We start from the raw sequence: 144,179 nt of genomic DNA, 5'->3' as shown, positions 1-144,179 counted from the left end.
TCTTATTGTAGACATAGGAACCTCAAGATAGGTCCAACAAGAGGAAAAGTATGCTCATATAAATAAAAGAGTCACTGTTCTCAGATTTTATGCACAAAAACATACAAAATAAACATTTTCCTTCAGATTAGTTTTACACTTTTAGACAACCCAATGGTCTTCTGTAGAAGACAGTTTATTTATTTATTTTTATTTTTATTTATCTTTAGAGGGGAAGGGAAGGAGAGAGGGAGTGAAATATCAATGTATGGTTGCCTTTCATGTGCCCCCTGCTGGGAACTGGCCTGCAACCCAGGCATGTGCCCTGACTGGGAATCAAACCACGATACTTGGGTTCGCAGGCCTGTGCTCAATCCACTGAGCTACAGCAGCCAGGGCAAAGACAGTTTATTTTTAATTTAAAACTATATCTCTATTCAAAAAAATTATTACAATTAACATAGAAATGTTGAGTAAACTAGGCAGGAACAGAAACTATTCTAAGAAATGATATTATTGTAATTTTTATTGATTGATTTGAGAGAGAGACTCATCAATTTGTCGTTCCACTTATTTATGCATTCATTGGTTGGTTCTCGTATGTGCCCTGACTGGGGATCAAACCCACAACCTTGGCGTATGGGGATGACACCCTACCAACTGAGCTACTCAACCAGGGCTAGAAAAAATATTTTAAAATTACTAAATATATATTTTCTTGTCTCTTACTCTTGGTCTTTTCTGCATATTTGGATCATGGCTGGCAGAAATTTATGTTTCAGATATTGTTTGTTGTTTCCACAAATAGCCTTGAACATTTAAGGCAAAACTAGAACTTGCAATATGCACATTGCCATTCGGCACAATAAGAGCTTTAAAAATTATGTCATAACAACTAATACGAAACAGGCCAACAGTGAAGAACTACCAGGAGCAATTTTAAATCCATCTTGGAAAAAACATGTAACATTCAGATTCCTTATCTTTAAGGAAGAGTGAGAGAAACGTTCTTTGCCGTAAGAGTTTGCAATCTAGCTGGTAAAATGAACCTAGATATAAAAAGATGAATAAACATACAAAGAAACCTAAAGCCAAAGGAACAGTCTAGCAAATAAATGCAAAAAAAAATTAGTCTAGTTCTAAAGATTATGGAGAACACTAGAATTTAAGATGTACATTTAATTAAGAAACAGCCCTGGCTGGTGTAGCTCAGTGAATTGAGCACGGGCCTGCGAACCCGAGTATCGTGGTTTGATTCCCAGTCAGGGCACATGCCTGGGTTGCAGGCCAGTTCCCAGCAGGGGACTCACAAGAAGCAACCATACATTGATATTTCTCTCCTTCCCTTCCCCTCTAAAGATAAATAAATAAAATATTAAAAACAAAAACAAAAACAACAACCAAAAAACACCCTCATGATGTTTGTAAAAGAGAGAGGGAAGCAGGGGGGGGGGAGGGAGGAAAGAGAGAGGGAGACAGAGAGGCAGCCGCCTGGATATATCAGAGTGGGGTCAGATGACAGATGGCCTTGAAAGTCAGGGATGAACCCTGACATCTGCCCTGTAGTTTGAACAATGGAAAGCTCCATCCTTGACTTTTCTAACCTAGAAGGACATGTGAAAAGTCATCTTTCAAAAAGACCAATTTGGAAAAATCTTGTAGGATGGCTTAATGAGAATAGAAAATTAGATTCCAGAGAGAAGGCAGGTTTTTGGAATAATGAACAAATGTGACTTTTTTTTTCCTTCTGAGATCAGAAATAAGAGACTGAGGTGGGAAAGCAACAAAGGTTGAAGTAGAAGAGTAACAGAGATAATTTCTAAAGTTGAGAGGAGAGAAAATGAGAACATGGCCCTTTTCCTCCGTGAAGTAAGAGACAGAGTCAGCCTTTAAAAATGAAGGTTCTGAAAATAGTGAGGCTTGAGATATACAGCAAAGATTTGAAACTGCTGTAAGAAATCTGATAAGGAGGTTACAAACTACAGCAATGAGACTTGGTTTGACTCAGGATAAATGTGTGGTGAACCCGAGTCTGTAAATTCTTCTAATTACTTCTGGCCAGAAAAATAACAGTTGAGATGAACCAATGCAGTGGATCAAAGAAAGTTGGGGAATTATAGTAGAAGGCTCTACTGTTTTGTAAAAGTGTGTGTTAAAATGCTAGTCAGAGTTTAAAATGGGGCAATGTGATAAAAGCAGAAGGAGATTGATGGCCTGGAGGAACTGGTAGAAAATATTTTAAAAAGTAGAAAAAGTAAGAAAAAAGATCAGGAGGTGAATGACAGTGATGGAGAATTCAACATACATGGGGTCAGTAGGTCTTTCAATCTCTCATAAATGATCTAAAAGTTCACATTTTTAAACATAGGCACTAATAAAACACTTCAGAAAATATTTTCTTCAAAGTGTCCTACATACAAAACTCGGTCTGGTAACTCATCAAAGAATAACCCTTAAGAATGAGGAAAGGTGAAACTGGAGAAGAAGTATTTCTCTAGGAGAAGTGCTTTAAAGGAAGTCCCTGTATAAGAGGGATTTTCTGAAAAGCACTCTGAGACAGTTCCCCTGAGGACTCTGATGGACACAAACGGAAAAGAAGCATACGAAAAGATGCTCAACACCATGTGTCTTAAGGGCACTCAAATTAAAACAAAATGAGACACCACTACATATCTATTAGAATTGCTAAAATCAAAAACACCGACAACGCTAAGTGCTGACAAGGAGGCAGAGCAACAAGACTCATTCATTCAGTGGGAATGCAACATGGTACAGCCACGGGAAGACGAAACATACTCCTACCATATGATCCAATCGCCCTGCTCCCTGGTTATTCCCAAATGTGTTAAAAGCTCATTATGTCCACAGAAACCTGTACATTAATGTTTATAGCAGGTTTATTCATCATTGCCCAAACTTGGAAGCTTTAAAGAATGTTGTACACAAAACAAACGAACTGTACACATATTCTTTCTCACTCGCCTTCAGCAGGTGGAGAGATAAATCAACTATGGTACATCCATACCTACTGTATGATTTGAATTATATTACATTTCAGAAAAGGCAAAAAACTATGCAAATAGTAAAAATTAATACCTTGAGCTTCAGCTGTAATGTTAACAGAAGATGTCTTCCACCTAGCTTTTCACCAGTTCAAATTCTATGTGCTCTGTGCTTCAAAAGGCCAAAACTCAAAACATCAGAGTCAGGAGTAAGGAAATGTTCATTGATCGAGAAGGTGCCAACAGAGAAGATGGCAGCCCTAGGGGCACCTCTAATTCATTTTTAAAAAGTACAGGGTTCTGGCATCTTTTATGTCAAGGGGGAAAGGGAGATGCTGTCTTCTAAAACTCAAGCCCCAAGAATTCCTCCAACGATCAGCCCATCTGTGCGCAGGACAAAGCAGGAGCTATTAGCCGGAAGGCTGTGGGAACCACAGTCCTAACAAGACAGAGTCAGGGAAGCAGAGCATTCCACTGTTACAAGCCAGCAACTAGCTCTGAAGTGCCAACCCAGGCTGGCCCTGCAGTGAAACACACTGCTTCACTCTCAGAAAGTGAAGGCTGCTCCTTTGATTCGGATGTATACAATAAGTTACAAAATTGCTGTTCTCTGCAACATTCTCAGTTCACTGAGATTCTGCTCCCCAGTGATTGTTGTCTGTTTGGCTGGAGCAAACTCATCTAAATTCTCTATTGGTTGGACGTTTCTTCCCAAAGATAACTCAGCCAGGAACGCAGGGGCAAAGTATTTTTCAGCCTATCAACATGTCCTTCACCCGCCTCTGTTATTAAAACTCTGGCATTATTGGGGTGAAGTAGTTTTTGTTTCCTTCCTGGATCTATTTTATTGCAAAGGTCTCTCCTTAGTTGAGCATATCTGTTTACTCCCTGTAATATAATTTGTTGATTCCCAAATTTCCCTCCCAGTAAAGTGAGGGTTGGGAGGTGCTCTGCTTATCTTGCCACAGCGGTAAACAGAAACGTTACAACTTCCCATGTAGAATTAGTAAGATAATTGCAAGAGGAATGTTTGTGGATTCAGGGCTTTGATCTAAAAGTGTTCTTGAGAAACAAATGTCTTCAATTTCTTTTTTTTAAAAGACTTTATTTATTTATTTTTAAAGAGGGGAAGGGAGGGAGAGAGGGAGAGAAACATTGATGTGCAAGCGATACATTGTTCTGTTGCCTCTCACACACCCCCTGCTGGGGACCTGGCCCCCAACCCAGGCATGTGTCCTCATTGGGAATCAAACCAGTGACCCTTTGGTTCACAGGCTGGCCCTCAGTCCACTGAGCCGCGCCAGCCAGGGACAGAAGTCTTCAATTCCAAAGGAAATGGTGAGATTACTAAACGTGTCTGTTCGCCTAGGAGCTAGACTCCTCCCCTTCCATTTCCAGCTCACTGTCAGCAAGATGAAAGGAAGCAATCTAAGAATTGTAGGAGATTCTTGGAATTCGGTGTCACTGAATTGTCTACTAAGTATCTGCTGTGTGCAGTACTGGGTGGTAAAATGCAATTTTGTGTCATTCAGGAGGAAATTCCCATGGTTTCTTCTACAGCCTTACTTTGAGACATCATGTTAGAACCAAGGTCAACACAAAGAGTACTATTACTTTTGCCACGTCAACCTGATGGCAAAGGAAGAAACCACTTCCCAAAATGACAGACCCAAAATGACGGAGCCCCACCAGGGATTCTCACAGCTAGGCCGTTGGGGTCCAGAGCACACGAAGAGGCTTTCCAGATCCTTCTGTTCCTTCCTTCAGTGGTGACTTCTCATAACCTGGACACTGACAAAGTTACTTCTTTAAGAAAAAAAAAAAAACTCTTCAAAAGGAAAAAAAATGGAAAAATAATTCAATCTTAACCATTCTTTCAACTGGAAATATAAGTACATTAATGTTACCAGAAAAGGGTATTAGGGGATCAACCGGATTTTTAAAAATATGACTTTTTCTTAAATTCTTTCAAATGACAGAAATCATTCATGGAAATCCAGATGTGAGCAATTTTGAGAGAAAAACACTACTATTTTACTAACGGGTCTTCAGAAATACCCTAACTTTCCATCCATCCTTGTTCTAAGAAGTCATCTACTGCTATTGGAAAATTCCAGGCTAAGGCAAAAAAGTTTATTTAACTTGCATTATAATGCAAAACATCTTTTGCCAGAGAACTTTCATTATTCACAAGGGATTCTAAAATAAAATAAAAAAAATAGGAGGCATTACGAAGTGATTCTAAAGGCTCAGATCAGATGCATGTGCCTGTCTACTTTCATTCTAATAGCAGACTCTAATCAATATTTGTCTCATCACACATACAAACAGGTGCTTTAAAAGTAAGATGTTCTTAGCCCTGGCTGGTGGTGTAGCTCAGTGGATTAAGTGAGGGCCTGTGAAGCACACGATCGGGGTTCAATTCCCAGTCAGGGCACATGCCTGGGTTGCAGGCCAGTTCCCAGCAGGGGACGCATGAGAGGCAATCATACATTGATATTTCTCTCCCTTTCTCCTTCTCTTCCCCTCTAAAGATAAATAAATAAAATCTTAAAAAGTAAGATGTTCTTGATGATTTTCCCTTTTCAATTCACCAAAAATACAAAGATTTTAAAAAAGTTTTACACCTTATTGATCAAAACATAAATCTAGTTTACAGCCTTGATTTCTGCTTCCCTGTATCCAATGCACCCACCTGACCCAGGGCCACTATGTCATGATCCAGGCCTTCTGCTGCTCTCTGTCTCCATGACTACCACCGCAGTCCAGTCCATCAGCATCTCACACAGGGAGTGGTACCTGGTCCTCCACAATCTCGTCCGCCTCCCTCTTGCTCCCCTGAAGTTCACTCTTCACACAGCTGCCAGGTTGATATTCAGGAGCTTAAATCCGATCATGTTACTCTTCAACTCTTTGAAATCTTACAATGTTTTCATCACACTGAAATAAATGAAAACAGGCCAATAAACCCACATAATTTGGCCTACTTCTTTGACCTTATTACATACCTCTCATTCCTCACCCATGACTCCCAGAAATGGTGTTTCTCTAACCCAAATATCACACATTTTACTACCTCAGTGCCAACGTGATGGCTGTGTCCTCTTCCCAGAACTCTCCTCTCTAGCTTCTTTTCATTATCCTTTCTACCCCAAAAGTGCTCTCTGGACCAGCAGCATTAAGCGTTGCCTGGCACTGCATAAAATACACAGATGTCAGTCACAGCTCACCTACTGAATCATAATCTGCTTTTCAGCGGATCCCCAGGTGATTCAGAACGGCTTTGCCGATGCTCAGTCTAAACTAGCTCCCCAAAGCTCTCTCTATTACACCATGTATTTGTTTTTTCTTGTGACAATTAAATTTAGATGAAAACACCTTCATTGTTAACTAATATCGTTATTGTTTCTTTTTGCCACCACAGTGTAAATTCTATGAAAGCAAGGGCTCTATTTATATTGTCCACTCCTATTTTCGTACCTAGCATATCTCATCAATAGATAGTTAATAGATGAATGAATAATCACGTACATTTTTTAATCTTAATGGTCAAAGAGATGGCAGACTAGAGTAAGTTTTTTATTTCTATTTTTCTGGCTTTTTCTGACTTAATTACACCAGCCAGAAAAATTATCAGTCAAATCAGTTCTGGCACAAATCACTTACAATATCTTAATTGAATTGAAGGAAGGAAGAAAGGAAGGGAAGACGGAAGGATGGGAGGGAGGAAGGGAGGGAGGGAGGGAGGGAGACTTTGGGAGATGAGACGGTGGTGAATGAAACCGCACTGCAAAGGACTGCATAGGCTAGGACTATGGAGCCAAGGAAAAGAAGACCACAGCAGGCTGCCCAATATGGTGTGAATTATGCTAAATATCTCACTTTCTAGAACTTTCAAACATTGAACACTGAAGCTCTGTATTTACTATCCTGCTGCCTAAAACACACTGCTGATTAGCCACTGATACAGAAAAAGGATGTTAGAATCCGCGTAGTGAAAAGCTCAACCCTGTATTTCTCTTTTACCCCCACACCACTGCCACCCTCAGACCACTTTTGATACCAGAGGCGTGGTTGTTTTTCTACACCAAGCCGTTTCCCATGACACCAGTTGGGTCCTCCAATTTAAGTCAATTCCAGCACTCTCTACCTGGAGACAACCTCAGATCCCACAGGTTCAGGGCTCGGTCCCAAGAGTGCCCCCGCTGCACTTCAGAGGTCAGTCCCAGTAGGACGGCCACACGTTACCCATGACTTTCATCCATCCTGCCTGCAACTCTGTGGTCCCCATGACCTCCTCCCCTTTGGATTCAAATTATTTGCTAGAACAGCTCACAGACTGCAGGGAAACACATTTACCAGTTTACTAAAAGATGTGATTTTTTAAAAAAGACTAGTGTATCTTTTTTATTCAACAGGTCAGAGACATTTTTCATCATTATTTCTTCAAATAAGTTCTTAATCCCTTGCTCTCTCTCTCTTTTCCTTCTGATACCTCTATGATGCAAATATTGTTACATTTCACATTGTCCCAGAAGTCCCTTAATTCACTGTTTTCTTTTTGCTGCTCCGATTGGGTGTTTTCTGCTTCTTTTTCTTCCACATAACTGATTTGATCCTCTGCTTCATCCAACCTGATGTTGATTCCTTCAAGTATATTTTTCATTTCAAGTATTGTAGTCTTCACTTCTATGTCTTTTTTTATGTTTACTCTCTCTTTGTTTAAGTTCTCTCACAGAGTTCATTCATTCTTCCCCCTAAACTCCTTGAGCATCCTCCTAACCCTTGTTTTAAACTCTGTATGTGGTAGCTTGCCTCCATTTCATTTAGCTGCTGTTGTTGTTTTCTGGGGATTTCCCCTGTTCTTCCATTTGGGCCATGTTTCTTTGTCTCCCCACCCTGGCTGCCTCTCTGTGTTTCTTTCTGTGTGTTCTGTGGTCTCCTATGTCTCTCGGTCCTGGTAGGGCTGCCTCATGTGGTTGGTGCCCTGCGGAGCTCAGTGGCAGAGACTCCCAGATCAGCCAGATTGGGTGCCCCTGGAATGTCCCTTGTGTGGGTTATGTGAGTCCTCCTGTTGTAGTTGAGTCTGATTGTGTGGGTGGAGTTGACCTTCAGGCTAGGGGACTCCGAGAACTGACACTGACCAGAGCACACAAGCTGCTGTGCAGAGACAGGCCCTGTGAAGTAGAATTTCCCCAGCGGGGTCTGGCGCCTGCCGAGGTCTCCCTTTGGGTGTGCCACTCTTGGAGGTAATTAGTTTGTGCTCTGCTGTGGCCTGAAGCCTGCCGCTGAGTATACTGGGTCTGGGGCCTCTTGGGAAGAACTCTGATGCAGAGCAATGTGAGACGCTGCCTGTGACAGCCTTGGGCTGCATGTTAGAGACTACAGTGATCCACAGTTGTGGCTGCCTCTGCTGGACCTTGGTGCACTTGTGAGAGTCCTAGCTGCATGCCAATGTCAGCTTCCACCAGGACTGCACCTGGGGGCACTTCAGCAAAATGTCCAAGGCACCTCAAGATCCACCTCTGCTTGCCAGCTGCATGTTAAGCTCAGGCACTGAAAGAGCCTCTGGCAGTATGTGAGTTACAAGAGGTAGGTTCTCAGTGAGTCACTGGGTAGGGCACCTGGTGTTGATAGATTTGATCTTGGCGCCGTGCTGGGTGTGAGGCCACTCAGCAAAAGCCTCAGGGCACACCAAGGCCAGCCACCACCTGCCTGGGGCCTGTAGACCTTTGTGTTGTTGCCGGGTCTCAGGGAGTCCTCAGGGGGATGCCAGTAGAGTTCTTCAGAGTCCAAAACAGATTAAAACTTGGCTGTGTGGAGGGAGGTCTGTGCACAGTGGTGCTGGTGGGAGTAGGTGGGGGTGGGATGGAAATCGACCTCCTTGAGAGTCTCTCAAGAAAATCTGCACCTTAGGCACAGGCTACAGGGTGCAGGTTTGGCTGGTGGACCCACAGGGAATTGGGAGGGTGTGGACAGAGCTTCTTACCCAGGCTGATTCCACATGGATAGGAGTGCTCAATCCAGCAGTCTGTTTGTGGTGTGGGAGAGGGACTCAGCACAAAGATAATGGTGACTGTGCTTACAGCTCTCTCCTTAAAGGCACACAACCCAATCTCTCCCTGTATAACTTCAGTTTGATCTGAGCCACAGTCCCTCAGTGGAAGTCCAGGATGAGTGCCCATGAACAAGCTTTTGTGTTCTGGCTCTTTAAGAGGATGCCTAGGTTTCTTCTAGCAGACTTTCTGTCTCTCCCTGGTGGATGGATTCCCTGCTTATTTTCACAGCAAGATGTTATGAGGACTTCTCTTCCCAGCTCTGGTGCTCTGGGCTGAGGAGCCTGGCACGGGGTTGAGACTCCACATTCCCCAGGTGAGACCTTTGCGGCTGAAATATCCCTCCTGATTCTCAATCACAACACCTGGGTGTGGGCCCAGCCCTTTTCCCACACTTTCTACCAGTCTTGAAATGGCTTCTTCTGTAAATCCTTGGTTATAAGACTTTTCTATTCAGCTAGTCTTCAGTGGTTATTCAGGTCGATTGTACTATAATTTAGCTACAGTTCTGGTTTGGTCCTGGGAGGAGATGAGTGTAACTTCTATCTACTCCTTTGCCATCTTGGATCTCCACAAATATTCAGTTTGCAAGGGTTTTAGAAGACCCATGTGAGGGATGAGGAGCAGAGACCAGTATATATATTTTCTATTATCTCACAGTATCCAATTAAGAAAATTAATCACATGACAACTAATGCAAGTTGTGATCCTTGGTTGGATCCTGGGTCAGAGAAGTAAAAAATATTTCTGAGACATTTGGGAAAGTTTGAATATGAATTGTGTAGTAATTATTTTTGTATAGCAGATCATTCCAAAACATAGTGGCTTATAAGAATAATGCTCATTTAATTTCTCACAAGTTCTTTAGTCGGAGTAGCTAGGTTGGGCAGTTCTGACTCATCTTTTATGAAGTTGCACTAAGATGTTGCTGGGTATGTAGCCATCTAAAGAGTTAACATGGGCCCCGGATGGTGTGGCTGAGTGGATTGACCACCGGCCTGTGAACCAAAGGGTCGCTGGTTCGATTCCCAGTCAGGGTACATGCCTGGGTTGTAGGCCAGGTCCCCAGTAGAGGTGTGTGAGAAGCAACCACACACTGAAATTTCTCTCCCTTTCTTCCACTCTGTCTATAAATTAACAAATCTTTTAAAAAGAGAGTTAACATGGCTGCAGGATTCACTTCCAAGGGGATTCACTCAAATGGCTGTTAAGTTGGAGCCGGCAAGTTGGCTCCTTGCCGTGAGGCTGATTGGGCATCCTCACTACACGGCAGCTGGCTTCCCCTAGAATGAGCAATCCCAGAGACCAAGGTGGAAATTATAAGTCCCTTATGGCACAGTCTCAGAAACCACAAACCACCTCCTGCATCCTGTCGCTTGTGTGCATTACTTGAGCTGGCCCTGATTCGAAGAGGGAGGGCCCTGCGTAAGGGTATGAATTCTGTGAGGTGAGGACTGGGTGCCAGTTTGGAGGCCTGTTGGAACAGATTTTAGACTGGATAGCATATCATATTAAGTTTTTTAATGTGATTACCTATAATGCCCTTGTTACTTAAAAAAAATGTGTTAAGGTATTTAGGATGAAATGTCACAATATCCACAGTACACTGCCAAATGGTTGAGAAAAATAACCATAGACAAAATGAAAAATACCAAACACCATATATACATTTTATGTTGTTACACATGCATATATAATTTTATATACAGGGTTGGGCAAAAGTAGGTTTACAGTTTTCTGTATGGACAACAACCCAGTAATAAATAATAGTATAAAAATAAACTCTGTTTCATGTACTCACAACTGTAAACTTACTTTTACTTGCCCTCTGTGTGTGCACGTATACACATACATTGTGTATGTGTGTGTATATGATACACACACACACACAGGGGCCAGCAGAGTAACGCCTGCTTGGGTGTGGTCGGTAGGGTAATAACATGGGTGTAATAATTTATAGCTTTAATTTGAATGTTTCACCTAAAATGTCATATAGTGTGCTTGAGTGTGATATTGTTATGCTAGAAAATTACATGCTTATGATTTTGTAATAAAAAAGGGGTGTTATTTATGCCAGGCCCTGTATATATATATATATATATATATATACACACACAACAGCAAAAAACAAAATAAAACAAATTAGTATATAAATGTAGTTAACTAGAAAGAAATATTGCTGAAATATGATGATTGTTAAGGACAAAAATATTCATTAAAATTTATTAGTCGTGCTCAGGCCCTACCTTGGAGGGAGACAGGATGCATTTAAAAGACATGTATTTGCAAGAAAATTTGAATGTTCAGTGATGATACTAGGTTGCCCCTGTTTGTGAAATCTGAATCATAATTCCGAAGGTACTATTCAGAGTCAAATTGAAAAATTAAACTTCAGGCGTTTGTGTTTGGCACATAGTAGGCAATCCAAAGCAAAGTATTCAATACATTAAGAGCAGAATGATTCCTTTTTCTGATCTTTTTCGGGATAGGCAACTCCATAAACAAACATTAACACTCTCTTGGCCAAGGATGAAGACTGCGTAGTGAGAACAATCAAGAGCAGAAATGGGAGGGTGTGTGTCACAGCTCCTAAAGAAAACTGGCCTAGCCCTGGCTGGTGTGGCTCAGTGGATTGAGTGCCAGCCTGTGAACCAAAGGATCACTGGATCAATTCCCAGTCAGGGCACATGCCTGGGTTGCAGGCCAGTTCCCAGTACGGGATGCTCGAAAGGCAACCACACATTGGTGTTTCTCTCCCTTTCTCCCTCCTTCCTCTCTCTAAAAGTAAATAAATAAAACCTTTAAAAAGAAAAAGAAAACTGTCCCTCTCCTTGGAATATAGAGAGAAGCAAGGCCTGCTTTAGGAACAAGAGAGTATTATAATCACAGCGCACTAGTTTAATACTCTGTGGTCACCATCCTGAGATTTTTAATAATTTTATCTTTGCACTTGCATTTTACAACTCACGGTGATGCATCAGGGGCATGTGTGTGTCAGGAGAGGAGATAAGTGTGAGTGTCCATTTTTTGTTGATGTTCCATTTGCATAAAGAATTCTTTAAAAAATTTTTTTTAAAACAGAGGGAAAGGAGGGAGAAAGAGAGGGAGAGAAACATCAACATGTAGTTGCTTCCTACATGCCCCCTTCTGGGGACTTGGCCCACAACCCAGGCATGTGTTCTGACTGGGAATTGAACTGGTGACCCTTTGGTTCGCAGGCCGGCACTCAATCTACTGAGCCATGCCAGCCAGGGCTGCATAAAGAATTCTTGATATCTCATGAGCACTGAATTCCCAAGGAGACCCGATGATGCCTGGGAGTTCAGTAAGACTTGAGACAAGTACGAGGTGAGTTCCATCCATAAAGAAGGAAGGAGAGGAGAGAGGTCACTCACAGCCCTGAGAAACCATGGTTCCTGTTTAAACCAGAACTTAATTTAAATACATGCTGTAATGACACTCTAAATGTAAATGTTAGTTATTTAAAAATGAATAAAGAACTCTATCATATTCTTCCTTCATTCATGTTACTTCCCTGTGTTAGCCTACCACTAAGTCTAAAAGTGATGATGGAGAAAGAAAGGGAAAAATGGCAACCCAAGTTCGTCTTCCTTTCGAGTCCTTACTCATCAGTAAATGATAGGCAGAGTATTGGTAGAACGTGCATGCCTCAACAGGTGAAATAAAAGCAGTTGGGTTAGTTTTGTGCAGTATTTCCACTATTCTGGTAAAAACGAAATTACACACATGTTTGAGCTACAATATACAAATTGCCTAATTTCACTAATTCTGCATAGGAATTTAATGTTCATATTTTCATATAAAACAGACATTGCACAATAAAAGATGATAAAAAGTAAGCTGAAAATCTAAAATTTTACTTTTCCTTTACTTAGAATGACATTAAATAGCAAATTGAAAATGCCATGACAAGTCAAGAGAAGGAATAAAGCAGAAAGGATAAACTTTCTGTTTTAAAAGTGACTTCTGCAAGCTGTCTGTCAAGAAGCTTTTCTTGCCCGGGCTGGTGTGGCTCAGTGGATTGAGTGCCGGCCTGCAAACTAAAAGGCTACTTATTCAATCAATTCCCAATCAGGGCACCTGCCTGGATTGTGGGCTAGGTCCCCAGCTGGGGGCGTGTGAGAGGCAACTGATAGTTGTTTCTCTTCCTCTCTTTCTCCTTCCCTTCCCCTCTCTCTGCAAATAAAGAAAATCTTTTTAAAAAAAGACAGAGACACTTTTCTTAAAAGGGACCAGCCTTTCTCTCTACCCCTAAAAGCTCCGAACACGTTTCAATGTACAGAGTTGAGTACTTTCTCCTTCTGGCATCCTTTCCCTTTGATATTAGGTATTTGCTCCTTAACGACACCTCTGAGTGGAACAGCAGCTCCCAGCTTGAGAGGAGGCTGCTCTCTGCTCCCTACAGGCTCACACCAAGGCTCATCCAGACCGGGACAGTATGGCAAACACTGGTTAGACTCACTGCTTCAAAGTTCAACTACGCACAAAAGGTGCAGCGCAGCCTAGGGCAAGGTCCGTAAAGATAGATATCAACAGCCTTACCTTTCAGCGTCTTGATAGCCCTGAATCCTGGAGACATTTAGGTTTTGACCCCCATGGGGCAATTTTAGAGAGATAATGTTCCTTCTCTCGGCCACATGGCCTGTTGCCAGAGGGGCAACCAATCTATTTCCTCTCCAGAGCTTCCCAAGCAGCAAGCCCTGGGGAGGGAAAAAGCAGAGGATACATTTCACCTGGAAGGTCGCATGAGGGCAGATAGAAAGCCTCGGATGTGAAATCAGAGTCTCTTCTTATCAGTTGCGCAACCTTGGGCACGGCACTCTCCCCATCGAGGCCTCAGTTGCCTCACCTATAAAGCGATAACAACAATGCATATTTTGCCTGCCTCTTGAGGATGTTGTGAAAAGTAAACTGAGGTCATTTTATGGGAAAGTGTTTTTTAACAGTAAAAGCATGCCCAAAGTAATGCAGTTATTAAAGACGAAGGGCTTTGGAAAACACTTTCAAATTCATGTTTTCAGTCACTTAAATATTCATTAAGCACCTCCATAGGCCAGGCTCTAGACATCAGTGAACCAAACTGACAAATACCTTCTGTAGAGTTCGTAGCTTGTTAATCAAGGATAATAACAATGAAAAAGAAGTGGGAGTGAAGTTGCAGTTTTAACTGGATGGCGCGGCAGCCCGCGACAGTCGCGTCCCTGACAAACCGCACCGCCCTGCGTCTACACCCCTTGCAGTGGACTCAGCGGTTCCTGACTCGCTGTGGAGGAGCCTCGGCCCTCAGAGGCCGTGCAGCTGGCCTCTCACCCTTTAGGGAGATTCATGCTGCCTTGTGAAGAAGCCCAGACTAGACTGTACAAGAATGAGATACCCCATGAAGGCAGAGGCCCTGGCCCCGGGGTGTCGGGGGTAGTCTTACACCCTCTGGTCCCAGGTGAGCTGCTAAATGACTGCCCCTCGTAGATAACCCCGGGGAACCCAGCCAGCCCACGGAATTGTGAGAGATAATAATCAGTGTTTCAGAAAGGAGGCCAGAGAGAGAAAGCCTCTCTGTGAAGGTGGTATGTCAACAAGAACAGAAGAAGGAAGTTGTTACAGACTGGATGCTTGTGTCTTCCCCAAATTCCTATACTGAAGCCCTAACCCCCATGGGGCTGTATTTCAAGATGGGGCCTTTAAGGAAGTAATTGAGGTTAAACGAGGGCATGAGGATGCACCGAGAAAAGGCCATGTGAGGACATAACAAGAAGATGGTTATCTGCAAGCCAGGAAGAGAGTTCTCACCAGAAACCAAATAGACTAGAACCTTGATCTTGCTTGCCCTTCTATCCCCCAGACTGTGAGAGAATACGCACATGTCTACCCGACTATGGCATTTTGTTATGGCGGCCCCAGCTGGCCGAGACAGAAACCATGCAAATATCTGAGGGAGAAGGAACAGCAGAAGGAACAGCCCTGCAAAGACCCTGAAGTGCAGGCAAGCTGGGGTGTGTGATGCTGGACCCTGGGAAGTACACGCAGAAGTGGGGGCATGGGGTCAGAGTGGTAAGAGGGGTGCAAGTCAGTAGGTCCTCTAAGGACTTTGTTTTTCACTCTAAATCAAAAGCAAAAGTCTGTGTAGGGTTTTGAGGGGTGGAGTGACATGTTTTCAAAGGACACGATTTCAGTAATACTTGACTTTTATGTAATGATGAACACGTGTTACTTTTGTAATCAGAAAAAAACACATCAGAACACTTAGAAAACTATATAAGAATAAGCAAACAAAGAGATGCTGTATCCTTTAATGCCAATACGTGGGCACGGGGGGTGGGGGGAGGGAGAGAGGACTCAAAGGGTAGGGGGCAGGTAATGGAGCTGACTGGAAGGGCGGGCTTCAACATGCCGTAACCAGTGGATTCTTGAAGACCTGTAGTGCTTTCTGTCTGTGCTCACACTGGTAATTGCACCTCTGTGGGACCCTGCCTGGACAGAGATCAGGGTGGGGAGCAGAAGGTGCAGCAAAAACAGAATACAAAGCATGGATTGAATTCTTCTGAGTAGGATTCAAGTATATCGGATTTACCCCAGCACTTAGCACATTGCCCAGTTTCTATAAGGCCGGAGCAGGATTATTTCTTGAAGAAATGAATGAGTTGACTTGAGTAATCTCCCTGTTATTCTGCACCCAAATCTTCCCATGGTCATTTCCCCTTCTTTGTTGGCACAACTGAATTCTAAATGGAATCTTTCCAAGAATGCACAGAGTGGAAGGTTGGTCCCTGAAGTAACAAACCAGCAAAAGTCTGCTGTATTGAAGCCCTGCATATGTCATGGTCTGTTTCTGTTGTTAAAAGTGTAATAACTTGAGCTGAACTGCGAGTCCAGTGGAGATCTCACAGGTTCTCAGATAACCGTGTCCACCTCATCGTTGTTCATGCCTCGGTATGGGGCGCTGGGACTGGCTGAGTTAAAAGTTGTTTGTTATTGAAACCAGGAAAGTCGGCGTTCGTGCTCTCAGTCACCACCAGAACAACAAGCAGAGACAGGGACTGGATCTTTATGGGTGCTTTATTCAGGCGGCCGGCGATCTGAGAAGATGACAGGTGTGTACCCTAATGGACTGTCTTACATTTCATCTCAAGCCAGCTTTCTTTTATAGGGAGGGGAAAGTATAGGTAAGGGGTTTGGAATTCAGGGAAGAGTTTAATCAGATAAAAGCTGCAGTGCAACATTTGTGGTGGCGGTGATTCTTTATCTGTGTCCTGGGCGGCAGGATGTCTCTCCCTGGAGCACAATGGCTCAGGTACCATCTTGATTGCTTACAGTCCCCTGGGGGGCACAGAGGTCAAATTGCTTGTGGTCTCCTGGAATCAGGGTGAGCCATACTTCAGTTCCTGAAATAATAGCTTTTTACATGCATTCATTACTAAGCTTATTAACTATTATTTAAAACTGAAATTTCCAACTCATGAATTCCCCCATTATTATTTTGTAAAAGCTCTAGTCACTTTTATTTATTTTTAGGTTGGCAAAGGGGTAGATGAGTAAACAGAGATGCTCAATGCAAGCCTGGATGGAAGTCACTTTTTAAATAAGGATTTTGTTTAAGGTGCAAGTGCCTTTGCTCTGACCAACTGATGCATTTCCTAAGCACTGTGTATACCTACCGTTTTTCTGAGCCGAAGAACAGCTAACTGACCCTGATGAACAGAAGGAAAGGTTCTTTCTGTTTTGCAAGTGATCCTCCCCTTGGTCATAAATTAGGCATGTTTGCATCAGGTATTTTAATAATAAGGCACACACACAAATATATATTCATATTTGAGATGAATTCTTTAAAGGAAGCAATGACCACCCATTTGTGATCACAGAGATGATTTTTCATCTTCTTGGATAGATTAGAAAAGGTTGGATACTTTCAGCTCCAGTAACCAGTCTTAGAACAAGTTTCAAATTAAGCGAATAGAAATACAAAATCCTGATCAGCCCAGGCAAGGGTGGCAGAATACACCATTCCAAAATATGACACTTGAGTATAAGGATTATTTTAAGCTGAACGGAACTGAGAAAAAGCAGATACAAGAAAAGTTCTCTGCCCGCCTCCGTTTGCCCAGAAGCAGGATGTAAGTTTGCAAAGGTGTCCTGTGTCTCCTCTCTACCAAAAACAACAGGAGTTCATCACAGCAGACAACTGCGGACACTGCAGACAATTCTGCCCTCTTACCGGCTCAGAGGAAGCACCAGAGGAATCTATGAAAGAAACTTTGCTAAACTCACTCTTATCTACCATTAGTTTCCCCATATATTTACCTTTCCGTGATTTGCCACCCCAGAAAACCTCAAAGTCCTTTTGTCTAGTCACCCCTCTAAATATTTATTTATTTATTAATATGATATCACAGCCCAAGTTCTGACCACCCTTCTGAATCACTCATTTCTGGGTGTTTCCATGTGCATGTACAATACACTTGTTAAGAAACTTCTGTTTGTTTTTCTCTTGCTGATGTCTTTTGTCAGTCTGAATCACAAGGCCTTCTCAATGAACGTAATATGGGCGGAGGGAAAATAATTTTCTTTCCCTCTCCTATACCAGTAGCCGATTCCTATTCCCTTGCACAGCGAGAATAGTCAATGTTTTTATTGAGAATCTAATAAACTGACCCAAGACAGAGTTGTCTGCAGCTCTTGTTTGGAAATCTGTCTTCAGGTCTTCGGCCAGCTGGGTCATTGGGCCTGATCCAAGTTTTGAGAACTACTTAGAAACCTTCATAACCAACCAAAGAGGGTTCTTAATAATACAAAGTCTGGTTGCTTTGATTTACTAAGCAAAATAAACAAATTGATGAATGTATGGAATGCTGCCCGTGAGACACCAAGTCTGCAACGACGCGGCTTTGCAGGTGTTCGAAAGGAGAGGAAGGCACACTTGAGTCCCTACCTGGGTGGCGCTCCTTCCCCCTGGCTCCTGCACAACCTCACATTTAACCAGTTTCAGTTTCCCATCTGGTTTTTTGGCTATAGACACATCTCTGAGTTGCTTTAGAAACAGTAATGAAAACAAATGAAACGAATTAAACACTCAATACGGTAGACACTGTGGCGAGTGCTTCAGGTAGGTGGCCTCGCTGAGTGCCGGCTGCTGCGCTCCGCCCTTCACCCCACCCACGCAAGGGGGACTTTGCAGTGAGGCACTTTGGGTGGCTTGAACCTTCTTAGCTGCTTCTCACTCTGCAGCTTCTCAGTCCTGGTGACAAGAAGAGCAGGTGGTGGAATTGTTGGCAGGAGGCTCTGTTTATACGCAGGGAATCAAGTCTGAGGCCAAGAACATCAATTTAATTTCATATGATTAAGAGAATTTTAGCAAGAACGGTATGAGTAGTTAACTTACTACCTCTTGTAATTAATGTCCCCCAGAGTAACAGACACGGGCCCTGATTCGTTGCAACTGAGCACACATGTCATTTACCATGTCTTCAGCTCTGGCTGGTGGAAGGACTGAGGCCATACTTAGAATGTGTCACTGGGCTAATTTTATTCCGTAAATAATAGAGTAACTGTTTACATTTTAAAACATCCCTGCCTTTTTTGCCAGGCCTCCTCTGAGCTTCTGGTTGCTCCATCCGCAGAGTTTCTTGGTCCCTGCTGACCCCAAGTTTAGTCCTAGCGCATGAGACGGTTCTTCTGTTTATATCGACTGTAGGAGTTGTGTTATCTGCTAAAGAAGCTCCACTCACTGTTACAAGGGGTCAAAGATATAAAACAAACATGAGTGTTTTTTTAAAGGACAAGTTATATTTTGGTTAAAATTTACTCCACCAAATAGCTCTGACTTTAGGTAAAGTGAAAAAGGAAGGAAGGCCAAAAGAAAAAAAAGAAAAGAAAAGAAAAAAGAAATCAAAACATTCTGATTCTGGAGGTTCTGAAATGCAAATCAGGAGGTGCAGGAGTAGAAAGGTACTGGCAGGGGGTGGGAATGTTAGTTTGCTCAACTTTCTTCATTCTTTTCTTCTCATCAGTTTTTTCCATGCAAAACTGGTTTTTTCTTCTTCTCCCCACCGACCACAAATATCTGACTCTTGTCCTAGTTCAGATGGTGGAGTCAGTGACCGTCAACAGAAGAAAGAGATCCAGTAAAAATAAAGGTCAGGATGGTGCAGGCGCCAGAGCCGCCTGGGTTGCTAACAGCTCGGGAATCTGTTTGAAAGGCCATGCTGGAAAGAAAAGTCACATCTGCCTGGAGGGCCCGCAAATGTCACAGTGCTCTGCACTGCACCCACTGCTCTGGACCTGTTGAATGTCACTCTCCACCACATTTACTCTGCATCAGATGGTTGGGATAGAGCTTTCTCATTTCCGAGCAAATGACCGTGAGCAGAGGCGGTCACGCCTTGAACATTTAGCGAAGGGAAATAATTGCATTACCTTGGGCGGAGTGCCCTTTCATGACTGTCAGGCAGCCTAAGAGAGGAAACAAGTCGTAACACTAGGCACAGATGCCGAAACACATCAAAAACTTATTAATGCTAAAGAACAAAGGAAAATCCTAGCTTGGGGCAGATTTATGTAACTGGTTGTCAACACAGATTTCAAAACCTCTTTCTGAATTGCTGACAGTCTGATGGAAGAGCACAATTCTGGTGGGAGGCATGTCTGAGTCTGAGGTTGAATCTGCTGCTTACAACGTGGAACCAGAGACAAGTTGTCCTGACTCACAGTGTGTTCAACTCTTAAATGGGGGTATTACCTTTCCTTTAGCAGTCTTCTGAGGATGGATTAAATATACACACTAACCGACTCAGCAGTGCCCCCATTTCCTGCTGCCTAGGTGACCTTGGGCAGATTGCCTGACCTGTTTCATGTGTAATATGGGGGTAATTCACACCTTCTAGGTCTGCGGTGACAATGTTAACTCCGAGAAAGTCCAGTGCCTCTCTCACACAACCTGAACTCTTTCATCGTTCAATGCACTTCCTAAAGTCTTCTCCCACCTTCACAAATAGAAACCTGATACAGAATCCCCTAAAAAATAGCACTAACAGCTAATAAGTGGAAGGTGTAGCCTTGAATATGCATCAGCTACGTCTCAGGCAGAGATGAAAACCAAGGTCTTCAACTGAATTTCCTGCCTACTGTGGTGACGGATTAATAGCCAACTGTATTTAGGCACCGTCTCTCTCCAGGTACCTTAAGCACAATGCTGACATAACCTCACAAGGTCCGGGTTGGGGGGCGGGGGTGGGCAGAAGGTTTTGAGTGATTTAATCACCGCCTTCAAAAAGATGAAGGGTTAGAATCTGGGTGGCGACCAGCTGTCTCCACCACAACCAAAGCCAAGTGAAGAGCCAGTCTATGTTGCAGGCGAGATTTGGGCTAAACCCCTGGAGATACATCTTGAAAAGGTTTCTATCTGAGTGGTCCTTTACTTTAAAGCACTGAATTATGTACTGTTTACTTTGCCACTGGCATACTGAGATATATTTCCTTACAGTATTTATACAGTGTGGCTTGACACCTGGGTGACTCCTTCGGGTGCTTGCTCCCCAGAAACGACCCCGTCACGCAGGGCCATTTGGCAGTTTCCCAGGGACATTCTGAAAAGGCTCCAAATGAGCAGGTTATGCCATGGCTGAGTGAGCTTTCAGCAGCTAACGCAGACCCAAGCTGAAGGTTAAACAGCAAAGGGGGTTGTTTAGTTACCCAGGCTTGCGAAGGGTGTCTCCGGCCCAGCCGGAGAGTCACTAAAGCAGTTACAGGACCTTCGAAACCTCAGGCTCCCGGGAAAATGATGTACAGGGTCAGGCACAAATAACACCCTTCATTATAAAATTTATTATTTTTAATTGTTGTCAAGTACGGTTGTCTATTTACCCTACCTCAGCCCCCAGCCCCACCCAGCCCCACCTCCCACCCTCAATCCTACCCACTTTGGCTTTGTCCATGTGTCCTTTATACGTGTTCCTTGGTGGCCCTCCCTGTTTTCCTCCATTACCCCTCTTCCTCCCTCCCCTCTGGTTACTGTCAGTTTGTTCTTTAATTCCATGTTTCTGGTTACATTTTGCTTGCTTGTTTTGTTGATTAGGTTCCACTTGTAAGTGAGATCATTACGGTATTTGTCTTTCATCGTCTGACTTATTTCACTTAGCATAATATTCTCCATTTCACTGTTGTGAAATCTTTTATTACAAAACCATAAGCTTGTATGTAATTTTGTAACAGCATCACACTCAAGCACATCATATGACATTTTAGGTGAAATGTTCAATTTAAGATGATAAATTATTACACCCATATTATTACCCTACCAACCACACTCAAGCAGGTGTTACTTCTGCTGGACCCTGTGACTACCCCCTCCGAGCAGTGGACGCTGGCAGTCTATCACCCCTTCTTCCTTGTGCTTGCCATGGTGTTAGTCTGGTTGCCAGCAGGAGCAAACAGGGGTAGAGGCACATGGACATTGATAGAAGCCACAAGAACCAGCAAAACCCCAATTCCTCGCCGACTGGAACCACGCAAGAGGCTGGTGGCAGAAGCCAATGGAGGTAAAAAAACTGGCCATCAGCACCACCCTCCTCCCAGCTCCTGAAGACGACCAGATGATGACCAGCTGATTTGTTGGTAGATGTGTTCTACAGGACAATGCTTCTCAAAGTTTAACTTGCCTGTAAATTACCTGCATATCATCTTGTTAGAATATAGTTCTGGGGAGGGATATAAGATGCTCCATTTCTAAGAAACTTCCAGACACTGTCCCCACGGATCAGTTGGGGAAGTAAGATCTCTAGCATTTGCTGCATACATCAGGGCCCCCTCACCAATAGATGCTTAGGTAAGAATTTATGCCCATTTTATGTAACCTTGCTCCTCTAGGCTGTTGGGAGCCAGGCTTCCGTTCTGCTGCTGGGCCATGCCTGGCCCCGATGGTCTAGACTGGATTCATTTCTTCGTCTGCAGTTTAACAAGCAGGAGCAGAGCAGCAGGCGGCATGCTCTTACCTTTAAGGTCCAGATACAGAAATGGCACATTCCACTTCTATCGCCCCTCTTCTGGCTAGAATGTACTCGCATGACCACACCCAGCCCCGAGTAATGTTTTACTTTACACGTTTTTTACTCCGTGTTCCTAAGTGTCCACTGAGAGAGAACGCCTGTCAGGTGAGATGACACGAGTCTCTGACAGTTGAGGTTAAAAAATGTCATCGTGGAAAGTTGTGAGTACTTACTGCCAGGCACAGCCACTTCAACAAATCACCCCATCCAATCTTCCCAAAACGTGCCATTGGTAGAACACTATTTTTATTCCTGTTTACAGATGAAACAGGTGTAGAGAAGCAGCTTGTTTCGGTCAACAGCTGAGGCAGAAGCAGGATTCAAATCCAGGCACTCCTGTTCCACAGCCTGGACTCTTCGGAGTAAAGAAAGCACGGAGAGAGACACGCAGGCAGTCTGCACCAGCCACAGCCCCACAGGAGGAGGCGGGGAGTAGATTCACAGTGGACTGTGAATCTATGAGGCAACGCCTGCAGGACTAAGCAGAAAATCCCGTGCACTCGACAACAATGCCTTACCTGGGACAATTTATACATTGTATTTCCAGAGGCTGAAGGATGAAGACAGGAAAGCTACTCTTCAGAGTTTTAAGACTTGTGAGCCAAGAGGCTCCTTCCCCACGCTGGCAGCGTGGCTGTCAGCCCAGGCTGGGCCAGACCTGAGGCACAGCTCTGCGGCCGGAGGCTCTTCTGCCCCCTCCCCCAGCCAGACCCCGCTCCAAGCACCTCGTGCACTTGTCCTAGGAGAGCCACAGCTGGCCGGGACCAGAAGGGGCCACTTCTTTTGTGTCGCAGTCACAAGTTAGAGGACATTTGAAAACTGTCTTCCAGGGTTTCTTTACCCCCCTTCTTCTTTTCATGAAAGGGGCTTTTTGTTAGTACAGCCTTTGTTTGGGGATTCAGTTGATAAAGGGACCATTTTATTGGAATGAATTACTGACGCAACTGGTGCCAGAAATCTTAGGGAGAGGGCAGCACCCTGGCTTCTGTTCAGCAAGGTGAATGGAAACAGCTATCGGGCGTAGGTCTCAAGGGCACTTTGGCATCTGCTGCCATCAGCAACTTGGGAGTTTACTTGCTGGTTGAAATGGAGTCCAGGGCGGGTAGTCAGGGAAAGTACTAGCAATTTTAATACAACATGACTTTTTCCTTCATTTATGAAAAATGTCAAATGGTCAAGACTAGGCCAGGGCTTATACAGAACAAGCTCTTTCTACCTATTGCATCACCACTACTGAGAATGGGGTAATCATCTCATCCATCTGAACCCCCCAAAACCCCTCTGCTGAGCCAAGTGAATGCTAGTGAAAAAAAAGTTAAACAGGCAAAGTAAACTAGATTCTGACTGTGGTGCCCTCCCCCACACAGCACATTTAAAGGTACTTTAGAGTAATTCTTCTTCAGATGGTCCTCAAGGGACTTTGAAAAAAACTGAAGCCAAAACTCGGACATTCTAACTTGTGTTCCCATGTCTGGTGCGTGCGGGGCCAATGCAAACTTGTGAAAATGCATGGGTGTAGTGTATTGGGGCCCATAATCTAATCTGCTGTTTTGCTGAGACTCCTGGACCCAGGGCATTTAAAGTCTGTTAGATGAATCAGCATTTCTTAGGAAACTGCTTTTATAATATTGCTAGTTGCAAACAGTGGCATGGAATGCAGCATTTAAATCAATTGACCATGAACTCTTCAGAGTTCAAGGAAATCATTAGGGGGCTGATAAGGACAATAAGCGTCTGCGTAAGAGAAAAGGTAACCCTTGACATCGTTTGGAGGCATGTAACACCAATCAGTTCTAAGTGACTGAACCCCAAGTACTGATTTAAAAACAGATGTCCAGAGGCAGCCGACAGTGCTTAGGCTTTGGGAGTGCTCACCACTTGTACCCGTCAAAACAACATGCACTTGTTGTAAGAAAGGAAGACAAGTTTCCTATTTTGTAAAGCAAGGATCATAAAGTCTGGCCTCTTCTATCTCACAAGCAAGAGGACACAGCACCCTTCTAAAAACGCTGTACCAGTTTCTGGTGGCGGTGTTACTAAGCAGGGTGAACAGTGTCCTACACAGCTGGTGGGAGGGCAATGTCCAGGAGCGTTTAGTGTTTATAGGCTGAGTCTGTTACTGCAAAACTTCCCTGAAGGCCCTCTGCAAGCCTGACCCCATCCCAGCCATTATTCATTCACACAGATTCTGTACACCTTCGGTATTACAGTTGCAACCAATCATTTTTATTACGTATCTCCCCAGTTTGCTATAGAGCACCATGCAGCCAAGTGGAACTCGCAGTTCTTTGAACTGCCAAGGCGCATGGTAGGTGCACAACCGACGCTGTCATTATATTAATGAATGCTGATAGAAATGGAAGATACACACATGGGAGAATTTGCTTACCCCCCAAACTTGCCCTTCTGATTTCCTAAACGTGGGCTTTTCTAATCCTTTCCTCCACCTCAAATCTTTTAAGAGGCGAGGGGGTGGCCAGGATGCTGGAGCCGGGGTCAGCTCCTAATTGAGCCACAGTGCCACAGGCTTTCCGACTGGAGATAATCCTCTGAGTACTTACAAGCTGCAGAGCAGGCAAAAGTTCACTACCACTTGCAACAGGCCAGTACCTCCGGAGTTCAGTTCTCAGGAAGAAAAGCAAGGATGTGAGTTCATCTTTCCACATTCTCTGAAAAACCCTTCAAACCATAATAAGGTGTGGCAAGAGTGTGTCCAGTGTTTCATTCAGTGAACCGAGTCTTACATAGAGAGGACACAACTGTACTCTGTCATCCAGCGTGCCAAACACGTCGCTTCTCTTGGAAAAACAATCCCATAGAAAGGCCTATGAAAGCCTTGCCAAGCAGTATCTAAACAGGCGGCAGGGAATTTTTTTGATTTTCTGAGATGGATTTAGACACTCTGTAGGTTAGATAAAGAAGGAAAACCATCATCTAAAATGGACATTCTGCCAGCATTTCCCCGGACATGACCCCCGCCTAGTTGCAGACAAACAGAGGAAATACAGCCTGTCATGAAAATGAGTAGGGGAAGTTAGGAGTTTTCCAACGAACTGTAAGTCCTTCCCGCCCCCTCCCCAGCAGTGAAAACAGGGCAGGACATTAAATAATACTTGCTTTGATTTTGTGTTATCTTTCAAAAGGTGATAGTGGAAGGTTGTTAATCATTAAGCCATTAAAAATTTTATGTTGGTTGTAATCAGATACGTTTATTTTTTAAAAACATTTTCTATTTATTGGTAACCCTAGATTATTAGTAGAAAAATGCACCATATAATCATAACTCCAGACGATGGAAAAACAGCTGTTATTAAAAGGAATGCTACTTTCTATTATTTTTGTCATTATTTATTCTTTAAAAACAAACAGAAACCCCAACAAACTACACACCTTTACTGCATTTCAGATCTTTAAGAGTGTAAAATCTATAAACTGGGATTCTCAGAAGCAGCAGTACCAGTCAAATATTATAAGAAGTGCTTATTTGAGGTGCTTTAAATTAAAATAGGAAAGAAATCCATATTTCAGCAAATCTAAATTTACAAGTTTAGACCTGTTGATGTGTCTTTGTCTTTAGTGGTCTGGGTTAAAGTGATATTGCACCAATTAAGCAAAGTAAATCAAGACACCTCAAAAAAGGTGATATAGTAAGAAAATGTCAATTTAATCATTTACTTTAGCAGGCAAGCAATTTGTAAACATTCAGTAGCGGCAGCATCCAAGTTACAAACAATTTAAAAAGAAACCAAGATTAGTGATTATAATTTTTGCTTCCCTTTCCCCCAGAAGAAAAAAAAAGAAAAGATTTGGAAATGAATGACTTAAAACACTACAAACATTGAACATTCAGTTATGTCTTCTATCAGCCGTCTATGCATCCTTTCCGTGTTTTATTTTTAAAGATGTGTCTACTCCTAAAACGCATTATTTTGCAATAACTTGTACGTGAGCACTTGCAATCTAGGAAGCTGTTCTGGCACATGGATGTGCACGGATTCTCTCAGTTTAAATCCCATTTGCAAAGGGAACATTTATGTCTTGATTCAATGCTTCTTTGACTTCGAGCGGCAGGGTGTCAAAAAGGTGGTCTTCCACAACAAGCCCGCTTTTCTTGAGCAGGCGACACTGGCCCAGCTGGGCTGGCAGGCGGTCCAAGCAGTTGCCCTTCAGCTCCAGCTGGGTAAGCTGGGAGAGCTGACCAATTTTGTCTGGGAGGGAGGAGATGCAGTTTTGCCCCACATTCAAAGTCCTCAACTTAACGCATTTAAACAATTGTTTTGGCAGAATGTCTACTTTGTTCCCAGTGATATGCAAATGCTGCAGGTTCTGAAGCAATGCTATTTCTATTGGAATCATTGAAATGTTGTTGTAGCTTACATCTAAGCATCTGAGTTTCTGTAAACTAAACACTGCCACTGGTAAGGATTCGAGCTTGTTGTTGGAGAAATAAAGCGACTCCAAGTTTTTGACGTGGGTAATGGAAGGAGGAATGGTAACAATTTTATTATGCCATAATTTTAAACAAGTGAGCCGTTTTAAATGCTGGAAACTAATGATTTCTTCAATTGTGCGTATGTTGTTTGATTTTAAATCCAGTTCCTGTAAGTTGGAGAGGCTGAAAATTGCATGTGGAATTCTCTCCAGCTCACAGTTCTGGAGTTCGAGCTCGGCGACATTCATCATTTTCTTAAGGCTGTTCAGTACCAAGAGTTTGGTGCCGTCATTATGAATGACTAACTTTGTCAGATGCGGAGCCACATCTGTGATGTTGGAGGGGACTTTGGTCAAATTGCTCTTCACGTGGAGAATCTTAAGGTGCCGCAACTCTCGGAGAGACTCAAGTCCTATCATCTTATTGTTTTCAGAGTTCAAATTGCCTATCAAGTACAGCTCTCGAAGGTTTTTGAGCAAATAGACCCAGGCAGGAATTTCAGCCACGTCGGTGAACTTTACGTGAAGGCATCTCAAGTGATCTCGGAGAAAGCTAAAAGCAGTCTGTTCCACTTTTGCAGGGCAGTGGCAGAGGTGAAGCTCTTGGAGATTAGTCATCTGAGAAATCTTAGCAGGGATTTTAGCTTCTGGAATCAGTTCAAGTTTTAGCACATCCAGGTCTGTGAGGTCAAAGACAGCATCGGGCACACCCGAAAGCATGAACAGGTGCAGTTCCTGCTTGTCCTGGGCGTTGCGTGACACGTGCTGCCTGAGTTTTTCAAATGTCCACTCGTGGTTCAAACTAATTTCCCTAAGTTTATTTTCACTGACTTCTGACAAAAACACACCAAAACGCTTGGAGTACAGCTGGTCATACTGGTCTACCATGTGTAGAAGGAACGCAAAGTCGTTTTTGACGTCTGGAATGTCGCTGAAACTGCTCTCTTCTCTGACCTTTTCAAAAGAATATTCCTTCAAAGGTATCCTGAACAGCCAGAAGAGAGTGTAGAGGCAGATAAAACCGTACACGCAGATAATGGATATGTAACTGATGAGAAGCTTTTTCAGCATATAAGCCATGTTGTGGGTGCACTCAAACACCTCATAACCAGTCAGGTGCTCAACTTTCGGCTTGCAGACATGTTCAAAGCTGATTGCGTTGACGAAGTTTGCCGTATAGCAGAGAATAAAAATGAACTTGGCAGTTTTGACAACTGTTTGGACCACATAGAGTTTATAGATTAAGTCACTGTCTTCCACGTGGGCACGGAACTTCCTCACTTTCTCAAACAGGGCTTTGGCCTGTTCTCCGTCCTTTTTATCCAGGATGGTCATGCTGGGGACTTCGACCACGGGCTTCTCAGCTGAGAATCTGAAGCCACTTTTGCTGATCATTGGGGTACTGGCGCTGGGGCTCCCCTCATCGCTGCTGGTCGACACGTGCTTTGGTAGAGTCTGGGCACCTGTTATTCTCTGCTTGTTTTCCTCCGAGTCTTCACACGCTGTCTCGGACAACGCTTTCGTAGTCCAAGGAGATTCGAAGCACTTTCCTAATATTGAAACAAAATGTTCTACTTTTGAGCATGTTTTGGGATATTTGAACCAAAAGTTGCTACTGACCATAAGAATAATAGTATGTATAAGAGCAAGGTACGGAAAGTACTTAGAATACCACGGAAGGGCCAGATGGTAACACATCTGATTAATAAATACATATTGCTGAAAATCCAAGTTTGTTTTTCGGCCTGTTGGATCCTTCTTCTCTTTCTTTGCCTCCTGATTTGGAACTGTGGAATCTGGGTGAGGATATGTGGCTCTGAGAGGTATGTCAGGTGTCACAGCAGAGGTGTCAAAGGAAATGTCACTTGTCGCCTGCCCATGTTGATCTTGGTCGGTGGCTGCCTCCATCTTCGGGATGTTGGTGGTCACGTCGGCATTTCCTGGTGGTGTGTGTGCCTTTGAATTTACAGGGGATGGCAATACTGGCAAGCAGACCACCTGATCTTTGGTAAGTTGCATGGTTCCCGCGAAGATGGCTACCATCAGCATAATGACAGCCAGGTAATCCATAAACACGTCCCACCATGGCTTCAGGATTCGGTAAGTTGGCTGGATGTCATTAAGTGAAGCAACTTCCGCAAGGGTAAACATTCCTGGAAAACAAGTAAACAAATGACATGATTACAGAGATGTAAGTGAAAGCATCAAATGTTTAGAAAAAACATTTACTTGTTCCAAACTAAGTTTTCTCATCCTTTTATCCAAGACAGATATGGTAGGAAAAAAACTGACTACAAACTGACTACTAAAAGGTACATCACTGAGAAAAGTGGTGATTTCTTATAGTAGCTTTTTTTTCTCCTAGCCCAAGAGGAAGAAAAAAAAGGGTGGGAAATAGACTACCTTCAAGGTTAAGATATAATGATAGTCTTCACAAGGTCTATGGTGGTTAGAGTAGAAAGCAGGGAGTAGAAATTTGAGACCTACTTTTCTTAGGAGGCAGAGTTGAAAGACCTGTAACTCACTGGACCTCAAAGAGCGATATGAGAACAGGATGGTGTCCGTTGTGGACTGGACTGATTTAAGGTTGAGACAGCAGTTTTGAGGTAGAGGGGTGGGATGACTTTTATTTTGTACAAGCCAAAATTGAAGACTCTGTGTATACCATCAAACTCTGCACAGCCTGTGTCCCAGCCCTGGACCTGCCACTTACACACGGTGCGATTCTCCAAGCCCGATATTTTTCATCTGTAGCTTGGGGATGATGACTTCTAAATGGGTTGTTGGAAAGCTTAAATAAGACACGATTGTGAAGCTCTTGGCACAACACACAGCCACAGGTATTTGTTAGAGCTAACGCTCTCATGACTGTGGTGGAAATGCCTCACAGATGGTTGAAATTAAGGGTCTGGAGTGGAGAGGAGTCTCAGTCTACCTACTGCGCATTTACCAATACATGTAGCTCAAACTCTGGCCCTTGATGGAGCACTGATGGAAAACGTGGAATGAGAAGAGGGCCGAAGACACAGGTGGGCACAGAATGATCGATGATGGCAGTAAGTTAGGACCAATGAGACCTTTGATCCCTGCCAAAACTGATGACCCCAGCTTTGAAGAGGATCCCGGTGCCAGGACACTAAAAACTGTGGGCACCATTCACCAACAGCCAGCAGCTTTACTGGCCTAAAACTAGTTGTAACATAGCACAAGGACAGTCATTCTGAAAGTAACCAAAAAAACACAACATCTATAGTAGCAAGTAAAAGGAATGGGCTTCTGTCATCACGGGTGGGAAACAAACGTAATCTTCCTGAAGGAGGACATTTCAGCTTCCTGAAAAGTAAGAGTACCACCTTCTGCTCTCAGGAGGTTCTCAGGTTCCAACAGTCATATATAAAATGACTGATAAAACTAGCAAAAAACGAAAAGATGTGTGCCTAAGGTTCTGGAAAAGTATTTTTTTAAAAAGGCTGCAGGATGGGTTTCTATTTCTGCGTGCAACGGTCGCCCTGAGTGCCGTGTTGAAAATGATTCTGGGGCTAGCTCTGGCTTCAGCGGGAGGCAGAATTGTGACTGACTACTGGTGTCCCCCCCCCCCCGGCATGACAAAACGGAGACTGGTGGCCTGAGTGCTTTTCTGCTTGTCCTCTCTGTGTTAGGTGATGTCTCCCAAAGCAGGGACCATGTCTTACTTTCGGAAACTCTCCCACACAACTNGGGCTTCTGTCATCACGGGTGGGAAACAAACGTAATCTTCCTGAAGGAGGACATTTCAGCTTCCTGAAAAGTAAGAGTACCACCTTCTGCTCTCAGGAGGTTCTCGGGTTCCAACAGTCATATACAAAATGACTGATAGAACTAGCAAAAAACGAAAAGATGTGTGCCTAAGGTTCTGGAAAAGTATTTTTTTTAAAAAGGCTGCAGGATGGGTTTCTATTTCTGCGTGCAACGGTCGCCCTGAGTGCCGTGTTGAAAATGATTCTGGGGCTGGCTCTGGCTTCAGCGGGAGGCAGAATTGTGACTGACTACTGGTGTCCCCCCCGGGCATGACAAAACGGAGACTGGTGGCCTGAGTGCTTTTCTGCTTGTCCTCTCTGTGTTAGGTGATGTCTCCCAAAGCAGGGACCATGTCTTACTTTCGGAAACTCTCCCACACAACTAGTACTGAACAGAGCAGGTGCACGGTATTTCTTAATAAAAGACAACAATTATCTACTTCATTGTAAGAGCAATTCTCATGATAGTTTTTTTTAAAAAAATAGTGAAATATAATCTTTCATGTAACCAGGTAAACACAAGCCCAAGAAGTCCAATCACATTTAAAATACTGAGTCGTACTCGTATTTTGTGGAAATTGCTAGAAATCCCATCTCCAGACTTCAGAGCTTATATATGAGATGCCTGGCACCCAGACTCTGTGAAAGATTACTAAGGGAGTGAGAAAGGGAGAAAGTAGGTAACATCCCCACAGCAATCTTGTTTGTGTGTGTGGCCTGGGAATTCAAGCAGGAAGCAAGGCTGTTGGAGTGCACGGTGGGCCCAACTCAAGGAGGCACCGTTCAGCCACCCGCATGTGAGCTCTTTGGCCCCTTCTGGAAGCACAGACACAGCAGCGCCCCGCCAGAGGCCAGAGTGGCTCCTGCTTCATGTACGGAGACTGGAGAACATACCCCACACAGGTTTATTCCTGGCAAAAAATTTTGTATGGTTACAGCAGGGACCACAGTTTTAAAGGTCCATCAATATGGGTAATAGAAAAAAGTTTTGGTTTTTGTTTCCCACCCCCCCCCCCCCCCCCCCGCCACATAACACTTCTAATAGAATTTTTCTTTACTCTTCAAACAGCTGTATTGGGCTCTAAAGGAGCCAGGGTGTTTGGGGGTGAGGACTGAGGGAACAAGGAATTTTGAAAGTCACTGTACTGAGAATGTTGGTTAGCTGTCTTTTAAGCCTTGATTATTACAACTGCTTTCTCTGCCTCCAGTCTTAATCTCCTTCACTCCACCTTCCACCCTGCTACCTGGCCTTTGGTGAGAATCCCTCTCCTCTCCAGACATTCTGTGCTCTGGTGGATTATTTCTTCCACTTTCTCCAACCAGCTATTCTTCCTGTGTTTAGCTCCTCCTACACATGGTTTCCTCTACCTGGAACACTCCCTCCCCACACTCCTCCATGAGGCTATTGGGTGTCTGTCGCATTTCCCACCATGCCCCCCCGGCCCCCGTCTGGGCGAGGTGCTTTTCTGACGTGCTCTCATCGGACCCTGTACCTCCACCTTTCACAGCCCTTATCACACTGTGGTAGAGCCAACTGTGAACTGGTCTGGTCCCCCACTACATTATAAATTCAACGAGGACAGGGACCATCTTCCTTACTGCTAAGGAGCAATGCCTAACACAATCAATGAAGGAGTGTATGAATTACTGACAGTCATCAGCAGCAGCACCAAAATTTCTCAAGAACATTTATTAACTGTCTCCATATGGCATCGGGCAGAAGAGCACTTTTTCTTAAACTTAACTAGCACCACAAAGCAACCTGGGCCAATGCAAGAATGAAAGCCCCAAGCTAGGCCTCAGCACACAAATAAACAGCTCTAGGACCCCACAGCAAAGAAGCTGTGGGACCCTTCTCATCACTGATATTCTGCGGCTGTCCAAGCTTCAGCGGTGGTTTTCATGCACTTCACACTCAGGGCAGGCTTTGTTTCCAGGCAAGTGAGGAGGCAGACCGCTGTCTTGGAGGAGGAAGAGGTAAAAGGTGGGAGCAGAGAACACAGCATTCGAGTGCTGTAACTTCACACCAAAGCCCCCACAGCTGCCAGCTCAACCCCGTCCCCGCCCCCCCCGCCCCCCATCCTGCGAGGGATGGCAACAGCCAAACACCGGAGACCAGCCTGGGGAGGCTGCAGCCTCAGACGGACGCCTGTCCTCCCACACGCTGTCACCTCTGCCACTCCCCTCCTCGGGCGGGGTGCCCTGCCATTTCTGCCAGCTCAATGCCTTTTCTCTTTCTGTAGAACTCTGACTTACTCTCCAAGTTATGGCTCAAGCACCACTTCCTTCTCCAAGCTCCTATCATACGGTCTAATAGTAAACTTGTTTCCAATGTTGGTCTCTTCAATGAGATCTTGAACTACTCTTGGGCAAAGACTATGTCTTATTTTGTACATACCATGTCCTACGCTCTCCTGAAAAACAGAGAAGGCATACGGTGATGGTGATGGTGATGGTGACGGCAGTAGCAGTACCACCACCACCACCACCACTACTGCTGCTAATAGCAGCTATCGTTTGTCTTCCTTCCATATACTAACCACTGGAAAAGGACCTGCACATCTGACAGAATCCTCTGATTTTGTATAGAGTGCATTCCTTAAAAAGAGGAATATATCAACGTTTAGAGTTTCAGGTTTTGGGGCTGAGGGAATGGTTCTATTTCCAAAAGGCCACACAATATTATAATATCCACCAGAATTCCTAAGATTAAAAGGACAGATAACACCGAGTGCTGGTAAGGCTGTGGAGCAATCGGAACTCTGAAACACTGTTGCTGGGAGTAGGAACTGGTGTAACCACAATGGGAAATGTTTAAGTTAGTATCTACTAAAACTGAACACATGTATACGCTGGGACCTGGCAATTCCACTGCTGAGAATATCCATGAGAAATACATAGACTCGTCAAAAGACACGGGCAAGAACATTCACATCAGCACTATTTGCCACAGCCCGAAACTGGAAGCTGTGTAAACACCCATCCACAGAAGGATGGAAAAATGAAATGTGAAACATGCACTAAATGGAGTACCAGGCAGCAATGAGAATGGATGATCTGGTTACATGGGTGTGTTCGGTTTGTAAAATGTAATCTGTAAAAGGCCCTGTGCCTTTTTTGGCATGTATGCTCCAACAAAATGTTTCAAAAAGAAATAGCAAACGTAGCTGCAGCAGAAACAGCCACCCCAGGAACGTGCTGACACCAGACTGACGCTTGGCCTCGTCCCCATCCCAAGGCATACCCGGCTGGCTGGGGTCACAGGCCAGGGAAGCCCATGACTTTCCTCTGGCAGCCTCCACTTGCTATCTCGTTGGCCTGAGAGAAGAGGCCTGCTGTTCCTGGAGTACAAGGGACTGAAGCTGTCACAGAAAACGGGGTGTAGAGGTATGCACACACAATGCACAAAAGCTCTGCCTGGTTAACAGTTGAACACGTTCAGATAAAACCCAAGGGGAACACAGCCTGAATTCCATCTAACCTTCACATTACTTGAAGCTGCCAAAGTGTTATTGTTTTCCCTTGACAAGTGAAGAAATTGGCTTGCCGGAGTTTAAGTTATGACAGTCAAATAATTAGTGGTGGAGTCTGGACTTAAAAAATCTCATCTAAGGCCAAATGACATGTTCTTTCTACCAGATTACATTGCATTTCTTCTCTACTTCTCATGTTTGCAGTGCTTTAAGTTTTCAAATTTACTTCTTTATAAAATATCTCAACTGATCCTCATAATAACTGAGCAATTAGTAACTAGGCATTCCTATTACCCAATAGTAATATGGGGAAACCTGAAGCACAAACAGCTTAAATGACTTACTTCCCTGAGCTAATTCTGAGAGAGCTAACAGAATCTTTCATCTCCAAATCTATCACGCGGTCATCTGATGGCTGTGTTGTGGGCTAAGCGTTGGCTGGTGAAGTGGGACCTTCTCACCTTTGTCCTTAACTCTGAGGGTACAAAGGAATAAACTTATGTAACCATCACCTTCCCCAGGGCAACCTTTTATGACATTTGCTCAGAATTCAAGAAAACCATGAGCCGGGGGCCACAGTGGGAATGTAGAAATGATGTAACTTGTCCTCAAGAAGCCCCCAGTCTAATGAGGATGACAAGCAGTTAAGGGTGCTATTCAGCACAGTAAGGAAGGTTGCTCTGACCTGGTTCATACAAAGCACAGAGAGGCACAAGATGGGGCAAACCCACGTGTGCATTTGATAACTGGCAAGATTTCACAGAGAGATGATTTTTAAATTGAGACTGGAAGAAGGGGGACCACCAATGGGTGGTTGGGAGGGTTAAGGAATTTTGGCAGAAAAACAGCAAGTGCCAAGGTAGAGAGACAGGGAAAAAATTGTGTGTTACAGAAAATATGCATAAATCTAATATTACACCACTGTATTAGTGTAGTATGACACTAATATAGATATCAGATATCACATTTTATGGGTATGTCAAGAGATGGAAACTGAGGCATGTATGATTCATCTGCAGTCTTAAGGAAGTGCCTGCTTCTTCAGACGGGAGACCAGTACTTTTCTGCAATGTCAGCCACTGACACGCTCTTATGGGGAACATGTGACTTCAATGAATGTGTCTGTCATCTCATCTGACCAATCCAAAACTGGGTAAAAACTTCCTATTTCCCAGGGAAGGTTTACTAAGCACTTTGAAAATAAAAGCTGCTTTTGTCATAATGTGTGTATAAAGTATATTAAATATATATCCATATAGGATAGTGTATTAAGTACATTATGATCCTCAAGTGACTTTCTAACATGAAAGTCAAAGAGAAAGAGGATCAATATTTAGCTTTCCAAAACCTGTATTTAAGTTAAATAAATCTCTTTAGTGAATCAGGACTCAGAATGACTATAAATGGTTATCAGAGTCTCTTTTTATTTATTTTTTTAACTCTAAATTTATTTTAATTTTTTAAAAATGATAAAAATAAATATTTACTTATTTTTAAATGTGAGGAAGGCACATTTAGTAAGTATTGACTGCAGCCGCTCTTTGGGTTCTCCTTTATAACACGTCTGTTACAAAGAGCTTAGAGAAGTGCATTGTGAGGAAGTGGACTCCACATTGCACGGCTTCTCTGTGTACGGCACATAGGAAAACCAACTTAACAGGCCGGCAGGCAAACATTTCTCACTGAAGTAGAGGATACTTTTTGTACTAAAAGGGAAAAGGAAAAGATATTGGACTTTGGTTGGACAAGGATGAATAAGAATACCAGAGACGGAATTTAAGTCCTTTTATGATATATAATTATGTTTCCTTATCTAAAAGTATGGCCATTAAAATAATGGAATAAACCAATATCCAATAGCCAAGTTCAAAATTAGAAGCTATGATGTTGGACAACCCCATGAATATAGTAAAAAAAATGAATTGTATAGTTTTATGGTATATGAGTTATATCTCAATAAAGCTGTTAATATTTAAAAGCTAGACTTCAATCTTTATTTTACTGCTTAAACTGCCTTTTCAAGACAAATAGCACAGTGAAAGTAGATAGGGCTGGAACCTAATTGCAGATACTTACGCTAGACTATCTGCTAAGTTCAAATGGTTTGAAATTACTGCTATGTTGTGATGATTACACTGAACTGGTTCTGGAGAAAATTTTTTAACATTTTACTCACCCTCCCTGAGTGTGTTTGCCACATCTATAAAATCTTGACAATAATGCCCACTTTGCAGGGTTGTGTATGGAACACACCCAATTTGCGGGCTCTGACACAAAGTGAACCCGCCAGGATGTTTGCTGAATTCTGAATGCAGGAGAAGAACCTTTGAGACAAATAAACCATCTTAATTAGTCTTTAACTGATGATGATTAGGCCAATCTCTTGAATTTTGAACTAGCATGTAGCACTATCTTCATGAAAGTAATCAGAGAATAAATGTTTGATAATGAAACTTTTGTTCAATTCCATTAATTCTTTATTAATAATTATCAATAATTATTAATAGAATTATTAATGCTTCATTCATAATATTTCGATTAAAATTACTTTTATTAGAAAGTTGCCAATTTTTCTAGAGAGAGAACTTTGATGCCAAAGGGAGCTGGATTCAAATTTTCTCTTTGTTCACATTTATTAGCAGTGTAAAGTGTGTAACTTAGTGTCCGTTGGAAAACAGATTAATGTGTTTATTATTAAGTTGCAGCAAAATTCTATCACTGAAACACAAAAATATGATCACCTAATTTAAAACTTTAAGAAATAAGTCCCACCTGCACTAGGAGATTATCTTCAATACCCCTATTTAAAACAGAAAGTAAAAACTGGCTTTGAAACATTATTTAATGAAAAGAGTTTCATGTATAAAGCAAATACACTTGATTAGTCAATCTAATACATAAATTTTTCACATAGGTATGAGTTCCCTACTTGATCAAATGCTAATTTTTATTTTCTTTCAACCGTGTTCTGTCAAAAATCAATCAGCCTTTTTGGCCAAACTGAGCAAATGAGACAAGACCCAAGAGACTGGTAAGGATCAAATTTTCAAATCCTTCACTGAATAAATCAAAAAAGAAACCAATTCATCCAAAGGCAACTAACTACACCATCCCCATAAAAAACCCTTTCTCAACATGCACATAAGCATATGCACACCCACCATACTCAGTTCAGATACCAACAATTCACATGGTTAAAAAAACGAATGCTTCAGGTCCCAAACGAGAAAGAATGAATGATTCAGCTTTTCTCAAAAGAGCTCTGCATTACTGGTATTATATAAGCATTAACAGTTATGGATATTATAATTATGCAAGGTACTCTGTAGCTGATATTCTGTATGCAAATGCAATAATTCACTAGTGTTACTGCCTTATAAAAGGTTATGATAAAAAATTATACTTTAGTTTTCTTCTGATACTACTTTGGTTTACATACCTCAAAAATAACAGAAAATATGTGTTTAGGGAAAAACACCCCAGATTTTACAAACACATATTTAAAATCTACAAAATCAGATTTTGCACTGGGCAAAATGCACCCATTCTGCTCATCTTCAAAAGTTTTTTAATAAATCCATTCAACACCCGAAAATAAAGGACTACAGAAAATTCAGAACTTGCAAAATATAAAAACAGCTTTACACAAAGCATAGTTCAGTATTTGTATTTTAGCACCTATTTGGGGATTCTCCCTAGAGTACTGCTAATCATGGAGAAAATTTACTTAAGACTACGGGATATATTATAGTAGATCTAAGGTAAAATAGCTTAGGAATTAACAAAAATGTGTTAATACACTCTTGTGAATTTTCTTGCTTTTTCTTCTCAATTGTAAGAGTGAAGGCCGATATGTCAGAGCTAGGGAAGGAGGCCTTATTCAGGAACAATGCAAAGGAGCCTGCGTGTCAGTGGCTTCCACGTTTTATTCCGCACAACCTCAGAGTCGCTTCTGCGAGTTCCGCTAGCATTAGCATCCCTTACCCAGGAGTTCTGGACAACAGAATTTCACAAGTGCTTCGGCACCCACACACCTCAGTTACTGTGCCTTCTACTAGAAGCTTCATTTCATGCAACAAGTATTTACTGAGCATCTGTTATCTGCTAGATACAGGCTCTAAGGTTAAAAAAGGAAAGAATAATAAAAAAATTGTAGCTCTCCTTACTGAGAAAGCAGCCCAGAGGAAACATGGAGAAGGAAATAATGGCAACTATGTGACGAGCCTGTAAAAAAAAAACAGCCTGCAGCTACCAGGCCTCAATAAAGGCTCCAGAGAAAGTCATCTGTACTCAAAGGGAGGCATTTGGTCAGTCCTTTATAATCCTAACTTCACCCAGTTTTCAAGGCAGCAATGGGAATCCTAAGAGGAGTTCTGCATTTCTAAATTCCTGCGTCTTTCCATCGGTAAGGTAAACATCTTAGACCAAAACGGACTAAGATCCTTTTAAGTTTACTTATCTTTAATACCGTTTTCTCTGGAGTACAACCGCCATGCATCTGAAACTGGGCTAAGGGAAGTGAACCAGGATGGAGCTCCCTGACACCCTCAGCAACTTCCCATGGTCCCGGAAAGTTGGCCACCCTCTCTTCCGAACGTCCCTGGGACAGAAGCCCACGGATGTCTGCTCTGCACACGGACCACTGACAGCCTCCCGGTCCTTCTTCCTGGTTTGCAAAGATTGCTAGAAAGCTCCTGCACACCTTGTCCTGATGCCCATCTTACTAATCTTCAAGAAACTTCTCAAGGTTAATCAGAGATATTCAGATATTTATACAATATACCTTGGATAGGTAGCATATACAGTTAAAAGTCTACTTGGGTAGCTTATTAAGAGCTCTTGGCCATAGGACTAAAAATAAATACAGAGTTAGACAATGGTTGCTCCTGACACTTGCCGAACTGAGTTCTGTCCGTCTGTCTGTCTGTCTCCCTTTTTCCCTCCACCTGGGTCTAAATTCCTAACCTAAAGGGAAAAGAGTTTTTTCCCCTGCATGTCCTAGGACAAGCACTTAATGAAAGTCCCTCATAGAATACATCATGCAGACCCGTCAGAGCATTCTAGAAGAGGACTCGGAAGGAACTGAACTTGTGAACCAAATATCAATTTGCCACTATCAATTACAGTGATATATAAGGTCATTATTAATTATGTCAAAGTTAAAATGATCAGCTCTGACAGGCATTCTTCAACGTCCAGACGGACAATTCTACACAGTTTTTAAAAATAGGTTATTCTGAAGGTAACTCATCCTGATAGACCCTCTGCAGGCAGTTTGGCTCATAAACATTCTACTGAAAAACAAACAAAAAGACAAAGGTAAGCTTGGGCACACCCTCACCAGAGGTTAAGACCAAGATCTGATTGGCACTGTTTTGGCACGCAGCCAGGCGATGTACCAGGCCAGGGAAGAAGGCGCTCCAAGAGAGGCAGGCTCCCGGAGACGCTGAAGCTGACTGCCAGAGCTTCAGGCCTTCCTCCTCTCCTGGTCCTCACAGAGTTTCCTGTCCTTTTGCACAGGCAATGGATGCAGAAGTTCTGGAGTCGATAAACACTTAACTCAGAGTACCATATCAAGTGCTGGGCAAGTGTCCAGAACCTCGTAAGTGCTCAATAAAAGTTAGCTGCTGTTATTATCCATTGTGTTGAATAAGCTGTTTTTATACGTAAGAACCCAATAAAAACTCTTCTCGACCACTCGGTACTGAGACGAGTTTGTCTTTCGTGATGGACTGCTGTAGAGAGTCATGGCATTCAGATGTTCTCCATTTACTTTTGGCTTTCAAGCAATTCAGCTAAATATTTTAAAGGCATTATGCATGCTAACCCTTAACCCAAGTCTTCGTTTAGTTATTCACTTATCCCTCCCCATCCATGAAATATATACTGTATGCTCAGTGTTAACACAATGCAGATTCCTGGAGAAAACCTGATGAGCAAACTGAGACATAGTTCCTTTCTTACAGAGTGTACAGAGTAGGAGGCAAAAACTATTCATTAATTGAGTACATAAAATGGTCAACTGAGGAGAGCTACCAAGAAGAGGAACAGGCAGAGGCAGATTAGAGGTGTGGTGGTGGAAGATTCAGCTGCAGGACCCCTCCCTTTCAAAGGCCTCTTTCAAAGCTCTGCGCTGACTTTCCATGTCTAACTTTGTGTTCCTTCTCTTAAAGAGAGCTCTCCAATTTCAGACTCCAGAAAACTCAGACCTTCCCCTGCTTGCATGGTATTTTGAAGACGGGTAATAGGGATTTTTCTTTCAGTTGGCTAGATCAGGGAAGAAGCCACAATTTGACTTAAGTGAGGGGTGAAGAATGCAAGGGTAGGTAGGACCAAAACGTCCAAAGGCTCAGATGGAGAGATGGTGGGGGGGGGGGGGGGGAGGGGGGGGANGGCGCAGAGCGCAAAGAACATGTGAGGGGCTGAAAAGGCTCAGGGAGTGAGAGGAGTGTTTGGTGGGAGATGACGCAGGGTCCCCAAAGCCAAGTGAAAGTTTCTGATGACTTCAAGCTATGGGCAGTGGGAAGCCACTGGTGTGTTTTTAGCTGAGATGGGAGATGGGTGAAATTCAGTTGTTTCTCTTAAAAAAATCACTGTGGGCCCAGTGTAAGGTTAGTGAGGGAAGATGTAAGATTAGAAAAAAAGCTATTGCATTACTCTAGGCAAAGGATGGAGGTTAAGGTAAGGCTGTGAGTGGTGAAGAAGGGAATGAGTAAAACGGGAGCGATGTATTCGCGAACTAATAGGCCAAAGAAATAACTACAGGACTTAATGGACTGTGCGGGGAGAGTGAAGAAGAGAAAGATGTCAAAGATGACGGTGAGATTTCTTTTAATTCTCCACTTCATTGTTCCATACCTATTGTCTATTTACATGGTTTTATTGAAATGAAATCTTTTTTCTAAGCCCTTTGCATACCTTTTTTCCCTCATACATTTCCCTGAATCACTTCTTAACCTTTTTTAAAAATCCCTTTTAAAAGTAGTCAAATGGTATCTATAAGGCCTCATATGCTTGGGTAGTCAATCTGTAAGCTTAGATAGTTTGAGAAACATTACTTAGTGCTATCAACACACCAATGACCAACACTATCTCTTTAGAATATTTCTGGGGTGCAGCACCCTCCTGAAACCCAAACAGGTCTGTCTTCATGTACTGCTCTGTACAATGGTATTTACAAGACAATTAAAAGGAAATGAGGACACTGGGGGGAAGGGGGCAGGGCTGGGAATACAAGAAAGAAAACTGTACTTGAACAAAAGTTAAATAAAAAAAAAGTAAAAAAAAAAAAGGAAATGAGGAGAAAACACTGTAAGAATTCTACAGAGTCCATGATATTCATGCTAATAAAATCTGGTTTGCAGAATAAACTAAAGTAAAAACTAGTAGAACAAAAACAAAAAAAACCTTGACTGTACCTTTTAGAGGAGATAGGGAAGCACAGTACAATTTTATTCTTTTCTATGTTTTCTTGTGGTCAATATTAAAATGAACTTACATTTTCTAAGTAGATAATACCCAAGCAATGGGCAAAAATATAAGGGGTAATTGTATGAGAAAACACCCAAATACTTTAAAACCACACAAAGATAATCAGGAAATGGCAGGATTTATGCGCAAACAACCTAGAGTCTCTTTAACTGAGCTAATAATCTACAACAGAATTTTAATTCTCAACAAGTAGGTAACAATGGATGCAAACAAGACTTAAGGAGTTAGCCTGTGTTTTCATTCCTTCTCCACCTCTTACCAATTTATCTATAATATGAGAATACAAAAAATGTCTCGTATCTCCAGCTGTGGAAACATGGGCCTTCATCTTCCTCATCAACGAAATGGGCATAAATAAAACACTGTGGTCACCAGATGCCCACCTCACCCAGAATACTGCTGAGCACGTAGCAGACACGCTCATTCAATGTCCCCATCCCAGCTACTCCCCAAATCAAGGAAAACCCTTGATTTGAGATGTGGCAGCAACAGAAATTAAAAAGGACCACGAAGGCTTTGAGGGGGAAATAAAAAATAATGAAGAAAAGAGAAAACCAGCGTAAGAGGGGATTTGAGGAGAATAAAGGTATAAATCAGTCAATAATGGCAGAGATTAAGGGCAATCAAAAGTCTCAAAAATCATTAATGACTTTTGACAATATAATCTCTAATACAGCAGAATCCATTATGGGCATCAGAATTATGGGTCTTATAGGTAACTAAAAATTCCACCAAAGGGTTAGCCTTTTAAAGTAATACAAACAAAAGCCTTATTTTAGAATTACTGATAAATTTGTAAACTTTGCTAAGTATCATTTTTGTCCTACTTCAAAGCATTTGATAAAACAAAGGAATGTTTTATTCATGTTCAACTTAATTAATCTTATTTCTAAGGACTTAGCAGCTGTTTGTGCGGCTCCTGTGAAAGTTACAAATGGTCTTCAGAAAAAGCAGGTTTGATGGGACATTTAACTGAAAAGTCCTTCACTAGCGAAGGTGTGTATGGAATGGTCTTTTCCTTTTCTCCAAATTTTGATGAACTAGTAGAGTTTTCATAGACAGCCACAGTTATGTTACGATTTACAACATTCCCCTCAGTTAAGCATTAGTGGAGCTATAATACTGAATCACAATTGAGCAGCCTGTAGTTTGTATTGGGATAATACACCATACAAACAAGCATTATTTCTAATTCAATATGCCGTTACTTATTTCAGATGAGTTGCTTTTACAGAGGTTATATGACAATCTTTGACTTTGGAAAATTCTGGATATTTGTTTTTTAAAAAGCTATGACGATGTTTTAATTCCGAAAAAACAATGGCCCAAGATAACATCTGAAAAAAATACGTGTTACGTACTCGAGTGCCAATGATGCCAATGTATTTATTTAAGAGCCTGCTATTTTAACTGCAGAGATAATGAGGAATGCTTCCATGTCATGGCCCACAACATGTGTACGCAGGGTCCTGGGTGAACTGAAGAGAGTGAACACAAGCAGCCCCGGGCTTTACGCTCCACCCGCTGCAAACTCCAGACCAAAGTATCACAAACGGGATATACACTAAGGTCTAAATCTTCCAAAATCTAAGGGATAGACTTTATCCATCTGAGTGTGATTTATTTTCTGGAGTGGTTAAATGTTATCTTCCTCAAGAAAGCCAAAAACAGTAGAAACATTCTTTATGGCCAAGACAAAATCTGCTCATTTGTGTGGTTTTACATACGACACATCAGAACTATAATTATAACAACGTTTACTTTATTGATCAACCAAACTCATTAGGTAGAAGCTGCTGATGCTAAGAAATATTAAGCATGAGGTTGGCTGCTCATTCGTTGATTCATTTTCTTTCTTTTTTTAAATGTTAAGATATTATTTATTTTTAGACAGAAGGGACGGGAGGGAGAGGAGGAGAGAAACATCAATGTATGGTTGCCTTTCGTGCGTCCCCTGCTGGGAGCTAGCCTGCAAGGAACCAGCCTGCAACCCAGGCATGTGCCCTGGCTGGGAATCGAACCGCGATCGTCTGGTTCGCAGGCCTGCACTCAATCCACTGAGCTACGCCAGCCAGGGCAGGGTTAGCCTTTTGAAGTAATACAAACAAAAGCCTTATTTTAGAATTACTGATAAATTTGTAAACTTTGCTAAGTATCATTTTTGTCCTACTTCAAAGCATTTGATAAAGGAATGTTTTATTCATGTTCAACTTAATTAATCTTATTTCTAAGGACTTAGCAGCTGTTTGTGCGGCTCCTGTGAAAATTACAAATGGTCTTCAGAAAAAGCAGGTTTGATGGGACATTTAACTGAAAAGTCCTTCACTAGCGAAGGTGTGTATGGAATGGTCTTTTCCTTTTCTCCAAATTTTGATGAACTGGTAGAGTTTTCATAGACAGCCACAGTTATGTTACGATTTACAACATTCCCCTCAGTTAAGCATTAGTGGAGCTGTAATACTGAATCACAATTGAGCAGCCTGTAGTTTGTATTGGGATGATACACCATACAAACAAGCATTATTTCTAATTCAATATGCCGTTACTTATTTCAGATGAGTTGCTTTTACAGAGGTTATATGACAATCTTTGACTTTGGAAAATTCTGGATATTTGTTTTTTAAAAAGCTATGACAATGTTTTAATTCCGAAAAAACAATGGCCCAAGATAACATCTGAAAAAAATACGTGTTACGTACTCGAGTGCCAATGATGCCAATGTATTTATTTAAGAGCCTGCTATTTTAACTGCAGAGATAATGAGGAATGCTTCCATGTCATGGCCCACAACATGTGTACGCAGGGTCCTGGGTGAACTGAAGAGAGTGAACACAAGCAGCCCCGGGCTTTACGCTCCACCCGCTGCAAACTCCAGACCAAAGTATCACATACGGGATATACACTAAGGTCTAAATCTTCCAAAATCTAAGGGATAGACTTTATCCATCTGAGTGTGATTTATTTTCTGGAGTGGTTAAATGTTATCTTCCTCAAGAAAGCCAAAAACAGTAGAAACATTCTTTATGGCCAAGACAAAATCTGCTCATTTGTGTGGTTTTACATACGACACATCAGAACTATAATTATAACAACGTTTACTTTATTGATCAACCAAACTCATTAGGTAGAAGCTGCTGATGCTAAGAAATATTAAGCATGAGGTTGGCTGCTCATTCGTTGATTCATTTTCTTTCTTTTTTTAAATGTTAAGATATTATTTATTTTTAGACAGAAGGGACGGGAGGGAGAGGAGGAGAGAAACATCAATGTGTAGTTGCCTCTCACCACCCTCTACTGGGGACCTGGCCTGCAACCGAGCCATGTGCTGGGAATCGAACACAGGGGTGGTTTGCAGTCCGGCACTCAATACACTGAGTCACACCAGCCAGGGCCATTGATTCGTTTTCAAACACCATATACCATGTTAGTTACTGGGGACTGGTACTTGAAGACAATTCACCTTGCCCATCATAGTTTTCATGAAGCCTCTGTTGTCACAAGGCTGTCAAGCTCACATTATTTACATTTTCAACAAATATGTGGCTTAGGTAACGTGGTAAGTGCTAAAAATATATACATAGTGCAGCAAGACAGGTATGTCCTTGCCCTGCCAACACTTAATGATTTTTCCCTGCTTAGCTTAAGTATTATGGAAAGGATGGAGCATGAACCCCTATTCTACCCAGATTATTTAGGGTAAACTGTCCTAATATATCCTAATCGAAAATGACAAAGTAAGTGTATGAACACCAAGAACACTACAATAGCTGAGATAAGCAATATGCAATAAAGGTAAACATATAATTCAACCTCTGAACTGGAAAACTTTTGAGAGAAACAAAATACAGCTGACAATTAAGGAGATGATTTTATTCAGGCTGTTCCAATAGGGAGAAAAATTGTTCAGGAGGGCTGTCTCAAAAACAAGGAAGGGGCCTGAGTTTCAGAGGGGCTGGTCAACAAGGGAGTTATCTCAGAGCCTTGGGGCAGTCTGGAAGGATGGAGATAGGGCTTGTCTCAGAATATTTGAGAGCAAGGTGTACTTTCTGGGTTCCTAGAACACAAAGGGGAGGATTTTCCAGGGGTAGTGCTCAGGAAAAGTGTAACACTATCAGGTCCAGACAAGAAAGGGGTGATAAGGAGCCCGTGAATGGTCCAAACAGGTGGGGATGCGGGACAATGAGTTCAGTGTTCTAATTTAGAAAGAATTCTATTCAGAATATGGAAGAGGGACTGGAGGGAGGAAATAATGGAAGAAAGAAAATGAATGAGAAAGTGACATTAGTCAAGATGACTTCCAGGTAAACTCAACTTTCAGCTTGAATAGCTAGGATTCTAGGAAAAATGTCTAAGGTGGAACAACACATTTATGGCTAGACAGGATATGGAAGGTGAGAGTACCCAAGGAGAGACCTGCAGAGAAAAAGGTCAAAGGATCCTGAGGAATCTCTACTCAAGCAACAGACAGAAGGAAAGGATTCAGCAAAGGGGGGAAGAAGGATCAGAGGACAAAGAGCACTGTGTCCTGGAAACCACAGGAGGCAAACACTTAAAGAAGACAGTGAGTGGTAAGCAGAGCCACAGGCTGGTCCAGGAAGCTGAGAGGAGCTGCAGTGGAGTCACTGAGACTCCAGCCCAACCCCAAGTAAAGGAGTGTGGCTCACTGTGGGCAGAGATAAGCGGCAACGGCACTTTCACTTCTTGAAACTTGCCTGGGGAGAAAAACAAAGCAAGAGGGAGAAGGAGAGTCACGTTTGCAGGTATGGGAGGTAGAAGTCGGAAACAGCAGGGTGAGAAAGTAGAAGTTTTTCCTATGGCTGTTTCTTATTTTGAGCATCGGGTGAACTCACATACAGCAAACACATTTCTACTAGAAGCTCTAACTGAAGTACATGACATGCTGTTATAACTAAATAAAGGTACCAAGATTAAAGAATTCAATAATTGGATGGAAATTCTTAAACAGAGGTTGGATATACATTGTTTGCTTTTCCCTTCAGTTCAATTGGTAAATATTAACCTTGCTAACCACCGTAGAACTTATCCAGTTGCAAAACTTTAAAAGAGTCCTTTTGGGGAAAGTCTAAATTAAAAAAGAAAAAGGGGAGAGGCCTTGCAAAAATAACTCCACAACCCACATAACTTCGAAAAGAAAACACAGCACATGGACATAGGAGCGAGCACGGCAGTCTATGTTCGAGTAATCCAAACAGCGCCAGGCCTGCTCACCCCCAGAAACTCCCTGGAAGGTCAAGCATTAAAAGAACTCCAGTTAAAATACACTGAGAGGAAGAAGGTGGGAGAAGAAATATTTATTATTCCTAAGGAGAGTGTTAGTGATCTACAGCAGCTTAATTTAGTTCCCATTTCCCTGGCGTGGTGCGAAGGGGACAAGATGAGGCAGGGAGGAGAGATGACATGTGTTGCTGGTGTCCGTAAGTGGCCATCTCAGGGTGAATCCCATCATTCAACGCGGAGACTACTGCAAATATATGGGAGGAGACCGGAAAAAAACGGTCCCTTATTGAGTAACCAAGCACTCACATACTTGAGCTCATTAAGCGGTCACATCCTCCCTGAGCAGTGGCACCACTGTTCTCATGTTATTGAGAGAGAACTGAATTTAAAAAAATACAAATTTGACCAAGATCATGCAGTTAAAATATGGTAGACCTGGATTCAAACCCAGATCTGACTAACCTCCTAAGCTCATACCCATACCTGCCTAGTTCAGCTTGTTTTAAATTAAAGATTAGCTCAAATTAAATTTAATCATTCCCCCAAGTTTTACAAAATATTAGGAGAAACCCTTAGGTGAAGGAGACAAACCTTGGTGTTGAGAGGCTAATTCAGGACACAAGGAGCAAAGTCTAAAAAAGTAAATCACAATTTACAACCTGACTGCCACTTAATGACGGCATCACCTAATGCCTTTATCATCATCTCGTTTTTAAAAGCACTTGCAGATTCCAACTGCCCTGATCCTTACAAAGAGCTGAGGCTCCCCCCCTCCAAAAGGGAAAAAACAACTATACGCTTCATTTTCCTTTTTAGCCAAGAAGCTGTTGCAACAAGGAAATGGTACAGCTGAGATTGGAACGGGATAATTCTACACTATCAAGCTGCTAGAACAGGTGCCTGTGAGTGTTACAGCCTCACATTTTAACTACCTCCAGGAGCTGTTCACAACGTCAGACCAAATATTCCGTATAAGCTCTTCTCTGAATTTAAGTTATGAAGATTTCCTTTTTATTGAGTTTATTTATTACAAGCTGTACCTGTAATCCTTACAGAGTAAATAAATTGGGCCAGCCAGTTCATAAGTGCACAGTATGTGCTGATTACCCACTGTGAACAGAGTACTGTCATAGCTACAATTGCGGGGGCATTAAAGGAGGAGCTTCTCGCTTAGTAAGGGGATGGGCTACAGTTCCTATCACCTCACAATTCTACTTAACCAAATAAATTTTCTCAGTGATTCTGAAAAGCACCACTGACACACCCATACACATTCTCTGTCTCTTCAATGAGCAATGAAAATAAACTGGCATCAGAGAAGATATTTCTATTATTTTTGTAATTATGGAGCCACTGGTTACACAACTGAACCCATCACGTCACATCCCAGGCACCCACACCCTGTGGCTACCTTCCATAACCTAGGGCACATGAGGAGGCAGTGTGGCCCTGGCCCCACATGGGATGCTTTCACTAATTACAATTGCAAGCAGAAGTAAAACCAGACCTGAGCTGCACAAGAGGCACAACTGAGATAGTTATTCCGCGGACATAAATTACAGGCCTCTTCTCAGACAGCCGTCAGTCTCATTTAGAGCCCCATAAAATCTGCTTTAATTGGTTTTCTTTCCCTTGTTGTTGAAAAACACAGAGTGTGAGCTGGCCCAGTCACCATCATGGGAATTTCAGACACACAGACACACACACACACACCCCATTTAAAGCCTAAGTGAGTATACCCAGTTTTTAAGGAAATACTAACGAGGATCAGGTTGAGGGTATTTTCTACTGGTTTAAAAATAAGGCGTTCTACCCGTTAAATAAATAAATCTCTGAATTATAGAAACAGGAAGCAGCAGCTGGATTTATCATCTTTCATTTCCTCTGAGAGTAGCAGTAAGGAACTCCCCATTGAGACAAAAGCAGTGGAGGGGTTAGCCCCCTCCTGCCTGGACCCCATGCCCCACGTGCTGACTGTTACAATGCTGGCTGGCCACTTCAAAATGAAATTGCTCGCTTTATCTTATAAAGCTTTCTGTGCCCAGACCCTGCATTGTGATTAAACGAAAAAATCGGACAAAAATTTAAACACACACATATAATTGCCCTGCAGTTAGAAAAGCCAAGCTCTCCCCTTTCCTGCAGGCCTCTCTCCTGGCTCACTCCTGGCGGCTTCGGGAAGAGGATGCCACACCTCGAGGGACTTGGCAGCCTCATTCTGGTGGCTGTGTTGCAACAAGGGGAGAGACTGGGCTTCTTTCAGTCACTGTGGTTGTAACTGAAGTACTTCACCTTTTGCAGTTTCAGTTCTCTCATCTGTGAAATGGCAATGAGACCATCTACTTCACAGGGGTGTAATGAACAGTGAGATACTGAATGTGAAAATACCTTGTATATCACACATCAGTAACAACGGACTAGAGTAACAGCAGTAAATGTCCTTGTGGAAGGCATTCTACCAGTACCAAAACTTCCACAGATACTATCACTTCATTTGATCCTCATGTTGAACACTAGGATAAGGTTCGACAGTGGTACCACCAGCACCATCCTCATCTTCAACATGACTGTTAGTATAATTTTATAAATACGCTACTCTAGAGGAACATATATGAAAATGGTGTCCTAAATCCTTGGCAAGATTCCAAATCATTTGGAAACATCTCTGGCAGCACGTGAGTGATGAGTACCAGACTGGGAGTTGGAAAAGCTGTTCACAAGTCAACCTGCTAATCCGGGCAAGTCCCTTACCCTCTCCAGGCAGTGTGATTCATCCATTGGTCACCAGGTGGGTGGGGACAAAAATAAAGTGGACCTGGTTCCACCTCTAGGAGCTCACTTGGAGGCAAGGATGGGGGATGGAAAGAAGTGACATATAAACAGATTAATTGCAAAAAAAAAAGTATTTACTTAAAACATCGAGTATGAACAAAGTGCCGTGGGATCACAGAGCAGGAAATGACTAACTTCTCATTTGTAAACCGGGGGAAGAAAAGGAAATCAGAATACATATTAACCAACATTCCTTTAGAGGATGAAACTCAGAGAAAACTAGGCTTAGAGAGACTGTCAGCAAGGTCAACACATGTAACTCCCTTCGCACACCTGTTCATAGCCAGTAAATCATTTAAAACAATTTAGATATCTTAAGTGCTAGAAAATTGTACTTTAGAAACCGAAAAGTCAAAGATTTTTTAGATTATTACTCAAATACAAATCATATGTGTAAGTCTATGGATGTTTCTGGAAGCTGGGTCTATACTTAGCCCTATGTACAGTAATTACGAGAACAGATCCCACAGCCAGACTGTCTGGGTTCAACTCCTGACTCTTACCAGTCACTAGCTGTGTTACTATGGAAGTTTCTTGATCTGTCCATGAAATGGTGATGGTGACTGTGGTAGTAGTGGTAACAGCTGCAGTAACAGTAACAATAATAATGCCAACACCTACCTCATAGGGTTTTTATGAAGATTAAATGATATAAGCACTCAGAACCGTTCTTAAAGGCTGAATAAAATAAAGGCTGATTTTGTGATTTGTGAAAGTGTAATAATTGGATTTTTTTAAAGCATACTTTATTGATTATGCTATGACAGTTGTCCCCGTTTTCCACCCTTTGCTCCTCTCCATCCTGTACCTCTCTTCCCCCTGGTGATCCTCCCTTAGTTCATGTCCATGGGTTGTGCATATTAAGTTCTTTGGCTTCTCTATTTCCTATACTATTCTTAACCTCCCCCTGTCTATTTTGTACCTACCAATTATGCTTCTTACTCCCTGCACCTTTCCTCGCATTCTCTCTCTACCCCTCCCAGTTGATACCCCTCCAAATGACCTCCATATCTATATTATTCTTGTTTTAGTTATTGCTTAGGTTTTTCTTCTTAACATGCAGTTGTTGATAGCTGTGAATTTGTTGCCATTTTAATATTCATAGTTTTGATCTTCTTTTTCTTAAATAAGCCCCTTTAAGAATTCCTGCAATAATGGTTTGGTGGTGATGAACTCCTTCAGTGTTAGCTTATCTGGGAAGCACTTTTATCTGTTCTCCCATTCTAAAAGATAACTTTGCTGGATAGAGTAATCTAGGTTGTAGGTCCTTGCTTTTCATCACTTGGAATACTTCTTGCCGTCTGTTCTTGCCTGTAAACTTATCTTTTGAGAAATCAGCTGACACTGTCGTAGGTACTCCTTTGTAGTAACTGTCTGCTTTTCTCTTGCTGCTTTTAAGATTTTCTTTTTATTTTTAACCTTTGAGATTTTAATTATGTGTCTTGGTGTGGTCTCTTTCGCTCCAACTTGTTTGGGACTCTTTGTGCTTCTTGGACTTTCATGTCTGTTTCTCTTGCCAAATTAGAGAAGTTTTCTTTCATTATTGTTTCAAGTAAGTTTTCAATTCCTTGATCTTTCTCTTCTCCTTCTGCATCCCTATGATCTGGACGTTGGCATGTTTTGAGATGTCCCAGAATCTTCTTATACTGTCCTCATTTTTTGAATTCTTGTTTCTTCATTCTGTTCTGGTTGAATGCTTATTTCTTCCTTATGTTCCAAATCATTGACTTGAATCCTGGCTTCCTTCCTTTCACTGTTGGTTACCTACAGATTTTTCTTTATTTCACTTAGTGTAACTTTCATATCTTCCTTTATGTTGTTGCTGTACTCAATGAATTCCTTAAGCATCCTGATCAGCAGTGTTTTGAACTCTGCATCTGATAGGTTGGCTATCTCTTCGTCACTGAGCTCTTTTCCTCGGGTTTTGCTCTTTTCTTTCTTTTGGGCCCCATTTCCTTGTCTCCTCATTTGGCAGCCTCCCTGTGTTTGCTTCTGTGTATCAGGTAGAGTTGCTTTGACTACTATACTATAGTAGCGTGGCCTGTGTAGAAAAGTCATCCGTAAATTGTGAGGGGTGGAGCCTTACGTAATTGGCAGGGCAACTTGCTTCACTGCTTTGTGGCTCTGTGTGAGGTGAGGGCTTGGAGAGGGGACTGTGTCGCTGCCTGGCTTCTGGAGATTTGCCCAGCCCTTGCTCCATTTCTAGTTATTTCGCCCACTCCCTCTATGAGACTGGCCCCCTTCCAGCTGTTGTCCAGGCATTAAATCCCACAGTGGGTGGGTGTGCACACATTTTAAGACTGTGCAGGCCCCATAAGTGGAGTTTCCTGAAAATGTAGCAGTTTCTTCTTCCTCCCCATCCCCTACTGGGTCTTTCCAGCCTGAAGTTACGGGAATTTACCTCCCCAGCACTGGAACCCTGGCCTGTTCCTGGGATCATTCACTCCCAAGGTATCACTTCTAATTTTTATCAACCACACATGAATGTGGGACCCCCTGTGCCCGTGTTGCTGCCTCAGCGCTCTGTGTCACACCTGGTCTCCTCGCCTCTCCGCCTCTCCTACCCGTCTGGCTTCCTTGGTTGTTGGACTTTCATACAGTTCAGTTTGGGGACAGTTCTGGGAGCTACTTGTTTTGAGATTTAGCTGTAATTCTTTTTGTGGTTGCGCAAGGATGTGAAGTGTGTCTACCTGTGCCTGCATCTTGACCTGAAGTCCTGGACTGCTTTTCCAAAAATATTTCCTTAAGCCTGAAAGTTTCTGATTTGGTCTCCTTCCACAATTTCTACTTTTTAGAAATGTACATAAAGAAAGTGATGAAATGTAGGTTGTCTGCTTCAAAAATACATTTAGTATGATTTTAAAAGAGGTGTTTCCAGTGGCAGACAGGAACCTAACACAGGCAATATAGGTTTAAGGTGATGGAATAAAAAAATGTTTATATTTCAGAAAATTGTAGGCATTGATAATAGGAGTTCTAAACAGTATTTTAGAAATTACAGAAAAGCAGAAAAAGAGGGAGAGATGCCAAAATTCCCACAAAATTTCTATTGTTTTAGTTTTATATTTAAAATGTAATTTATAGTACTTATAATCAGTCGAGGTGCAAATTTAGCTAATCAGCAGAAAAATATAAGCACTTAAATAACAGAGTCATTTTTATTTTTCTCTTTGGATTCACACGGAATTTTAGCAAATTCTTTGGGCCATTACCAGTATTGTTATTACGTAGTTAACTGTCAGGTGAAATAGATTGTATCCATATAAAACTAAACTTCTCAAAGTCAAACTGGATGTTTTCATTGGCAGTGTTAGCAAAACTCACCAAACCAAAAGATTCTGCATTGAATATTTAATATATTAAACATCATTCATCCACTGGCTCTCTACCAACATCAATACTTACTCTTGGGGCCTGTGGTTTTTATCTTAGTCAATAACGCTTAGGTTCAGTCCTCAAAAGTAATCATTAAAACCTGCTGCTGTGAAAACTGTTCACCAGAACCCAAAGGGAATAAAAGGAGAGATAGGATATTTATCATATTCTTATTAGGTTCTGGAAAGAATGGGGTACTTTTTCCAAATAACAAACAAGTTTTCTTTCTGATTATTATTAATACTTTATAACATAACCACAGGAAATGCAGCGAAATAATTTAAGCTGTAATTTACTGTGATTCCGGTATGTGCCAGGCATGCTGGGAGAGAGTTTTTCCAAGGACTCTTTCATTTACTTGGTGCAAATCCTTGAGGCAAATTATTTCCCTAATTTTACAGGTGAAAAAAATCAGTCTCAGAAATGTTAATAACACCCTCATGGTCAAAGGACTAAATATGATGTACCAGAAAGCAAAACTAAACACACATGCACACACACACAGTTTTGCAGGTTGCTTATGTAATCATTTTAGAGAAGAGGAAGGGAGGCATTCAAACGTTTCTTGATCAGCATTATACCAGTCTATGTAATTCTACTGATCAGGAACCCAAGTAGTGTTATGAAATAAACTTGTGTTTTGTGGACATACTAAAAAATTTAGGAATAAATTTCATAGGAAAAGAAATTTTAGGTACCGTGAAAGATCAAAAGACAACCCTCTCACCTAACCAATCCTTATAACCAAAATAATTAAAAACAAAAAGTATAGAAGCTTGTTAGTCTTTTTATAGAAAAGGTTTATTTAAGATAGGGCTTAACATTCAAATAATCCAGTGCCATTTATGTTCCATTATGTACTAGGAGCTAAGATTAAGAAGATTCTTTTGCCCTAGCTGGTGTAGCTCAGTGGATTGAGCACGGGCCTGCGAACCACACGATCGCGGTTCGATTCCCAGTCAGGGCACATGCCTGGGTTGCAGGCCAGTTCCCAGTTCCCAGTTCCCAGCAGGAGACACATGAGAGGCAACCATATAGTGATATTTCTCTCCCTCTCTCCTTCCCTTCCCCTCTAAAGATAAATAAATAAAATTTTACAAAAAGAAGATTCTTTTATTCTTTCTTTTCTCTGTCTTATTATATTGTGTGACCTGGTATATTTGGTATAATGGTTTCTATCTCCTAGATTACCTGGGAGCCACAAACTATTCCCACTAACAAGTTTCCAGACCACCCTGCCTTTTAGTGTTTTTGTAATAAAATATCAAAATGATGTACTAGGAGAGCTGTTACTTTAGGCTGACGCAAAAGAGAATTTAACAGTTAATCAATCCTTCTAAGATAGCTTTCTGGTAAACACAGCTCTAAAAACATCTAAAACATCACGTTGCTCCAGGAGAAACTATATTCAGAGTCAACCCCATTTTCCCAAAACAATTACAATATTTCTTTGGGTACCCAAAGTTCTACTTTCACGAGAAATATTTAAGTTCTACTAGAACTAATGACTGGATCCCAGCAATGGCAATGAAAATCTTTAGGTCTCAGGCTCCTTATCCATAAAATGAGTCTGTATTAGAGTGTGTCTTTCTTCCTGATGTAAAGTTCTCTGAGTCTGTTCACACTTAAAATCTAAACTAAGGGGTGGGGCAAAAATAGGTTTCCAGTTGTGAGTACATGAAACAGAGTTTATTATTGTATATTAATTATTGTACTATTTTCCAAAAAACATTTGTGCCCTGCCCCCCAGTAAATCCTTCAAAGAAAGCCATTTGCCTCCTGTCCTCAAGCGAAGGCAGAGTAAGCTACTCAGAGTAGCTGAGTCTCTATGCTACTTTATTCACAGTTCATTAGGGTAATCCCTGGGGTGTAATTATTTGTTTACTCAACAGATGGTAAGCTATTCCACAGAAGAAATGGTGCCTTATTGATCTTTTTACACTGTCATCTAACTGTTAGATTCTAATAGCCCGGTATACAAAAAAAATATGCAATAAATGTTTATAAAATCAATTCTTTGAACTACCTTATCCAGTATTCACTGGGTACCCCTTTTGTTTGGGCCGTAAGGCCACATTCTGGAATTATACCACAGTTCCCTCCATAAAGTATTTGAAATTCAGAAAAAGAGCAATCATGTGTGATGATAGTTAATAACACGAGTTTAGTATACTTTGAATCATACGTTTAAGTGAGTTACAGTCTGTAAGGAAAAATGCGCTGCTGGAGTTGAAGGCCTTCAAGACCCTTCGGTGCTTTCACATTGTGTGACCTTCCTTGCAGAGCCGTACTGCCTCCCTCCTCCAGCCCCGGTCTCCATCCATCATGGTCACGAACCTGTGTCAGGCTTATTCTTAATTCAACTGTTTGGGAGAAAAAGTGATCTCAAAAGAGTCAAGAATGATTCAAAGCTGGAAAAGACCAGAATACTTGACTATAAGCAAAAGAAAGAAAGTCAGAGAAGGCTAACAAAAATTTTTAACGTGTGGTGTAAGTTAAGAGTGAGGTTACATCAGGCCAGGGCAAGGAAAAGATATGTTTTTTTGGCCTGAAAGTGTTTAGCTTTCATGTTCCAAAACAAAATTTCATGTAGAACTTGTCTGATCCTAGATATTTATTTTTCTTGTTCATGCACATCCCTGACAGTTAGGAACAAAAGGGAGTAAAGGCTGTTGGCAACTTGTGCACAAAGACATAGTAGAAGCCAGGAAGCCTGGCACCTGAAGGACGGCCAAGAAGCCCTTTGGGACTCTCTGTGTTCTTACTGTGACAGATCGTAACAGCCTCTCTGCATGAATAAATGTGGACAGGTTTGTAAGGAGGAGCTTGAGTTACCCACTCTTTTGTGTTTCTTCTAAAGTAACACCTTAATCAGGATGAGCTGGAGTACATGTTCCAAACCCAGATTTCTGATCTCCATCTAGACTTACCCCTTTCTTCATGAGCCCCCACAGACCTTCAAGAGCCTCTGACAGGCTGGAGTGCAATGAGCAGCGAACGAAATGCAGCAAGACTGAGCTGAGGTTAGACTCAGCAGGTTAGTGCCGTGACCCTTTACTTCTGGAGTCATTATCCTGGTTCTTATCCAGTGGCTACTTGCAAATGCACGTGCATGGGTTGGTTCTACTCCAGAGCCTACCTGGGAACAGTTTGGAGTGGCTACCACAACTTGGCTCAATACATGGGCAGGTTTTTCTGAAGAAAGCTGGCTGCAGGTTCTGGTCAACAACTTGCTCCAAAGTCTGGCTGAGAATACCAACAAAAAGGTCTACCTCAAATTCTGTAAAATTCTTTTTAGAAAATGCACAGAAGTTGGGGAAGTAAAAGAAAACAGATGAGTGGGAGGTGGAATTGTGGGGTTCTGTCAATTAAGTACTACAATTCAATTTCCAAAGCTATGGAATTAATCATCACTATAAATTCCCTTCAGTGACTTTACTATTTTCAATTCTTTAGCAGCTGCAATGAATCTGCTTTTGTTTGAGATGCATCGTCATGTAACATATTCTATATCCCACTTAAATTTAGGGTAAAATTCACCTTTGGGCTAAGTTATATCACCACCAGATATTTGGAAGGCAGAACCTGTTTGGCACTTTTGTATGAAAAGGAATTGTTCCTTTCATCCTTTTTTAAGCAAATAAGGATTAATTTTTTAAAGCCTAAAAGTGGTGCTTGAAAGAAGCTCCACATGTAGGAAGGAGCCAGAAAAGATGGCAGCCAGTTGAAACACGAGGGAAAAGTGTGGCAGGCACATGTAACACGCCCCACATTGAAAGCTTTAGCTATAAAAGGCTGTGAAGAAGGGCAATCGGAGTGCACAGGCGCCTGACCTCCCTTCCTCGTTGAATATCCCTGGTGAGCTGGGCCAGGTCTGATCCTCCTTTGAAGCCCCCACAGCAGGTGCTGCAAGAGGACCTCGTTTATTTCCTCTCCTCGTATTATGCCCGGAAGAGGATTCCCCACAATAATGACCTGGCCTCTCTGTCCGCCTCTCCTCCCTCCTTTTCCTCTAGGGGGTCTGCCAGCCTGGGGGAATTCTGAGCTCTTCTGCTAGGTAAAAGGAGGTGTTCCCAGCTCCCTGCCATCTTCTGCTGTCCTGCTATGCCAGGGGAAGCGTGGTTAAGACTATCTGATCCAAGGATGAAATTTCAGAATGCCCATTTGGCAAAAGGTCCAAAACCACATTCTCCAAAAAAGCGCTTTCGGTAATACAGATGATATACTGCTGTCCATCAGCCCGACTCCTTTATCCCTCTCAGCTGCTTTTTAACATGGGCATGAAGGACGGAGGTATGGGCCCCCTCACACCTCCAAAGTGGGTAGGTCTCCTTGTCTTGTACATCTTAGTTTTCAGTGACTATTTACTGAAGAATAGATGTGCAAAAATTTGGTGAGAAGGGAACTAAAATAATCTGGTTTTACTTGTTTGTGGATGGGTATGTGACCATATTCATCCCACCAAGTTCTTGAAAAGGTAGTCTAAAACATGGTATCTAATGCCTGTGTGAATTCTTAGAGGGCAACGATTCATCTAAAATATATTCAAAAGAGAAACAGCCTTATCAAAAATATTATTTGTGGCTTAGCACATGGAAATAAGTTCGTGACCTATGAGGATCATTAGCCACCTGGAAAGTTTCTTCCAAATATTTTATAAGCCAAATGACACAGGTGAAAAGTTAACCCTTAGGAGGATTTCTTTGTGTGTGTTAAAATAAACATGAAGGGTGCTGAGAAATTTCTTCACAAGTTTTTCCCCATTTGCATAGCCAAATATATTACACTATTAATCCTTTTCTTTTTAAATTCTCACCTGAGGATACGTTTATTGATTTTGAGAGAGAGAGAGAGAGAGAAGTGGTATGTGTGAGGGGAGAGAGGGAGAGAATGAATGAGAAACACCAACTTGAGATGGAAATACCGATAGGTTGCCTCCTGAACGTGCTCCAACTGGGGACTGGACCTGCAAACCTAGGTATGTGCCCTGACCAGGAACCAAACCCACACCCTTCTGGTGTACGGAGAACATTTCAACCAACTGGGCAACCTGGCCAGGGCTACGTTATCAATCCTTTATGGAAGGGTTATTAAAAACCTTTAAGACACGGCTGGTGTAGTTTAAATAGTTGGAGCATCATCCTGTAAACCAAAAAAGATCGCAGGTTTGATTCCTGTCGAAACACATGCCTGTGTTGTGGGTTCAGTCCCCAGTCGGGGTGTGTACAAGATGCAACTGACTGATGCTTCCCACATTGCTGTTTCTCTCCCTCTCTCTCTCCCTCCCTTCTTTCCCCTCTCTTTAAAATCAATGAACATGTACTAGGGCAAGGATGGGGGGGTGGGAAAATCCTAGAAAATAAAGTGTAAAAATTCAGGCAGCTAGCCATTTGTCACCGTAACAGCAAGGATACTGGACAGCTAACTAACAGAGTGCCTTAAATGTGTCATCATTTTCATTCGCCTTGCAACTACCCTGTGAATTAAGCGTTATCATCAACTTGAAATTAGGAGAAAGCCGTGTTCAAGAGTTTCAACTTCTGGCCCAAGATGACAGAGTTAATGAATAGTGGTAGCACTGTGACCCAAACCCAGGTCTGATAAGGGGATGTAAGTGCTTTACATGAAGTCGTGATTGTGGAGCTGGGAAGCAAAGGTACGCACATCCTCCCCTGCAGCTTTACGGTGACCTGAGACAGCAGGGGTGGTAAACAGGGCTCCAGGTAGGACAACCCCGCTCACTGAGTTCGGATGCCTCTGACCTACATCTGTATTCCTGCAGAGTCTTTCTAAGGAAGAAAAGTGAGCGAACTCATTTCACTTTATTTCCTTCTTCCTTCCTTTGCCAGGCCTGACCCACAAAGACAGCCTAGGGACCAGACTAGTGGGTAGCTGATTTCCCTAAAAGCAGTTTCACATCTGTTAAACTAGAGAACTTAAAGGTCCCTCCTTCTCGAGTCCCCATGTTCAGATAGTCGTTTACAGCCAAGACGGAAACTGCAGCTGAGCCTGGGGATTCCTGAGGCAAAGGGCCTCTGGCTTTGACAAAGTATGGGGGGAGGGGAAGGGAGATCCTTCCAGAGCGCTCAGGAAGATATCTCTACCACCAAGTTTTCATTCTGCCCTCTCGCTTTGTCTTCTTTTCTCTGGGTTGTCCTTGGAGTAAGAGCAACAGGCTTGAAGCCTGAGTAGGGGAAAGCTGGGTGGTCTCAGGCAAAACTGGGAATTTTATGACAATCATTATTCTTAGAGTCAAAAACAATGAGTAATTGGAGTCTTCCATGGCACTAGAATCATTAAATAAAATGACAAGTGGATGTTAGATACCAGAGTTATTAAGAGAATTTTAAAAGTTTACTTACGTTTTGAGAGAAATTAATTCAGAGCTAACTGTAAAATTTCTGGGTGCAACTCAAGGCATCAAATTAGTCTTAGGAACTACACCTGAGTGAAGCAGCGACTGAAATGTTCATAAAATTAGACTCCTTTTTGAAAACCATGGTTATCACCACACTGATGAATATCAGCAAACACCCCAGAACAGCACCACCCCCCAAAAAAGCAGCAGAGGAAATGCTGTTAACTTTCTTAAGGAAACCCTCCTTCTTAAAGCCAACCAACAAACCAACCAACCACACTGAAAAGACACACTTCAATGCATGCAACTGCTTGCTTACAGAGTGAAAGGAGGTAAGATACCCAGTACAGTCCTTTCTGGCTAACCCCGCCACTTCCATCCGTGCTGAGAACAGTGCCACCTGAGTGGAAATTACACCTGGCAATGCGATACTTTGTATGTCAATGAAAAGGTACCCACATTAGGCAACTTTTACTCTGATCAGACACAGGGCTTGAAGAATGATGATGAGAACTAAAATGACGGCCTTACAGAAAAATATCTTTAAGAGAAAGTACTTTCTGGAATTTCTTCTTGTGAACAATCCAAACAACTTTCTTCCCGATGGAGAGGAGCTCAGAACCAGTGCTTCCTCCCCTCAAACACAAAGTGACGCTACCTGCCCTCTGCTGGCCCAGACCACCACGCCACCCAGCTCCTCTTCCTTAGAATGCAGAGTGCGGTGGTGCCCTCAGGCAGAGCTCAGAACTCACCTGCTACAGTAAACATTCTGGCTCTGCCGTGTATCAGCTGGATAACCTGCAGGCGCATGCCTTAACGCCTCTGACTCTCCCTTTCCTCGTCAATAAGATGGGAAAAAAGCATTCATCTCAGAGGCTGTGGCGAGAATTTAGTAAATCCACACATGTACTGCCTTTGGCACAGTCCTGTCACATAATTAGAACTCAATACATTTCACTTTGACGATGATGACATGGGCTGACCTAGACGGTGGTGAAAACAAGGAACTGAGGACTGTGCAGAAGCCATATGCTCCCCATGGCAACGACACAGATAAAGTCCACTAGGAAAATGCCCTTTTATTCTGTGGGCCCAGGCGTCTCAACTTGTTGTTTCTTTTCAGTGGCTACAGCAGCTTATCAGAAGGGGCAGGCTCAAAGGACCAAAACCAGGGCAGGAGAGGTAGAGATGAAAAGAGAGCGCCTGAGTCTGGGAGAAACTAGTCTGGGGCAGCTCTGAGAACGGGTAGCAGCCAGCAGCCCAGAGTCATGGGATTTAGAGCTTAGAAATAAAGTTAACAGGCTACTCAGACGCGCACACTTTGTTAGTATGATAAAACTCCCACTATCTTCCTGTCAAGGTCCCTTTAGCAGGGAGTACCTTCCAGAAACTTATCTTCCTTTGAGTTCCTATAACACTCCTTCAAATATTTACGGCTACTTTGGCATTTAATTGTTCTGGAGAATAACTGTGTCTTTTTACTTGACTGTAAATTCTGGAGAGGGTGTGAGTATATCTTTCTTCCTGACCTACCTGTGCCCGAGGACCTAACCCCACCATGGGAATGTTCACCTGGAAAGTGCATGATCAAATGGAAGGCTTTGAGGGGTGCTCTAGAGATATATGCCACTACCATACTAAAATAAGCACCACACGGCTCGTACAGAGAAAAGGGCATGGAGCAAGGTAGCATGCATGTCTCTACCTCTTTGGTGCTTTGGTGAGAAGGTTGAGCCCAAGAAGTTGAGGTAGAAGATTAAATCTCCAGCAGTCTTAAGTACTGAAAAGATTATAGTGTTCCTCCCAAGTAGAAATTCAATTAAAAAAGCAAACCATAAAGTAAGAATAAAGAAGTCCAGCAAAAGTCTGCTCCCCCCCCCCCCACGATGGCTCAGATACATTTTTTTAAAGCAGTGAACATCAAATTATTTTTGAGACATTTCCTAGTGGTGCCTTTGCTCTGCAGATGTCCTAACCACACATTTAGTCTGCCTATCTGGTAATCTAGCTCTCCACGGGAACCAAAGGGTTCCCGCAACATACAAAGAGGCAGCATGAAAGAACAAAGTCAGGCAAGGGCAGGAAGGTGGGAAGGGAAGAGTGGAGGCAACAGTGGGAAGCAAAAGGAAGCGGCAGAGATGAGGAGAGTCAGCGATCAGGCAATGACGCAGTTAGAGTCCTACCAGCTTCAATTTGGAGAACCTCAGAGACGATCTCTGCCCCAGCTTCTCCTTTCCCAGGACAGAAATTATAACCCACTGAAGATGACCTACTCAAGGCCAAAGCCGCTAGTCTGAGACAGAGCTGGAACTGAAGTCAGGTCTCCTGGCTGCCTCCGTATTGCTCTTTCCACTCAGCACATCTCTTCTTGACATTTCCAGCATGAAGGATGAAGGCTCAGGACTCAGGCAGCCATAATAAGCCCCGCAGTCTCCTCTGCCTCGGCGCCACAGGTTGACAAGAGTCAGCAGAAGTGGCAAGGGGGATGAGGCCCCTGGTTATCACGTTGTTTTTGATGGAGCCATCCAGTAACCTGGATACCTGGCTTTGTCATTTCTCGATTACTTGAAATGCGTAACTGGGAAGCATACAGGATGAGGACAAGACAGAAATCAACTGAAGTAGCTGCTTTAAGAATAGCCTTGAAGGGATGCTGCTGAGGCTTAGCTGGCTGTGCAACCACGATGGACGTGCTGCTGCTCCGAGCTCTGCGTGGTTCATGAACCATCTCTTGGTTTCATTACAATCCAGACTTCCTGCACTAAAAAGGCCGTCTTTATAAAAACCAGCCTCCCTTCTCTGAGAGAGACCTTCTGTAAGCACTGCTACGCTTCACGGGTTGAACATGCATGGCACCTGACCCAGACAAAGCATTCTTTTTCATTGTGGGGTTTGTTTTTTAAAGAGATTTTATTTCTTTTTAGAGGGAGGGGAAGGGACTAAAAAAGAGAGGGAGAAAAACATCCATGTGTGAGACAAACATTGATTGGTAGCCTCTCACACACCCTCGACCGGGGACCTGGCCCGCACCCAAGTCATGTGCCTTGACTGGGAATCGAACCAGGGACCTTTTGGTTTGCAGAACAACATTCAATCCTCTAGAGCCACACCAGTCAGGGCTCTTTTAATCATGAGGTTCTGATGGTGCTTGTAAATCATTCCTGTTCCGTATCCCAAACACCTACACAAAATAAGACAATTGAAGAGGGAAACAGATGATGACTCTTAACCTGTATCCCTTGCCTTCTTTCCTCCTCTTCATGCATTCCACTCAATAAAAAGTCATTTCTCCCCAGGGAAAGCAAGTGAGAGTTGAATAAAACACCCATTAGCATCACAACATTACTCCTTCCAGGTTCTCGCCTACAAGTCTTTGCCCATTCTGTTCCCTTTGCCTGGAGTACCACGCTTGCTCCGGTCCACTTGGTTAGTGTCCCGTTGGTCTGTCATCAGCACCTGCAGAAAGCCTTCTCCGAAATCTCTAAGCCAATAACCCTGTCCTTCCTGGGTAGCTTCCATGATGCTCCCGGAGTATCCCATGCATTTCTGCCCTGCCACACTTTTTACAATGACCAGGTTTTAAGTCTGTCTCCTTCACTGAGCTGTAAGATTCTCCAGGGTAAGGATAACTTACTCATGCTGTTTCCCCAGGGAAACAAACAGAACACCTGACAGGGGTGGGTACACACATGTACAACTGTAAAGCATTATCACACGCAGTTTTAGCTGTATTCTTAAAGTGACCTGTCGGCAGAGAAATGGAGCTTCAGAGAGGTTTTATGGGCTCCCCAAGGGCACCAGCTCTGTCACTTCCAGACTAGATTTTTCCCGGGCCACATTATAATCAGTTAACTATACAAGTTCCACATAGAAGAGAAATGAGAAAGCACTGATCCTGATGTGGGTGTATCCATTGTGACCTGCACAACCAAAGAAAAGAGACACAAAACTTCCAAATACGGGGGGAAATCGCTGTTCTGAAAGCAGGAACACTGATAGATATGGAGATGAAGTATACACTAATTCTTTCCCCAAGGACATTTCCATCCTAAACTTCTGCGGAAATGTCTAGGGGGCATGAATGAGGTACAAACGAGTTCATCGGGTTAAACAGGTCATAAAGCCATCTCCGGCTAAACCGCCAACACTGCCTCAAGCATCAGAGCCGGACACTGAACCGCTGCCACGGCTGCCAAACCAGAAGTAACTCGGAGGTGGCAGGTTGATCTCTGGGCTCAGAGAAGCAGCGGCAGCAGGCAGGAACTGGGGCAGCTGGCAGGACGGGGTTGGTTTGGGTCTTTGATCCTTCTTGAACCTCTCAGAGCCCGAAGCCTTCCCTCAACTGAGGAAAGTCTTCAGCAGAGCTGCACCCTAGAATAACGTGGGGCAGCCCGTAAACAGCAGCCAAGGCAGAGCCGGCCCCAGACATGCTGACCCAGCCCCTCCAGGGTGGCCGTCACTTCTGCATGTAAACTGTTTAAAATCTCCTCTGCAATTCTAGTGTGCAGATCACAAGCGCAACCGGAATACTTTTGATCCTTTCCATTCCCACGTGTCCGTCAAAGTTGAGAACACTTAAGGGAACAGCCGCTTAGCACTCTGGGGCGGGGGATGGGGTTGCAACTGCTTCTGAGTCACTTGACATCAAGTCTTCTAGGGACGGAAGCAGAGCACTCTCCCACTATATATGCCCTCGACTGAGATTTTTCAGCCTCTTCTTTGAAACTGTATGCTTTAGAACAGGTGAATGTTACAGTCTATAAATTGTATCCTGGTAAGGCTGTTTTGTGTAGGGTTTTAAAAGGCACTATGTTTCATTTTGGGAACAGCTCTTATTACAAGAGCGCACTTCTGATTAACCTGTGAAATTACCCTCACTACACACTATACCTACCGGTCCAGCTTTGCTACTGGGGCACTCAGATTTAAGTCTAATCCCTCCTCCATTTGACTTTGCATTTAGGCATACCCAGCTTTGAATCCATTTGCTAGCTAGGTTAGCCACAGAAAATGATCCCGCTCTAAGCTTCATTTCTGTGATCCATAGGAAGTGAGTGTATCTCCTTTATAAGATTTCTGAAGATTAGAGAGCCCCTAATACCTGGAACACTGTATGATGCTCAATGAATAACGCTTCCCTTCCCTTCCCCATGAGGGGGGAATATGAGCCTTCCCCCAAAGCTCTCCTTTGTTAGGCTAAACACCCGTGTTTTTAGCAATCCACAGATATTTATGATTCCTCAACAGGGTGTGGTTTTTTCTGTAGTGCCTGTGGGCACTACACCATATACAGAGATCTATCTAGTCACAAGGCAGAAAGGATGACTCATTTTTATTCAGCTCCTCAGAAACAAGCACAGAAATTAGGTGGTAATTCCTTCTGTTATCTGCTGGGCCAGGAGAGGTGGCCTCCAATTTGCAACATCATGACACTGCTGTTCCTTCACTGTGAGTCTCCAGGACCAGGCCACACTGTGCTGCCCCTTCTGCCACCTCTGATTTCTATCACACTTGCCCAGTCTTTATCTGTGATTCTGGCTTGTCACATAACACTGGAGAAATACAGCAGATTTGGATAAGGCAGATTCAAAAACCTCAGGTTCAAAAATGAAGCAGTAGGTACAATAAAATGCACAGTGCAATGCCTCGTGTATAAACGGCATCCAAAAAGTAGAAGAGTAATTGCAATCACCACCACGGGGGCATAGCAATTTCCCTCTCTTGGACTGGCCTCTGTCCTGAATGCTAATCTATTTGGCTAGGTAGGATCCTGATGTCTCTGCTTAGTTCTTGCCGTCTCTCTCCTCCAGGGAGGTAAATCTGATCCGCATACAGGAGCTTCCCTGACTCTGGCCCTTCCTCACAGCCCCTCTCTCTAAGCTCCAGGGTGTGATTTCTCAGCGCCTGCCTGTATAAAGTGAGCTGGGAATCAGGAGACCAGCATTCCTTGTCCTGCTTGGCCACCACTAGCTGTTTCCCCTCTGTAAGATGATGGCATCAGACGACAAGATCTCTAAGGCCTCTTCCTGACCCAAAGAATTATGCCCCAAATCCCCAACACCCTCCCGGCCTCTCCCTAGCTATCCTTTACCGCTCTCATGCACTCCGTATGCACCCCACTGCCTTTCCACTCAGCAAGTAGGAGTCCTCCAGTACGACGGACCTCCTCTCCACACGCTGACCTCCGCCCAAGCTCTGTAAACATACCTCTTAGTGGCCAAGCATTTATCAGAAGCCACTTCTGACATTGATTTTTGGAGATTAGTTTGAAAACCTAAAACTCATGTGTATTATGTCTATTAGAGAATGTACTTGTAAATTATATTGAAATTACATTAAAGGCTATAATGTCTACTAATGATTCCAACAATTACCTGTAGGAGAAAATGTAGTATATACACTATGTGAAATGTCTAATAAACATCGTCTGGCAAAGTTTTCTGCTCCTGGGGATGACGCTCTGGAGCGTCAGACGTGGGGACATTTGCTCTGGGGCCTCACACATTATACACAGATGTGCTTTAAGAAAACAAGGTAAAGAGATCACTGAAATCGTAAAAAAAAATTAGGGTGATTATTCTTTTTTAAAGAGCTCTCTTAGGACATCTAAAAATAATTCTGCCTACAACTGTTTAAGGTCCCAACTTTTCAGAAGCTCAATTGCTGTGTAAAATGAAATATATCACATATGAAGAGAAACTTGTAGATATAAAGATATCTACATTTAAAATACATTTAAAAATTACTCAAGCCAAACCTGTTCATATAGAAAAATAAAAACTAAAGATGAACAGATACATCTTTATATACCTTATCAAATCAATATATATACTACTCAGAAGATACATGTACTACATGGAAAAAATAATTCTATACATATTCATATACAGTTTTATGAGCTTGCTCAGGGCTAACTCAAGTTGCCTTTGAAATTTAAGCAGATATTTGAAACAAAATTAACTCGATGTGAATTTTTCTAAGTGGTTTGCTTGTTTACGACAACAGCTTGAAGAAAACACCCCAAGTCTGTCAGGTTTGTAAACACAGAGATTGAAAACTCTCATCAATTTGGAAAAGCAAACAAGTTTTTAAACACCATCCAGGAGGCTTCATCATGTATTTTATGAATATCAGTAGGTGTATCTTTTGGGGGGTAGTAATATAGAGGTTCCACATATGCTCTCAGTGTAGTTGGTTAATTTTTAGAAATATGTCATGATTTTGCTTTGCAAAAATTTTCACCTTATCACACACGTCATCAATTACCGTGGCACACCTGTCTGTCCTCACACCAGCAGTGCCTGCGTGGTCAGTTAACGCTGTGACCATTGCCAGCGAACAGCAGCCTGTTTGCTCACTGAGTGGTGGGTGGGTTGGGGAGAGGACACATTCGGGTCCTGGGGCTGACAATGACAGAACATGAGCACACTGCAGGAAACACATCTTTTCCCTTTTTCAATTGCATGTTCTTTTTCTGAACTTGATAGAACTTTCTGTAACATAAAAGCCAAGAGCTTCCTTACCTACATATGGTACAGCTTATATCCTGACAACTATTTAAGTGGATACTCATATCGCCTTTAGGAGAATGCACCTATGTCACTTGCATCCAAATAATAAGTATAACTTATTTTTCTACAATTCAGCTCACTTAATATTGTGCTGATAATGTATACAAACTTTATTTTCTTGGCTAACTGTTCTCATTGCAGCCAATTCATGCCAGCATACTTGATTATACTGCCTACTTCTAAACCTAAAAGACTATGATTCTGTCTGATTTTTAATAGGATTTAACTCACTTCTTTCTAAATTTCTATCTAAAATAATGTTCAAGGGACCATCTGGATTTCCTGTTTTGAAATTTACCATAGAGATAAACAAGAATCAGATACTTCTACTGTACATTCCAGTCATCTTCTAAGCATTTCCTTTCAACTCTTGTGCTACGGATGCCAAGAATGCTACGCACTTGGCTCACTCTTGAGGCAAAGAGTAAAAAAGTGGGAGATGACAGTGATAGGAGCATTCCACTTTCAGCACATACTGCTCCGATGTGAGTTATGAAGGAAGGGCTTAGCACATTTTAATCTTAAGTCCATTTGGAAAGGATCAGTCAAAACTCCCAAAAAACCAATTACTTGCAAATACCAGAACACAACAATCCCAACGAATAATTAAATTACTCTAGATACAGCTATAACAAAGCTCGTATTTTCTACTATGCTTTACGGAAAAGACTAAGGAAACAACTCATGTCATTGGATTTACAGCAAGTCTGCAGTCATCAACGGCCTGCAGTCTAAAAACTGCGTGCATGTTTCACGGCAGTATATTACACTAAGATATTAATGCAGCCAAAACAATAACCCATTATAGTACAGATGGGTCTTCCACTTTGAAATATCATTGTACTCACTCTAGGGAAAATACGTACACTTGGAAAGACAGAAGCATTCTTCCCGACCCTGGAGCACACATAACTTCCAGTACTTTACTTTGTTTTGTTTTCAGATGGTACTTTGTTCTTGGAGCAACATGATAAATCTCTCCTGGCAATTCCATTCTTTTTTTTACAGCTATCTGAGCAAACTAGGCCAAATTTTAAGCAAAATTTAATGCTTTCTAGGGAAAAAATTAAGTATACTTGTCAAGTAACTGGCAGCTATAACCACAGTCTAGCTCTATGACTGCTCTTCTGTCCTTTGAGTGTGCCAGGCTCACACACGCCGCAGGACCTGGGCATCTGTTCTTCCCTCAGATCTCATGGCTCCTTTCTTCTTACCATTTAGGCTCTAGCTCAACCATCACCTCATCACTGAGGCTTTTCCGACTAGTCCCCACTCCACCCTTTATAACTTTTTGAAATGACCTTGCTCATGTGCTTGTTTGCTTGTTCATCCATAAGCCGGGACCTTGTCTGTTCTGTTCACACTGTAGTCTTATACCTAGAACAGTGTCTGTCACACAGCAGGTGTTCAATAATTACAGGTTCAATGAATAAATGAGTGAAAGAAAAAATTAACCAGATGGCAATAAAAGGTCCTAAAGAACATATTATTTCAAATGAACTTTGTCTCCTTGCATCTTACCTTTCTGTGGCGTAGTAAAGAATACCAGAGATGGTCTATCTTGATTTCAGAACAAAGATGAACACAGTAACTGCGAAGCTGATGGTAACATTAGTCCAGTAACAGTTGCGCACATTTCTACAGGTGAACCACTGCACCTAAAGAGAGCTAAAGAATGCCTGGGTTTCTTTGTGTACCTGGTCCTGTCCTACCCCACACTGTTATCAGTGGTTTGGAAGGAGACAGATGTTTACAGATTGTGCACAGCTGAAAAGAGAGCAGATGGGTTGGAGAACACGATTAGGTATCAGAAAGATCTCTATGGGTTGAGGGATTGGGCTAAAACAAACAACATAATATTTCATAGGGATCAGTCTAAAGCCTTAAGATACTTATATGAGTGAAAATTATGATTGTTTTATAAATAACAACACCCACAAAAAAAGATCAAGGGGAGAGAGAGAACTCAGGACACCTGGCACAACAGCAGCAGCACCTGTGAAGAAGGTCCAGTTTTTGTCACTGACCATGAGCTTCATCTGGGGCAAAACCATGGCTTGACTACCCAAAAGCCACTGCAAGAATGTGAAATCAGAGAGTGTAGGATGATCAGGAAGGACAAACCAGGGTTGTAAAGGCCATAGTAAATTATTTTATTCAGCTTTCTTAGCACTTATGGTGTGATAGGCATGACACGCAGAACTGGAGACTATCCGTCCAGTGTGAGAGAGAAAACCCAGAACTACCACGGGTGGCAGGATGGATAATGGCAGAGGGGGCAAGCTGTGGGATACAGGAACAAGGCCTAGCACAGCGCCAGGCACATGGCAAGTCATAACAGCAATACTGGGCACTACTACGTTAGTTATAAGGATCCCTATTATTATTGTTTTGTGGCTATTATTAAAAATGAGTAATAGAGCAATTAGAGCAATTCCTCAGAGAAGAATTTCAATCAATTGGTGTACACACAATGATGGAAACACAAAAATCACCGTAAGGCAAACACTGTATAATAGTTGTTACAGCCAAGAATCCCTGATGGATGCTAATAGGTAAAAGTATGATGAGAAACAGCGTATCTGCATAGTCCCAATGTTCTCTCTCCACAAGACGCTCATTACAAAGGGAAAACTAGCAACTCGACAGTGGAGAAACCTGGCAGACACCACCCTGACCAAGAGATCAAAATCACCATCACCAGTGATAAGACGACTTATCAACATCATGTATCTTGTGACTTAATGGAATCGGGAGAGCATGTCACTTCTGAGCTATCCTTGACCAAAACACACATCCCCAGTCTGACCACAAGAAAATACCAGGGAATCCAACTGCAAGACGGGATACCAAATCTGGCCGATATGCTTTAAAAATGCCAGGGTCATCAGAGACAAAAAACTGAGGAACTGCACAGAATGGAGGAGATGAAGTGCCACGTGTGATCCAGGACTGGACCCTGAACCAGAAAAAGAACATTAGCAAACAAAATAAAAAACCTGGCAAAATTCAATTAAGGTCTGTAGATGAGTTAATCATATAAATGTTAACTCCCTGGTTTCTATAACTGTTCTAAGTTATGTAAAACATTAACAATTAGGGGCACCTGGATGAAATGTATTTGAGAAACTCTATTATTTTTGTGACTCTTCCTTAAGTCTAAAAATTTGTGAAAATAAAATAAAAAAGTAGATGTACCTGAGCCAGAAGCCTTAGATTCTGCCAGGAGATAAAAAGAACGAGGAGAGGCTGCCTCATGTGGATTTTGTGTACTAAAGACTCCTAGGCCAAACTGTACCGAAAGAGTGAATGGGGGATAGAGTGCGTACAGAACCTGTGGCCAGAAATACCAGAGGTTGGTTCTGACCAGGAAAATGTAGGAAGGACCACACTGAGCTGAAGGGAGTGGCTGAGCCTGTTCTCCGTGACTCAGCTCCTACCACCAAGAGCATCAATGAAAACACTGTTCTGTAGCACGGACACCCCCAGGCTCCCGGGGTGTGTGATGTGCGGGGGCTCTTTCTTGTGATGCTTCTGGAGTCCTGCCTGGTGCCTTATATGCATATATATATATATATATATATGCCATATATATAACACACCTATATATGCCACATATATAAAGTATATACAACTTATTTTTAATAGTGTCAGACTTACAGAAAAGCTGTGAAGTTACCACCAAGAGTTACACTATATCTCACCCTCAGTTTCCCCTATTATTAACATCTTACATTGGTATTACATTTGTCACAATTAATGAAACAACATTACTATATTATTCATTTAAATCCACGTTTCATGAAGATTTCCTGATCTTGCCTAGTGTTTTTTTCTACGCCATGAAAACCAATGTCTCCTGTCTGGAATTATGGATTTTAGGAAGACCCCAGAGGTAAAGTGTCATTTTCCTCACATCACAAGAAGGAGAAAGCCACCATGACATATCACCGTTACCCTTGATTGCCCGGCAGAGGCGTATTTATCAGGGTCCTCCCTCCTGACACCACCCTCTCTGGGAGAAGTTGCTGTGCAAACCCTACACAGGCAGAGTGGCGAGCTACGATCTGTCTCGTAGGATGGGATAGCTCTGTAAATCATTTGCAACTTTTTTTTGCAGATTTCTTTGCTCTCCCTCAATGATTTATTTGTATCAGCTTAGATACACAACATTTATTTTATAATTTGGGTGACAGTTCATTACTATTTTATTTGGTTGCTCAAATTGTTTTGCTTTGGCTGTGCGCTAGCTATGTCAGTCAGTTCCTATGCACCTTGATAGACCTCCATCATTGTGGATTTTTGTGGGCACTCCCTCAACTACCAGAAGCACTACCAGAAGCTCCACGTTTATCTTTTATATCCCTGCCCCAGTTCTAGAACCAGCCGTTCTGCAAGGAATCCTGGTTTCCTGGATTCTGGTTTCTCTAATCCTGGATTCTCTAGTAAATTCCTTTTATTAGAGAAAGGTACTTATTGGAAACCAAGATCTGGGTGTTAAGTATGCTTGTTGCTTCTGGGGTGTTATTGCTTCCAGGTCCTCAGTTGACAAAGCAAAAAATATATGGGGGTAGCCCTGGAAGGGCGGCTCAGTTGGTTGGAGCATCAGCCCATACACCATAAGGTTGTGGGTTCAGTCCCCAGTCAAGGTGTACACAGGAGGCAACCAACTGATGTTTCTCTTTCAAGTCAACTAAAGTACACTCGGGGGAGGATTAAAACAATAATAAAATTTAAAAAATGTGTGTACACTAACCTATATATGTATACATACCTATAAATGTTTCCATGTGTGTCCATCTGTTTCTGTATTGAGCAAAACATGACTTCACACTGACCCACACCTGCAACTGCAACCCACCATCACAGGGACCGTTCCTTCTAGCATATCTGTAGCCTCCCATCCCACAGTAAGAAACCTGGCTCCTAACTTCCACTCTCCATTTACTTAATTATTCACTATAGTCTACATACATATGGTGGTTTCAGAATCACTAACCTGTACCCTCACCCTTATGGGAAATAACTTTTTCAACTAGAGTTAATGAAATCCTCATGTGCGGTTCTTTTGTCTTTAGTGTTCCAGTCTTCACTCACCCTCAGCTACGCTGGTCAGTACCTTTCCATCCACTCCCTTCGGTGAGTACACTTCACACAATTTGTAAAACTGACTTCTTTTGTCATAGTTTGAATTCCATCTTGGGATTCCTCCAACCCCTTAAATGTCTTGTACGCCCTGGGGGCATGAGACCATCACAGGCTACAGTTAGCCCAACCACCTCTGAGAATTCTCTCCTCTTCAGCTTGTGACTGCTAATCTGTCATTGGCTGAGAAACTAATCAGGTGAGTTTTGTCAGCATTATAAATAAAATAAAACGAGAAGCAGCAGGTAATGAATGAAGCCCTGAAATGTTTATACCACCTATGGGAAAGCCTTAAATGCCACCACACAGAGCTTTCTGCCCTGTTCCACGTTTTAAATCAATGATGTTACAAAAACAACTTCGACTGTACAAAGCTAATGAGTAAAGAAAATGGGATAGAATGAAAATGAGCAACAAAAATACCTCAATAGGATGACAAACCAAAACAAAAACAGGTTAGATTTAGCAGGGGTCAGGTTAAACAATTTAATTTGAAAAAAAAACTCATAAGCACAGATCAGGACCTCAACACAAGGCACAGATGAGACCGGCCACCAAACAAATGTCAGCAGGACAATGGCCGGGACAGGGGAGGAGGCCGTCCACTCATCCTGGCCACTCACACCATGTCTGCTATTCTGTGTTCAGTGCGGACTCCGGTCAGCAGAGTCCGAGCGTGACAAGACTACCAGGTGACCAGGGTTGTGAAGGGTCTAGAAAACCTAACCCAGCGAGCACGTAGAGAGCACTAGGGGTTGGACAAGGAGTGTATTAAAAAATGGAGTATCCAGAGGTGACAATGGTGAAAATGATAATAAAAATTATCAGCTTATCACATCCCAAGCATTGTTGAAAATACTTTTTATAACCTAATTAATTTCACCTGATAACATACCTTGCTTCTTGGTGAGTGGTTCAGATAGCTGAGGTTTCCAGATTTCTGCCCAAGCGAACAACCATTAAATTCAACAGGTTCTAAGTAATCACTTATTCTTCCACATTTTACACTGTATGTTTCCCCCCATTTTGCTTTTATCCAAAAAATAAAATGTGAATAAACACAAAACTGACGCACATCCATCATTACTTGGCATGACTTTTTAAAAAGTGACTTTACAGTGACTTTTTGATTATAAAATTAATAACACTCAACAAAGAAAAACTGAAGAATGTAGACACAGAGAGAAAAAGAAGTGAAACAAATCAGATAATTTGTTAACATCTGTGGGGTTCCCTGCCACTTTTTGTTATGGATGAATTTGTGCCTTTTATTTCATGCAGAAGTTATCATACTGCATATGTGTACTATCTGAATTTGACCTGGTTAATCTGATAAGCATGTCTCCATTAATTAAACTGGCTGTGTTACTGTCAATTTATGGACTGTGACTATACCATCTGTTTTAAAATTTAAAAAAAAAAAACAAGAAAAATGTTTCCTCCTTTAGCCCATTTAAAATCACTTTTTGCTAAGTGCTTTACGGCTTCTAAATAGATGTCCTTGTCCTGGTAAATGAACGCTAATAGAAAAAGAAAAGCAGCCTCTTAATTGCTACTATGATTTAAGGAGCACTTATCTGATTGGATAAGGAGAAATTCTACTGAGTGCCCTAGATTACAAGAGCTATCAGACCCTTCTCCCACTACTTAAACCTTTAAAAAGAAACTTGGGCAAAGAGGAAAATCCTACATGTGACTGCCATCTCACAGGCAGTTACAAATTACTACCCCACCTGGACTTCTTGGGAAGAAGAGAAACCCCCTGTCGAAGGTAGTCTCTCCATGTCTTCAGAGACTAAATCATTTGGCCAAAAGAGAGGCTGTAGGATATTTAAGTTCCTACTACCTGACACAGACGAGGCACTACACCAGGGGTGTCAAACTCATTTTCACTGGGGCCACAGCAGCCTCACAGTTGCCTTCGAAGGGCTGAACATAATTTCAAGACTGTATAAATGTAACTCCTCCTTAACTGTTAAGCGAGAGCTCAGCACTGCCACGGGGTAGATACCACATGGAGGGGCCCACGGGCCTTGTGTTTGCTACCTGTGCACTAGGGTCTAGGAAATGGAAGAAAGAATTTCAAAGATCAATGAAATCTGTCATGGTGAGACAAGCCATGGTGGCACAGATTCTCTCATTAACATCCCTCTCAATGTCTCCTTCTGGAGATGGAGGCACGGAAGGAGAAAGGCAAGGCAGCACGGTCAAGTATCTCAACAACCAGGACAGTTTTAAATTGTGAAGACCAAGCGAAACAGCATTTGTCTGCATGGCCAAGAAACAGCAGGTTATGCCCAAAGAATGCTGATGGTAAGGAACCCGAGGAATGAACTTAAATGCCTTTTTTTTGCCTGATCTGCCTCAGGTTGAAGCCATAGCGTGATGAGGTTCCTGGCAGACAGGCCGCAGGCCCCCACACATGGGGCCTCCACTAAGTCCATGTACCATATTTTTTTCGGACCATAAGACGCACTTATGTTTTAGAGGAGAAAAATAGGAAAAAAATTTTAGAGCAAAAAATGTGGTAAAATATTTAATAATACAAATAATATAGTATTTCACCGATGTAAATGTAAACAGAACAGCAGCATTAACAACCATTATTCCTCCCAAATTTGGGTGGGGGGGTGGGGGGAGAAGAAAAGTGCATCTTATAGTCAGAAAAATACAGTAAGTAAAGAAGGGCTAAGGAGAAACTACAAAAACCAGCAACAGCAAAACAAAGATTCTCGGGGTGGGGAGGTTTAGGAAAAAAAAGTCTTAATGTACATATACAGGAAACACTGCTTTCTTGCCCTTTTTAAATCTCCCAACTAAAAAACTTCCTCCACACTGTTTAAGACTCTGGTATCATTGTTACTAGGACGCAGTGATGCCATTATGACGGTAATGCACCCCCGACATAGTCAGAAAATCAATTATCCAGACAAAAATTAAATGGAAAGAAGAAGGCTTACATATGCGTCAAGAAACCAAGTTCCTCATCATTTTTTAGAAGAATGTGTTTCTGCACCCTGATGTTCCTTTCATGACTAATGATCCATGCACACATCACGTATGTTTGGAAATGTAAACAATGCTGTACGCAGCACTCCCGGCAGGAGGAAGAGCATGAGCGAAGGCACACGGATGGACTCAGGGCACGCTGCGCCTAAGGTTGAAACGCCTGGCGTGACTGTAGCATGGAATTCGTACTGAGTCTTCACACAAAATAGAGTTGAGGAAGGTAAATTTCAGTCTAAAGAGTTTGGTTTTCTTTAACAGGCAACAGACAGTGAAAATTCACAATCACATGAAGCAGAGCTTCAGAAAGCACAGTCTCACCATGCCATATGAGGCATATGGTGGGGATAACACAGGGTGGGGTATGGGAGAATGAATGAGAGGACGGAGGTCGGCTGGGCGGTCGCTGCTGTCATTTCGCCGGAGTTGAGGTCGGGCACGGTGTCAATGGGGCTGTGGCGGAAAGAGTAAATGCAATGTTTCAAAAGGAGAAATGGAAGTGGAAACTGTGGTAGTCTGGATATGAGAGACAAAGGTGAGGAAAGCTTGCCAACGCCGAGATCTGACAGCACACGAGCCAAGGAAGTGCTTCCTGTTACCAATTACTAGTCCCTGTGCACTCCTCTGGTTCAGGCTGTGTCTGCGCAGTTTTGTCAACCTAATTTCTGTCTACTGTCACAGAAACCCTGAGCGGAACTATCATTCTAGTTCACAATGAGGGAGCTGGGGCTTAGAGACCTTGGGCAGTTTGCTGAAGCCCACGCAGCTGAAAGAGCTGAACCCACATTTGTCTAGCTGTGTGGATCTTACCCACACGATCGCTTCCCCTGTGTCAAGGCTTGAAGAAACAGAAGCAGCCTGCTCTTCCCCACGGATCCTCACCTAAATTAACACAGTGCCCTATACACCGGATACTAGCCTTGCTTCTGTCAGTTTACAGTATAAAATGACATATATAATTTCTGATATTTGGATGCAAGTATATATGACAACCGGGAGCCTCTAAAGAGCTGAAGAGATGTTGGGTATTATTTTTATTATTATGTGGGTGTTCTCTTTCAGTGATTAATGCCAGGAAACAGAAACTCTCCATTACATAGTCTACCTTGTCCGCAGCCCACCCGAAAGATGAACTTAGTAAGGCTTCCATGAGACCATTCCCCTTTACACCAAGATATATAGGACACACAAAGAACGTGTGTTCACGCATTTGAGATTCTTGCAGAAAGGCCCGTCTGCAATTGTAGGCTCAGGCTGCAGCACATCAGATGCCGCTCCAACAACATGCCCTACTTTCCTCAGCAATGGCAAAGCAAAAAAAGGTTAACAGGAAACACATTCTAAACTAGCTTGTTTGTTTTCCCATAAACGTTATCTACAAAGTAAGTAGTCATGGGTAAGCAAGAAATGGATCAAAGTAGCCACACTCTGCCAGGCTGGGCTTTCAGACAGCAAGCGGCTTCTATAAAGTTCCTTGTGTCTCTGCTGACAGACTCGCAGACGACTACCGCTGAAGAGGATCTGAAGGGTTATTTGACAAAGGAGGTAATTAAGGCCCTAAGAGATGAACGGCTGGGCATTCTGCAGTTTCTGTCCACTCATCAATATTCAAACTCCACCACTGCTACAATGTAGATGTTGCAGAGTATACAATGGGTGCAGCATTAGCCTCTTCTGGTTTTCCTTTCTTGACCCCCTGTGCAGCCGAAACCCCTTGGTTAGCAGTTTTCCAGGTGGCCTCCAAAGGCCCAGAATCCATGCTTAGGCCAACATTTCCAGGAGCATCTCCAGCAAAGGCTCGGCTGAGGGTGTCCCGCCTCCGTGCCCACTGGATTCTACCCTCTGCCCCTCTCTAAAGGCATGCTGTTCGCCTCACCCTCTTACCACCTCAGCCTGAGCCTGTGCTCCAGAAACAACCCCCTCTCCCACTGGTCCCGTTGCATTGGCCCCCACTACAAAAATAAAACTCTATCTCAGTAAAACTGAAAAATAATGATCCTTCAACCTCTTCAAGCTACCCATCACACTGCCATCAAAAGGCAATTTCCGAAAGTGCCTCCAGAACAACTCTTTACAAACTCTGCTGCCCACTAACAAAGCCGAGTCACCTGGCCGGCGGCTGAAGCCCCTTCATTACCTGCCTCCATCCTTTCTCATCTCTCCACGTTTCCTCACCTGCCCAAGCCTGTCACTCAACAGAACCCTGGGTTGTTTCCCAGGCCTAATGTGGGGCTCTTGCAGTTTTTGGTGCTTAGAATACCGTAAGTCACCTCCTCTCTGCCCATGGTGAACTGTCACCTATGTTCCCAGGCCTGGCTCAAATGTCAGTCTTTCTAAAAGAACTGCTATTACAGCAACAAATTAATTTCTCTCTTGCAACACATACTTATCTGTTTATGAATTCAACGGACATTTGTTAAACACTTGGGCACCAGGTACTCTGCTGGAAATACAAAGATGCTTGGAGGCTGGAATACAAAGGATGAAACAGAGATCACCTTAAACAGCAGCATGTGCTTTTGGCGGAGCTCTGCCAGTTCTCCTCCTGAGGGGGCTGTACGCTCCCCCAGGACAGGGAATAAGCCCTTTTCTTCAGGACTTTCCTCATCACTTAATGTCTGTGGACTCACAGAATTCTTAAGCGATTTCAGTTACCAAATACACATTAATGAACTGACATTTATCTGCTAATCTTTGAGAAGACAGACATTACATTTTTTTACATTCCCAACAACCCAGTCCAGAGCAAAGCATATAACTGTCACTCAGGGAATCTGTGGAATCGATGCATCACGGCAGAAAGGAACGCAGAAGCAAACCACCATGACAGCAGGAACATCTGCCTCTTTACCTTTGTGTCTTGCAGCCAGTACAAGGCTTGGCACACAATAGGAATGTAACATTTAGTAAGTAACCATAACCATTGTCCTTGAAAAAATCTGTCTCTCGACCGTCGGGTTTCTAGTCTTGTCTCCCAGCCCATGGCCAAAGGAAGCTCTCTGGGCAGGATGAGAACAAGAAACTAAGTCCTGGTTCCAACTCTGATGGAAATGAGACCTTGGCCTCACTTCACTCTCCCTGGCAGCTGCCCTGATGCACGAACCCCCCCAGACATGACTCCATCACCTAGGCAGGGCTGTGGCTCAACTGCATCTAAGTTGAGGCTCGTGAACAGCTCAAGTTACCAGGGCCAGCTCCATCTCTTAGTTCATGGCCAGGGATACTCTTCACATGGTGTTGCTGCTCTGAACCAAGGTTCATCAAGCCAATGACAACTTCATTTAGTTATCAATTTGGAAATGAAAAGCAGAAGCTAAAAATAAAATTCAGTGAAACTGTTCAAGGTTAATGGGATGGAAACCACAAAGAATGCATGCCTGAGAGCGAGGCCTGTGGTTCTGAGCGATAGCACATCACCAGCACACACTGGCCCGCACTTGTAACCTCGCTGCACCCCTCCTCAGAACTGTGCCGGCATCCACTCACTGAAGGACACCGCTCAGCACTTCGGATGCCTCTAACTCGTGTGGCTTCCAATTCTTTCTAGAATAAGATGAGTTACAGATGCAGTTTCATGTATATGTCTTAGTTCCCTGACAGGAAGAACGTTCTTAAGAGAAAAGAGGTGGTTCGGGTCTAAATACAACTCGCGTTAGTTAAACACCGTGTTTAGTCAAAACAGAAAGTAGTTGGCATTTATAAATTGGGAGATTTCACATAAAAAATCTTGTCTTTGTTTTTTTTTTAACCTGGAAGGTCCTGCAGCCTGGGATCTATATTCCCTATGGTACTAATAACCACAGCGGTGCTGGCCCCTTTCAGGACTACGCGCCTGCTAGCCCCCCCCACCCCCATTGCCTGATTTTATAGATACTCTTACCTGCCTGGCCTTACGGCTACCTGAGCTTGGTAACCGTATTTATCTAGTTAACCCAAACTAAAGCCTGAGCATCATCCCTGACTTTACTCTTTCCCCCACATCTAATCAACAGAAAGTTTTATTTATCTCTTAAACCTTTCTGAAACTTTTCATTTTCCGAATCACTCCCTTGAGTACTCACTCGTAACAATTTGTTAATCCTACTAAGACAAAATTCCATGGATCCCACTACATTTTCTCATCCTCGCCTCCCACACGCCTACTATTACAAGCACGTCCTTACTTCCACCTCAGCACACCTTGCCTCTCTTTCTTCATCCTACTCATCCTGCAAATCATAGCTCTTGTTGTAAATCTAAGTCTCTGCCTACTCTGCACCCATGCCAAGGCTGCTGCATGAGGCTGGAGACAAACATATTGTCATGTGGACAAACAAGTTCCACTTAAAATCGTGGACTCTGATGTCAGGTAGGCTTAGGTCGGCCTGGCACTCACACCATGTTTCCCTAGTTCGTCACTCTTCCCTGTCCCTGGATCACTCTTTCACATGCTCTCTTCTATTTAGCAACCTCCTGCTCATCCGCAGCCAAAAAACCTTTTGCTTTGTATTTAGCTGGGTAAACAGAAGCAGTCAGGGGAGAATTTCTACACATTCGCAGTCACTTGTTCCAGTCTTCCTGCCTTGATGCCCACACTCTGTCCTTCCTTCTGCTTCTGTGAATGAACCACCTCCCCGTCTAAAGCAACTGCTGCACTTACGTGCCAGACCCCAACTTGCCTAGCATCTGCACCGCCGCTCCTCCAACAACTCTTTCCCTCCTACATCGATCACCATCTTCCCTTCACTGCTGGGTTTTACCTGTCAGCAAACTGCATGCTATGTAATTTTTCCTATCTTTAAAAAAAGAACTCTTCTTAACCCCCACATCCTCCTCCAGGTTCTATTTTACTCCCTGGTACTCTTTACAGGAAAATGTTTCCAAAGAGCTGTCTACACTCATTCCCATTCTTTTTAAAGCCCAATTCATCAGGCCCTCACCCCTCCAGTCCACCAGAACATGCCAGTCCAGCAGCCCAGGCCTCCGTGCTGACCCTCAAACACATCAAGCACTCATGCTGGCCTTCTGCTCGGCACACTTTTCCCTGAAATACATCCACACAGCTCCTCCATCACTTCTACCAGGCTTCCCTGACCACACTCTGCTCACACAAACATCTGGACACTGCTCAGTCCTCTTCCCGTGCTTTATTTCCCTCCACAGCCCTGATTAAATTACATACTCTACATCTGGTTGTTATCCATCCCTCGCTCCTCATACCGGCTTTCTCATCAAGTTTTAAATATGATAATGTGTACTGATGTTTATTCTCTCTGACCTGTGAATATTCTAAGATCACAGAATACTCCCTGGATTATCCAGAGGCTAATGATTCAAAATCCATCATTTGCACTTTTTAGACTTGTCTATAGGGAAACATGCCTGCAGCTCTCAAACAGGTGGCTGGGAAGACGGGTAGGAAGGACGGGAAGCACAGCATTTTGACACAGTAAACTCAATGCAGGCCTTCGGACGTCTGTATTGGATGGATTTTGCACACAGCCACCTGCCACTGACTAGACCTCAAAGTAGGTGCTGAGCATAGAACTCTATTCAATCTGGTACCTGTTAACATTTCTAAGATCTTTTTATAAACCATTCAGATGCTAAAGTCACTTGTGGACAGAGGCATAAAATTTCTTTTTTCCCAAATCACTCAAAGCTGTGGTCGGTATAATATATGTCAACTACTGTTTCATTTAAATGATGCTATCATTTCTTCATCAATTGTCCAGGGAGGGAATAAATAAAACAAGTAGTGTGTTTTGATAAAACTATTCCACCAAATGGTTCTTCTGTTGTTGTTGTTGTTTGTGTTGTCTTTGGACATTAGAAAGAGAAGAACTGCATTTTGGAACTCCTATCTAAGGAAATACGCCAAAACCTAGCAAAAACTATAGGCACAGGAAAACCAGCCTTACAGGTGATAGCATTTCATGTCAGAGCAAAGCACTGCAAACGTGATTTTGCAACCACTGAAAAACGACGGTGTACTCATTACATGGAATGGTATATGGTCTCATAACAGTGATGGTTACATATTAGTAAGAAAAAATGCAGCATCTCAAATGGTCTGAATACCACAACTTTACATGTTAAGAAACACAGAGANGAGAAGAACTGCATTTTGGAACTCCTATCTAAGGAAATACGCCAAAACCTAGCAAAAACTATAGGCACAGGAAAACCAGCCTTACAGGTGATAGCATTTCACGTCAGAGCAAAGCACTGCAAACGTGATTTTGCAACCACTGAAAAACGATGGTGTACTCATTACATGGAATGGTATATGGTCTCATAACAGTGATGGTTACATATTAGTAAGAAAAAATGCAGCATCTCAAATGGTCTGTATACCACAACTTTACATGTTAAGAAACACAGAGATTGAGATGTTAATAGTGATTGTGTTAAGGTACTTTCTTTTCTCTATTTTTCCAAAGTTTATAATATTGCTCTTATAACTTAGATGTGTAACTAAAATTTAAGAAAATGTAGACAATTTTGACACTCAAACATATTGACACAAAAAGGCTCAGCTCCATCCACACGCTGTTTTGTGAACCACTAGGTCTTGAGATCTGTGTCTACATCCTGCTCCAAGTAGCCAGTCACTCCTAACTTTAGTTAGTTTCAGGCTATCTCAGCTAGATCATTCTGTTCTCATTGCCAAGTAGTTTAGAGAGCTCTAATTAACAACTTAAAAATACACATGGAAGGTAACAGACCCCTTAAAATGTTGCCTCTTTCAATAGACTAAATTATATACCAATACATATCAGTATCATTTTTTTAAGGAGAGGAGTTCAAAAAGTATCTATTTACTGCCCATCACATTTTTAATTATAAAGGAATGATAGACTCACCTTACAAAGGCCAAGACTGAGAAACTGAGTGAGTGGTTATTGTCTCCCCCCAACTTTTACAATATATCTAAATTTTGTATTAAAAGTTACAACAATTTTGTTAAACTAACATAAATTCAACCATTTACGTGACAAATACTTATACGTCACTAATGTAAGGCATCCAGTGCTACCCAGAAATGTCTAAAGACAGAGTGCCAGCCCTCAGGGACCGGATGATCTATCAGAGATGATAAGATGTGCGTGTCACTGGGGGAGTCAACTGGGGGCGTGACCTCTCTTACTGACCCGTGGTCTTGCCCTCTGGCAGTGTCTGGCACACACACACAGCGGCTCAATCAATGCTGACTGAATAGATGACTGGATGGAAAATGTCACAAGAGATATAAAGAGCAACAAAGGTAGGGGAGATCCATTTGGACTAGAAGGATTAGAGACAGAAATAGAGCTAGGAATGAGGAGAGGCCCGAGACAGGCAGGTGAGGAGAGATTCATATTACACCAGGCGGAGCCCACAGGTAAGAACCAACTTTCCTTTCACGGGTGATGCAATGCCATTGAAGATCTTTAAATGGGGCAGTAACAAGATATATGTTATTCCTGAAAAAAATTAGTCAGACATTCTACATTTATGAGAGCAAGTGTGGAAATCAGTTCAGAAACTACTTCCACAGACCAACCCAAGAGGAAATAAAGACTGAAGGGAAATCCGAGTATATTTAGGATAGCCAGCTGGCTGGGCTATTTTCTGATTTTTATTCAACGGATATTTATTAAGTTTTATATATATGGCACCAAGCCTGAACTGTTGTACATTCACAGGGCAGTAAGTACTATTGCCCTTCCTGTTACTAATGAAGAGACTTAACCTACACAGGACACTCAACAAATTGTAGAGATAAAAAAAAAAAAAAAATCAAACCCAGGTCTCTTAACTACTGCTCTGGTATCCTTTCTGTTTTATGACAAATGTTCAACCTAACGAGATTTCTCTGCGTTACTGTCTAGAACTGGAATAAAAATCTCAACACTCCAATGACAGCATAATTTGCATGAAACCCTTTGCTTCTGATGGTCCTGGAAGTAACTGTGGAAAATCAACTCTTTCATTTAAAATACAGTATTTCACTCCAATACATTTTCCATCTCTTATCCAGTTCCCTGTGCCCACACACCCACACACCAACTACTCAACATTCCCTCCTTCACACATCCTGAACAAAATCTCTCCTTGCTCCGAACCAATTTCCTCATCTGCAGAGTGAGGATTAACAGGACCAAGCCTCACGGAGACATGCAAAACACAGAGAAAAATGTTGTAGACACAGCGGATATGAAATAAATGTTACTTATTACGCTGCCCCTTCCAATCTTGTCTTGTAAAGTTCAATCCGTATCAACTCCTTCGGTTGCTCCTGGAAGAATTACACGGCTCCCTCTCACCTTTTTTTTGTGTAATTTGATTCTGCTCTTTTTCACAGTTTCATATATGTCCTGGCAAAAGTACACACCTATTCCTCCAACTAGAATGCAAAGGACATATTGGATTTGTATTTTCATCTTCCATGAGGCTGTCCAGTGTGATGGGTATAAGCAGATTCCAATACATAACTACCCAGTTCACTCCTGTACACTCTAATCACTAAATCGCTATTTTAAAAGGAATTTGCTGGGAAGATGATTACATGACACATCACTATGATAAATGTTATGTATAAGTTAGTTTTATTCACCTATGATTTTTGAAAAAAAATCCTTGTATACAATACTATATATAAGGTAAGATGACAGGCTGAATAAAAAATATGTCTTTTTTGTGGTAAGCACCTGGTCCAGCTTAACAACTTCCACATCCCTAGCAGAGTCACCTGACTGAGCACGTCCAGGGTCTGCTAAGACTGTGGGCCAGTTTTAGTGCTTAACGAATGTTTCCTTGAGCTTAAGTCAATCTGCTCAGACCTTCTACTCATGAATTCTTGCTCTGAGATTTATATTAATTGACTTTCTCCCTGCCCCCCCCAATTTATAATTGCAATTATAAAATTACAATCTTCTAAACTGCAAGCTGCATACTCTCTCTACAGTTAAAACAAAAGGTGAGGGGGAAAACTGAATTTATATAGCAGGAGGAAAGGTTTTTATTGCTCACTTTCTTTTAGCTGAAGTGATGCACATGCATGGCAGTGGGCTGTAGATAAACCTGCTCGAACCGTGGGTGAAGTCTAGCAGGCACACGCGGAGGACAGAGGTGGAGCGGGGAGGCACAGAGAGGTGGACACAAAAGCAGAGCCTGCAGTCACACAGGTGTGCTGACTGGGCACCCTAGCCCCTCACGGGCCACCTCACATCAAAAGCTTCCATACTTCAACACCCTCTCTCTCCCTAAGAGAACCAGTTTCAGACTGTACATGGTTTCAAGCTGGAGGATATTAATAGCTGACCATGTTCCCATTCTCTCTGCTCTATGCAAATTAGCCCATGAAAACTCTCAGCAGGTTCAACGCATCTCTGAGCGATTCAAACACAATCTAGAATTTAAAAACAGAAAACAAACAGAACACGATGACCTAAAGACTGGGATCACTACTTGCACAGGGAAGCAGGCCCTGCCACCTGGGCAAGGCTTTCTTCTTCTAATATTTGCTTATCAAGGAGTGTTGCAACACAGTCTTACAGATCAAAAAGGCAGCCTTGGAGAGCAAGTGTTCTGCCCATAATATCTGCTGAACTCTCCGTTTTTCCAGCCTTGGGGACCAGATCTAAGGACTGAAAAGCAATTACATCATTACTGTCCCCAAAACCCTAAAAGTGTATTTTCAAGAGACGACATTCATTAATTTCTTTAAAAGTGATATTGCTTAGCCACGGCAAGTACATACCACTGGATTATTAGTACACAATACCCAACGCGGTATCATGTGCACGAACAACTGCAACTCCCACCTCCCAGTATGTTCCCATTTGCCCTGCTCACACTTCTGTAAGACACCAAGTTTACTCATGTTAAGCGATTCTGATACGTCAAGATAAAATACGAACATACTTCCCTTCAAACACTACCAGGATTTTTTTCAGGTTAGGAACAAGCCCTGAACTGTTCTGTTGCTAATTAAATATACCTAGGTTATTTGTAAAGAATTGCTGCAAAACAGTCCAGCCACCTGTCCATGTTTACAGTAACCGTCAGAGAGCCAGACAGTATCCTGCCGCATGCCACATGCCGGCCCACCCGGGTTAACGGTGGCAAACCTCCACAGAAAGACAGGAGGCGCAGCCAGTCTCCAAATTAGGAACAGGCTGTATTAGCCAGATTGGTGCACAAAGTGCCATGGAATTCAGAATTCGCTTTCCTTAAACAAATTTTTTTAAAGGAGAGGGGTAAATTAAGTGTTACTTTCCTACACTGGGCTACAAAAACACTTGTGAAACAATGATAGTAAGAGCAGCAAACACAAAGTTTTTACTATGTGCAAGGTACTGTTTAGGAAATTATACTTAAACTTCATAGCAATCTTTTAAGGTAGGTACTATTACTACCTGTTTTACAAATGAAGAAATTGAAGCACAAAAAAGCTAAGCAATTTGACCAAGGTCAAAAAGCTAATTAAATGACAGAGCTGTGTCCAAACACAGGCAACTCTTTTAAAAATTGCACAAAAATTCTTCTAAAAAGTGTTCTTAAGAAATACTTGTTTTCCTAATCACCCTCTTCGCAGTGGCCGGAGGCAAACCCTTGTCTGTACTAAGCTGACACCCCACAGTCAACCCTGACCTGCAAACTGTTCTCACCAATATAGTACGATACAGCAGACACCAGCCAATTAGGGCTGTTTAAATTTAACTTGATTTTTAAATTAAATTAACTAAAACTCGGTAAAATTAGAAAGAAGTATGTTACTTGGTCACATTACCCACTCATAAGTGCTCAAACTTCATATGTCAGTGGCTAGCATATAGGAGAGCAGACCGAAATATTGCCATCTCTACAGAAAGTTCTAGGGGATAACTCAGCTGCAAAGGGCCAAACAGTAAATATTTTAGGCTTTGCAGGCTGTAGAAGTCTTTGTAGCAATTACTCAACACTATCACGGTCATGCAAAGCAGCTGTAGCCAACAGATACATAAACAAACGAAGGTGACTATGTTCCCCAAGTGGGCAGCTGCCCCACAGGCCATACTTTCCCATCCATTATTCTACATGATGCTGGTGTTTTCACTCAGATTTCTCAATTTACTTTCTTGAAATTAGATTTTATTTGCTTTTTAGGAGAGGGGTAGGAAAGAAAAAAGGGAGAGAAACATTCAGTTGCCTCTAGCACACGGTCAACCTCCGACCTGGCCCACAACCCAGCCTGTGCCTGACTGGGAATCAAACTGGCAACCTTTCGGTTAGCAGGCAGGCACCCAATCCACTGTGCCGCACCAGCCAGGGCTCCCCTTCATTTCTGATCTCCCACTCTCCTCTAACTGATCTTCCTGAAGCAGCAGAGAAAAGAACTGTATGGTAGGAGCACACAATCTCCCTGTGCTCTCTGTAAAGAGAAACTTGTGTCGTGAAACTCTTTTCTATTTCATCTCTTCCCTGTTGAGGCCTACGGTGGTTTGAATCCTGGTGGAAGAAGGGATGGAGAGTTCGGTAGCAAATTCCTCTCTAGAAACCATAATCCCCAAACCACAGAGAGAAGCTATCCCAGCAGCCCCAGGAAATTCCAAGTGTTAACTGAGTAGATGAGAGTTCTCAAATGGGTCCAGCAGGAAATGAGTTTTCAGTACTAAAAAAAAAACAAAAACAAAAACAAAACAAAACAAAAAAACGGGGCGGAGGGTTGGCTTTTTAAAAAAATTCTTTAAAGAAAATTGACTGTCTCGCCCTGGCTGGTGTAGCTCAGTGGTTGAGCGCAAGCCTGCGAACCACATGATCGTGGTTCGATTCCCAGTCAGGGCACATGCCTGGGTTGCAGGCCAGTTCGCAGCAGGGGACTCACAAGAGGCAACCATACATTGATATTTCTATCCCTCTCTCCTTCCCTTCCCCTCTAAAGATAAATAAATAAATAAATAAATAAAATCTTTTAAAAAAGAAAAGAAAATTGACTGTCTGGCTCTCATGTTACAAATTAATTAATTTGCTTCCAAGGGTTTCATGATGACTCTTTAATAATGACTTTCATTGTGGATTTATTTACATTATTGGTGTGTTTTGTGATGTGTGGTACTACCTTCCTAGGGTGAGAATATCATCTTATTGAACAATTAAAAAAACAAACAAACAGAACAACCCAAATGGAAAGAGTGTTTTGCGATCCAGGAGGCCCTAGGGGAGCGGCTGCCGACTGCCTGCCACCTCCGTGCTTCCTCCTCTGGCCTCCTCTGCTTTGCCCCCACTGCTCGATCCATGATGCTGGGATATCCTTCTTCAACCACAAAGCTGCCATAAGGCATTTGCACTTAGGTTTTCTCGGCCCAGAATGTTTTTTCTCCTGATATTCCATCTGGCTTGTACCTACCCTTCTTTCAGATCTCTGCTCAAGTGTCACCTAATGAGAAAGGCCTTCCCTGACCACCAATGCCTCCTTCTGCTGCTCTGTCCACTTATCCTGCACTTATTACAGGGTGGCTAATAGCCGCCCATAGAATGCATGCTAATCAGCCCATCCACTATATAGTCTCCTTGAGCATAACTTTGTTAGGTTCACTATGTATCTCTAGCTCCTGAAACAGTGCCTGGCAAATAGCAAATTATAAAAAAACAAAACAAAACACAAAAAACAACTATTTATGACATGAACTAATGAGTGAATAAAGAACATTTAACAGCCCTGGCTGGTGTAGCTCAGTGGATTGAGCACGGGCCTGCAAACCAGAAGATCGCGGTTCGATTCCCAGTCAGGGCACATGCCTGTGTTGTAGGCCAGTTCCCAGCAGGAGCCAGTTCCTAGCAGGGGATGCACCAAAACAACCATACATTGATATTTCTCTCCTTCTCTCCTTCCCTTCCCTTCTAAAGATAAATAAATTAAAATTTTTAAAAAAGAACATCTAACAAAACATTATATTATTATATTATGGTATTTTGTAAAGGCTAGGTAGTAGTCAGCTATTTTGGACCCTCTTGCTATTAATCACACACATATTTCAGAACTTTTAATCTAGCAAACTTGCCTATTAAAAAGTCAAACATAAATACGACTATCAAACGTACATTTTTATTTTAATGAAAGTCCAAAGATTCTACTTAGCTACTTAATATGTAAAATAACATTATTTATGGTTTTATTTAGGTATCCTATTTAGCCTTATAGTGTTCTTGAAGGGTAAAAGCGGGATAGTCTCCCGCTGAATAATGAGAAAGCAGTCAAGAGAAGTCGCACCCAGATCAGCAACAAAGCTGAAAACACACACACAGCCTCCCCTCTCACAAGTTCTGCTGAATCACTATGGCCAAATAATTCAAATTCCACTTATAAGATATTCCTATTCTAGAAACTACTGAAATGGCACTCATGACAAAGCCTTAGTAGACTGAAGAATTAAATGGATATATGAATAAACATTCTCATGAACCAATTCAGCTAACCTCCTCCTCTCCCAGCCTCTTCACATCTTCAGACTATTGTTTAAGGCAGTGATTTTCAAGCATTTTTTAGTGTCATGGCACACATATACTAATCACTAAAATTTTGTGGCATGACACAAAATTTATATTTTCCCCATCTGACAAAAAGAGTGTAATTTTGACTCATTCACATCTGATGGTAATTGTGTTTTGGCCATTGACATTTTTCTATTGGATAATCTAAAGGAAAGAGGTCAGTGCCCCTGACTAAATAGGCAGGTATTGTGTGTTTTGCAAATTCTTGCAGCACACCAGTGTGCCGTGGCACACCGGCTGAAAATCCCTGGCTTAAGGCATTATCCTAACTTTTACCTCGGAACAGCAGCGACACTCTTTAAACGCCAGCTCTCGGCTGCAGGTCAAATTAAACATCTATGATTCGTATTATTGCATACCTAATCACCCCCAGATGATACTGGCACCCTATGTCCATACATCCAGAATGGAGAGGAATATATATGAATAGCAACACGTGGCCCCAATCCTTACGAGGTTAATTGTTTAGGTGATAAAGTCACTGCAGCAGAACAATAACCCTCACCACTCTAACACGATTACGACTTGTCTAACACCTCTGTCAATAGACAAAAAATAGCTTCGTTTTTTCCAAGGAGCAGTGAAGAAAAACCAGATTTGTTGTTATCTGGGAACCACAGATAATCATACTCGCATTTTATTACAGATGAGAAAATGGAGACCCAAAGAAATGAGAAGATTTTTCCAAAGCCACAGCTAGTGTTTGGAAGAGCCAGGACTAAAACCCTAGTCTGCTGTCTCCCAACTCATGGGTCTAATGTTTACAAGCCTGATAATCCACGTAAACTGGGACCTTTTCCTCCTACTTGTTCCCTTCAGTGATCTTTTTGGTTTTGTGTAGAGGAAAATTAGTCACTACACAGAATACCCACAGACCTTCTGATTGTTAAGTGCCCCGTAAATACTGGAGTGAACTGAACCAAATCTGGACATGACTTATCCTCATGAGAGGCACATGCTTAATACTCAAGACGAACCCATTTGTGAATTTTGGTCTCCATAGTGATAAATAACATTTACTGGTACATGTGGTCTGGCTAACATCTATGAACAAGCATTTCCTGATGAATGGCAACTCCCACAAGATATAATTTCCCAAATATTTTCGACAGCTGATGAGGAAAAAGCATTCCCGGTAGAAAAGATTAAAGATGGATTAGGTCATTCCGCATTGAAAGGTTCTCTCAGTTTGCTGTAATACAGATGATCCTCCGCCCTTATAAATTTGTTTTAGGAACATGAGGGTAAACATTTGGGCATTATTAACAAACTTGAAAGCACGTAACATTTAGGATTGTTAAGAACCATGCCATAAATTTGATTCAACAGTGTAAATCAAGATAGTTTTCACTTCTACATAATGACAAAGATGTTATTTCACATTTTATTTCTTCGACAGTTTCCCTGTTTTTTTCCCCTTACAGAAGGGTCCTGTTTTATAAGATGGTGACACCCCCCCCACCATACCCAGCATATTTGGAACATAAGAATTCTGTCAGCACACTTTGAATATAAACATGGGGCGACCACAGAAAGGAGCCATGAACTTCAACAGTCCCAGTCTTTCTCTGCTTCCAGCTGCTTTTTGTGGGGGGTAGTTTAGTAAATCTGGAAGAACTAAATTTTTCAAAAATGTTCAAGGTATTAGGTTTTTAAAAATACGAGAGAACATAAGAAGGGTATATATGCAATTATACATGTAGAAATACTTCTTTTTCTCCTACTGCCCTCTTTCCAGAAGGCTATAACACAGAACACTGTTTTGATCTCTTCCCTATTTTGCAACTTTGTGTTGACAACTTTGAGGGGTTGCTGAGTTAGAGGGAAGGGGTCAAATATTTTTCAGAGAGGACAGGTTGAATTAGTGTCTGAATGTTCCCTGGATCTCTATGATCTCTCCCCCGATCGAGTACAGAATCCTGTCCCCGTTGTTTCTAAGAACATTCAGCAAAACTGCCTTCGGTGAGAACAAGACAACTGTTCAGTCTGGGCAGAATGAGTGAATCTAGAAGCCTGGCTGTAACATGGCTTAAAAATCCATCTTCATTCATCTGAGGGTGCAAACTATTTTCACCTATGATTCTCAAAATTCTATCCCAACTTCAGCTCTACACTAATCTCCCAAACTTGAGGAAAGCAAAATATTGTTAATTAAGAGTTAAGCCTCTTAAAAATATTCATTCATGCAAGCTTTGAGCAAACATCGTAAGCACTTGTTACATACGTGGCAGAGTACAGGAGATGTATACATGGCCTCTGGTCATGTACATTCACCTAAGCGGGGAGGGGTAGAGTCAGGAAGAAAACAAAAACAGACCAGCATTCACTTCAGGGGTGTGCAGTTACATTAGGTAAGCAGACAGATCCCAGAAGAAAGTTCGAGAGCTGAATACAAATACGATCTGGTTTCTCCAAAGACAGCACAGAGGTTGTCCTTCAACAGAACTGGGTATACTTCTCATAACATGTCTATAATTACGAAAATTTTCTCAGAGATGTGGAAGGAAGAAACCAAAGCTGGGGAAAACGGAACAGACTGCTAATATGTCTGGTACAGACTATGACTGGGTTGGCTCTTATCATTCCTCCTCTGTACCAAGCAACAGAATAAAGTCCTGGTCACCACGGTAGAAAGATCCCTATAAAAAGTAAAGACAGCATGAATAGCTAATTAACTGGTTCTACCCCTCACTCCAATAGGCAGTTTCAGACCTCAGGTCTTGACAAGGAGAGTCTGGTCTGGAATGGCTAGGCAGCATCTTTGAAAGCCTCCAGCAGAGCACTCTTTGCGTTTCCACCTCCAGATAGGGCTCTCCACCATGCACCCAGGACAAAGTTCAGTGATCACTCAGCACAAAAGCACCATGCAGTTTACCAGCATGCTAGTTACTGTCAATAGGTAGTTTACAGTGAAACCATAATACTTGTCCCCAAAGAACTTACATTTAATTTGGAGCCCTATTACATTCTCAGAAAGTAATTATGTACAGACCTAAGCCATATTCCAATGTATAAAATATAGATCTGAAATTCTGCAAGAGACAGCCAAGTACTGAGGAAGAGATCATTCAAGGAACTGAGCTATACTAAGTCAACAGAAATATACCGGCCCCAATGCCAAGTGACAGTAAAAGCCATAGGTGCCCAAAAAGGAAACTGGAGAAATAGGAGATAACACTGGAAAGCAAAGAAGCAAGCATAAAGATGGCAAAACAAAAGTACAGATAAATACCTCATAATATTTTCAATGGAATTCTACTACAGAAAAGAGCCACTGAAGGTATTAAAATAAATCGGTCCACCTTCTGTACCACATATTATGAATTGCCAACATTTTCAAACTGCAAATCATCAGGAAGTTTTATAATAGTCGACGGGCTTAAATCATTATAACTCTAAAGATGATGATGGTTAAGGTATGTTGTTAGTACTCATGCAATAGAACAAAACAATAATGTTAATGAAATAAAATCAAATTCTGTTGTCATCAGAGACGTAAGAGTAATTATGGTCTATGTAAATTAATGTAAATGCAAACAGTGTAAGCTCTGAATTCTGTTCCAATATATTTTTAGTCTAAGAGTAAACATATTTCTGAGGAGTGGTTAAGAGATATCAGTATCTTTTGAACATTCGAACCCTGAAAGACCTCTAGGTACAGGCGCTTAGAAGAAAAGCACTTCCGTGTTTTTAATTACTCATTAATGAGGCTCCAAACACCAATCAACCTCAGGTAATCAATCATCTACTACTCACCTTCTTTAACAAAGTGCTGTACAAAAAAACCCCAAAAACAAAAAACTCTTTGTTACAGTATATTACCTAGGAGACGTTGACATTGAATCCTGGATATACATACAATCACCTGACTCTGTAGACTAAGAGAGCTGTAAGAAAAGACCAGCGATTCATTGTACTAAATGCTTAGAGTCTGTACTTTCTAGCGGTGGCAAATGAACTTTTCTTCACTATCCATTTATCTGTAAACAACTTACATAACCTAAAAGAATATGTTGTAAAAACACAGGAAAACTTTAGTAAAACTACGGCTGATAGTTTAACTAAACACTTTTTAAAAAACCTTCTACAACTATCTGAGCCCAGGAGAAACTTCAGTGGGCATCAATTTTCTAGAAAAACCACAGGGCAGGCAAACACAATTCTATCTTCTAGTTTAATTGACTGAAGCCTCCGAGGTGAAGAGACCCACAAAGTTCTCAGACCACCAGAGCAGAGCCTCGAACCCAAGTCTACCACTGGCTTCTGTCTTCCTCAGCTCCTCTCTCTCAAATCCTACAAACCTACATCAACAACATGACACCTTTCTCATGTCTGAAATACTAAAATTTTTAAAGCCACATTCAAGTTCTCTCTCTCTCAACTCTCACATCCAAAAAGCCGCCAAGCCCTACTGGCTTCACACCCAAAATCTTTTATATTGGTCCTCTCCTCTCCACTGCCTAAATCTAATCCTTCACCCCGCCACCCATCTCCACCTACTAGGTCTAGCCTCCACAATGCTACCAGTTACATTTCTCCAGAAACAGAAAATCTAATCACGACTCTCCCTAAGTTAGAATCTTCTGCTGGTTCTAGATCAAGTCCAACCTTTCCAGGGGTCCACAAGCTACAAGGACCACTGCAGGTGCAGCCATGACCACACACCCTGCGAGGTCCCTGCCCCACCCAACTGCAGTGCAGCGAGCAGGTCAAGGGAGCAAGGGCAAAACCTCCATCAGAGCAACACTGAGTGCTCATCATGTGCACGTTTCCCAATTTCAGCTGCAAAGAAAGACTCAGAGGGATAAAAACTTTTTCTATCAAGCACAGTAGTTCAGAGCATTGTAAGGAAGCCCGGAATCCTCCAGGCCTCCCTCTTTAGAGCTGCTGTGATACTAGGCTAGTTACTTAAATGCTGAGCCTAAATTTCCTTTTCTGTAACATGAGAAATAAGAGTTAAGACTGACCTCACTGTAATGTTCTGTCAATTAAAGACACAATGTACACCGCTTAGCACACTCCCCAGGATACAGTTCGAGCTCAACAATGAGCTCTTTATTACTCTAAAGTTGACCTGCCGGGGGGGGGGGGGTGGCACTTAGGTGAGGGTTTTACGTAAGTGAACCTCACTGGCACCACGGCATACCAAACGTCTTCACGTGTGTATGGTGGTAGTTCCTGGGGAGATTAAGCAGCTGTTTTAAATGAAATCTGTATGATCTGGGGAAGCCTGGCAGCTTTTACGAACTTAATTTAGGAATGCTTTATTTTGCAACCCCCTTTTTAAAATAATGTAAGATATGAGAACACTTCACTTCTAGTTCTTATATTTTATTATTCTAAACTCTCGGTCTGTCTGTTGTATTCAAGTTTACATTTTCTTCAAAATCAACAATGAACAGTTTGTGCCAGACACCAAAGGCCGTTCTCTGGCTTGGTTGTGCTGGTAACTCAGCACCTTGAAATCTCTCACATCCGGGCTCATCTTCCTTCTTCTCTTCCTGCCTTTGCTCATCGCAGACAAGGACTTCATTTAGTAGGTTCCTGAAAATTAGAGATTGTTCAGCTGCTTCTCCTTAAATTCGGACCTGCCGCGCTATCGGTCCTTACAACATGGGTGCCTGTGTTTTCTACTGTTCAGTCCTTGAAATACTAGTAATTTGAGTCACGTTTGGTATCTTTCAGGATTCCCAAAGGGTGTATTTCCTTTTTCAACTGTAACCCCAAGACTCTAGTATACCTTCATTATTTTAGGAAAGAAAACAGTTTTAAATTAAACATCTTCACATGAAAAGATGTTCCACATCATTAGTCATTAGAAAAATGTAAATCAGAAACCACACTGAGATAACACTTCATACCTACTAAGATGGCTATAATGAAAAAGACAAATACTAGCAAATGATGGCCAGAATTTAGAGAAACTGAAACTTTCATGCATTGCTGAACAGAATGTAAAATAACACGGCCACTTTGGAAAACTGTGGCCGTTCCTTAAAATATTAAATATAGGTTTACCATATGACCTATCAGTTCTACTCATAGGCATACACCAAGAAAAATGAAAGCATCTGTCCACACAAAAAACTCATACACAAATGTTCACAGCAACATTACACACAACTGCCAAAAAGTGGAAAAGAACCCACATGTCCATCAACCAATGAGTACAGATAAAGAAAATTTGGTCTATCTAGTTTTGCTCTTTCAAGACAAAAATATTCTGAAGACCTGTTTCACAAGAATGTGAATATAACAGTACTGAGCGGCACACTGAGAAGTTTTTGGCATATCTATACAATGGAATATTACTTGGCAATGATATTAATGAAATACTGACACATGCTTCCACACGGCTGGGCTGACCTCGAAAACATGCTCAGTCAAAGAAGCCAGTCACAACGAACCACATATTATATGATTCTATTTGCTTTAAATGTGTAGAATAAGCAAACCTACAGTAACAGTTAGCTTAATGGTTGCCAGGCACCAGGGGTGTTGGGGAGAATAGGGGTGGAGTTTCCTTGTGCGTGATAAAATATTCTAGAGCCAGTTGTGGGGATGGTTGCACAACTCTCTGTGTGTACTAAGCACCACTGACTCATATACTTTAAAAGAACTGATTGTATGATATGTGAATTCTAGCTCAATAAGGCTACTAAAATGATCTATCTAAAAAATTTAAACGGCTTGGTTAGGTCCTTAGGCTAAAACCATGATGTTATGTTTGACTTAATAAAATACCTTCAGCTTCGGACTCTAACTCAGTAAGAGTGGTACAAATTTTTTTCTTTAAACTAAGTATAAGGATCTGATATACTTAAAATCCTCACTGCCTCCCCTAGCCACTCTCGCTATGCTCTTACCATACTCCCTCCTCAACAGGTTTCCATGTTTCAGAGTCACAGGGCTGCAGGGGTACCTAGGTAACCACAAACAGCCACAGACTCCTAAGAGCCTGAGTCTGTAAGGCCTCAGCAAGGCCAGGAAACACGGCTTCCCCATCCCTCTCCCGGAGACGGGGCTTTCTAAGATGCAGGAATAGGCTAGGAGGCTAGAGAGGGACAGAAAACCAAGGGACCCACCTGCTGAGCCAGACCACCATCCGAACACAAGGACCTGGCTCTGTCTGGGCACAGGCTGTGTTCCTCTACCTGCGCTATAAGTGTTCTCAAACTGGGGGTGGGGTGGGGCCTCAGGATCCCTAGAGGAGCACAGATACACCCAAGGGTCTGGGATGTCTCCAAAATCATCTTTCAATTTTGTGTTTCCATTTCAGTGTTCATCTAAAAGAAAGTGATATAAATATACTCTGGGCTGCTGGAGTGGCCCTCACCATCACAGAACAAAGATTTGCACTGCTGACCACAGGGGCACGATTCACCAGCAACAGCACTCACCATGACGTGCCGGCCAGCACACATTCAGCACGTGAGCCCCTGACTTCAGGACACCATGAAATGACAGCCAGCAGAGTATGGTGCTACGTTAACTGCTTGGGGCTCGTAAGGAAAGCAGAGGCAGGCTTGATACATAATCAATACAGTCACGCCAAGCAGAGGTCAAATGCCAGTAAGGTAGTCATAAGAGTATCTTCATAATGGCATGAAGGTATTACAGAAAGGTTTTATTTTGGTGGCTCAAAAATTACAAAGAGGAGGCAATGATACAAAGTTGTGTTCAAGTTGCTTTCAAAATAATGTGAATGAGTCATTTCTATTACCTACTGACTCCCTTCAGGTGACACTTAGCTGAATGCTAAAACTTTAAAAATTTTCCATGTCTGTAAGGACTAAAATTAACATCACTGTCTTATGTCTGATTATAGCAACAGGTGAATTAAATATATGTTTGATGTTGTCTTCAGTAACTCTAGAATTCCAGCATTATCTTTGAATGTACAGGAAAGATATTTATAGCATTAGCAAGAAAATCAGAAATCATTAAAACTGTAATTCAATGATTGGTAAGAGTTGTGGTTCGAGGGTCCTGATACAGTTGGCAGGTCTTCAAGTCCATAATGTGCTTGTCAATAACATATTAGTTGCAAACAAGGATTCTCTGCACTACTATTACCCAAATGAAAAGATTCATATGCATTAAGTATATATTAAGACTCAAGGCAACAACATTCATATATTTTAAAAATCAACATAGATGATTTAGTGTCAGCAAAGGAGCATTCATTCATCATACTAATATTTTAAATTTCAATTTAATGCTTTTCAAGTATTGTTTGCATTTATGTGTGTTTTTCAAACACTTTAATATTGCAGAAGAGCAATAAGCATAAGGAGTATACATCTTATTTCATGTTTGTACATATTTAGTATAATTAGGCAAAGCTAATTTATGTCAACAAGGAGTTTGCTGGAAACTTTTTTTAAAAATACTTTTTTAAAAATATTTTATTTATTTATCTTTAGAGGGGAAGGGAGGGAGAGAAGGAGAGAAATATCAATGTATGGTTGCTTCCTGTGAGTCCCCTGCTGGCAACTGGCCTGCAACCCAGGCATGTGCCCTGACTGGGAATCAAACCGCGATCGTGTGGTTCACAGGCCCGCGCTCAATCCACTGAGCTACACCAGCCAGAAGCTGAAAACTTTTAAAGGAAAGAAATGCATGTATGGTTGTTGGATAAACATTACTATACATAATAATATGGGAGTGATTTGGAAGATGTTCATTCATTCAAAAAACACTTGAGATCCAACTCTGTGCTAGACACTAGAATAAAGTGGGGAACAAGGCAGACACATCTGTGACCTCATGGGGCTTGGAGTCCATTAGTAAAGACAAGTAAGTGGAATAAGTGGAATATGGGGGAAGTACAAGGAGACAAACAGAAACAGCAAGGGGCTTCAGGGGTTAAAGAGGGCCTCTTGAAGGGTATGGCACTGAAGACTAAGAGAAGACGCAGGACTTCTTAGCCTGACAAAAGTGAAGCAACGGAGGGGGAAGGAGGGTTGTAGGCATCTGGCCACACCCTGAAGGCTTGTTGTCATGAAAACAGATTAGAGGAAGAGAAAGAAGTTCTGTGAGGCTGTAAATGCAGTGTGTGTCTTGAGACAGTGCAGGGAGAGGTAGGGCACCCGGTTAAACAGGGGGTGGAGGCAGGGACTTCATCTTGCAAGATCCTGAAGTCTTAAGGAGTCTGGCTTTTAACTCCTTAAGAAGGAATTCTGAGGACAGTGAGAAGTCACTACGAGGTTTTTGTAGGTCCTGACATACTGAGTTTCATTCTGTAAACACTACCCCCCACCAGGCTGTGGGTGGAAAGCTCTGGAGGGCAGAGGCAGGAACAGCAGCTGGTGGCAGCCTCAGCAGTTGGCAAGACACGACAGGGGACAACAGTGGAGCTGTGCACTGGAGCACCATACAGGAGAGTTTCAAGACAGATCAGATAAAATGTAAGAATTTAAGTTTATGCTAGAATTGAGACAACCTGGCAACTCATTGTGATGGAACTCAAAGAGTTGGCAAGTTTTAGTTTTAGGTAGCAGTTAATAAGCTTAGTAATGAATGTAAAAAGTTATTGTTTCAGGAACTAAAGATAGGACCCACCCTGACTCCAGGAAACCACAAACGTAATTTGACCTCTGTGCCCTGGGGGGACTGTAAGCAATCAAGATGGTACACGAGCCATTGTGCTCCAGGGAGAGACATACCACTGCCCAGGACTAAGATACAGGATCACTGCTCAATGGATGAAAGGATGCTAAGGAAACTGGCGGACTGCAGCTTTTACCTGATTAACCTTTTTCCTGAATTCCAAACTCCTTGCCCATGCTTTTCCCTCCTCATCAAAAAATCTGGCTTGAAATGAAATGTAAGATGATCCGTTAGGGTATATAACCGGCCTGCTTCTCTCAGATCACCAGCCATCGGAATAAAGCACCAATAAAGATTCAATCCCTGACTCTACTTATTGGTTCCGGTCATGACAGGCAGCAAGGATGCCAATTTCCCCAGTTTCAATTGTGGGGATTAAATGAGAAGGGTGTATTATGGAAAAGGCCAAAGTGGTAAGTGGGGGAGGGTCTTTCAACAAGATGAAGAAATGCAGATCCTTGTAAGCAGAGGACCAGCTGCATTCAAGGACCACTTTCTACAGCTGTTTAAAAAAGTACTTTTGTTTTCTTGCCATTTCATACTTTTCCATCTACTATGAATATTAAAAAAAAATAAACCAAATCACTGACTTGCATAATCACTCGCACCCAGAGGCGGCAATATTCAAAACAAGTCTGTGTTCTTTTTGGAAAGTCTTGGTTCAAAGACAAAAGTCAGAGAACAGACAAGTATCTTTTTTTTTTTTTTTTTTTGTCAGGATCCCAGAGGGACTGCCTCCTGGCTCCCCCGACAAATCTTTTGATCCTTCCTATTGACATGTTGCTTCAATGCGAACCCAAGAGCTACAACACTTAAGGCCTTTCTTTGATGGGAAGATGGGCAACTGGTTCCAGAGGCGCTCAGGTTTAAGAGGCTGCAGCTCAACATTTTATGGTTTATGCCTCAGAAACAAGGATTTAAATATCAAAAGAAACAGGAACTCAAGTTCAAGTGACCAACGCACCTGGCAGAATGTAACCCCGCATTAAACCGCTCCATGTGCACTCCCAGTATTGTAAGAACAAACAACTCTGGGAAAATGTTCCCACGGCCCACCCCCTCATGAACATTTTTAATATTTCAAAAATGCTTAAAAACCGGAACAAAGCAATTTAAAAATCTCAAAGGGTCAGAGCAACTGGAATTAGTTTAAGAATGTATTATACATGAAAGACACCAAAGCTTTATACACAGGGCATCTTCACACCAAAGCACAAACAACAAAGGAAGAACTAAACTAATGCAGACCACACAAAAAAAAAACAAACCCCATCACGTGGAATTCATGTGTGGCCTAGCCTAGGACAGAAAAATCTCAAATGAACAGGCTTGCTTTCTGTGGGCTCCCTAAAAGCAAGCAAAGGAGAATCGCAATCACTTTAAATACCTTAAAAATGAGAGACAGTAGAACTTCATAAATATCCAGGCCATCAAGATTACCATGGAGGCAAGGAGAAGCAGAGGCCCCCAGGGCCAGCCTCCCCGACTGCTGCACCCAGCTCAGCCCATCACCCACTCGCAGCACTGCAAGGCCTTCGTGCTAGAGCTGCCCCGACCGCTTCCTCCAGGGGCCACAACAATGTGACTATTTACATGGGTGAGCATTTGTTTTGTCTAATCACCATCTGTGTTATACTTCCTATAGGTGCTAGGCATTGTTCCTAATGCTTCACAAGTAAGAACCACTTAATTCTCCTAACAACTTTATAAAGCAGCCACCTTTATTACAGCATTACACGAGAACTCTAAAATTTGCCAAAGTGCAACAGCTAGTCAGTGACAGAGCAAAGATTCGAACCCACCCAATGATCTACCTGGCTGTGGAACTATGAATATAAAGGTTACTTTATTTTTCCCGCTTTTCTCTGTATTTTATATTTTCTTTAAATGTGAATGTATTATTTCTATAATAGCAAAAATCTAAAAGATCATTTTCACTTTGAAATAGCAAACCAATAAATAAATAAATAAATAAATACAAACAAGACCTTGGATACCTATTATATGAAATTATAGGAATAAGCACCTCATGTGCAGGAAGCCAGGGGGCTGGGCCAGATGGTCGTCTTTAAATCATTTGCCACAAGCTCTTTAAGTCTATGTCCTATTCTCCATTACACAGGCAGTAAGGAGAGCACAAAATGTAGACAAGGGCAGTGATTATGAACATGTGGTCCGGAAAACTGGGATCACTTCTGACTTACAAGCTGTATGAACAAGAACAAGTTGGTTAAGCCTGTAAGCCTCGGTTTTCCAATATGACAAATGGGTACAGATTACATCTGCTTCCTAGTGTTTGCTCATGTAAATCACTTAAAAACAGAAAAGTGCCTGGCACAGAGAAAGAGGTAAAAAAACCCCGTTAAACAGAGGAGAATTAAACTGCCCAAATATTTGCCTGTTTAGATCACTCCTGGGTCTTAGCTTTGAAATAAAGCAAAGATTTCATAAAACCATCAAACGTGGGCAAAAGACAGAATCTGAGTTAGAACACAGTTCTTCATCGAAGCCTTAGTAAGCAGTTAGAGCTACCAGGGTAGAGACCATCTTCGAGCCACAAGAAATGCCTCCTAGGCCCAGAGGCTGGAGTCATGGTGCTGTGCTGGTATGTAAGAAAATTGCTATAATATGAGGGGCCGTGTCTCCCTGACTTGCCTTTTTTTTCAATATGAAGAGTTGTTTCAAGGAGCAAGTTACTTCACCTCTCTGATTCTCCGTATCAATGCATGAAAGAAAATCACCAAATTGAGTGGTCCCAAAGATTCCTTTGGGAACCTAGCTCCAAAAATCTGGCTACCAGGTCTCTCCAAGTCATAAAGTCTGTAGAAATGAGATTCCCTCACATTTTTAAGTGGCATCACTCTGTCAAGCAAGTGGGCCTTCAAGCACAGTGTAATGGAGAAATTATTCATATTGCTCCTTTAGAACCCACAGCAATTCCCCAAAGTTGTGTTAAATGTGCCTATTAAAAAGAGTGCCTCTGGCTCTTCTGATAGTATTCCCCTCTTAAATACAACATTCGCAAGGATGAGCCTGGCTCCAAAACACAAACTTACATAGAGGGAAAATTAAATGCTGCCAACAGATTTCTACATCCATAACCCTTTGTACAAAAAGACTTTCCTCATACCCAACTCTCAGTTAGTGTGTTCAAGACCATCAACTATAAAGCAGAAAGTACTACGGTAAAAGCTCATAGGAAAGAGGTGTTCGGGGCATCCCTGTGTCAAATCCAAAGGACACAGGGGACCAACAGCTGCTCCCTGGCTTGCCCAGGCATCCCATATGGATGGTAATGCTACCGGAGGAGCTCAGGGCATCTTTAGGCTCCACTCGGAGGCACTAAGGCACAGGGAAAGACGACAGCAATAAAAGGAGAGAAAATAAAGCCTCTAAAAGAATGAAATGGACTTCTGGCCAAGATGGAGGTGTAGGTGGAAACACTGTGCCTCCTCGCACAACCAAGTTTAAAGACAACAAAGTTTTAGTAACAAAAACACAACCAAAACACAGAAAATTGAACTATACGGAAGTTTGATAACAATGAACCGTTCAGCCAGACCAGTAAGAGGGGCAAAGCCAGTGGCTAGCAAGCGGGGTTGCGCAGAAAAACTCGGCCAGATCAGGCCAGACCAGGCTAGACTGACCCAGGCACGCAGGCAGTGGTTGGCAGATCCCAGGCGTGGGGTTGCAATGGGCAGACCCAGTGAGGGTGCAAGGCGGCAGGCTGACCTTGGTTACACATTCGTGCGCAGATAAACCAGGCGAAGGAGCGAGCAGTGAGACAGACAGTGCAGGCTCCAGCAGCGGGAAGCAGCAGAGGTGGGAACACCATTGCCCCTCTCTGACTCCGCCCCCACATACAGTGTCACAACCCAGCAACTGGGTTGCCGCCCCCCCCCCCCCCGTGAACACCTAGGGCTCTGCTCCTCATATGTAACAGGTGTGAACAGACTAAAACATCATGGCTCAAGAAGAACTCAAAGCCCCAGAGCCAATAACTCTAAGCAAAAAAGAAATAGCGAACCTCTCAGATGCACAGTTCAAAATACTGGTGATCAGGATGCCCATAGAACTGGTTGATTTTCATCACAAATTAGAGGAACATATGAAGGCTAAACTAATTTAAATGAAGGGAAATGCACAGGAAACCAATAGTCATGGAAAGGAAACTGGGACTCAAATCAAGAGAGTGGACCAGAAGGAAGAACGAAACATCCAACCAGAAAAGAATGAAGAAATGAGAATTCAAAAAAATGAGGAGAGGCTTAGGAACCTCCAGGACATCTTTAAACGTTCCAACATCCGGATTATAGGGGTACCAGAAGGGGGAAAGAAACAGCCATGAGTGGAAAACGTATTTGAACAAATAATAAAGGAGAACTTCCCCAGTCTGGCAAAGGAAATAGACTTCCAGGAAATCCAGGAAGCTCAGAGTCCCAAAGAAGTTGGACCCAAGAAGGAACATACCAAGGCACATCATAATTACATTAACCAAGATTAAAATGAAGGCGAGAACCCTAGAAACAGCAAGAGATAAGGGGACAGTCACCTACAAAGGAGTACCCATCAGACTGTCAGCTGATTTCTCAAAAGAGACCTTACAGGCAAGAAGGGGCTGGAAAGAAGTATTCCAAGTCATGAAATCCAAAGACCTACAGCCAAGATTGCTTTATGTAGCAAAGCTTTCATTTAGAATGGAAGGACAGATAAAGTGCTTCTCAGATAACATCAAATTCAAGGAGTTCATCATCACCCAGCCCTTATTATATGAAATGTTAAAGGGACTTATCTAAGAAAAAAAGATAAAAAATATGAACAGTGAAAGGACAGCAAACTCACAGTTATTAACAACCACACCTAAAACAAAAGCAAACTAAGAGGACAGCTAGATCAGGAGTGGAACCATAGAAATGAAGAACACATGGAGGGCTAGCAACAGGGGAGTGGGAGGAAGAGAAGGGGGAGAAGGTACAGAAAATAGCATAGACAGTAGGTAGAAAATAGATAGGGGGGAGGGCAAGAATACTAATGGGAAATATAGAATCTAAAGAACTTGAGACATGTGGACATAAACTAAAGGTGGGAGGAATGGTGGGGGAGGGGATGTGCAGGGTGGAGGGGAATGAAGGGGGGGAAATAGGACAACTGTAATGGCATAATCAATAAAATATACTAAAAAAACAAGAATGAAATGGAGGGCAGAAAAAAAGCATCATGGAGTGAAAAGCTACAGAATCACAGTTGTAAGAAATAACTACACTGAGTGCTTTACATAAATTCAGATCATCATTTTATCCTCATTTCAAAGATGAGCAAACAGAGGTTTAGAGAATTTGGATTACTTCCCTAGGATCACACAGCTAGTAACAGAGCAGAACCAGTATTTGGATATGAGTTTTTCTAGCACAAAGCTTGTGAATGACTGGTATGTATATACTTTTGTGACCTCAGAGAGAGTATCTGGCCTGCTCTCCCAAAGGGGAGTTCTATTCTCTCTAAATCCTCGGCTAAGGATGAACAGCCTCTCCAAGATGCCTTTAGTGCTGGGCCCTAGTCAGTGCAGGCACTTCAGTCCAGCCTGAATGGCTTTAAAGATTTCTCACTTCAAGCCCAAATCTGTCTCCCTGCAACTTCCACCCGCCTTTATCCTAGACCATCACATCTGCAGCACAGGAGGTCTCATGCCAAAGTCCCTATCAACAACTAAAAGGAGGAATGGAAAATGTTACCAAAATTTCAAGGAAGCCCTGACCAGTGTGGCTCAGTTGGTTGGGTGTCATCCTGCAGAGCAAAAGGTCACCTATTCGAGTCCTGGTCAGGACACATGCCTAGGTTGTGGGTTCTGTTCCCAGTCAGGGCATGTGCGAGAGGTAACCAACTAACGACGTTTCTCTAGCATACTGATGTCTCTCTCCCTCCCCTTCTCCTCTCTCTAATAAATAAATAAAATATTTTTAAAAAACCTTTCAAGGAAAATCTCAAAAAAAACCCTCCTACGTATATATTTTTAAAAACAGGACTTGTAAGGTAAAGAACCTTGGAATTACTACAGAGAAGACTGAAGGGGGGCCTGTCTGTGGTTAGTTATTTCCTAAAGGATGATGTGTCTCTACTTTTATTAAGAAAGAAGTCAGATTTACACTCAGATGTAGTATAAAAGACTTGGTTTAAAGTATTACTGATTTGAGAGACATCAGAGAGTGCAGAGATTTTTACTTCTTCCAGAAAAGCTTAAGCTATGTATTTCCCTTATCTTGAAATGGTTCAGAGAAAAGCCTGCCTTGAGCAGATGTGTTAGCTTTCTTTCCCAGCACTGATGACAGCTTACTCGGGAACGAAAAGCTCATCTAATGCGTGACCTTCGACTTTAACTGCTCTGCTTTTGGGTTCCATCCATAAAGTGGGAATACTGCTTGATAAACCGTATTATGCGCGACTGCCGTAAACATGCTGCTTTCTGGCCTTACTATCACTGCACCCCCAAAGTATGATTCACTCATTTAGAATTCAGCACTAAAAGGCAGGAACATTTACTCTGGCAAACATGTAAAATATTTCACATACATTATACATATTTATAAAATGTACGTTCATTTGGCAATTGTAAAAAAATTATTTTAATGCTCAGTATTTTTACAGGATACTGCCAAAACCATTTTTGCAATTTTTAAATTTTCACTTCCCTGTTTACAATCAACCTCCGGAAAGCACAGAATGGGATTTAGCCTCTTTGTTAGTGCACTGCCCTAATAGCTAGCTCTCACACTGAACTGATCACAAGCTCATTACTTCATTCAAAGAGTGAATGAGTCCAGAAACACATAGCAGAATCATCATGAAACAGACGGGCAAAAAGGCAGATCGAAATTGGTAGCTAACAACCTTTTCCTACGGGTAGTTATTGAAGCATCATGGTTTACATTTATAAAAGCAGAGAACCTATTATACTATCATTTCTATGAGGGTAAAATCTTGGGCTTGCAGATAATCCTCTTTCCCTGTATTTAAAATAATGAGAGGATTATTTCTTTCCTCCATTTACAGTTCTTAACCCCCAAACACTTCTCACTTAAGTAATTTTCACAGCGGTACTTGAGGGGCAAAAAGGCAGACAGGAATACCATAATGGAGACTTCAACAAGTTAAGACCCGAGTGAGGGACCGACGGCAGCAAGTGCAAGGCAGCAAGGCTAACAGGGGTCACGTTTAGATAAATGGGCTAACACAGTAACAAGCCCCTAGAATTTTCACTGCTGTTTCTTTGTTATTTTCATGTATTAAGTCTCTTATTTAAAAAATTAGTACAAAAAAACGTCAAATTATTTACCATTATTCCCCACGCCCTATGAACAGTCTACTAATTTATACTGCAAATACAAACATTTGTTAACATTTTAAACTTAGCTACCCCAGAAACCTGACTTCTGACCTCTCTACTTCTTGTAAAGTATATAACAAAATATTACAAAGAAAATGCATTAAGTTTTATTCATAATTCCTTAAACAGCAATTGTTTATAATTTTTTGCATGCCCCTCAAACTTTATATATGCTATGAAACAGTTGTGATAATCAATGTACTGTGAATGAATTTTTACACTTCATGTTTTTTCTAGTTGTTTTTGTTTATGTCCACCTGTTCAGTTGTATTAGCTTCAAACTGAATATAATTACTGCTTCATTTCGTACATTTAATGATATTTTCTGGCTTTAATAATAGGATATATTAAAATAGAGAACTATAATTTTCAACTGGAAATTAAAAAAATGGTTTGCTTTTTTAGACTTTTCTTTCAAAGATTCAAAAAGCTTTGCTTGTCTTTTGTTTACTTGAATGAAGCAGAGAAGCAGAAGACAAATGTCCCAATGCTACAGGTTAACAAGCTACAGTATTTATAAAATTTATGACTTTCTTAAAATCACCTGACAACTAACTGATAATGAAACCATTTTTTTTAAGTCTACATTTCATGTTTACTCTGAGCCATGCCACTTTCTTAAACCTCAAAGTGAATTTAGTTTACACGAAATCACAATAATTCAGAAAACATAATCAACATAAAAAGAACAGTAATAGTCATTTTCTCTAAAATGTCACAAGGGGAACCGAGTTTCCTGAAATCCAGGCAGACCAACAGCCTCAACTTAGTTGTAATCATGTCACCTATTACCATAGCCAGGACCCCAAACACCCACCCAAAAAGAGCAGGTTTCATACCAGCAAACCAAGGAAGTGTAAGTTCTGTGTGAAGAGCTATACTTTAAACTAGTTTTCAAGTGTTCTTAGTCTACACACTGTTTCCTGAAAAAGAGTGAAAAGGCCTAAAGGATTCTATGCAGAGAAGAACTTAATTGCAGAAGGAAGGGTTTGGTAAGCTCTGGTAAATGCAAACCTAAGACTTTCTGAGGGTTTGTTCTCACTGTGCGGACAGAGAAGGTACAGACAGGACCTGCCAGGGCTGCAGTGCACGGTGAGGAGCAGTAAGCAGGCAAGCCCCTTTCCTTTCTCCCGCCGGTGGTTATGGGGCAACGTGCTTTTCTCAAGCTGGAAACGGAGAGAGGGTATAAATTGTAGAACCATGGGAGATCCTCGGTTTGTCTGAACTCTTCCTCTCTCCTCAAAATGAGGAGTCTTTTTGTTTCTGACTATAAAAGAAATAGCTGCTGACCACTAAAATATACAAAAACTATAAAAAAGAAAGTAAAAGTCATGTGGAATCCTACCACCCAAAGATAACTAATGTTACTATGGTGATATATATCCTCCCAATTTTTCTATGCTTACACAAGCAAAAGTTTTTGTTTTTTAGGAAGTGAGGTTAATTGTAACCTCCAGGGTAACCACTAAAAATTTTGTCAAGGCAGTATAAGTTGACAGGCTAAAACAGGAGATAAATGCAATCATATACAATGTTCACTTATACCCACAGAAGACACAAATTTCTAAAAAGAGAAACACCAGCAAATGCAACAAATACAAAACTGTTACAAAGGCGGTAGATATTAGATCAACCATATCAATAATCACTTTAAATGTGAATCATCTAAATACATCAAGTCAAAGACTCAGATGGTCAGAGAATATTAAAAATAAAACCAAAGCATGTATTTTCTATGAGACCCACTGTAAATATAAAGCAATAGGTTAAAAATAAAGGAAGAAACGGAGCTAAGAAGGCGTAAGCTGCCTTGAGATCTGTTTTTCTATCTTTTCGTGAAAGACAGGTCAGTAAAAGTATCAGTTTCTCAACGTCTATATAGCTTTATCAATATATGTAAATACTGTCCAGTATTTCAAAATGTTGACTTATTTATACTATTTGAGGAACAGAGTTGTATATTATTTGAGCCCACAAATTAGTAGATGAATACACAGTACAAATATTTTCCCTTAATCTTGCTTGTATCTAACAAACAAACCTGTCAACCATAAAACAACAGGTTACCTTTGTTTAAAAAGGGCTCTCACTCCTTGTTTCTGGAAGCAGAGAATTATTAACAAATGTCCTTTTTCCCACCTATGTATGTACATATGTATGTATATTTAAACAAAGTTACTGTAGCAGGTTTCTTCTTAAAGGTACATAGCTCAATATTCAACATGAGCGGCTCAACATTTCTTACTAGCAGAGCTATGAAAAAATTTACTGATCTGGCAAGTTCATGTTTAGGTGCAATATGGTTTTCTCCTATTCTTCCTAAACTTAATGACCAGGAAGGACATGTTCCATGGCTGCATGACCTGTATGCCCAAAGTAATCAAACACATTTTAGGAACAGCCTCTCCTAGACATCATTAGACAGTTGACATTCAGTCTCGGGCGATTTCACATATCCTAAAGGCGTGTTTCTGAAATGTACATACATATCCTGGTTCCTCATGTTTTTTTTGTTTTTTTTTTCTTAACAGTATTACATCTGATTTTCTGAGGTTAGAAAAAAAATGTCTGAAAATCTCCCATTGTGTGATGATGCAGGAATCTTTGATCTCCACCACTGAGTTCACAGTCAGGCTACTTAGTTTATTTTGAGAAAGCAAATCCTTCCTGTTGTTTCTCAGGAAATGGAAGAACACATTTTTAGACTATGTTTTAATTTCACAGCTTAAATGGCCTTAACTTTTGAACTATGTTTCACTTTGAAGACTATTTAATTATGTGCATAAATTAAGACTTTTAGAAAGACACTATTGCAGTGGGGTAGAAAGAGAATAGTATTCTCAAGCTTCAGCTAAAAGGTAATTTTTTAAAAGATTTTATTTATTTACTTTTAGAGAGAGAGGGAGGGAGAGAAACATTCATATGCAAGAGAGACATGGATTGGTGCCTCTCGCACAGCCCCAACTGGGGACCTGACCCCACAACCCATGCAGGTGCCCTGACTAGGAACTGAACCAGCAACCTTTCGGCTTGCAGGCACTCCACCATTCGGCTGGCACTCAATCCACCAAACCAAACCAGCCAGGCCAACACACACACACACAATTTTTAATGTTTCACACAAACTATTAACACCCTGTCTTCCTGGTAAGAATTTTCTAAACATTAAGTTGTGTAATATAGTCTAATGAAGAAAAATAGCAATGACTCTCAAATATGTAACAGCATGGAGAAAGATACCTTAACTGAAAAAAGGGTGTCCTATCACCTGTTTGGGCTTGTTAAATTTTACAGACACCTCTGAAGCCACTCCCTTGATCTGGATGCGCCTTCCCATCTGGCCACACCTCTAGCTTTAAGATGTCATTCCTGTTCTTAATAGGAGGCAGAGACAGGTAAATGGCTTTGAGGAGTAAGCCTTCTGAGAGCACGCCCAACTGAGAAGACTGATGAAATGCTTCACACAGCTTCTGATTCCCACAAGCAAAGAAAATCCAGGTGTAGTGGAGAAGACGGGAAGGAGAAAAAACGTAAGGGAAGATGCTGTAAATATGCTTAGCCTTCTTCAAATGTTGAATTCTCTTCTACAATGCTGCATGTTTAACCAAGAGGGAGAAATAAACCCAGTGAAAGTAAAACTCAACAGAGAGGGAAAGAAACAACATGGATGATGAAGGCAAAGGCCATCATCACCGCCTTAATGAAATGACCAGCTGATGCCTCAGGGAGCCCTGGCACACGGCTTACCCACCCTGCACCCTGCACAACCCCCCCCCCCCACGCTCCTGCTCCCTCTCCTCGCCGGCCTCCTCCGTCCCAATGTCAGGAGTGGCCTAGTAGCAAGCTGCGCATGGTCAACTGACAGCTGTCCTGGTCTCATGTTTCATGTTGTCAACTCCCCAAAGGCATTACAGTTGCTCTCAGAAAAACTCATGAATGATAAATGACAGGAATCTAACCACTCTTATTCTTTGGTCCACTCATATTTTTCTAATGATGTAAGAGTCTCACAGAAGTTCTGAGAATTACTGTTCTCCATGTCTTCCGAAGAGAATTCGGAATAACTAATGTTACTAACTAATGTTAAAATTCATTAACTATGAGCTTCCGAAGAGGCTTCGGAAGACATGGCATGTAATTTCCTCCACTGAAAAATGAGGAAAATGAGTCTCAGAGGTATCAGTTGACTTCCCAGAGGCCATTCCCTGTCAGTGGAAGAACTAAGTCTACAATCCAAGTTCCCTAATACTCAACCTACTTCTCCTTTTGTCCTATTTTTCCTCCCTTCCCCCTCCATCCTTAAGCTTCCTTAAGTCACTATCTTAACATTTCAGACAAGGACTGTGTATTTTATTTTAAAAGGTCATTTATAATATTCATCATACTCTATCAACCAGAAAACAAAACAAAACAAAACAAACGAAACACCAGCAGCACCCAATCTCCGCGGACAAAATCCCAACTGGGCCCTCAATGACATGCGACTATTACTCACCCTAAATCGATGAGCTCCTTTTTCCAAGCTAATTGTCACAAACTTTCAAATGTCTTCTGCAGGCCTCCTCACTCTCAGCAGATTTCATCTGCTCCTACTTTACTGAGAAAACACAAGTCATTAGGAATGAACTTTCTCAACCTCCTTCCCTTCCACTTGCACACTAATCTACCATCATACATATCTTTATCGTGTCCTCGCCTGTCCCAAAGGAATGAATGTCTCTATTCCCTGCCAAGACAAGTCCCTATTCTGAGCACACTGGGACTCCGGACTCGGCCACCCTGTCTTTTCTGGAACCACACTCCACGAGTTTATCCTTCTTCTACATCTAATCACTCCCGTATTCTCAACCAAAATATAAGGAAACAAAAGACAAACAGCCTGGTGCTCAATATTACTACCTTTTTTGGGGTGGATTTTCTGAATTCTCAATTCTTTCTCCTTTTGTCTGCTCCAAATCTGGTGCTCTGGCCATCCCTGGTGGATCTCAACTGCATTCAGGGGTAAAACCATCAGCTTCAGTCACCTTCCATTGCATGTCTCCAGCCCTGACTTCTCCCCTGGGGCCTGGGCCTCTCAAAGATCAGCCAGACACCACACAGGCAACCGACTTTACTTCCAATTGAACGGACTATTCTCTCTCCACTCTTGCTCCTCTTGTGTTTTCCACCCTGACAAGGAAGGGTTTTCCACCCTTCACACAATCAATCCTCCCAGCCAGAGACATCAAGAGGCATCTTTCTTCTTCCTCCCTCCCACTTTCCATCAAGTCAGTAATTCTTTCTCCTAAATAATGCTCAAATCCACCCTCTTTTCTTTCCCACCACCATCACCACCTTAGTTCCAGTCTTCACGACTTCTACTTGCATTATTTAAATAGCACTGGACTTCTCCTTGCTTCCTGTTCACACTCTCATAAGACAGTAAGTTAAGCATTTATTTCACTTTTGATGGTCCCACAATTCCCTCAGGAAAAAGTCCACACTGCCAGAAGTAGCATGTATGGCCCAAAACAGGGCTGGACCAAGAATGAGCACCAAAAGGCACCTCCAGCCTCTTCTCCCCACTGCACCATGGTCTCTCTGCTCCGGTCTCTCATACTGTGTGTTCCTTCGCACACTGAGCAATTCCGGGCTCTGAACATGTGCTGTTTCTTCTGTCCCCTTCCCTCCCCTGTTCGGCCTAACAAACAATCCTATCTTGTCCCTTCAATATTCAGCACCAAAATCCCCTTCTATATGAATTATTTCCTTGCTAACAGGAATACAAATCACTCTCTCTTTTGCAGCCCACTCTCCATGACTATTTATCACATTGTATTGCTGTAAAGTGCCTCACATTCTGAGATCCAGTTAATGATTTATACATCTATCTTCTGAGGTCGGGTACTTTGTCGCATACACATTGTATCTTCGGAACTTAGCACAATGACTGGTACACAGCAGGTAGGAGGAAGAGAGATAAGGGAAGGAGGATTTAAGTTCAGAGCTCAGCAAATGTCTGAATGGACGAAGCAGCTTGGCTGTCAATGCTATCAGAATAATTGAACAAGAGAGAAGGATGGTAAGACAGGTGGATCTGACAGCTGTGAGGTGAGCACACGAACCTGAATAAGAAATGGAAAACACCCGCCCTGATGAAGTTCTCTCTTGGGTATGTAAGTTCAGTCAGGTCAAGAGCTGCGGCTGTTCTACTCAAACTCAGGTGAATACCTAATAAATCCTGTTTAATGCACAGTAGAACAATTCTAACAGCCCAAGGTCACTGCTCTTATCTATCTAAATAGGTTTTGGACTCTGGGACAATCTACATTATAATTTTATTGGACTTTGTGCAAGCTTAATAAATTTTAGTAGTTAGCCCTGGCTGGTGTAGCTCAGTGGACTGAGCGCGGGCCTGCAAACCAAAGGATCGCAGTTTGATTCCCAGTCAGGGCACATGCCTGGGTTGCAGGCCAGTTCCCAGCAGGGGACGCATGAGAGGTAACCATAAATTGATATTTCTCTCCCCCTCCCCTTCCCCTTTAAAATAAATAAATACATAATAATTTAAAAAGTTCTTTAAAAAATTTTACTAGTTAGACTAAAACTCTCTTTTATTTCCACAAAGCACCTTAAAAACTGCAAACAAAACAAAAATAAAATACAATGTAATTCTGGCACTGGTAGGTAAGGGTAACATCTTTGACTGTTTACCAATGTAATTCTGGCACTGGTAGCTAAGGGTACATCTTTGACTTTAGATGAACCCTGTCATGCAATATCTATTTTGACACCACAATTTGCCCCACCCACAATAATTTCAAATTCACTTATAATAATAGGCCATGTTATGTACAACATGCTTTCATCATGTTTCATAAACTAAGGAAGAAGTACCCCGTATTCTGTGTAGGGATATAAATGCCTATTTACCAAACAAGGTGACCTAGCATTCAGTGTGACATAGACCGGAGACTGGAAGAAGAATGAGACCCAGTGAACTGAGTACAGAGTGGAGAAAAGTAAACTTGGAGAACATAGCTGAAACTGGCGATGTTTTCCCATTAATAAAGGGACATCTATAATTAACAGGCTTTCAAGAGTATTCAGCCATGTATTACAGCATCGCACCTCATAAAACATTCATTCAAAAGCCACACCAGGAAGGCACATCCCAGCTTGATAAGCACATGCAGAGAACTGAGGAAGAAAGAGAAGCCTTTGAAGCGAGACACCCACTGCCCTACACAGATGACCAAGTGTGAGAGACAGCCACAATTGCTAAAAATAAAAATAAAACTGAGAAGAAAATGTAATGTTAGGAAGGTTAAAGTTAAATTGTTAATAAATAAGTAAATTACAGAGAATGTTCCCAGAGAAGTAAACACATTTCTAGAAAATACGTTTGCAGATGTAAAGAGTTAATAACACAGATGCAATGGCAAGAAATCTAACACAGTTTTGAACTTTTAAATTGATATCAGTCACTCTACTAAAAGCAAGTAATACAAATGTACATGTAACAAGACACACTGCAAAACCACAGTAATTTAAACGTCTATCAACTACCCGGGAACACACAAGTCTGCCACGTGGACTAGAGACCTTGTGAAGAGGTCTGCCTGGATGGGCACTCGTTCATGTGCTGGAGGGGCACCGAAAAGTCTCTGGAGAACGGACTGTTTGCAAAGGAGTGATGGGGGAAACCGGCTCACAGTTATGACCAGTTTTTTAAAAATCAAAATCCTATCTCCAGTTCCAGATAATTGAAAAAACCCAAATAAGAGTAAACTTACAAAGCTAATGAAGTGGAAAGAGACTATATATTGTAAGCCCAGAACAGAAAAAAAAAATCTTAAGTAACTCAAAATGCATAGACGGCAATATTAAAAATTGGTGAGTTTGACTACATTAAAATTAAAGATTTGTTGTTTTGTTGTTCGTTAGTTAATAAAATGTACCATAGGCCAAGTTATCAGGCAAATGATGTACTAGGAGAAATAGCTCCAATATCTACAGGTAACAAGAGATTAACTTCTAGAATGTACAAGGAACTCTACAAGAACTCTTTTAAGGAGCTTCTTACAGGAGAAAGGGAGGAGACCCAATTCACAGAAGAGGAAAATTAAATTAAGTAAATGAAGAGATGCTCAACTTTACCTGAAATCAAAGAGGCAAAATTAAACCAGGAGGTACAATTAATATCCATCGAATTGGATAAAATCAGAAAAGTTAATTTTAAAAAAGGAATCATCATGTAGTATTCCCATGGAGGCATAAACCTGACAACAATATGCAGAGTTCCTAGTCAAATCAGTGTGCTTATTTATTTTCTAAGACCCAGCACTAGTGCTTTGGACAATACTGCCTCAAAAAACTCTCACCAATAGATTTAACATACCTAGGCTCCTCAAGAATAAAGCAAACTCATACTGCATGGAAACCCAAAATATTTATAAGAGGTTGAATCTATGTCTCCATTTCTAAAGTCTGCATTTTCTCTATAATTTTAATAGAACCTCTGTGGAAAGGGTAGGTAAGATTAAACACAATGTTAACGTTTCTCTTTACAGTTGAGCTTAAGGACAGAGCAAGACGCAGACAGGATGCTTCCATGTGGGGACCAAGGGACTTGGACCCAAGTCTGCACGACTTGGGTGAGTTACAAGCTCCTTCTCAGGGTGATCACTTTGTATATATAAAGGGTATATAACTGTCTGATCACTATAGTGTACACCAGAAACTGATAAAATATTGTATGTTACCCGTAATTAAATTTTTTTTAAAGTTTTAAAAAAAGACGACCCCATAAAAAAAGTTGTAACTGCTGTCTGCCTTGGTTTCATCATCTGTAAAACGGGGATATTCCCTACCCTGCGCAGCACTAAAAGGATCAGACGTAATTCATGTAAACCGTTTAGCACACACAAAGTGTTCAATAAGTAGGAAGTCGGTTTTTCCACTAGAAAAAAGAACCTCATCTACCAGCCCTACCAGATTTTGGTGTCCTGCCTACCCCATCTTACTCAGAATACCCAAGCCACAGCAACACGCACAGAAACCAGAGGCTGATTCAACATGAACCTACATGTCAGCTTCTTCCACTACAGAACAGAAATAAGGAATCTCTCTCCTTCCATACCTTTACTGAAAACTGAAAAGGATATAGCTGGGAAGCCTCTTTTAGCTTCCGGGAATTCAATAAGGCTGCTGGTGGCAGTAACTGGGACAGTGATGATTCTGCAAATGGTGTCAGAGTCCTAACTCTACACACGCAAGGAGGGGCGACTCTAGAGGTTCTCCTGGGAACATGCTCTTAGAAGAAACGCAGTTCCCTGTGACTGAGTAACTAACTGTAAGACCTCCAAGCTAACCATGAAAAACAATTAACCCAGAAACCAGGCGTTACACATCACATACTTAATGTACAATAAAGAGGAAAGTTTCCACCTGGGAATCTTTATAACCTGATGGGTAACACACCGCACAGTTTACATGTCCAGGTCGGTATTTTTGGCCTGGAGAAGCTGTTTTTCTTTGGTCCTGACTTCCACCTGAGGGCTTCAGGGTCCTGGCGGGGGTCTGTAGACCAAATGCATCTCACACATATATGTGCTCCCATTTAACAAATCCAGGAGATGCTGTGATCATTATTTACCATATACATTCAGCTGAGTGATATTAACTGTTACTTTGTCCCTAAATATTAGCAATCATCAGAATAAGAAGTAAAACTGAACAAGTCAAAACCAGAGCGGTAAATAAAAGCTTCCTGATTTTTGTAATGGCTGAAAACCACTGCTTTACAGTTTACAATTTCTAACTGAAGATAACTTCTATTTCATAACAGAAATGAAGAAAAAAGAGGGGGATTTGAAAAAATAAAAATCCAAACACATTCATCTCCACTCCTAGTCCTCTCTTGGCCATAAACTTTTCCTTGGCATTTAACATCAAAGCTAGTTACCCTTTCATCCTTAGTTCACAAGCTACAGCAACCACCCCAAACACAGAGCCATGGCAGTGCATCGTGTATTAAGAAAATATACATGTCATCTCATCCCTCACTTACAAGAGAAGGATCATTCAACATATCTCTCTTCCTCCCTACTTCCTTCTCCTTCTCCTGATGCCTTAAAGTAATTCTATAGAGGTGAAGTTACAGATCACTACAGATATGCAATTGTTGAAAAAATATTTCATATAGCACTTTCTGGTCCAGTGAAAATGTACCCCAAGTTTTAATTTATATTCCTCTCAATACACCATAAAGCACTAGGTAAAGAGAGCCTCAACTTTAAGCACTGCAAAGAAAAGATAAAGTTTTCATTTGAGGAATATTACAAAAGTATTTAATGTGCAATTCTAAGAGTACAAGGGGGTCTGCCTCTGTCTTTCTGTAATATACGCTTTTCAGTGGGTTATCCTGAACTAGATAGAGTGAGGAGCTGGGAAGCTATGGGTGGTGGTGTAGTATGTAAGTATGGTAGGCAGATGTAGGGAGCACCATAGCCATCATTTGTTAATTTATTATCTCTCTTCTGGGATGTAAACTGTCCTACAGATAAATCAGAAGTGTTGTTTTTTTTAATTATAAAAAGTTGAAATATGCTAACCTGACCCTTCTAAGAGATAGTGTTCACTAAACACTGAATATCTGTAAGTTAAAACATGCCATTAGAATTGTGGTAGCCAGAAAAAAAAAAAGATTCAGATATTTGTTCAAGTCCCAGCATCTCCATGTACTAATAAGATCACGAATAAGTCAATTTCCTCAACCTCAGTTTCCTCTCTCCATAAAATGAAATAAATCCTATTTCACCAGACTGTTTTAAGAAGTAACACAATATAAATGCCTATAGAAAATGTGCTCTATAAACACAAAATGGTAACCTAAAGACTCGCTATTATTTTTCCTAGGTTATTATTTAGTTATTGTTAAACTCTGCTAGAGTAGGTGTAAATCCTGTTCTTCAACTGAGAACAGGTTTGGAGGGTCTCAAAGGCTGTTCTATTTATCTTGCAGCATAGTGACGGATGCTGAAGAAAGTCATGAAATAAATTAGTGAACCAGAGGGGCAGGTGTGCACCTGGGTATAAGACAGAGGCAAAATACTATGGCTGTACAGGTCTTTCAAGAGTCCCTCTTAATGACTTGTTTTCACTTTTACCTCATGATGTACTTGGTAAAACAAGAAGCATAAGCACAACCAGTTTACAATTAAATTGAAATTTTAGAAGCTCGCCTCTATGTTTCTAGAAAAAGATGAAATTGCTGAATTCTCATAGTGCATCTTGGCTACTTACTGCTAACAAATCATCAATTATTGATATTATCACAAATGCTCAAAGCAGCTGCATTTCAAAAGAGATAAGAGTTCTGAAGGACTATTGGAATAATGGGATCTTATCATTCAAATTCCTGCCACACTGCTTACAGAGAAGAAAGAGGGAAGGAGCAATACAAATTTACCAGGCTGCCTGACTACAAAAGGTTTTCCTTTCACAGCAAAAATTAATTATGTAGTAAACATTTTATTATAAAACTTTCAAGTTAGAATGGTACAGTCAAGCATCTGACATCATGAATTTAAATATTATAGCTAACCCTGCTTCCTGAGGAAGCTTGGTAGTCCAATAATCTGAAGGCACTAAATGCATGTAATACTGTCATTATTCACTTCCCTCCATGCTACAGAAAGAGACCTTTCTTTGCAGAATCTTACTTTCCTTCCCATATCATTTGTTCACATCCTTTCTATCACAATACTGTAAGAAGGTGTTACTTGCTTCAACATTGTTCAAGCATTTAATTTGAGGCCTGATGACAGAATTCTTGTCAAACGGATTTCTCTCAGCCAATCTACTTTCCCTGGTGTCTCTCCAAAGAGTTTTACCAGGTAGATAAACACCGGTGGAGAAACAAGCTGGGCTTTCACTGGGGGAGAAGTCAGTCTGACTTAGTCTGTAGAGATGGGACTTGCCAGGGAAATGAAGCAGCAAAAAGTCTGTGCGTAAAACCAACCTTCTGCTCTAGCATTTTGTTTTCCACCTATGAGATGAAGCAAGATAAGAACATGAAATTATAACCACCTGGTGAATTTTTAAAAAGTCATCCTGAATTTTACTCTGATGAAAAATGGAATGTAATGAAGAAAGATCTTTAAAGTGCCCTCTCTGTCTCAGCAAGGGAGCCTGGCTAAGAAACCACAACTCAAATTAATAAGCCAGACACCAGACTAAACAGCTCAGAACTAGCCGTCCCTCATTCCTGGTCCCTACCTTTCCGGTGTGTGTCTGCATCACTAATTCCTTCAGTTCCCAATATCCTGGCTCTCCCGAAATTAAAAGCAAAGAGCAGACTCCTCTGTTTCACCGGTTTAAGAAGTGGGATTTCTGAGCCAGGACACCAAGACTCTTGTTCTCCCTTCCACCTTACAGTTCACCTACAGCTCATCCTCTTCCCCAGCCTAGGACCCCATCTCACACTAGCACGCACCATCCTTACACCCACGCCTCCCAGAACATTCATGGAGATAAACCCAGGCCACCAAGTGAAGAACAAAGAGCCACTGCTTCAGGCAGCAGCAGTGGCAGCAGGAAAGGGCGGCTGGGGACTCCTGGGCACAGGCAGCCCAGCCTGGAAAGCTCCTGCCTAGTGTGCTTGGGGAGACCCCGCCCGGGTTCTGCACCCCAGCGGCGCTGCGACGGAGTTTGGCAGAGACCCTTCGGGGGGGAAAAAAGCAGTACGTGGGGCACAACCAAGAAAATGCATGAAGTCTGGCTGCAGCACGGAGCTGGAGATCCGGCTCAGCGGCACTTGGGCGGGCGGCAGCCAGTGACAGCCCAGCGCCCTGCCACGGCGGCGGCGGCTCCCGACCCGGCCCCACGCACCTGGACCAGGCGGCCACCCTGCTCCCTCAGGGCGCTCTCCGGGGACTTGGCTTCCGGTGGGCTCCGCAGGCTGGAACCCGCCGCAACGCGGAGACTTCACTCCTCCATCCTGGGACCCGGCAGCACGTTACAGACAGCCGTGCACTTCCTGTTTGAAAACACAGGGGAGAGAAAGAGCGAGCGTGTTGGCAGAGTGGAGGGAGGGGCGCAGGCCGGCGCGCGGGGAGGCCGAGGGGGCTGCGGGTTGCGTCACCGCAGCCCTCCTAGCCATGGTGGGCACCCGGCGCTTGGACCCGCCACACCAGCGACCCACGAGCTGGCTCCCCGGGGCCCGGGCCTCCCCCTGCCGGCGGCCGCCCAGCGTGCGCAGCCCTTCCGTTTCCAGCCCAGCCGAGGTCTCCCCTCCCCACATGTACCTAGTCTATCCACTGCATGCTTCCTCCCGGTGTTCTGAGTGCAGTCTGCCTGCGTTTTCCTCCTTTCCTCTCCTCCCCTTCCCTGCCCTAAAAAAATCGCCTTGAGGAAGGTGTAAAGACAAGACTGAGCTTTCACAGGGGCGTGGAGGCTGGGTTTATGCAAAATTTTAAAGTTAACAGCCACATCCCAGTATATCGTCTGCAGTCTCTTTCAGCCCCAAGAGCCTTAGGATGGGAAACTGCTTGTCTTGCCCCTGGCTGACTCAGAGAGTGCCCACAGCTGCCAGGAACTGGGAGGGGGAAAGTATTCTGGGTCCCTAAGCTCTCTGTACTGGGATCCTCCACCTCACACTCCTCGAAAACATATACCAGTTTCACGCAAAAGACAATGGTGTAGTACCTTCTTCCAGAAAACAAGTATTTGTGCATAATCGCTGAGCAGTTCCAAAATTCTGGGTTTATGATCATTTTGTTAACCTCTGACTTAGGTGAACTTCAGGGTAGTGTTCAAAAAACAGTGAACAGATGGTTTAAGAATCTGCCATGTGCAGAGGGCGCCAGCTCTAGGTGCCTGTGTCAGTGTTCAGTGGCCAGGTTCCGGGATTCCAGGTGTGGACGGCTTCATTGTACCCTGCCTGCCCTTGCACACGAATCTATCAGGTTACAGGGCATTTACAGGACTGTCTCCAACACACAGCTCCTTTTATCAAGCGAATGGCTTAAATAAAAAGCTAGTTATGTCTCAAAACTCAACAAGAAAAGAGAATATAAAGGAAGATTATTCTACATTTAAAAAGCTAAACTGTGACTGAAGTAGAAAGAAACTGATGGACATAAAGCTCCTATTCAGTGCTAGATTGCATCTCACTTTAATCCTCTTAGTCCAAACATTTCCCCACAAATCTGCAAAAAATCCTGTTCTGAAATTGTTCCAATGACTCAGCTACAAGGTGGTCAAGCGGGGAGTTGAGTAACATGTCTTCCCTAAGTATGAAATCTGGACCACTTCCTCTACACTGCACTAATTCTGGGAGAAAAACCACATCTAGTGACCAACCATTTGTGATCCACTCATTCATCTTCGAAGATCCTGCAACTTACATGCTCTCATTCTCTAGGAGCTAGGTTCCTACCCACCTAAATGAATAATATGTAGCTGGATTAACTTGAGCAGAGGACACTGTGCTCTTTCTCATTATCTACTCACTGGCTCTGTCGGCCTTTTCAGAATTACTCTGTGGCGAAAGTTCAAAAGGTTCTAGGATAGCTACTCATGTGCCAAGGTACAAAGTCTGTCCAATTTAGAACCTAATCGGCTGACTAATATTGTTTCTTGAATTATTTTTCTGTAACTGGGCCTTTTAAAGAAGAAGGCAAAAAAAAAAAAAGACATGCATAGCCTCAACTTTCACTAAAACTGTTAAAAATTTTTTTCATTTCCTTCTGCTTTAGCATGTAGTTTAGACTCACCTGTCAGGAGCATGCAGCTATCATCCTCCTGATGAGACATGAAATGGAGGACATATTAAAAGATGATTAAGAATCTTGGCAATGGTGAGACCTCAGACACTTGCAGACAGAGAGAGAGACACTTGCAGAGGGAGAAAGTGAGTGCTTTTGTTGTGTCTCCAGATAAACAGCACTTCACTAAGCCGCACGGGCTCTGGAGCTGCACAGCACATGCAGTTCTCATATGAAGGCTGGGTCCTCACGATGGCAGGGGCTGGGGGTTGGTGTGGAGATGCATCGCCATCCTTCAGATGTACACAGTGTAACTAGGGCTGATTACTAAAAGCTTCCTAATGGTTCTTAGCATCCTTTTAGGGTCCAGCTCTGCCTTTGCTGCCATCTTTATTCTTCACACTCCCTTGCTTACCCTGCACCTTTCAACTCTTCATCTCTTTTTCAAAAACTTAATGCTTCTTTCCAAAGCACTGTTATTTCTTTCCCACAGAAGGAAGGCATTTAGCTCAAAACTTCTCTGTCATTTAATAAATGCTGTCAATTTTAAACATGCAACTTGGTATTCATGCCTTTATTTCTGCTACTCATTATAACTCCAAGAGCCTAGAAGAAAAACCTCTAAAGACAAATGAGATTCTTTAAGAAAAAGCAAAATAACCATGACCATATTTAAATTAACCTTTGTGCATAGTTAGGGTAATACATCACTCCTAAGAATGCATCAGTTCCTGACATGTATCCTCACAACCACAGAGCCCGGGCATCACATTGTACCTTCCCATGGCTTATCTGTTCTCCTGTCCCGTCTGTATATGAGGAAGTGCTTCTTCCTTAGCACTACCGAGTAGAAAAGTAAAACGTGTTAAACTCACCACCTCATAAGAAGATAAAAAATATGCTCCCAGGTAAGCACAAATGAAACCACGAAAGATGAAACTGATTTTGGAAGAATGCTGGAGATTCATTTAGAAAGTCTCCACTCCTTCGGTACCACAGTCCATGGATGAAGACAGCAATACTGCGAAACCAATTTTAGAGACTCTGAACCGAGACAAGACAGTTTTCTTGATGACTAATGAGCATGTAAGAGATGTTAAACTCATGTCTGAAATGATGCTGCCTATCTCTTGTGTTAGACCATCCTTTTGTGGTTAAAAATGCTACAAGATTTTCCTTTGTGAGGATCCTTGATCATTATTATAGGGGGATTTTACAAACAAGAATGAAAAACAAGGCCTCTGGTGAGCTGAGAGTGCCTCTCTGTGCTAGCAGCCTTCACATCTGTGTCCCTGTCTGTCTTCACTTCCAGGGCAGCTCATGCATCAGGCTTCGCTGTGAAGTTCTCTGACACTCACATTCACCTCCTGGCCTCCGCAAAATCTGGGCCATGGTTTTTAAGGAAGATGTCCTGAGAGCCAGCTGGCTGGCCTGACTGGCATTTGCCCCCAGAAGGTTATTAACCATCTTCATGGAGCCAAAGTATCATTTTTCCATGGGAAAAATGCAGCAAGGGGTGAAACCATCTTATAAAATATCTGCCTGCAAGATGGTTTCAGCTCCTTTCTGTGAACAGTTTCTTGCTTTTGGGCAAGTTGGGAAGGAAAGCACTACTTAAGAGCACAGCAGGACCTGGAAGACCCAGCTGCAAGGTAGAAATGCACGGCCAGGGTGGCTGTGGGCCTGAGCTCGTGCATCCCTCAGCTTGGTGCCTCAGTTTCCTCAACTTCCAAACATGCATACAAATCACCCACACGACACTGAATCAGTAACATCTACATAGCAACCACACGTGCCCTGCCTCACTGAGTTCTCAGCACTGCCTTTGCAGGGAGGAGCTGTTATTTCTGTGTTAGAAGCAGCAGCAGAACTCAGACACTCATTTTTTTTTCAAAGCAGTAGGTAAGTAATGGAGCTAAAACTCACCCTGGGTCTGTTCTTCCTCCTTTTAATGAAAGAGAAAAGAGTGGGTGGATTTTGGCTGTGGATGCATTATTCTGTGCTGCACATCTTCTACTCAGAAGAATCTCACTTTCAAAACTCAACTTGTAATGCTCTCGTTCAACTGCATCGTGTTACTTCATCGCCTTGCCAAATTTTTGTTAAGTATAAACTATAAACATGTATCCTGCAACAAGCCAATTAATTTTAAGTCCTAGCAACATAAGTTGATATAAATTAGGTTAAATATGCTCTTGGGCTGCAGCTGCATGTGATTTTAGAAAATAAGTAAGACAGATCCACTGGTCAAACTGTGAAGGACAAAATCTTAATCCCTTTTGTTCTTTAGTTAGCATGCAACCATACATGTAACGTGGGCCACACTGACGGATGCACTGAGATTTAATGATCGGTAATATGGAAGAATAGCAAGAAACCACAAACGTTTGACTAAATGCAAATACCTGTGCACAAGTCAAGAGTATTCAAAATGTTCCCAGCATAGATTGCGAACAAGGAACAGCCTGGGGCTGTTTACTGGCAGCTGATTGTGATGTGTGTTGTGTAGACTAAACATTGTCCTGTAACACATTTTTCTTCAGAAGGCATGTTTTGTCTATTCATCTTCTGTAGTGGATGTTTCTGCTCCATTATTAAAAAATGTCTTTTATATTCTCTTTAGGCACTCATTTAAAAAGCAGTATATTAAAAATCCAACAAATTGAAAGAATTGGTCCTAACAAGTCAAATAAATATAATGTTCACTACTGAAATAAATGTTCTTAAAAAGGATTTAAAAATATATAAACATCTGTACACTACACATGTGAAAGTAGCAAAATTTGAGTTGGTAGAAAGTCGCACATTGCTGTCGATTAAATGTATTGATCCTCAATTACCTATTATAATTAAAATCTTAACAAAGAAAAGCAACTTATGAATAATTTAAAGTAGCAAAAAACTGGATACTGTAATTTTTCGTTTGCCCACAGTAGAATGGCTGAGGGAAATAGCATGGAAGAAAATCAAAGTGTCTGGGATATTCAGAAACATTACTATAAACTTTTAAAAGATGATTCATCAATTTTTATTTATTAATTTTTTTAAATTTATGGATTTGAGAAGAAGGGAGTGGGGGGAGAGGGAGAAACATCAATTTGCTGCCCCACATATGTACACATTCATTGGTTGATTCTCGTATGTGCCCTGATTAAGGGTCGAACCTGTAGCCTTGCGTATGAGGGCACATCTCTAACCAACTGAGCTACCCAGCCAAGGAAATTTTTTTATTTTTAAAATTTATCTTTTAAAGTGTAATTGTTATACAATCTTATGTTGGGTATATTACTTTCAAGTGTACAATATAGTGATTTGACATTTTTCTACCTTATAGTGTGACTACCCCACCCATTCTAGTAATCATATTAATCAATTTTTAAATGTACTGAAACAAATCCCAACCACTTTACGTGTATTGACACAATTATTCCTGACGACAACCCTGTAAAGGCAGAAATGACCATTTCCTCCATATTACAGATCAGGAAAAAAGACAGAGAAAAGAAGCTTTTGCCCAAAGTAATGCTGCTAGAAAGTATCTGAATTTGAGCAGCCTGGCTGGCCAAAGAGTGTGTTTGGAACCAACCCCCTTTACTACCATTACGGCACAACTGGATTGGGCTTGCTTTCTCCAGTATAAAAGTCCCTGGGGAACAGCCCGCAGCTACAGCAGAAGGGGCAGAGTGACTCAGAGGCTTTTCTTTTTACATCAAAAATGTAACCAGTGGTTGTAGGGAGTCAGAGACGCAGAGCCTGCTACATGCTGCTTCATAAATGAATACTGAAAAGAAAGGAAAAGACATGTGCCGACTAGAAAAGCCAAGACGAAGAGCTGCTTCCTCACCTTGACCAGAATTCTGGACTGTGAGGCTCCAGGATTGTCTGGTTACAACACAACTGAATCAGCAAGGAAAGGGAATGCATGGAAACCTCATGTACTTGGATCTCGGTGAAGCATTTGATACAGTTTCCCGTGAAGTCAGGACAGTTAAATCGACTGAAATGCATGTGGCTACAAGAACCACTCAGGAGTTAGTAGGCTCAAAAGAAGAACACTGGATATATCTACTAGTATGTGGACAAAAGAACCACAAGCAATGGTATTCAATCTGTATTCAAAAGTTAACTTAGAAATTATTCACAGTTATAATCAAATTTGCACAAAACATTCATTTGGGAGGTGTGAAAAGGGCAAATGAGGGAGAGCCAACTGACTAACCTCAATTAACAGAGGTGAGGAAAAACAAGAAATTCAGTTTCATTTTTTTGTTGGGGACCGCTCTGCCTGGTTTCAGGAGTTACAACTGCCTCCCATGGCTAAGGCAGAGTGAGCGACCCCCAGAATGGGAGCCACTAAGGAGACAAAGCTTGTCTCCAACAGCAACACTGCTTCTGCTTCATCCCCTGCCCCCAGGGCTTGGTGGGTTAGTCAGAGATGGGTAAGACCCCTGGGGGGGGGGGCAACCTAAGCCAGACACGATCATTTGGGAGGCCATCACGGAAGGACTCAGGGGGGCTGCAACAAAGAGCAAGTGATGGGCCCTCCTGCTGCGCCACCCCCCATCCTCACTATTCTGACATAACCTGAGTCCTCATTTCCATCTGGGAGAAGCGCTTCCTGGCTCTAATCCACTTAAGCCTAAAAACCTATGACTGGGAAGGTGGTGCAGTCCTTTGCCGGCTGGAGCGGGTTCCAGGGTGATCGGGCATAAGAAAGAATTCCTAAAGTCCTGTGAAGCCTGCTTTGCTAAGAGTGCTCTCATTCATATGATAAGGGTCCGAGCAGGAAATGAGTATGTCTCTCAAAGTTTCTGCAGCCCCTTTACCTGACAGACACTGATTTAGACTAAGCCCTCAGATTTCTTTGAAATGTTATCTACTGTTGGATCCTTGCCGCCTGACATTGATTGATGCACTTTACCCGCATTCCTGTGTATTAAAACCCAATAAAAGCCATTGAAAAAGAAGTTCTTGGTCTTTCTCCTCTGAGAGACTGACCACCTCTCTTCCCCAAGCATATCATGTCTTGGTAGTTTCACTTTCATCTGTGGCGGAAGGGGGGACTTTGTGGGCAAAGTTGCCTGCACAATTTTTGTGTTCCCTTTAATTTCCAGGGAGGGACGAGATGCCCAATGGGTAGTAACTGCTTCCACACCTGAAATATCAAGACTAAACCAAGTAAAGGAAGCAACAGCTTCCTTGGATATGTTCAAAACTTTTAGGACATTAGGTCTCAACTTCAAAAAGCATGATCCTCTATTATTCCAGACACCATCAATAAAGTTCCATGGGAAATAATACTTCCTTCAGCAAGAACACTTTGTTAGCAAAACCCAAAGAAATGAAGGGGCTCAGGCTGAGTTCAGAGGTCAGATGAAAATGGCAATGGTGCGTGTATAATCTGGCCCCACTACAAACACGCCACACAGGCAGAAGGTCATGAGAATGGTTAGTGAACACACGGCAAGATGACGAACAGCAGAGAAGGAAGAGAGAAGAGCCGAAACTTGGACTAACATTCTTTTTTTAAGCATAAATTATAATTTTTAAATTCTTTAATGTTGAGAAATCGCTTTTCCCTTGGTAGAACTGTTTGCTTTCCCCAAAAAAGATATTATATTTATAATGTCAGTAGTTGATTTAGAACTCGAGAAATGGCCTAAACTCAAGCTGGGTCCCAGGAAAGTACAAGTGAGCATCATTTCACGCCACTCCTAAAAGTCACCAAGGGAATCCTACATATTCCATTTCCTTCTAAACAAACAACAACAACAAAAACTTAGCACAAAGGCATAAAAATGAGAGCCATGCTCCACTGTAGACTGATGAATGGGAAAATTTATGAGAAAATGGCAATGCTCTGAAATCATTATTAATATTTATAGAGACTAAAAAACAAACCAAAAAACTTAAATACAACTTCCCCAAGGTTTGACTACTGGCCACCCCCATGGTTTAAATATCGTCCACACAATGATAAACCCAAATAAGCCTCAGCCCAGACCCTTGGCCTCAAGGCCCTAAAGCTTATGCCCCAAGCCTAGAATTACCTGCAGAACTTTGTAAACACAGGCACTCAGACCCCACCCAGACACACATCACTGAAACCCCTGCATGTTTAAGAAACCCCAGGCAGCCCTCAAGTGCAGCTGGGCAGAGGACTCTCCACTGCAGACATTTACTCCCTGCTTGACCCCCACCAGATTTACCACCAGACCAGAGCAAATGATTTCCCTTCTTGGGAACTTTCAACGGGATAACCTCTCTGTGTCTGTCCCACACTACGTTCCTGCCCTGTTCCTTCCCACATCCCTCACTCTGTCACAGCAGTTCCCCAAACACATCACGAACCTCTTTCATGTCTCCACACTTTCCTGCCCTACTGTTCCCTCACCTCTCTCACTGTTCCCTACTGGCCACCATTCTTCTCATCCTTCAAGGCCTTGCTTGCTAAGGTTATTTTTCTTTGCAAAATCTTCTCTGGTCTTCCCAGTCACAATCTTTCCTTCTTTTGAGCAAATGTCCAAAAAGTTTAGCTTGTGCAGGAAATACAGCATATGCTGCACGCTGCTCTGAGTTATGCTAAGTTGTTCACATGTTTACACGGCCCCGTGAAAGCGGGGTGTATCTTACATCTTTCACACTGTGCATGAGAGACAGAGCCAGGTTCAAAGTGTAGTTCTCCTAGTTACTAGCACTGTAACCCTTGCAAAGTTATGTGAACATATTGAGCCACAATTTTTTAATCTTTGAAATGGGACCAAAAAAAGGATGCCTACCTTCATGACCAGTATGAAGGCACAACACAAGTGTCTGGCCCGACGCAGACCAACTAACATGCGCCCCAAAAGTAGCTGTTATTACTTACTATTACCTTTTGTTTCCTATGCTACTAGAATGCATTGCAGACTTAGTTCAGTGCTCAAAAATCATTTGCTTTCATTTAAAAGAGAGATTGACAAGCATTTGCCAAGTAATCAGCAGTGATTTCTTAAAGCCCTCTAACCAATTTTGTTGTTACAAAAGGCATTTAATAATATTTCTATTGAAAAGTCATCTCTTATTCCCCTTTTCTTTCCCTCAAAAATCAGTGCACAAAATCCTAAGGAACAGGCTAGGTCAGTGCCCCTCCTACTCCAGCCTGGCTTTTTGCTTTCAACTACAGTAACTGCCTGCAGCCACAGTGTCGCTGCCCGGAGAATCGCCTGCTTCACCCTTACAACAAACAGCACTTTGTAGGCAAACTGGAGGCAAGCCCAAGGTGGGGGGTGGGGATCAAGGAAAAGGAGTGTGGGCCAGAAACTGAGTCAACACCCACACTATCGTCCACACCATCACACAGGTAAGGAGAGAACAGGAAAGACGTTCAGGTCAATGCAAACCTTCCTCAGCTCCTCCCAAGCACCCACCGAAAATGACTTCAAGATTCCCACAGGACTTGCTGGTCCACTCACTGCCTAACATACATGGCTACTGTTGTTAATGAAACAGTCATACAGAATACTTTCTTACCCTCACCAAACTATTCATGCTGCCTTTATTATAACCTCTGCCATTCACAGGAGATGAAACCCAAGTCTTGAGAAATCCAAGGTCACGGGAGAAGGAAGTGCAAGGACCGGAGCTCAAGTCCCCTGAAGCTCCAAATCCCTGGCCCCTCCCCTGGCCCTAAATTAATTGTGGAAAGCAATTTAAAAACACTCTGATCAGCTCAGCAAATCCACGAGCTGTAAAAGGTGAAATAATTTTTGTGTTCTTTAAAATAATTCTGGTGCCAAGAGGGAAGGGTGTCACAGCAACAAGACCCCAATTGCACCCCTTGGAATTTTCAGTCCAGTGTTAGTTCGGCGTTCCAGAAAGACGTGTTAGCTTTCTGTTCCTAGGTGGAATTTTTCCCGACAATTTTATCTATTCATTCATTTTATCTATTCATCTATTCATTCATTTATCTATCCATTTGAAGATGGAAGTATTAGGAAAGGAGTATAATTTTCTCTTTTTTTAAAAGCAAGCCCTCATCCTGAATTTAATGTGGAAGCTGAGGTGATGTGGAAAGCAAATGAACTTTCTGAAGCAAACTGTGATCCCTGTAATGAGTGCAAGAAGCAAGAAACCACTCCTGAAAAGCACAGGATCACCATGCCACAACTGCTTTGGTTCAAATCACAACTCTGCCACTTTCAGTTTCCTGGCCTTGAGTTCCCAGGCTGCTCAAGGTGAGGGGAGGGGGTTGGGGTGGGGGAAGGGAGCACAGCAGCTCCATGTGTAGCTGAGCCTTGGTGTCTCTGCTACAAAATGAGCTGCTGGGAGGAATGAAGAAGCTCATACGTGTCAAGTGCCCCCAACGGTGCCAGGCATATGTGAGTACTACATGAGTGTTTCCTATTATTATTTCCAGAACGGATTAGTCTCTAGGTGAGCTCTCTTAAAGTGTATTTTATAAGAAGACTTCTTGTTAATTCATGATTCCCCAAACCAGCACACATTATTTACAGTTTCATTTCCTGACAGTGTCTTCCAGGATTTCCATCTGTGGACTAGAGTCCCTAGAAGAAAAAACAGTGGAATCTGAAGAATTTTCCTTCTTCCCAGCAACAGTGCAAGCAAATGAGTACCCATTCGTTCACCACCACAAACCAGCTCCCGTAATGAGAAAAAAACAAAGTCCCTTATTGCATTCAACTAACTAATGTGGGGGCACATTTTAAAAATGCATTTTTTATTCTGAAAGCAACCCAAGTGTTAAAAATGTAGTTCCACCAGCTGAGAAACAGTTGTTCAGATCACACAGACATGACAGTCCGAAGGCCTGGAATAAAACCTACTGATGAATCAAAAGGTTTCTTTCTCAGAAAATGCTGAAGTTGCAGAAACAATGGGCTATACTTGGGATGATTAAGAGAAAAATGCTTTAAAAAATCCCCTCCCAGGCTAGGAGTCTAGACTCGAATGCAGTAAGAGATCTGATAAGGTATCGCCTGTCTTCTTTTCCAGAGAAGGGTGTGAATGCAACAAATCCTACCTAAGCATGGAAGGATTTTCCCCAGAAGAGCAGATAAAATTGAAGACAGGAGCTCTCACAGGGTCAGAATGCAGGTTTTGAGGTTGCGCCCTGCATGGGGCCACTGAGCCAGGGAGAGGCGACGAAACTCGAAACTCGGCTTACAGTGTTCTCCAAGCAGTGAGGCCTGGCAGGACAGATGCCATATGCTGCCACGATGGGCACACAAAGGGACTGTGGGGGCTGCTCCAAGTGGCACTGAGCACACCAGGCCTCCCCAAGCTGGCGTTCAGAGCCATTTGAGAGCTGGGGGCTGCTGTGCACACTCTTGCAGACAATGTGGTCATTGGGGCGGGTAGGGAATGAGATGCACAGCAACCCCCAACGTGGTGGCTGGGGGGGAGGAGATGAGTGTTGGACAGTTTTCTACAATGCAAACATTTTCCAGCTTTCTTGGATCACTCTGGTATCAGCTGCTCTGCAGCCCCCCTCTTCTTTCCCTTCCTCTGTGTTCTCCTTTCGGACAGAGACACTTTCCCTTCCTTTTCATTCCAATTCTCCTCTTGTGGAAGCCACGACACAAGCTAACATGAACACACTAAGAAGGGCAAAATAATAGGGCTCTGCCAACCCACATAGATTCTGCACTATTTTAAATATTCATCGGGCCACAATTTTCCCTACGTAACGACTCTTTATTCTCCCTCTCTTCCCTATTACCCTCAAATCAACTTTAAGATATAAACACTCCTCTTCCCTTAGCTTCTGGGGAAGTGATCTCCTTCATGTCCCAGTGGTACTTAGCCCTTCATTCTCTGCCACTGGGCCCCCTACACTTGTGTCATCTTCTGCTAGAGGCTTCCTTCCCACGCTCCACGTATTTTTCCTGGAATCTGTTACTCCTCAGGCAGGACAAGCCCTTCAACTGCATCCCCTCCGGATATAACACACCAAATGCAAAGGGCAGAAATCCTTACCAAGCGGGGGGCTTTCAGTTTAGGTGAGGTATGGAGGGGCCACGAAACAAAGAAATCAAGCTTTCACTTGCTCACCAGTTTAAACTAATTTATCAAATTGCGGTAGGCTTTCATTCAAATCCTGTGCTTCCTTTTATACTGGGCCACTAAAGGGCTAGCCATCCCACCCCACACAGCCGAAGCCCACAGGCTGTGTCCAGTCCACAAAGCTACTCTGGGAGGTCTACAGGAAGGATTGAAAGTGTTGAGTCACCCAACCTTTTAAAATCACGAGATTTTTATGTCCTAATCCAGATTTCTGGCTTACAGCACAAAACCAGAAGACCTGGTAGGACTGGCCCACATTCCCATATGGTAACTACTGGCTGCTGCATAGATCTGCTAAGCAGACCCTTTAGACAGAACCTGCTGTCAAGTTCAGCACAGGTCTGCCCCCCGCCCCCATTTCTCTACCCTGAGGTTGAGTACCGGCTGCCATACATCATCTTACCTGAGGCCCACTTCGGGGAGTGTTTGGTACTTGCCTGTGACCCTGAGGGGCATTAGCTAATAGCCAACTCTAACTTTCTCTGTCACTGGCTAGTACAAAAATTACAGATAATTACACCGTTTCTCTTGGTCAGAATTTCCCAGGTACAAATAATTTATAAGGAAAACAACTTAGAACTAAACAAAAAAATGTTTCATAACAAAAAATATTTGAAAAGAACTCAGTTACAGAGAGGAAAGGGTCTCTCTCCACCTGTGTGTAAAGGAGGGTGCGTTCCTGCGAGCTGGGGAACACGACAGACCATTTCCCAGTGTGAGCTTTCTCACTGGCCGAATGTTAGTATGCAACACAAAATCCTCACAGCAGAATCTGTAACAGAATGAATTCACTCCACAGAAATGATTACAGTTGCACATGTTGCATCTATTTAATAAAGCAGGCTATAAATACATGGTATAGATACATGGGCATTTATTACTTCATTCTTTACTTAGACGACATGAATGATTCGTTCTGAATGCATATATTTGGCAGTGCATTTATTGAGCAAGCATTTGGACACAACCCCTAACAAAAAGTATGTGCATCTTCGCCACTACCCTACAGTAGTTATCGTAGGGTCAGACCTAACTAGGAGGAGGGTACATACTGGGGACTACTGGCACTCTACCACCAGTTGCTGATAAAAGATGACAGGGCTAAAGAAAGCACCAAAACAAGAGATTTTAAATTACCCTCTCAATTCTAGGGTGAAGTTCCACTCAACTGGATGTACTAATGGGCTGACACTTCCTAAAACCACTGTGTGCTGACAGAACACAAGCCTGGAAGCTTGAGCACGTGGGTGATGCCACAGATCTGCTCTTCCCAGCTGCCTTCCTGTTTCAGCTCTGATCCCTAACCAGGGAGCGTACACCTCGAACTCCAATCCTCCAATTTGCTCTTTAAAAAAATATATTAATAGGTATTATAAACTGAATACAAAGAAATCTGAGAGAAATAAGAGCACACTAGATAACTGTGAATAGATAACTATTTCAGAGAACTCAAATAAACAAGACTAGTTTCAAATCCCACCTCCACCACTTCTGTGTGTTGTTTGTTTGTTTTTGCAAATCACATGGCCTCTCAAGCCCCAGGAACCTCATCTGTGAGAATAAGCCCACCTTCCACTTCGGATTGTATTGAGGATTAAGTGAGAATGCATGTAAAGTCTAAGGTATACATTTACATAATAAATGCCTAGTAGTTTATTAACTTTGTGTATTCCATAATTGTTCAAATTACTTCATGACCAGCTAAGTTCAGAAAAAAACTGGTTACGTCTGATTACAAACTAATTTTAAAGCTTATTCAGTAGGGTGCCACTGACGGCCTCACAGTGGCTGGTTCCCAAAATAGCTGAATACTCAAAGATTCAGAACTGGGATGGGAACGACCAGTGAGAGAATTCTGACCGAGGGCTTTCACGCCCAAGGTGATGGATGGGCAGGAATCTGCCCTGTCCTTCCTGTGCGAGACCTAGAGAGGCAGCTTTCTGCTGGCGCTTCAGAGAAGAGTGCTGTCCTCCGCTTCCCTTCTCTGCCCAGCTTTGCAGAATTCATCGTGGTGCTGGTGATCTGTCGACGCTGAGATTTAGCAACAGCATTTACGGGTTGCTGGGGAACTGAAGCTTCCTCTGGCAATGTTCCTAACTATTACCGGAAAGCAGAGGAGGAAAGTAAAAACATTTTTAAGAGATGGAATGTTCACAGTGGAATCTAACAATGGGGTCTGAGAGCCTTCACCAAGAGCAGGTGTCAAGAGGAGGACACAGATATTTTGAAAACCCCGGCGCAGCAGCAGAGGCCAGACTTCTGATTTCATGGATCAGTCGAACTTCAAAAGGAAGACTGTCAGAAACTGCCAGGTTTTAGGCGACTAATGAACGACACCCAGAAAGCATAAAAAATATTAACCCCAAAGAAAGAACAACCCCTCAAGTTTTTTATTTTTTAAAGACGACTTAAACTGAGTAAAACAGCACTAAAATTAAACCTGAAAAGCCTGCTATATTGTCTCGATTCCCAGTTTTGCAGTCTGGGGCAGCTGATGTCATGGACCCACCCTGGAAGCAACTGCTCACGAATGAATTGCGAGCTGGCCTCGTCCTGCCATCTGGTCCAGGATGCAACGTCGTCGCATGGACGCACCACAGGCCACACCACAGAGCATCTTCTATTTTGGCCACCCCCTTCCAAGGATGCAGATGTATCTTTAAAGCTCCTTGCTTGTCTTGGTAACCAACTGTGGGCCCAACAGCCACAAATGTTTCAAAGCCTTTCTGAAGGTGTCTTCAGTCAGAACCCAGCCTGTGCACACGGCCGTGTAAGATGGTAGTTCTCAGTGCTGGCTGCACACTACAATCACTTGGGGGCAGGTAGGGCTCTTCTCAAACTGAGACTCCACTCCCAGGCATTCAAGAGGTATGGGCCTGGGCTCATGTATCTTTAAAGTGCAGCTGACTCTCGAACAATATAGAGGGTGGGGGTGCCGGCCATCTCCGCAATGAAAAACCCACCTGTAACTTAAATCAGCCCTTCACAGGGCTGAGAGGATTACCCACTTCAGATGGAAACTATATATTCCCCAGACTGATTCTGATGCCAATCAGGGTTAAGGAAAACTGGTACAATATTGTTTTTGCCTTCATCCCGAATTTGCCTCGGAAAGCTTTAAGGTATACGTCTTCCTTCCTTCAGGTGACAAGTATGGAGGACCAACCACACGTGGGACACCAGGAAACCAATGGAGAACAGGAGATGCAGGAAAGCAAGCAAATGCAACACCACGTTCAGGTTTGCTGGGATCAGGTAACTAATGCAGACTTCCTCCGCCACTGCCCCAGGGGTTTCACGGCCGATAACATCTCCTCTCAGCTGTCTTCTCTTCAGATGCTGGAAAACCTAATACTTTTATCGGAAAAACAAGCGGGCAAGGCCTGGTTCTCATCAAGGCCTTTGTCTCTTGCAATGGATGGTAGACACTGTATTCTAGCAGGAATGTCCACACCTTCTAGGTGCCATTACACCGGTCATTCCAGGTCTGTGCTTTCAACAAAGCACAGTGGGAACTCAGTTAAGACTGTGTTTCCAAAATCTCTTTGATGAAGTTTATCATTTTCTGTCTTTTGTGACTGCAAGTGGGATGACACTGTGAAAGTGTTTTTGAAGTCTTTTCCTGGGGTCTCCCACCAAAACACCAGCTTCTGACAACTCCGTAATTTCCCCCTTAATCCCTGACCTCATATTTACCCACAAAGAAACTCACCTGCAAATCTTCTGATGACTAACGTGTCCCATTACGGTTTCCCTGGAGCAATTCCCCACTGGTTAGTTATTTCATAATTCACAAGAGCTTACTGTCATCTGTACACTTAGAAATTCCACTGTGGGCTCCTTCTTTTGGAGCAATTATGTAAATAAGACCCATGGGACTTCACTGTTTACACACCTCTAAGCAGAAGGGAAATCTTTATCCTTAGAAATCTTTATTTGTGGTCTTTAAGGATGATGGAGTCAAATGGTTGCTCAGTCACCACACCTGCAGGCTGCGGCTAATCACACCATCTCCCCGTGCCTTTCTCATCTGTAAAAATTCAAGTGTCCATTCAATTCCCTGCCATCTATACAATTCTGCCTCGCTATCCAAAACGACACACCGCATCCTTAATCCCAAGGTGACTTCAACTCTGATACAACCTTTCAAAGAAAAGAACAATAGCTAAAGGCTTTCAAATATTTCCTCCCTCAAAAAACCTTGTATGTTCATAAAACATCCCTTCTTCTCATAGTAATATCCTTCTTTGCCAGGGGAAAAGGTCTCCCGCGTGGGTCGGTACAGCAGTGAGTAGGCAGACTCCAGCAAGTAGACCCCACGCCAACAAGGGATGGGACGCAACAAACATCCCTCACCAAGAGTCTATGTGCCGCCTCTGAGGTCTCGAATTCTGGTCTAACACTCTCACACTGCTGGACGGCTGCCACCTGCACCAAGCAGTTTATTTAAGTCTAGTTTGTTGGGGAAATCTAGAACATTCGGAGAACTTGGCACTGAGTCACCTAGGATGTCTGATTGGCCTGCTTCAAAAGACATCTGAGAGCGGTAATTTACTAATGTCTTCTCAGTGAAATCTGATAGGTAAGAAATTACCCGACGACAAGCTGCAGCCTTTTTCTGGGAAAATAACTTGTTTCTATGCCCCAATCCTCTCTCCTTCTCCAAATGGAAAGCTGTCACTAATTAAGTATTTTCGGTATACCATCTAAAAGGGAAAAAAAAAGCTTCGCCTGAGAGGGAACCCTATTTATAAGTGGTTTTTGCCAGTACCAGTATCCTGTTTACCTCTTCACAGATTTCAAGAGCAACTCTGATCCCAAGAGCTTCGCAGATTGGCACAGAACATTAAAAGTTCTCTGCTATATGTCTTAAGAGAATTACAAGACCCTTAAAAACGGAGTACAGATTTCAGAAGCTTGCAACAGACTCAAATCTTTTCAGAAGGGCATCTCGGGTGCAAACATTAGCAAGAACTAAAAGCAATGTAGCCTGGCCACGAACACAGATTTGCCAGAAGCCCCTAAACTAAGGGCTGGAATTCACTTCTATCACTCAGCACCCCAGCTCTCAAATAGGGGCAGCAGTGACAAACCACTAGGTTTCACGTAGTATTTAATACTAGTGACAACAAAGCTTTGGGCAAAGTCATCTTCTACTCCCTTCTCACTTGATTAGAAGACAGAATCAAAACCTTAAAATCTCAAAAGGTCTGAAGAAGGAACCAAAATAAACAGGACAGCACTGAACAGGGACCAAAACAAACCAAGCCTTCCACTCAACTCCTCACACACACAAATCTGCCCAATAAATACAGGATGGAGCAACTCATAAAACAAGTATCTGGGAGTTCTGACTACCCAGAATGTATACATGAGTCTGTGCTACACACTGCTTTTTATTTCTTTCCAGGGCAGTATTGTAAGCTTAAGCTGTAGTAAGTAGATGCCTATGCTTCGGTGTCAGGAAAAGAGCTGTCCTACTGTGCTGGTGGCTGACCGGATCACACCTCAATTATTCAATTCCAGACACCCCGTACTCTCCATGAGATGCTGACAGACTCAGAGGATACCTAGAACCCACATACCACGTGGGACTGTGAAAAGAGCTGGGACTATTTTGCACCAAGAAAAGTTCATTGCGTGGAGACATCATACTGTTTTTGTGCACTAAAGGGCTGTGCTGTGGAAGTGGGTAGTTCAAGAGGAACAGAATGGACAGAATGAACTTTCCGTTACACCAGGCAGTCTTCAGCTCAAACCATCACCATGCACATGGTCCAAAGATACAATGGCATGCCTCCAAAAGTACAGCAGGTCCTCAAATGGCATTGTTTTATTCAAAGTTGTTTCATTGTAACACTGATGAGATGCTGTAGGGACTTAAAAGTCTTATGTATATCACTTAGCCTATAGTAAAAACAATCTTCATCATATTATCGTCTCACTTAAAGTTGCAGAACCCATTGAAGATAATAAGTGAGGACATTTAACAGAATTTCCTGTTCCTTGGGAATTTAAACAGAGGCTACCTAGCAAGTGTAAAAATGTACTCAAGTGAGACTAGGACCTCCCTAAAATTCCAGTTCCCCATTTGCCCAATATTATACCGCCCTGCTAGCTCATCTGCTATGGTCTCAAAAATACGCCCTCTTCTTGTTAGGATCTGCCTAGATCCTACCCTCCTAACCTCAATGTTTTTCCCCACATGTCAAGAACCATCTTCTCTTCAAGGACTATTCTGAGATGTAACTTTACTTCACAGTAGCCTTTATGTGCACTGACTTGAGCAGGGTTTCTCCACCCTGGAGCTACTGGCATTTTAGACAGGATAATTCTTTGTTGGGGGGCAATAAGCTGGGCACTGCAAGATGTTCAGCAGGATTCCTGGCCTCTACCCACTAGATGTCAGCAGCACCTGCCTCCAGCTCTGACAAGCAAAAATGTCTTCAGATGTCACCAAATGTCTGCTGGGAGGCAAAGCCACACCCTGCTGAGGACCACCCTTCTTGAGGCAAATGATTAACACCACTGTCTGTGGTTCAAGTTTTCCACCAACTAGATCCTCTCTACCTTCCTTCTTTGGTCTTGCTCTCTGCTCCAGCCTGGCAAACCTATTCACTACTTTTGACCTACGAAGACCTCAAAGCTTCCCCTAACGTGTGTAGTCCTGCCTGCTTCTCCAACACACAGAGCAATTCCATCTGGCTCTGAACACTGTTTCCTTCGGTATTCTTTGGCCTCCTCAACAAACGCAATTGTTCCCTTCTGGCCCGCCTGTCTTACCTACCCTTGTTTGAGAATCCTCTCCTTCCTTTCTAAGTCATCACAGCACCCACTCTGATTCTCTGCTTTCTGCTGGGACTCAATAAATACTGATGGTTATATCTCAGAATAGCAAACAGCAGCTCCAATTAAAGATGAAAAGAATATGTGAAATCCCTTACCAAATACCATTTTAAGAACATGTGATCATTGAGTACAGTTTTGACAAAACTTTACATTTTCCATAGCCAGTCCCAATTTACCTTTAGTATTGAGACTTAACCAAGTACAATCTCCAAAATACAGCTAACTAAAACAAGTTATTATTAACAAACGCATCACATTTTTCTAAAATTAATCAGAAAGCGCTGCACAATATCAAAGTTAAGGGGAAAACAAGGCCAAGTTTTGACCAAGGCGCATTTTTTTTTTAAACCTTGGCAGGAAGAAAAAGATAGAAATATGGCTCAATACTCTGAATGTTTCATCATGCACTACTTGACATTGTAATGGGGCACACTAGGCGACAGGGTCACCCAAGGACAGTTTCCTCTCCAATCTCCTAAGGTGTTAAGTTTTAATCAGCCAAGTACCCACACATACACTTCAATACAAAGGCGACAAATCTAAGACAAAACGGTCAAATAAATAAATAAATCATTCCAATGCAAGACTCTGAGTTCCCCCCTTAGCTTCATGGATTACCTAATCATCTTATGGGAGGCTCCTAAATAACCTACAGAAACCAGACACTCCACATCAACCTTCCCAAATTTGTATTTTAACTGCCTAGTTTCATTTCAGGATCTTCCCTATATTGCTCTTGAATTTTTAATGTTGAGAACAGGAGGGGCAACAACTCCAATCCTGTCCTAGATAATGGGCAGGTGTTCAGTCAGGATTTATAAACTATAAACAAATGCTTTACGAAGACCCCACTAACTGGGCATGGTCCAGAATTCTTCCCACAGGTCTGTAAGAAGCCGAGGCCCCAGCAGCTTCGGTGAGGAAGGTCTGAATCACTGTCATTCTTGGAACTTGGAAATGCCCTTTGGTTGTTTACAAGGTAAACAGTGCTCACCATTACTGCGGACAGGAATTCCCAACCGGTCCCAGACTCTTCCAACGCCAAGCACTGAACACGTAATAGGTGGTCAGTACACACTGCCTGAATGGAATGTTATTCGAGGGGCTAAGGGCCATTTCCAGGTATCTCTTTACTACTACATCTCTTTCAAAACACGTCCTAATGGGTTTTTCCCCCCAACAAGAAATATTTTTTTCAAAGTGAAGGAGGAAAGGAAAAATATCTGCAAAGCTGAAGGAGCCATGTATGAACCCAAGTGGTTCAAGTGGGGCCCACCGACGCTAGGGCTCCCCAATACCTATTCCCCAGCTCTCTGCTTACCTCCTGAGGGATCGCCCTCTCTCCCCGTTGTGCTTTTTCTTTCTGAAAACCCTATCTTCCCACCTTCGCCACAGGCACGAACTTTGTACCAGGTGGGACCCCGTATCCCCCATCCCCTCTCCAAGAGGGACCTACCTCTCTCCTCCCCTCGACCTGCAGCAGCTTTTCTTCACTGTGGCAGGTTTAAGAAACCAGAACCTTATTTCTTCATCTGTAAGAGATACCCCAAATAAAAAAAACCCTGGAAGAGGAAAGCCTCTATCAACCCTCGAGTAAGCGAAGGTGACAGTTCGCTGGGCGACCACCCCCAGTCCTACTCCTTTCCAAGCCCCTTAACAAGATTCTAGCACAAGTCCCGCTCCCAAGTGCCCACGCTTCCAAACAAGCTAGAAGCGGATTATACCGGTACCCAACCCGGAGATGGCCCGCGGCGGGTTGGGTGCACCTGCACGCCCCCGGTTCCCTCCTCCCGGGGGCGGGGCACGGCCTCACATTCCCCTTCGGCTCTCCCAGCGCGGGAAAGGAGACCACAGGGAAATGGTTCTGGAGAAGTTAAGGGCTCACCTTCTGGGCACCCGGCCAGCCAGGCCAGACACCAAACACCCACCTCCAGGAGGAACCGGCGGAGCCGCACCCAGGTCTCCCCGCCCTTCCGACGGGGAGGAGGGAGGCGAGAGAAGGGAGCGCGCGCGCGAGGGGGAGCCGGAGGGAGGCGGCACGGCCTCTCCTCCCGCAGGGCCGACCGCCTGCGGCCCAGGCGTCTGCCGCCCAAATGGTCCAAAGCAGAACAACCTTCCGGGCCCCAGGGGTCATTGGCGGGAGCACTGCTCAGCCCGCTCGCCATCCGCTACGCCCCTTTCCGCCCCGTCGCTGCGAGTTCGCGGCAGCAGCCCCCGCTCGGGCCGCGGCTTCCCGGGGGAGGACGCCTGCGTGGCGCCGGCGCGCTCCGGCTCAGACGCGGCTCCCACCTGCGCAGCGCCGGCCCCTGCCCTGGAGAGGTGCGCACCCACCTTGGGGGGCAGCCTGGGCAGCTCGGCAGCCGAGCCACGGCTTAGGCTGAGGCGGGAGGTGGCGGCATCACCTGCGGCGGGCGGCGGCTGCACCCGGACGCAGCGGGGCGGCGGAGGCGCGCGGCGCCCTGGACCCTGCTCCCGCGGCCCCGCCCGCGGCGGCCACCTCGAAGCGCGGCGGAGGAGCCCGGGCACCACGGGCGGTGGCAGCGGCGGCGACCGGAGCAGCAGCACATGACTCTGTAACGGGGGGAATTAGACAAAGCGTAACATGGACTCCGGGTCCGTGCAGGCGCTGCTGCTCCGGGACCAACCGCAGCCGGCGAGCTCCGCGACTGGTTCGGCCGCAGCCAATGGGGCGGGCCCGGGCCTCCATGTGATTGCGAGCGCTTTCCTCCGGTTGCGCCGCCGCGCGCACTCGCCGAGGGTCCGGGCGCTTCCGCAGCCCAGCGGGCGGGCTGGCCAGACCTGGGTGTGGGGTGGGTTGGGGTGCCCGGGGTCGGCGACGGGCGGCCAGAGGCTGCTCGACACCGAGCAGGTGCATGGGGCGGAGAACAGCGGCAGCCTAGATCTTTGTCGCCGAGATACTGTCCAACTCCCACCTGAGCAGGACGTGGTGCCAGACAGCCGCTGTCGTCAGGGGGAAGCGAGAAAAGGTCAAGAACAGTCGCCTTTCGTAGGCTTATCTGCTGACTGACTAAAACTCTAATATTAAGACTTGGTGAGGAATGCAATGAAATAGGGGGAAATTTCAGTAAAGTCATGTAAGCGTCTTCTAGCACTAAGGAGAAAGTACTTACCCAGGATTTGGGGCGCACACAGCTTTATCTTGGCACAAATCGCTTCCCAGCCTCGTTTGTTCTCTCTCTGCTATTAAAGACCTATTGGAGGGTCAGTTCTTGTAATCGGAGTCCACCCTTTTTTCCTCATTCCTTTTTGCCAGAATTGTCTTGCGTCTGAAGGAGGCAGATGAAGAGGGTGACCTCTGCTAAGAGTTGTTTTCCAACCTAGTTTTCCTCCTTGTTTTTGTTGTAAGATCAAAGTACGCATACTTGAAGTCTTTTCCGTGGTTGGGGAGGAGCAGGAGTCAAGAAATAAAGTCAAGAGGGATGTTTTGAATTGTTGGGTTTTAACAAGACAAACGGTTCCAGCCCAATACTTCCATATCTCCTTTTACCCGAATCTCCCCATTTCTGTGAACAATGGGAAGTCTCACCTCTCCTACCAAACGCTCTCCCTGTCGGCGAGTGTTCAATCAACTCATCACCTAAGATCTTCTTCATAAGCATGCTGCACAAAATGTTAACACGTCCTCAGGAAGGTGTAGGTTCAGATATAGTGAGGCATCCAAAAGAGTGATGTTCTAGGGTGTCAGGAAAGGCTTCAGAGAGAAGCCGTGCTAGACCTGACCCTTGGATGGTGAGCACTTGTTCCTCAGGTGCTAGAAGTGAAGGAGAGCAGTCCCGACCGGGAGGAGTAGGAGCAGAGTGGACCACAGGGACGATCCTAGACAAGTTACAGGATGGCATTAGGTTTTGAGCCCTCCGGACCTCTAGCTTTCTCACTTTTCCTTGCCCCTTGTGGCAGCATCTTCTCCTATTCCAGACACCCAGCCAAGGAGGAGGTGTGTGGGCAGGAGCTGGGTATCAAGTGATCCGATCACAGCCCCACATTTGCTGAACTGTGAGGTTAGAGCCGTTTTAAAACTATTGTCCAGTGGTGTGATGTGCTGATTAAAAACATCTTACTACTATCATTAGTTTGGAATGTTTGCTGTCTATAAAAACACTTCCCTATTTTGATCTTCGCTGGGTTTTAAACTATGGTTCTGGGTTTGAGAGAAGTGTGTTTTCAAGATAGTTATAAATCGAGAAAAGAAGAAGTAATACTTGGGAAACAGTCAAATGTGGAGAAACAGGCATTCTCATACACTATGAGTGTTGAGTATAAATTGGATAAGTTCTTTTGGAGGACACTTTGGCAATTTTTGATAAAATATATGTGTGTGCTCTTTGACCAGGTAGTTCTACATCTAGGAATTTATACTTTGGACATATTTTTGCCAAATATATGTATCTCAGTAATACAGCTATGTACAAGGATATATGTCTAGGTATGTTGTTTGCAGCATTGTTCATAACAGTTGAAACATATAACCAGGTAAAAGTCAAATAAAATCCCCATTGGGAAACTAGTTAAGCAAATTATGCTGGATCTGTAGAAGAAAACATTAAGAAGCTATTAATAAAAATAGGATAGACCTGGCCCTGGCTGGTGTAGCTCAGTGGATATAGCGCGGGCCTGCTAACCAGAGGATCACAGTTCAATTCCCAATCAGGGCACATGCCTGGGTTGCAGGCCAGTTCCCAGCAGGGGACGCACAAGAGGCAACCATACGTTGATATTTCTCTCCTTCTCTTCCCCTCTAAAGATAAATAAATAAAATCTTTAAAAAAAAAAAACAGGACAGATCTGTTTGTACTAACATGGAAGAATGCCTAAAATCTGTGAGTGGAAAAAAGTAAATCACAGAACAATATGAATAGTATGATTCCATCTTTATTTGTATTTCTTGTTTTCATATACTTGCTATTAAATGTATGCTTAGAAGAAATCTGGAAGCATACACAATAAGCAGTTAACCGTGGTTATGTCTGGATATGGGGTTACCACATCTTGGCTGTTTACTTTCTGTTGAAAAATTCTGTATGCCTGAAGTGTTATTATGTTGAGCACATATTACTTTGATAGTAGGGAAAATAATTTTAAAAGATTTTTAAAGATAAAATTGGTAAGAGCTCTACGGAGGACAAGTAATGCAAGATCACTCAGATGGTCTAGGATGTAAAAAGCTGTCAGCTTCCCCTGTTCCCCAAGGAAAACAAATGAGAAGGAGGCAGCAAAGGACAATAACTGATTTGGCATTGGATTCAAAGTTAAGAAATATAATAGAAAAAGATTCTGAGACCACACTGGACCTGTCTACAGAAACAAGGAGGCAGAAACACAATGAGGTGTCAGGGAAGTTCTGTTCAACAGAACCTCGCAAAGCACTCCCTGCCCTTTGCCGAGGGTTGTGTTCGTGGTGACTGTTCCAGCACATGGTAAATCTGTGCCTCACTGACAATGAAATAGCTGCCGCGCTTATGATGGGCCAGGCACTTCTCTAAATACTTTACATATATTCATGTGTAGTCCTCATAACAGCCCTATGGGATGGCCACTGTCACTATCTCATTTCATTAGACAGGAAACAAAGGCCTGGAGAGGTCATAGGAGCAGCTCAAGATTACCCATCCTTGAAGTGTCAGGCCTTGGCTTCTAAGCCTGGCAGCCTGGCTCTAGAGACCCCAGCGTTTATTCTGTCCAAAAGGACCAAGTCAGATAAAGGTCGTTATATGTGCATCTCTCTCTCTTTTTACCAAGAATTCTAAGTTGATTTGTGCACGTCTGAACTATAGCATGCGGCATGCCCTAAGGCTCTCAATGATACGTATGAATGAATGAATGACTTTTCTGTTAGAGAAGAATCTGAGCCCCCGGAGGAGTGATTTTTCATTCCTTTTTTCATCACCTAGTAGTGTGTCCAACATGTGGCAAGCAATTGAATTTCAGTACTCTGTAAACATATTGAAAAATTGTAAAGAAATCAGGCTTTATAAACTGACCCCAAGTACACTGGCATAGCTTATGAATAATATGATGAATCTCTTGTGAAGAAGAGCCCTGGAGGAAGAGGGCTAAATTTGGACACACCTGCATAACCAATTATACATAAACAAATGTAGAATATTATTTGCATGGAAAGTGGTAATAATGCTGAAGAGATGCAGGACTTCAAATTATTTGAGCCTCTCCCGCTGTCACCCCTGTTAGTTTCATAAATGGGGATAATAATGTATATCTCCAGTTATTGTGAGGCCAAGGGTTAAATGACATGGAGACGGCTTAACGAAGTGCCTAGAACATACGTATTGCTCAGTAGATGTTACCTGTTAAAAGTGTGTCCACATATTGTAAGTGTGACCTGATTTCTTAATATAGAATAACTATAAATTCTGCAACTAACAATTTACAACAGCTGGGAGCTCATGTACATAAGATCCTTTGACATTATCTGCTAGGGGCTCAGCCTGAGCAAGTGGTAAAAGTAGTGTTCTGCCTTCTCTTCCCTTCCAGGACAGTAGGCTCACGCTCCCTTCAAGCAGCGCATCCAGTCATGGAGCTTTGGATTCTCTCTCTAAGCCAACAACCTCCACATTTACATCTCCAGCTTAGTTCTCTGTCCCGAGCTCCAATTTTCATTTCTAACTGCTTACTTGGTTTCCCCACTTAGCCATCTAATATATGTCTCGACAAGTTCAAAAACAAACTCCTGATTTCTTCTAGAAAGAAATCTAGAAGAAATTTAGACACACCTCACTTGTAGTACCTCCCACTTTCCTCTTCTCTCTATTTCTTTAGGTGGGTTAAAACCATTTGACTTCCTAGACTTAGGCTCTCAGCCATGGAAGTAGGAAGCAAATTCTGCCCCTTCTTCATAGCTCAGGAAATTGAGATGGTGGTGACTAGATTAGAAATGAGCAGGTGGAGGGAGGAGAACAGTGTGGAGGAAATGAAACTGGGTGAAGTGTGTGGGTAACTCTCCACGAGTACTGAGGTAACAATGCCCAAAGAGGAAGGGAAATTGCCAGACTGTTATAGTTAGAAGTAATATGATGAAATTGAAACCAGAAAAACTAAGAGCACATGTTTTAATCAACCACAGTGGGAAGAAAGAAGTGGACCAAACCCTTCTAAAATGGATTCATAAAGTGAGAAAATAAGGGTTGCTTCTCCAAGTAAGCCAGTGCTTCTTTAAAAAATAAAAAAAAAAAAGATTTTACTTGTTTATAGAGAGAGTGAA

The 144,179-nt window shown here is 42.6% G+C and overlaps 1 protein-coding gene across 5 annotated transcripts; it reads right to left on the bottom strand.

Moving 5' to 3' along the window:
• Positions 1-24,296: 24,296 nt before the first annotated feature.
• Positions 24,297-140,299, bottom strand: LRRC8D (leucine rich repeat containing 8 VRAC subunit D). 5 transcript variants are annotated; one of them, XM_037045461.1, is made up of 3 exons: positions 140,074-140,299; positions 118,152-118,299; positions 24,297-28,676 (listed from the first exon to the last, which is right to left on the bottom strand). In XM_037045461.1, the coding sequence occupies exon 3, from the start codon at positions 28,672-28,674 to the stop codon at positions 26,098-26,100; it is 2,577 nt and encodes an 858-aa protein (XP_036901356.1). In that variant the 5' UTR covers positions 28,675-28,676; positions 118,152-118,299; positions 140,074-140,299; the 3' UTR covers positions 24,297-26,097. The 5 variants fall into 5 exon arrangements, with proteins under 5 accessions (XP_036901356.1, XP_036901355.1, XP_036901357.1 ...); XM_037045460.1 differs by lacking the exon at positions 140,074-140,299 and adding an exon at positions 139,274-139,358; XM_037045462.1 differs by lacking the exon at positions 140,074-140,299 and adding an exon at positions 118,568-118,694.
• Between the last annotated feature and the right edge of the window lie 3,880 nt (positions 140,300-144,179).

The sequence above is a fragment of the Sturnira hondurensis genome, unplaced genomic scaffold (genome assembly GCF_014824575.4).
Source record: "Sturnira hondurensis isolate 20B ecotype Veracruz unplaced genomic scaffold, ASM1482457v3 Scaffold0004322, whole genome shotgun sequence".
NCBI lineage: Eukaryota > Metazoa > Chordata > Mammalia > Chiroptera > Phyllostomidae > Sturnira > Sturnira hondurensis.
Note: the sequence above shows the minus strand (reverse complement) of the source record. Positions and strands in the feature narration are given on the sequence as shown.

Coding starts and splice junctions, on each gene's coding strand:
- LRRC8D (XM_037045461.1), bottom strand. CDS start 28,674: ATGTTTACCCTTGCGGAAGTTGCTTCACTTAATGACATCCAGCCAACT.